Source organism: Dromaius novaehollandiae, chromosome 1 (assembly GCF_036370855.1).
Source record: "Dromaius novaehollandiae isolate bDroNov1 chromosome 1, bDroNov1.hap1, whole genome shotgun sequence".
In the NCBI taxonomy this organism is placed as follows: domain Eukaryota; kingdom Metazoa; phylum Chordata; class Aves; order Casuariiformes; family Dromaiidae; genus Dromaius; species Dromaius novaehollandiae.
In genome coordinates, this window is record NC_088098.1 from 203,944,526 (window position 1) to 204,077,300 (window position 132,775).

Below are 132,775 nucleotides of genomic sequence, written 5' to 3' on the forward strand. Positions count from 1 at the left end.
TCAGCTTTAAAAATCCCCATTAACATCTGTTTGAAGGAGTGCTGCTTGGGCATCCCCTAGCCAGCACAGTGGCACTGGACTGGAGAGGACTCTGTGCTTGCTCTGAGTCTGCCACTGGGCTCACGGTAGCGAAGAAAGCAAGCTGACCTTTTCCAGGCTCTGGGAAGTCAAACCAGAATAAGCATCCACCACTGCTCAAAGAAACTTGCTTGCCAAAAATCTATCCTGTAACAGGAGTTGTGTAGCATGTTTGGATTCAGACTGTAATTTCTGCTTTGTATTACAGACCTCAAACAGCATGACAAGCGAATGCCAACGGGAAGGAACCCTTTCCTCCTTTATGGATGAACTGCACCTAGCACTACAGGCCGGGGTCTTGAGTAAAGCCTGTAAGTGTTGTAACAAAACTAGTAGATGGTAGATACAATAAATAATTTAGAAACACTAAATGGAGTAGCTAGGGGAAGAAAAGGCATTTCAGGTGGCATATAGCCTCCCATTTTGATGAAACTGCTTCATTATTACATGACTGAGAAGTGAGAGGCAGCCTCTTGGGCTACTCTTGCCCATTCAAATCTTTTTTTTGGGGGTTAAAAAAAGGGACAGGAAAGCACCATACAATGACCTTGCTCCTCATGTTCTAACACAAGACAGTTTAATATACAAAATGCTATAATCTGAGTGACCAACTTTATTCTCATATAGAGGAAAAAAAAGTCAATAACAGCCTGTTAGCTGTAGCACTCACTGTTAGGACATCTGCATTAAAGAGAGACAAGGATATGTAAGGAAAAGGAAAAATGATGAATTTTCTACAAAAATCATTAGGCAGCTTTGTCAGATATACTGGTATTTATATGCTTCTTATTCAACATGCTTCCTCAATTAGTTTCTTCTTCAGGGAGAAAAATAAAATGGCTTGTTTAAAAAGACATTGTACCAGCATACCGTATCCAGTGCTCAAAGTTCTTCCCTATACTCTAAAGACAAGTCGATTCTGCCATTACTGTTGGCTTTACCATTTCATCCATGTCAGCAAAAATTTCTCATGTTGTACAGATGTCTTCCTATTTTGATGACATCCAGATAACAATAAAGTGATCTGTATGTCAGTTAACAATAATAAATGGTGGTGAAATGGGACAACAAGTACATCATAAGTCTTCTACAGAAAAATATAAAACTGTGGAGGAGCTGGAGGAGCTGATGCAGTAACTAAAACTCATGTGTCTACTCTACCTCAGAATGAACCTCCAGAACAAGAGGAGCTAGACAGATTGCAGCCTGATCTCAAATTATTATTTTGTTAATGATCCAAGGTGAAAAATCCCTTTTTTTTTTTTTTTTTTTTTTTTTTTGACAGTATCCTGTACATTAGCATAGGAAAGACTCAAAGCCTCCTTGGAAGTACACTCTTTCTGGCTTAGTAAAACCAATACTTTTTATTTATAACCAAGTGTTGAAAATATTTCAGAAAGAATTCCCAAGTGAATCTGGAACACCTGGACCTGATATCCTGCTTTGCTGTAATACAGCCTACTTAGGGCTACTCAGAAGGTCACTCATACTTCAGCTGCAATATGTCACCACCTTATAAACGGGAGATAGTGATATCGGCATATAAAATTGGTGCCTTGTCATGCCTTGGCACTGGCTTTCCACTTCCAGGTGCAAGGTAGGATGGGTTGGGTTTAAATTTAACATCTGAATGACTAAACATAGCTATGAACTCAGGAGTAAAAGGCAGAAACTGATGAAAGCATAGGGCTCTGAACCTTTAACTAAGGAAACACAACTCCACTCAATTTTACAGGCTGGAGGCATTTCAGTGCTAAACACTAGCACCTCCGGAACTGCTAAAATGCAAATACTGCAAGACTTCAGCCATCAAGAACTGCATTGCATAAAAAAAAAATCTTTTGGAATCTCTTCCAGAGAAAGTCAAAACTAATGAATCTCACCAAAACTTTTTAACTAAAAGCTTCAGAACACTTTCAAGGTATACCATTACACACTTCACAATTCATAAGCCAAAACTTGGAAATGAAAATAGCATCTCTTTATTGATAGTCTGCCACAAATCATTGTATAAGCTTAGAGTTAGTCAAAAGTATCTGCTATGTGGGAAGATCCTGAACATTGCAAACATATCTGCAATAAAGGGGATGCTTTCTTCTAGTGGGCAACAGATTTTCTGTTACCAGTTCTCAATATACTGCCATATGCAATAAAAGCTGCTTTGCTGTATTAACAGTATTGTTTTACACAAACTACATGAGGCTCAATAGAGTCACTTTCTCTTCAACATCGCAAACACACTTAGGAAGTATACTTTAATGTTAAGCCTCCACTGACTTCAGTGGGACTTCTCTGTCTTACAGTTAAGCTTGTACACAATGTTTGCAGGACTGGAGTTTATGATTACAAAAACTGCTACAAGGGGGTGAGAACAGACAAACTAAGATAGAAATTCCGACAACTCAATGCATCCATCTTACTGAAGGAAATCAATATCTTTACATACTACTGAATGTTAAAAACAAACAAAGATGTTTAAGCACAAAGTATATATTTATACCAAATAAAACAACTGATAAAGTATTACATAAAGAAAAATAATGTAACAGAATGTACTTAAGTACCTAACTTACAGTCATGCTCATATCTAAAAAAGTAACATTGGTAACTAATATATATAATTTTTGACAAGGGTGCATTTAAGAGTTCTCTAACATATAACATTCTAAATGTGGAGAGTATTTTTTCCAAGATACAGAAAACAAATTACCTTACACAGGCACGCCTGCTAATTTGTATAAAAAACATGCTTGTAAGTGAAAAGGTCACTTTAGTACTAATTTACCAGATGTGTGAAAGCTATGTTGTGTTAATCATGTTGAAATTGTCTCTTCTCCTTTTGCACTGGTGAGCGCCAACACTGAATGGTACAATATTTGATCCATATGGTTTACTGACACTGCAACCTGTTTCCAAGCAGTAGCCCTGCCCAGGTGTTGAACAGCACAGTACTGTACAGCTCCATCTGTCTTCTGCATGTAGTGTATTTATAACTAAAAGCTATTACAATTATTACAATGATTTATTTCAATATATACATCAGTATAAAATACTACCCAAAACACTTTCGCATTTCAAACAATTTTAACCACTTCATCAAACAATGCATTTGCAGAATAAAAAAAAAAAAATCCAAATTAATGTTGATTGCCAACAATACAGCATCTCTATGGTATGTTTCCTAACAAACAAAAGAACGGAAATGTATTAAAATCAATTAAAATAAGTATCACAAAACTGAATTAATGTTAGAGCAGTTCAAGGATTCCCAGTTTGTCAGTATCTACCCTAAGCAGTGCTACCCAAATACAGTATAAGCCATTTAGTGTTTCTACAATGAGAAGAAAACATTCAAACATTAAAGCTGTGACAAACACACAAAAGCAAGGAAATAAAATTTGTTCTATACTCATCTGTATTGTACCTTGGTACAGCATGTCAGGAGTTTGCACTCAGTGCATTATGTGCTATTATACCTGGATACAACTGGGGAAGACGACTGAAATGGAAACAATTCTGAATTTCCTTGCTGTTGTGGTTTTATGTCAGACCATTCAAGTTATATTTAACAGCTTAGTGTCATTTTTTTTTTTCCTGAAGGGAAGAAGAGAGAATTCATAATGAAACTGTAAAAATGCTACTAAAATCCCTATCTTGGACACAATATACTGCTTTAAGAGCTACCGTGTCATTGCACAATATAAGTGGCCTATTAATCACTGAATTACTGGTGTAGCAGAATATATTTGTCATTGTGGATGTGTTTTGAAAATTGGTGTTTAAAAACCTGCCTGTATTCCATTACAAGCCACAAACAATTTCGCTTATTTCAAATACTAAAATACTTATGTAAAGTAGTAAATGTACATTTAGAGTGGCAAATTTCAGATCTCTGCCTCTGCTGCTTCAGTTTTTAATATGAGACTCTTATTTCAGGATTTTCATGCCTTAAATTATTCTAAAACATATCTATCTCTGAAGCATAAAAAAAATCCAAGTTATAATGTGGGTTATTTTTTGTTTTACTGATTTATTCCTAACTTGAAAAATAATTCCTTTAAAAAAATCCCCACCCCCCCCCCCCACCCCGCCCGGGAAAAAAGAAGTCCTTGCTAGCTGAGATTTTCCAAAACTAAAGTTTCACACTTTCACACAGTATCTTTACAGCCTTGTTACACACCCTTGAAAATAAGGGCTCTTGTTGGGAATGGTGACAGGCCCTTAATTATAGAGGTGCTAACTGGTGACACCGTTTTTCATCAGAAAAAAAACAAAAAAAACACACAAAACTTCATAGCTTATACTGAAAGTTTGATTCATGCTCATTTTGTTCATTTAAAAATACTCTTTGGAAACGTGTCAGCTCCTGCAGACAACTTAGTGATACATCTTTTCCTGTTAAAATAAAGATAACTCATATTCACCTCTACCCCATGCTAAGCTCTACTACTAATATACACGTCATTACCTGCTCATGTCACCATCTAACACATATCTTTACAGTCTTCTACATATAGCGCCCAGGGCTTATTTTTCACCAAACAGAATTTGATAACTATTTTACTTAAGAGTTTTAATGAGGATTTTTTTTTTTGGTGTTCCAGCCTTTTCATTGCAACGTAGAGTGAAACTAACAGCTTAAACTATTTTTCCATGCTAACTTAAGAGAAGCTTCCCATACGGTTTTCTTCCATTAAGGATTTAAAATATAAATTCACTTAGATATCAAAACTGAAAACCAGAAGAGAGATTAGATGCATCTGTCATTTTAAAGTGATTTCTGCTACTTCAAAATGCATTTAAAAATTGTACACAGCATACTTAGAATCCTAACTTTTACGCTGCTGCAATCAGATTTTAATTCAAAATTCTTGCAAATAAACATGAAAAATAAGCCACTGGTCATGAATTCTAATGATTACATTCAAAGCTAGCCTTTAAAAAATAAAAAAAAGTTACAGGCAAAACATACTGTTTTATGTACTCACTAGCTTATTAGGCTACAATAGGCATGTTTTAGGTATAAAAAAGCAGACAATTCAGATTTAAATAAGACTGTGTGAAATCAGAAAAAACCCTTAGATTTCACTATTAAAAAAAGAACACCTATAATTACTTCCCGTCCTACAGCTACAGTTAAAACAGCTAACAAAAATAATCAAACTATTTCTGACAAACAAAAGTTAGGCTAGAATATGTGGCAACAATCAAAGTTCATATATGTTTCTATGTAAAATGACTCATGATTTACTATAACATAAAATATGAACAAGAGCACTTCGTGACTAATGAAAGAGCTACTAGTAGAAACACTTAATGTTAAACACTCTTCAGCCCTCCTTTAAGTCGTATCTCCAAATCAGTATTGACTTCTTTTGACCAGATACATCATTTTTGGCTTGTCACTCCTGTAGGTCATGTTTTACCACTTGCCACAGGCAGCAGGAGACAACTAGCTGAGCAAACTACAAGCAGTGACATGCAGAAATTAACTCACAAATCTGAGTACTTAGATAAAATGATATGCAAGTGCACACTAGGACAAAAGGAATGGCATTCGTCAACCAAATAGGCTCATCATCCCTCCCAACCCCCTTTGAACAGTAGTTATAACAGCAATAGAGAAAGATCAAGAAGATGTCTGTTCTTCAGAGTCAACTGTGGAAAAAAGTCAGCAATATATAACAGCAGCGATGGACAAGGAAGAGCAAAACGAAAGAATCTTGTTGAATATTTGTTCATTTACTTTTTCTGAACACAAGCCAAGGTTTGCCACACTGGCTTGTTCTGAACTTCAGATACAGATGTCCTATTCTCCTTAGATCCTTCACAGATTTAGAATTCAGTCTCCCTGAGGCCTCTATAACCAAGTAAGAAAACTCTCTTTATCTAGCTTGGTGGCTGCCAAGACAGATTCCATGTCATTAAGGATGTCAGAGCTCAAAGCCTCTTGCAGACTTGGCATCAGTTCCTCTCCTTCTATATTCATCCCATCTCCTTCCAGTGTCCCAAGGTCCACATTCGTCCCTGGAATGGCTTCAAGGTAGTCTGGGAAACGGTTCTGATGGGACGGTATGTTACTTTGGCTGATACTGTCACCTAGGTGTAATACAAAGCAAGATGGACATTAATCACATTGCAAGTACCAAACCTGCAATTTATCAGGACAACTAGTTAAAAATTAACCCCGGTTCTCTTACATCATACAAGCAATCTGATTCATGGAAATCTATCCCAAATACCAAAGATGACTTGACTGCAGAGGTACAAAGAACATGCCTTTTTTTCAACTTTTTCCACTTACTGACTTTAATCTCTATTAATCTTTGATGTTATTTATCGTATTTTTGTTTTTGTTATTTTTATATTTAAAAGAAAAAAACAACACTGATGAGTCAAGTGTTGTTTTGGAGCAATATTACATGGCAGTACTGGATAAGGTAGTGTTCCTAGCTCAGAACAAGCAATATTACTCAAAAAAGCAAATGGACACTCAAATTCTGTGCAACTACAGAAGTGATATGATTGATGAGCTCCCCTGGATAGAATTTATTACAGGTATATTTGTCACAAATCCAATTATAACATTTGTATTATAAAAACAGAAGAAGGTAGAACAGTGGAAGGAGCACCATGGCTTCTCAGAATTGCCTGCTTTCATTGCAAAGGGGCTGAGCATTCAATGGACACAAAGATTTTTGGAAAACATGCATTAAGAATGTAAACAAAAACAAACCTGTATCCATCTCATCAACACTGTTCAGAAAGTCATCGGGGGTTCTGGGTACACTATAACTGCTCATGCTAAGTCCACTGTCTGTGCTTTCATCTCTGGAGTGATATGTTCCACTATAACAGAAGAAAAGCAGCAAAAAATGAGGGTAGGGTACTGAGGAAAAAGAGTAAGTTAAAATGATTATATGTATGTTTTAGAAGAAATTCAAGGGCTTTGACGACATTGCTATGACAAGAAACACTGTATTCTAAATAAAAGCTGAAGGCTTTTTCTGTGTGAGACACCTGGTTTTTATTTTATGCAGACTTTTACCAATTAAGACCTTATTATTTAGATTCAATTTAACTTCATGAGAACATACTTAAGCAGCTTTTAAAAAGTGCCTACCAAAGCTTTGCATTGTTTCAAAATCAGTTTCATGTACACCCATAGCTGAACACCATTACGAATATATCACAGATAGTCTCTAATGATTATAAAACTTAATAATGGTGTAGCATTTCACACTTTTATAAGGATAAAAAAACCCAGAAATGCTAAAGTCTTGTTGTTTAATCACCCACTGAAATGTATTTTTAGTTCTCTGCTGTTATAAATCAGAGTTGGAACCACTTTAGCAATTCTTCAATTGCTTCCCACTGTTGCACTACTACTAGTTCAGTTATACATGTCATGGCAAGAGAGCACTAATATAAATCAAATACTGGTACAGAAGCCATCCTGTAAACAAACCCTGTTCCGAATGATCTTGTTGACAGAACAGTTAACAAAATAGGGGCAGCAAGAGGCTTTATATACATTAGCTTTCTTATTGCCATCTCTACTAGTGGAACAAGCAAAACCAAGAACACTGCAGTGGGAATTTTAGAAGAAGGAAAAAAACACAACCCTCCCCCCAAGCAAGCCAGTCAAATGACCAACGGCAATCAGTGTATGTGTGGGGGGGGGATCCAATTTCTAGCTGACTTCCTTATAAATCAGATACATTATTTCTCTACAAGTAGAGCAACAAAAAAATATATGCAAGACTCTAAGTTATCATCTTGACTGGAATAATTATTTTCAAAACTTTTTTTTTTTAAAACTACTTGTTATACAAACAAGACAGATAGGCACAAGTCTGTAAGTCTTATGCTCTGATAGCCAAAAGATGCGACAGTCATACTGGACAAAATGGTTGTGAGCATAAGCAGCTGCAGAAATACAACCTTATCTCCCCCCATGTCTACCATTAGCAAGCTTCACAACATATTTTCAAATCTTTATTTCTTCAGTTGCGGCAGCATTCACTGAGAATCCTTACTGAATTTTCAGCTTGAATACAAAATGAAGTTCAGCTTCATGTACAGCTCAAATTAGCATCTGAAGACATACTGATCCTTCTTGTAATGTGCTCATGACGTGTATGCATACACTTTGCTGTTAAGTATGGAGAATCAAACATAAGACAGTTGAACAGCTGTTCAACAGTGGATGCAAGTAAAATGCCATCAACCATGAATACATATACTAGATTTCACAAAGTCATTTTTGCATTGAGTCCTAATATTGCTATATAGTTATAGCACAAATTTTTTTTTTAAGAATAGTATCACCACACATTTGATAACCACTCAGTATATTACACCTTTTTTCTTAATCCTGCAGAAGTCATATCCAACAAAATAAGCAAGCTATTTAAAACTTCTGTGAAAAAATGCTGTTTCTCTTTGTGAGGCAAAATGCTAAAAACAGAACTGAGACTATACTGAACAAAGTCAATCTAGCTGAGCAGGTTTTTTGGCTGTTGCTATCAGACTTCGAATGGCCAGCACTTCTCTTTCTTCAAATCACTCCTTAATACACACTTCCTCTGCCCTTCAACACGGATCCCTTCATTTAACAGTCACACCACCCAAAATTATTGCATGCAACCTAACAGCATTACCCAAGTTAGAGTAAACACTTCTTCAAGAAATACTTGTTAAAAATATGCACATACAAAAGAAGAAAGCACAATCTGGGGGTTAAACAGAGTATTATCACCACTACCAGTATACACCTAACAGACAAAAATATATAAACAGAGTGGTAAATCAAAAGGTGAAACTGCCTAATAAGGATCGCACTGCTGAATGTCCCATTTTAAAAATAAAATATACCACAAAGACTATAAATACTGAAGACAGGCAAAAGATTTACTGTATAAATTAAGACATCACTGTACATCTTCTCAAGCTGCTCCAAAATAGCATGGCTTTCTGATACTCTTTGGCTGTTCTTTTTATGTAGGCAGTGGAAAATATTCAAACTACTTAAACTCTGGATATCCAACTTTGGCACCCAAAATAAGGAAGACTGTCTGATCAGGAAATGTATGTAGCTTATAAAGAGAGAGAAGCATCACCGGAGGTCTGGAATTTAGTGTAAAGGACCTTAAGATCATCTCTGGGGCAAAACTATTGGATTGCTGTACCTGATACAGCTACTCATACCAACAAATGTCCTTTTAGAAGTCCACTTCCCATTAGCAGTATGCAATAAAATGCAATGATGTACAGAATATTATCTAGAAGAGGACAACGCTCAAAGCAAAATGCAAATAAAAATATTTTGAACTGATGTCAGATACAGATTTTCAGGATTTCATCTGGGGTAAGATCTAAAAAAAAAAAAAAAAAAAAAAAAAAAAAAAAAAAAAAAGCATGGTTAACCATTTGCAACTGGGCAAACTGTAACTGTGCTTTATAGTAAATAGTCCTTGCTAAATATCAACCTTCCAAAAAAGTAAAAACTGAATTTGTCTCTCTGTCTTTCTTTTCATTTCTAACCCACAGAATCACACAACAGTTGAGGCCGGAAGAGAGCTTTGGAGATTATCTACTCCAACCCCCCTGCTCAAGCAGGGTCACCTAGAGCATCTTGTCCAGGATCGTGTCCAGATGGCTTCTGAATATCTCCAAGGATGGAGACTCCACAACCTCTCTGGGCAACCTGTTCCAGTGCTCAGTCACCCTCACAGTAAAGAAGTTTTTCCTTATACTCAGACAGAGCTTCCTGTAAGATTACCCCTCAGTCTTCTCTTCTCCAGGCTGAACGCTTCCAGCTCTCTCAGCCTTTCCTCATATGAAAGATGCTCCAGTGCCTTCATCATCTTAGTGGTCCTTCACTGGACTCACTCCAGTAGCTCCATGTCTCTCTTGTATTGGGGAGCCCAGAACTGGACACAATACTCCAGATGTGGCCTCTCCGGGGCTGAACAGAGGCGAAGGATTACCTCCCTCAGCCTTTTGCAATGCTCTTCCTAATGCAACCCAGGATACCATTGGCCTTTTTGGCCACAAGGACACATTGCTGGCTCACGGTCAACTTGTCCACCAGCACTCCCAGGTCCTTCTCCGCAGACCAGCAGGTCAGCCCCCAACCTCTACCGGTGCATGGGCTTATTGCTGCCGAGGTGCAGGAGCCTGCACTTGCCTCTGTGGAACTTCAGGAGGTTCCTCTCCGCCCATCTCTCCAGCCTGTCCGGGTCTCTCTGAATGGCAGCACAGCCCACTGATGTGTTAGCCACTCCCCCCAGTTTTGCATCATCAGCAAACTTGCCGAGGGTGCACTGTCCTGTTATCCAGGTCACTGATGAGTAAGTTGAACAGGACTGGACCCAGTACTGACCTCTAAGGTACGCCATTAGCTGGTGTTAGGCAACTAACTAAACTTTGTGCCACCAGTCATGACCCTCTGAACTCTGCCATTCAGCCAGTTTTCAGTCCACCTCACTGTCTGATCATCTAGCCCATAGCTAAAGATTAATCATTTTACATTTAATGTGTACAGACACACAATGGAGAAACTACATTAGTCAGTTTTAAGATCTCTTGTCCCTTTTATTTCTTGGCACACAGCCAGCACAGGTAAGCATCACACAAGACTCCAGAGTGGATTCCATGGAGAACAATCCCTCCCTCTAACAAAAATGAAGTCTTCCAATCATATTTGTCTGTGTAGAAGATTAATCTTCCTGAAGGGCAAACCCAAAACTTGGAAACAGCAGTTACTTCCTTTGGGAGTTTAATCACATGCACCACTACTTCCTTCTCAACAGGCAAGGCCCCCTTTTTTGATTTGGTTTTCTCTAATATATACAAAGTGCAGTGTACCTTGAGAAGGAACCTCTTCTCCCTCTCCCAAAACATTAGCACACACAATAGTTTTGTCTGTGTAGGGACAGCAAGAACCCACTTGTGATAGATGTTATTTACATCACCCAAACTACCAGAATGACTAGATGCCATTGGCAAGATGGTGCAAGAGCATACCCTCCACCTTGACTGAATTTTACTTGTTTTGAAAATTAGAACAAGGATAGAGCATAAAGAGAGATGGAGGAGTTTCCTGGAAAAGGCAGAAAATAAAACAAAGGTAAGCTAAGCTGACAGAATATCAACAACTGGAAAAGTTACATACACTGAAAGTACATCCTTAGGGATGAAAAACCTAAATGTGAGAGACAGTAATACGTTAAGTTATTTAAAAGAATACAGGAAGTGATTTTATAATTGTAAAAAAAAGGTTTACAAAGATAGTAACAGTCTGACTATCTAGAATTATGGCAGGTATCTAAGCTTGCCCAATTGCAAAATCATGTGAACTCTAACATAATGTGGACCTCTTCCCTTACAAGTAGGTTTGAAACTATATTAATGGCAAAAAACATGGAAGTTATGACTTACACTGAAAGAACAACAAAGAATCTTATTGGGTTTTTCATGATTATAATGATGCACCATTTAAGAGAAGGATGAGCATATTGTTATAATTCCTGGGCACTAACAATAACCATCTTAAAGCCAGGCTAACATTTCAAGTTAATGCAGAAAAGCAATGCAGAACTCTGACAGAATACATAATTTCTCTGTATTACGTTAGGGGATATTGAGTTATCATCAGTTCAGAGTGCTGACAAAATAGTCTGATGAACTACTACAAAATTAACTACTTCAACAACAACAGCAACAACAAAAAGCACCAAAAGAGTCCCTTAAATTGACTGAAGTTCAACTGCTTGATACTATGGAGTAGATTTTAATTCCCTTAATTAAAAAAAATTACATGTCTGAGAGATTTGATTCTTTTAGCAATTTGATCTTGCTTTTTCCTTTACAGTTGCTGCAATAAAAATATGGATGCAACCTATCTCAAGCTGCAGCACTTTGTCCAAAATTGTAACAGTTACTGTGAAGCATTTGCTAGCTGTAATTAGAACAGCATTTCCAACAAAACAAACACTCCTTAACTAGAGGGTTTAGGGAAAAAGTTATATGAATAACACGAGTCTATATTGTAAAAATTGTAACTCGTGAATTAAGACACATACTTCAAATAATACAGCATTTAAAAGAAAACATGCTACTATTTGCAGACCTAACATTAACATAGTAAAAATACTGCTAGGCTAAATACCTGAAGTGGAGGGGAGGGGTGAAGGGAGAAACCTTAAAATGAACCTCAAGGTGTAGTTCTGAATGTGCTTCACAGTTCATTTGATCTCACAGCAAGCTATTCACAAATTCTTCTGAGTCAGTAATTTGAAATGACTTTTAGTCAACAGATTATGCAGAGGCAAACATGTTATGACTTTGAATAAAAAACCTTCCTACAAGTCTGAACAGACTACTTCCTCCCACAGGAGACAGCTTTTAATCCTCAACTTTTACTAGACTTGCCATTTAAGGAAAGATTCATTTACAGCTGTGGCTTTTGGCACAGACAGATGTTCAAAATAAACTATTACATGTACTGAACAGAATCTTAAATCGATTTTTTCCCCCTCCAGTAGCTACTCCTACAAACCTGTTAAGAAAGGGATCAGAACTATTTGTAGTCATTGTTCTCAGTTCCTGAGACATTCCAGGAGAGGACACGGGATTTTGAGAACCACCGTCTTGTTCCATTGTTGGAAGCTGGCTACGGAGAGCCAATTCCTAAAAAGGGAGGAGGAGAAAGAAAAGATCATTTTAGGCACTGGAATGCACTTTTCAAATACACAAAAATATGACATTATAGGGTAATTAATGCTTTAATGTTTTCAGTTACCAGATTTAAATGGAAATAAGTTTCTGAAGACAAAGCAAGAATTTTCACTGGCTTCAGTGAAAAAAAGTTCATCCAGTCATGCCCAGTATTACAGTGTCTTCACTATAAATATGCTTATGTATGTAAATATTTTTGTGTTTACATACATATCTTCCAGTTTACTTAAGAAAAGACTTAGCAAAAGGATACTAAAGGTCAAAAAGAGAGTCAACACTTTCTGACCCCTAAGATATAGTTGTTTCTGCTGACTACCTTTTTCCCCCCATTCCTTATACATTCTGATCAGTTCTAATTTCTTGCTAATTCATGAGCAAAGTTTGAGAATCCTTCCTTGCAAGTTCCTGTTCAGTCCTCCTGTTTGAGGCACACATTTTGACATTTCTGATTGATTAAATCAGTGACTTCCCCCATCTGTAAATCTTAAAATTCTTCAAATCCATGGCAATTTCTTAGGAAAACTGGGAGAGCCTGCCCTTTTGAAGTTAAGAACCTCAGATTACATATATATTTTTATTCATCTTACAGTGCACCAAATAGAATCAATGTATAACTGTTTGATCCATCCATATAAAACTTTTATCATCACTTTTTAACATAAAATGCACAAAATTAAGAGTGGATGGAGCTCAGAGATAAGCAGCCCTTCATATTACTTCCCCTGTCCCCTTCTCTACCTATCTAAAACAGGTAATCCATGAGTAACACACATGAAAAATACACTGATTTTCTTGAAGCAACTCTCTTGGATCATCATCAATGGCTCACCAAGTCTGTGTTTTGTTAATATTGAGATTGGTAAAGAAATCTAGTGACTATCTTCTGACCACTATTAGTAGTACATTATTTCCTATCTCTGCTTAGGAAGCTAGTCTTTTATAAACACAATACTCAAAGTTTCTCACTTGTAAAATTAGAGGTCTTCATCTATTCTCAAATATGAACCTGAGGACCACTGCAGATTTTTAAGATATAAAAATAAACACTTTTTTTCCAATTCTTCTCCAAAGTGATTTCATTTTAAAAAGTCTAAGGTAATTTTCTTTTCTAGCAGATTGTACCAAATATACAATGCTTCTGTACCACCCATTTTTCTTCTTTTCTAAACTGCATGTGCTTCACTCACATTCCTGGGGATTATTATTCCACATATTCCTTTAACACCAAGTTTCATGTCTTACACTAGAAGGTTTTCTCACCCCAGGTGCTCAGACCCTTGTGGGAGTATAGGAATGTACCAATTGTTTTTGCATCAGCCACATCCAATTGTCTACCCCAAGTAAATACAGTCCTTTCATTCAGATTATGCAGAGGCAAACATGTTATGTTCTAATAAATAGTAATGATATTCCTTCCTCTCATTTTCAGATCATAGGAAGGCTGGCACCTTTTAACCATTTCTATAGGCTTATTCATATGACTTTCATTTTCCTATGTAATAAAACTGAGTGCAGAGAGTATGTAAAGATTAGTTTACATCTCAGTGTACAAGTTTTATCAATCACAGTGGCCTTGATCCAAGGGCCTGATATACAAGTGGAACCGCAACATTATTAAAAAAAAAAACAAAAAACAGAACACCACATCCAACCAAGAGAGGCCTGAAGAATTGCTCACTTTCATCACATACTTCATGCCCTTCCTCTGGAGAGCACAAGAATTCCTCCAAACACTACCCGAGCCTTCCCTTGTCTGCGAAACTTCCTTTACATGATATAGCTACTTTTGACTAATTACAGTTTACTATTTTCCCATTAAAAAAGAGAAAAAAAATCACTTGATTTTGCATCACTACTTTTAGATTCTTTTTAGCCTTGGGTTCACCCTTGGCAACCTTCTTCCTGGAGTATGGCATAGCTCCATTCTTTACTGTGACATTAGAGCAGTCAATTAACAACCTTCCTGTTTCTATATTCCTACAATTGCCTCAATGTGGCAAGAATTCTCTGGCCCTTCCCCTTTGCTCTTCCTTTGGTCTGCACATTGCATTTTTGTTTCCTTAGGCTGCAGTCTCTGACTAGGCAACAGGGACAAGAGGGCACAAGTGCCACTAGGCTGCAGAAGCACCTTAATCAGAGACAGGCACCCCGAAGAGCTATGCCAATGCAAAACCAACTGGAGTCCTTTCTGTCCACAAAGCACTGAAGTGACATTATCTCTTGTTGGAAGGACCCGATCTACCACCCCATCAGCACTGCCTAGCAATCCCATAGTTGAAAACACCACCACCACCCCTCAAAACAACAAAACCACCCCATCACACACAGGTCCCCTTTTCAAGAGCTGCTGCTGATCTTTCTTGCACCACAGTAGCAGGAAAGAAAGAAACAAATTTCTCCTCTGCATATAAAACTTAAAGGTGAAGAAAAAGAAATCAGTACAAAGGAATTAGCAATATGGAAAAAGAGAAAGCTACCTTTGTGTATTTTCTAAATACTTGAAGGACAGGAGGGATTGAATGAAGTTTTGTTAATATACGACCTTAAATGGCACGGTAAAAATAAATATAGCTCAGATAGTGGGTAACTACAAAACATAATTACATTTCACTAAAGGTCCATTAAAAAGATACACATAAACCAGGAGAGAGAACTATTTTGCCTGTTCTTAGGTGTGTATTCCCATCTACAAATGAAATAAGTCTTTCTAATATTAATACTAATTTTATCCTTGTTTCAACAACATTGCCAAAAACGAAAAATTGTAACCATATGCATTAATCCTACTTATTCAGAGCAGGAAGAACTACAGGACCTTCCACTAGGAAGAATGTTACCCTCTGACTCACTCAGGCAACAAATTTATGTCAACTTATGAGTCTGAAAAAGGAACTACCAAAATAGACAAGCTGTTGACAAATGCAGTGACTTTCAGTAACTCCACAACATGACTGAAGTTTTCTACAAGCCCTCAAGAATATACTATTGTTTTTTAAAAGGTGTATAGAAGGAAAGCTAGAATTGTATAGTTTGGAGAATAGTCTTTTTATTTCTTTTTCCTTATAAAACTGATTTGCAATAAAGAACTTTGGTTATATGTTACCCATAGTTTAAAAACGTATGGGAGGGTACAAGCCTCCCATCTCCAAACAGAGCAATGTGAACTCTAGGGTTTTAATTCATGCTTTAAAAACATAGTCTTTATTAGAAGTATACAAAGTCTGGAGGCAAAATTGCAACCATGACAAAATCCTGGCTTAAACTTCTATAACTTGATCTCATCCTATTTTTATAACTATGTCAAACTTTTTTTTTTTTTTTTTTTCTTTTAAGGTACCATTGGGAAAATAAAGCTTAGCACTCTCATTGTTAGCACAAAATCCAAATTTTGGATATCACATGCAAGACCAAAATGATCTGTCATCTCCATGGAGAAAGTAACTTTAAAAATAAGGCCAGTACTGTGTAATTTATCTGGTCAGCCTTTTCCAAGTTTTCTCATAGTTGCTCAAGGATTAAGTTTTACACAAAGTTCCAGGTCATTCACACCACATCCAAATTAAGTTTATAAAACTACTCTTTTCAGAGCTCTTTTTTTGCTTCTACCTTCATCATACTTTTAAGGAAAGGTAAAGACTCCCTTGTGCTGTTCATGTGACATACTCTTACTATATTAAACAAATGACAGGCTGGTCAACTTGAATTGATATATCCTTATAATTGTCTTTTGCTAAATTTACTTTAAAAGGCCAATTATTACTTTTCTGTCCCTAAACACTGCTTAACTATCAAACTTTCCACAGGCTTCATTGGGATGGGGGAGAGGTGGCAGGGGAAAGAGGACCACTACACCTCTGGGCAGACTATCTGCGCAAATTATTTCTTCACTTTAAATATTTACATTTTTGTTTGAGAAACAAAGCTATAGCGTATGTAGAAAAGAAACAGGGAAAATGCATGGACAGACAGATGAGGACAAATGAATTCAGAAATGGAGTTACGCAATTAATGAAGAGGAGGGGAAAACAAATCATTCAGTGTTGCAATCATGAAAACCAGCAGAATTAACGTAAGAGGAGATACTGAGGGAGTGATAGTTAACTGTATTGTATACACTTGGCACAGAACTTATTTCTACTACTGTCTTTTGCGTATCTGTGAACAAGAATTCTTGTTCCTACCTACACCTAAACCACCTACAGTCAGTCCCCTGCTGTGCCACTGCTCCATACCGCACTTGCAATCTATCTGCCCGTGCCTCAAAGCACTGCAGTGCCTGCCCAGCCTGCATGTCCTGAGCTTGCCTGTGAGACAGGTACATATGGAAAGGAGTCAGCCCCCACGAAGGCCATGCAGGCAGAGGCAGCTTGCTTCTACCAATTTCTGTTCACCGCCAGCAAAGTTGTTATTCAAGGCCACCCCATACTCAGACAAACATGATTCCTCTCTTCTGCTGACCAAATGCTTTAGCAGTACTTCTGGCCTTTAAAGAAAAAATCCTTACCAAGTTTCCTTATAACTCTCTTTTGTATCTTAATTGCTATGGATTTATGTACTAAATGCAGTGAAAGGATAATGTGAAAGATTACAGTTAGACTGAACTGACACAGCAAGGTCTCTGCACCCCACTGTGCACCCCTGTATTTCTGAGCTCTGGGTTTATCCCAACCAAGCTGCACACCGTGAATGCCAGGTTCCTTGCAAGGAAGTGCAGAGGCTGCACAGGGAGGGATCCTGGAGGCAGCAGTGAGGCCAAACAAGGGATTAGGGCTTCAGGTCAGACCACAGAGTGTCCCTTCTCCTCGGGCAGGCTGAGGCCGATTCACAACTCCTGGAAGGAGGGAAGCAGGCTGCATTGGCCCAGGAGGACAGGCTAAGCCACACAAGTTCTTAGTGACTAAATTTTGCAACTGAAAGCAGCATCAGTGACTCTTGGAACTTCCTGCAGCGAGCTACAGCTCCTATTCAGACACAAAAGATGTCCTAAAGCAACTGGGGACATTGAAAGCAACGGCAATCTCCTGCCAATGCAGGAGATTCGATTTACTCTGACCTTTAAACAGGATATTTGTCTACAAAGATCTACATTCCCAAGCAAGTGATAAAGTTGTTTTGCTAATCTGTGAAAATTAGGTGGTGCTAGTGGAATCAGAGCTTCTGAATCTCCAAATTAGTCATGTAACACAAGTGTCTTTTCTACTATGTAACTTCCAGCTACTGATGCTCAACATTTTCCACTTAAATCAGAGTATGAAAATGTAATATAAATACCGCAGCTTTTGCCACACAACCAATAAACAAAGTTTAACCCAAATCTATTGTTTTCAGTAAAGAATAGGCTATACTCTATTTCAGAAATCAAAGAATATTAAAAGTACTGTTCCCAAAAAGACTGAAGAGCTGTAATGTTGCTTTTACAGTAAAAGTAATTGAATTTCACATTTTGTATATTTTTATGCCAGTCAACATAGCCCCCTCCCCCCAAATCTAGCCACACAGGACTCCCTTTCACTAATGCATGACTATTTATGTCCAGCCATGTTTGTGTTTTCTGGGCACTCCTTAAATAATACCTTAGAGTGCTGCTCATAAGAAATAAGAAAGTTTTAAGCAATAATTAGGTCAAGGAATCTCTTCATCATTTCTTAGGAACATCCAATTCTGAGCTGTAATTTCCAGTGCTTTGACAAAACTTACAGCTATATTTAATGGAATTTAAAGGCAGCAGACAGAGTCAGGGCAGAGTAGGGTGCCTGCCTTCTCAGCCATTGCGGGTTACAATGCCATCTCCAAGGGAACAATTCCACCGTCACTTTGTACTGACAATTACGGACGGCCTTTGAATATTCCTACTCCACCCCTGAGCTGGAACTAGCATTCGTATGGCTGTACGCTGAGACAAATCAGAGAACTGACTAAACTGAAAGATAATTTCTCTGATAGCTACTTCTCTGATCTGGCTTGCAGTGTAGCCACACAAATGCTTTGGCTACTAGATTATAAACAACAATGATTGGACGCATCCAGTTCTGCTGCCTTAGTACTTAAGGCAACCTCTGGCAGACAGCTGAGAGCACTAACGCCTTAACCTGCTGCAGTCCAATTTGCCAGAGCTTGTCTACCAGAGCTCTCAATCGTTTTATTAAGAAACAAACACTTTGCTAAAAAACACCACACAACTCCCTAGTCCCAGTCTTCAGCTCCAGTTCAGGCTGGCTCTACACAGGTCATTAAGTATCACATTGAATTAGTTTCTAGAGCCATGGCACTGCATTCTGCACTGCACTGCCCTGCCATACACACAAGCCTTGTGGGACTCTAAGCAAGCTCCGTGCAACCAACGCACAGCAAAAGACAGATATTTGACAGAGTATCTGAACTAACCTCTAGCTACATAAAACACGAATGCTATCCTAGAAACAGATGTCTATAAGAACAGACAATACGCTAAGATTTGGTATTACAAACTGAATTTAGTGCCACAGACCAAAAAAGTTACTTCATTAACTGCAAAGACTTTTAGAAGGTAGGCCAGTGAATAACAACAGCTTGTTACCTGTTGGAATAAAATATTCCTGCTAACAGTAAAATATGAACAATTCAATGAAATTTGAGATAACTACACACAAAATTGATTTCTGCCTACTTGGAATCTTCAAGTTACACGTAGGATATTGCATAGGCTGCTCAGTCCCCTATCTGTGTTTCTGTTCTTCAGCAACATTTCATTATTGATTTTGGAGAATAAGAAATTGGTTACAATTTCTGTTCATTGTGCAAAAGCAACACTAACAAAGCACTCAACCCAGGAGGACAAAGCAAGACTTGCTATTAATAAAAAGAGCTATCAGGTGAACAAAACAAAACAGAAGGAAGGATACAATAATTACTTTACTAAAATCAGAAGATATAATTACTTGTGATATTAGTAAAACAAAATTTCAATCAAAAGCAAAGTTTTTAAATAGAAGACCTTTGCTGGAAAGACTCTTCACTGTATCTCCTCTAGCTTTTCTCAAAACTTTTTACATAATGGAACTCTTCTTCGGATAAGACATCGCAGACCACTGTCCCTATCAAACGCCAAACGATCAAGCACAGGACACAATGCAGCTACGGAATTTGCTGTGTGTGACTTATTTTATTCTCCTCTTGCACCCTGTAAATGTAATTACCCAATAGTGTCTCTGGATATCAGAGGCCATATTTTCACTGGTCAAAAAAGCTATGTCCAAAGCCCAAAGGGCGAGCTTCAGTACCTTGTTTAAAAAACAAACAAACAAACAGAAAAACAGACACAAGCAAATCACAACTTGGCGAAAACAAGCTGCGAGTCATTTTTATCTCATCAGTCTAGGTCAGCTTCGATAACATATGGAGGGGAAGGAGGATGAGAGTCAAGGGACAACACTGTTTGGGATTAACAGTAAAAGCAATCATTGCATACCATTTGGACTGAGATGTGAACACAAGTATATCTGGTTATAAAAAAGTAAAGTATATGCAAGGCACAGCAGTCAATCTGAAATGCACCAACACTCCTGTATACAGTCTGGATCTTTCTTTAAACCGTGAAACACTTTCGTAGACCAAAGTACCACCGCGCTCCAGTTCATTCCCTAACAAAAAAGCTGTAAGTCTGCACAATAATGCTGAGTATCATATACACATTTATGCTACTAGTTCCTCTAATTTTTCTAAGGATTTATAACAGGGGGGAAAAAAACCAAAAGTCCTCAGTAATACTACCAACTTCAGTAACACTACAGAAGTTGCCTGCAGAATTCGAGAGTGCTTGTTTTTAATGGGGCCTTCTTTGCTTTCTAGCAAGAAGAATGTTACAAATCTGACAGCAAAACAGCTTTACACTGAGTACGCACAAAGCGACCAAAAAATCTTTCACTGACAAATTAATAATAATATCCTGTAAAATTCACATCTTCCCCTCTATCTCAAGATTTCTCTTAAGATTGAAAAAATCTGCTTGACTAAGTTGATGAAAGATGTCAAACATCAGCTAAAATGAACTTAAAAATATCACAGGAACTACAAAGAAAGTGGTACAGAGGTAAAAGAAAGGTAAGCCAGAAAGCAGAACCAGGCAGAGGGGCAAGGAAGAAGTAAGACTGCACCTGGCTCTATGAGACAAGGACCTTAATTCAGTGCTAGAGGAAAACAGCAGATACTGAAAGGGCAAACATATACAAAGAAGCTATAGAGTAAACTGCTGTGTAGTAAGCTGATCTTACTAGCAAACATGCTATTATCAGCTGCAGACAAATTAAAAAACAACAAAAAACACTTCCAGCTTTAGCACAAGAAAGTAGTCTGCACAACATCGGAGAATAATGCCATGAGTACTTCAACATTATTTGCCTCTCTCTCTTTCTACTGGATACTGCAAAGAATCTATTACCCAACATCTAGCCAAGTTTGAAATTTATATAACAGCTGGCTTAAGTCGAATTTAGATGTGACCTTTTTTGACAATTGGATGGTGAATGTAGGTAAAGGGAAGGAGAGATGAGAGGAAGGGGAGAAGAGGGGTAGGAAGAAAGTCAAGCCACTTAGTCTCTTAACTGGGATAAGTACGCAACTTTAAGATGTCCATAAATAATTCATGATGCTGATGAGCATAAGGAACCAGATAGATGGTTCTTTTCTTTTCAGATTCCCTAGATGCATCAACAGCCTAGAGTTCTTTTGTTTACACACACTAAATATGGAAGTGGCAATTTTTGCCTCAAATACCTTTGATTTAGACATTTTTAGAAATATGAGAAAATATGTCCTCATTAAAACAAGAGTCTTTTACAGGACTTCTTACAAAAGATGAAGCTGAGCAACTGATTAATCTTTCAAGGAGAAAAGGCCTGCACTTGTAACACTTTGAGCGTTAACACCAAAGAGATACTATGATATCACAAAAGAAAGAAAAACTGGCAAGGACACAATGTTTGCCCAGCACCAAGAAACATGACCAAAAATATCAACACAGTGCTGACACTGAATCCAGGTTATGTGGACAAACACGTCAGGAAGGAAGAGGAAGTTGGACTAGATGCAGGGTGCTGGACTAGATGACCTCCACTGGTCTCTTCCAACCTACTAGATTGTACTATTAAGAAAACTTCAGAGATTCAGTTGAAGAGTTAAGGAACATTTTTCAGTATTTATCCATACAAAAGAGATGCTTTATGAGAGGTGAGCTTCAAGAAGTCTGATATTAGACGATTTACTTACTTTACAAAAGGAAGACCTTGACAATATCCCAATATCCCCCCCAAATAGACTTAATCTTCCTAGAATTAAGAACACTGAACATTTCTTAAAGATTTTATTTTTATCATTCCTTAAGACCTCTACAAGTTGGCAAGAGAAGCCATTATTCATCCCCTAAACACAAATTTATTATCATAAAAGCAGATAATTTCTCTCAACTTAATGAATTTTATTCACAAAGGAAGAAAAGGATCTGACAAGAAGAAAAATTTGACCAGAGAAATCTAATTTCTATCTACAAATTTTTCCAGATTCACCAGGTTGACTATGACCTGAATCTGAATTGGGACTTCAAAAACAGTACCATTAGAGAAGACAACATCTGACTCTATAAAACCATGGCATAAGGCCTCAAGAAGCATTCAGAGAGCAATTTCCAAAAGCAGTTCTCTAAGCATCTTCTTCTGTATGTGGCTGGTCACCACTTCGATAGTGACACATGAAGTACAGAAGTAAAACACATTTAGATGATACTACATGAATAATCCAGTATTATAAAACTTTGAAGTTGACATGGTTGCACACTTCTCTAACCATCAGGTCACTCAAACACAGCTTGGCTCATTACTGACTACAGACTAATAAAGCTGATCCCCCAGTCAGGTGAGTATATAGGCAAGCCTGATATGAAGCCAATTTAAGTATAACTAGAATCTTGAATTTTGCATATGTCCTACACCAGTTCCCATCCCAAACAAGAAAGCTAGGGAGACTACTACATACATGTGTAATGAATTATTGCTGAGACCCTATAATTGCTCTACAACAGGATCCCTTGACTTTTTGCAGCTTTTTAGTGCTTTAAGCCAAAATTTCAAGTAATTCCAAAACTGTGATCTTTCTGAGTTAAATATGTAATTGATACCAAAGATTTCTATTATTTGCTGCATATTTCTGAGCTGTCAACAGGAAGTAGAAGTTACTGTGAAAGAAGGAACAGAAGTATGATAGAGCTTCAGACAGATGAAAAAACGCAGAATACAATATGGGTTCTGGCATCCAATAGAAAAAGGGTCCCTTCTGAATAACCTAGTTGTGGCAGAAGATAAGGTGACTTGAACTGGTGTGGAGGAGTGTACTTCTCTATTTCCTTGTACATCAGCAATTCTTAACAGTTTTTCCTCCTCCTTCGTAATAGGATGTAATACTTACTGATGAGAGCATTACCTGGCTAATGCTCTGTAAATGAATCAAATAGCTGGTTATTGATTGCATCTTAGTCAAAGCAGTTAAGTTTTAGAGCTGCTCTGACATTGCCAAATCAAAGTATTTTTTCAAGGTGCCAGTACTACTTCTAAAGTTTGAGGTTCCTATTTCTGAAGACCATCTTCTCAATAGAACTAATAATGTACAACTTCTGCACTACTTCACAGAAGAATCTGATACGCCAGTACTCATGGCAACTAAACACAGAATACTTTGTTTTTATTTTATTCTTTTTTTGTTTTTGTTTTTGTTTTTTTTGTTTTTTTTGTTTTTGCATAGTGAAGATAGTGTTTTTCTTTGAAAAATAAAGTATAATACAAGCCAAAATAAATATTGTCCTAAGAACCAGTAGATTATGAATACTGGTAGCAATAGGAAGCAAGAAAATCTCTGAATTTATCCACAAACCCTTTCAGGGATACATTCAATATTCAATTTCTTAAGAGCCTAAAAGAAGTACATATTCAACTTTTTATTGTGTTTCACATTCAGACCAATTCTCTTTTGCTCTAAGCTTGTAAAGCCTCTAAAAGTTGTTTCCTACAAAGAAAATGCATCTGTGCAGGAACCCGTTAAATTTCAAAACAGAATAATTACAAGTTATATCCCCTTAGCAAGTACTTTGTTAGTCTAACCTCTTAAATATTTATAACATTTCACATGCTTAAAGAAAAATCATAAATACTTTAAGTGACTTTTTATTAACTGATGTACAGATACCCTGTAAGAGAGCATACCTGTTTAAACAAACCGATGATAACATTCATATGAACAGTATTTAAAAGTCACAAACTACTACCTTAGATATAATGGAAGGTTTGCTTTAAATACGCATCTTGATGACATCAGGACTGGAACAGCAGTATCCTCAAGAATGCTAAATAAGAATGTTGTTTTCAATGCGGGAAAAACGTGCAATGAATTCCTCATTTGCTTTTAAATATTGATATAAAGTTGTGGTAATGCTGCACTCTTAAAAACAAATGTTAGGGTCATGACCAGAGAAGTGGTTCAAAAACGCGTATGGTAGAGCTTGTTCTTAGAATGTTTTTATGTAGCAAAGTTCCTCTGCTAGCCTAATTTAATGCTTTCATTTTTCTAATTATGCTGAAACATCAGTTAAGAGCCTACCTGATGTTTTGGAGAATTTGCTGAGCTGGGATTGATATTCCGCAATGCCTAAGAGTAAAAAATAAGATGGATAAAAATTACTTTAGCTGCATAGTTTGGCTGTGCAGGCTGTCTTATAAACACCATCTTGTAGCATCAAGTCCCCAAGACAGGCCAGATGAGACAGGATAAGGGAGTTGAGAGACTACGAAAATCACGAAACAGTGAAACAAAACTCACAGACTTACTAAGGATGCGTACTGACAGAAAAGCTTAACGGCCAGGGAGAACAACGTGAAGGGAACTGGCTGTCACCTCGTCCAAAGTTAGTCAGGTTTCTCAATGACAACTGAGGCAAGAAGAAATTAGAAGGCCTACCTAGAAGCATGCTAGCACAGGGTAAAACATTTGTTGGTGGATTAATAGCAAAGCAGGAATAGCAGAAGCCCAGGTGCTTAAGCAGAGAGGGAAAGTCCTGATGCCATTTTTGCAATGTATTTTTATCTAGAGTACTATAGAAAGTTTTGGGCTTTAAAGATGACCCAACTTATGTCAAGAGATGCTAAAGATTCCTACAACACAGACCTTGAACACAAAAGGGATAACGGGAGCCAGATTCCAGGACAGAATACTGCAGGTGATGAAGAAAGAATAGCTGTCTTTGAAGGTGTTTCCTCTCCTGATACAAGGCCCATCACCCAAAGTGAAAAGGGAGCAAGGTAAGATTTTAAAAGGTTTTCCTCAAAGAAAAGATTAGTGCTTTCTCTGGCAGTGTCAAAAACAAAGAATATCCTAAGCGTCTGGCACAGATGGCAATAACCTCTTCTAAACCATTCAGATGAAAAAATTGAAGCAGAAGGTTTAAATAAATCAAAGCAAGTCAGAGCTGGAACTGAAAATTCAGAAATCCCAATGTCCAGCCCTACACTCTGACACTCACTATGGCTATATTCATGTACTAGAAAAATTCTAAAAGGAATAGCTTACAGCCTAATTATGAAGTTTGAAATTCCTCATCATAAGAAAACTAAAGGTTCAAAATCCAAAGTAAGCGATTCAGTGTTCCATACTCCACTGTTAAACGGATGAGCTTTTAGCAACAAGGTGTCTCCTCAATGCATCATACATAAACTTGAAAAGTACTCTGGAATCCTGCAGACTGTGACACATCCTAAAAGTGAAAGACTTCCCTCCACTTAAAAGGCAGAAGTAAAGCAGCTGTGGGAACCAAACTTTCTGCCTTTTTGCATGACTCAGAACTCAATGAATGTGAGATATATTCTCAAGAGGAATCTGCAATCAGATCAACAGTCCATGATGTCATCCTAATAGTAAGGAAGCCTGCTCTTTTAGAGTTTTGTTAGAGAGGAATGAGGGAGGAAAGCAAAACGGTCGTCTGATAAGTCAGGCACTGTTGCTACCAAGCTGATACCAGTAACAGAAAAAATTTAGACTTTTTCAGATCTCAAAGCTTTTTGTACAGTCACTAGTTTTTAATGCTTACTGAAACAACTTCGCCAAAACAAAAAACGTAAGAAAAAAGTGGAAGTAGGTGTCTAACCTGTGGCCTCACCTGCCGAAGCAGTTCTTGATGCTTTAGTCTCAGCCTTTCCTTCTCCATCTGCAGCTGCTGAAGTCTCATCTGTTGCTGCTGATTGGAGCTACTCCCACCCATCACGCCACCTTGAGGACTCTGAGGAGCCAGAGGGGGTGGCTGTTTCACTGGAGCACTTTGGCTGATTCGCTGATTCATGGCTAAGGAACCAAAACAAACATTTTAAAATTAAATTCAGACAAATACTTGCAAGGAAAGTATTATCCTTAGACAGTGCATATTAAAAATTTTAGGACACATTACAAGCCATGACAGTACAAAACATGCAGCTATGCACTGATGTTCACAGAATGTGAAATGTTATGCTCATAATCAATGCAACATTCTCATGTTTAAGAGTATATGCTCACACTTCCAAAAGAGCCAAACTTATAAGATGGTAAAAAAACTCCAAAATGGTGATAAAATATTTCCAGTTTAATTAGAATGATTAATTCTCTCCTCTTCTTTTAATATACCATTCTTGACACAAGAAATACAAATTCACTTTTCCTATTCAGGTGAGTTCTTAGTATCATTAAACTAACACGTTGAATAACAAAACAGATCATCTCCTTTATATCCAGCTACATTTGGTTACAGGCTACCATTCCTCCATCTGTGATGCAGGTCATGCAACAATCATTCACAACATTTTCTCATCAAGTTTTGAGTGTGGCAACAAACTCCACTTTGGAGCATCCTGAGATGAAAAATTAGGGCTGGTACAGAAATGGCAGATGAATTACACAGCTAGAAGTACTGCCATCAACATAAGATACACATTTTGCTGATGCTTCCCCCTCCGTTCCCCACAAGGTATGCAATGTATCTTTTCTGGGGTGGAAAGAAAGAGTGTCTTCCTATACAGCTAATGCATAATGAGAACCCATCTGCCCTTCTCCCATGAAAGCAAGATCTAAGCTAAATTTTGTTTTATAAAATAATGTATGACTGGGACCTAGCTACTTGACAGACCTGGTTTTTCCCCTCACAAGAGACCAGTATGGTTAAAGTCAGCAGAGGCACTGGAGTTCCTGCAGGGTAACAGAGGGCTGGGAAAGCCTGAACACGGAAGGACACCATTTTCAGGGGCTTTCAATTTTAGAATTAGCTCTCCATCCCGTTCTCTGGAACGGCCTGAATCTGCTAACACTTAGAATATGCTGCAAAACACATTTGCTGGCGCAGTAATGGGTGAGTGGTAGGGATTTTTTCTTTTTCTGGGAAAGAGGATTATGGTTTATGGGAACTAAGAGGAACGGCAATGAGCTTCTTTTAGGACGACGGGCTGGAGGAAAGGCAATGAGCTTCTTTTAGGACGATGGGCTGTTCTGGTATAAAGAAAACCCATGTGTTGTCTTAATTCGAATGAATTCTTCATATATCGGGATTCCTAGAACACTAATGCTTTTAATTAATGTAGGCAAGAAACATTATCTTATAAAGAATCTACATCACCCTTTTCTCTTCAACTCAACTGTTTTTTGTGTGCTCAACTAACAGCCTGTAAAGTACAGAAGTGCCTTTCTTTTGCTCCAAGAAATTCTACATAATTTAATCATCTCATAAAAGTAGTAAAAAAGGCTGCTGCCTCACAGTCTTGCTTCCTTTCCCTTGCAACTGTTCCCCAGTTCATCTTTCCACTGAGAGGTAACATATGAAGAAGAAATACTGTATTACTTGCTGCAGTGAGAATGGAAAGGAAAAAAAAATTCCCACCAAGAACAGTGACAGACTTCACTCTCCAGTCAACGCTTTTAACCATTCCACAGCTCAAGCACAGAGTCAACAGTCTAAACTAAACGTAGTCCTGTTTTCAGGAGTCTAGAGTCGAAATAAAATGAAGTGCCATATGCCTAAAGTAATTTGAAATAATCTTTCATTTTTTATGTAGTTACTTGTGAGAACTTCATACATATCATTATAAATAGGATAAAACTTCCTGTCAAGGCAGGTGAACAGATGAAGTGGGAAATGGTAGAAAAAGGATCCCAGTGCCAAGCAGAATCAACAGACCAAATACACAAGGGCAGGAGAGTCAATTCCAACCTGGAAGTCCCATCTTGACAGAGCAAAAAAACTCCCAAAACAACAACAACAAAAAATGTGGGAAACTGAAGGAGCAGTGGATAACGCTTAAAATCAAGCAGCTGTTCTTACAAGACATCCTGTACTTCATCGTCAAAACTGAACTTCAGGAAGAAGTTGATCAGGATCAATCAACCAACCAGCTTTGCAACATGAACTATGACCCCTAGGCCAGCAACAGCCAGAGGCAGGACAGCTTGTTGCTCTGCTGAACAGGACACCAAAGGCTTGTAAGGCCCAAGTTACCAGAAACGGCTTAGCAGAAGTTTCAACAGCACCAAGAGTTGCCTTGCAAGGACCCGAGCAGCGAACAGTAAAAAAGGAACTCAACTGGGCAGCCTCTGCTGGAAGACTGATGGCAGTCAGACTATTTACATTTATTGAGTTAGGACAAAGTTGAAGGTGGAGATAACAATGCAAAAGAAAGGCAGCCCACCTAGCAGCTCTCTCATGAGCTAGACATGACGCTGCTCTGGTGGGGAATGTATCTGCTCCTTCCTTCCTTTCTGCCCAGAATCCTACCAAGTCTGCAACCAGGACCATGTCTTTTGCTTTTTGCATCCTATCCTCTTTCATCTCCAAGGCAGAAAATGAGAGCGTTAGCAGGGGACAAGAGAAAAGAGCAGCGTTCTCCTGCTGTTAGCTAACGTAGTTCTTCCTGTAACTGAAGCAGGAGTCTGTGCTACACTTCAGAAGTTCCAGGATTCAAACCCTGTTATTAAACACAGTGGAAGGTCAATTACAGTTGAAAGTAAAAGGGGACAAAGGTTAGAAAATTACAACTACCTATGAAATCGCCTAAAAAAAGAAAAAAAGAAGAAAAAAAGCAGCTCATTTAAGTTAAAAGCAGACTACCTCAAACTATCAAGCTTGTAAAAAGAAAGTACCCAAAGCTGAAGAATGTCCACTTTCATCTGGTTAAAAAGGCCATCTTTACGGTCTAGTCTCCATTTATATAAACACAGTTTCCAGAGTCACTGCCTCGCGTAGTTGACAGCCATGCCACATTACAGATAACCTCACATAAATTCAGCAGTTCCTAACTTCAGACAGACATATGTGTAATATCATTAACATGCTTTCAACATGTTTTCCTGCATGCAACATGCAAGTATCACTTCACCAGGTCTCTATTCCGCTAATACACAGCTTTGGGAATAACTTTCCTCTCATTCTAAGTTTTTCATATTTTACATACATGTAACTTTCTGACAACTGCTTGTATTATTGCTGTCCTCTCTGCTGATCACAAAATTTACTCCACTCTTCCTATCTACTGACTTTGCAACTTAAAATGTAAGAAAAAAATCATGTTTGTCTGACACTTTTCATTTTACTCCACCATCCTACATCCCTGAGATGCCTTCTAATGTGCATTTTGAAACTAATGCTTCTAACTAAAAGTGTCTCTAAAATATGAGTATCACAAGATATTGAGACTTTAGTGTATACTTAGCATTTACCAATAAATATGTAGAGGCAGTTTAATTATATGATCACACACGAATTTCTTTGGGAACTCTTCAGAAGCTGGATCTAAGATCTAGTCTCTACATTCTTATTCATATATCTTTTAAAAGGATTTTTTTAAAGCATTTTCCTATTTTAAGAATGCAAGTCCCACAGACTTCCAATTGACGTGACTTTAAACTGGTCTCAGCATAGATCATTGAGATGTTTTTCGTAAGAGGGGAATACTTTCAACTCTGAAGTTATACTAAAAGTTTGGAAATTAAAAGAGGACACTGCTAACTCAATTTTATTGACTTAACATACCTAAGTGAAGAACCAGTGTGTGTGTGTGTGTGTGGGGGGGGGGGTGTTAAAAAAAAGAAAGAAAGAAAGAAAAAAGCATTAGTAACACTGAATGATTTTTAGCCACCCTGGCTGATTACACAAGTATGTTATCTTCAAGAGAAGCAGAAAGAAGAATGCAATTTTCTATCATTTCCAACACAGTATTTAATAAAGAGAACAAACCAGAGGTTAAGGGCTTTTTTCCATTACTGACTGAGGACACGATTGCAGAAACCTGCGCTCTGAAGAATATGCCTATCGGTGTGATGTCACGCAAGCACCTTTTGTATTTTCACACCTCATGGTTTTGTGGTGCTCCTTAAATCCACAGCTCATTTTAAATGCCTTCAATTCAAAGGCAAAGAGCTTCACTTATCTGTTAGAGCTAGGACTTCTCAGTTTTCTGATGCGTCCTGCTCCTTACCTTCCTTGGCTATGGAAAGTATTTAAAGAAGGGGCTCTGCACCCACCCAGAGCAAGCTGCAAAGACCTCACAGGCAGGCAAGGAACAAACAAGCCTTTGTTTCTAGAAGAGGGGGATTTGAGGGAGGAGGGGGAGAAGGGGGAGGAGGGGGAGGAAGAAGAGGAAGAGGAAGAGGAGGAGGGGCAGACAAGTTAAAAAACACGGGCAACTTAAGACAATAAAAAAAGATTTTGCAGTCCTATAACATGGTTAAGCCTCCCAATCTGCAGAATACAGTCAATCACAGTAGTTGCAATATGCTTTTGAAAACTATTTGAGAGTTTGGGGTGTTCAAACATTATACAGTAAATGTTCCACTATCCAAACTCAACAGCAAAATGCCAGTTTTGTGCTGCAGCAGGTAATGAACACTTTACAGGTACAGGAAAAAAATTAGACAACCGTCTACATCTTTAATGCAGACAACAAAAGAGGTAAACGATTATCCGGCATTGGTGTTTGAGGGAAAAGGTCAGCAGATTGTTACAAGTCAAACAGAGAAGGCTAATTCTCCCCCTCCCTGGATCCTGTGCCAGTCTAAACCGCACGTCCTGGGGCGCTCACAGTTTACAGTATCGCAGTACCTTTCCCCGATGCAGCATTATATGCAAGGATTGCTGCAGAGCACCCTTAACAGTTAACAGACAAAGCTGAACGTGTGATGTCTTTTCATATTTATCATTTTGCTCTTCAAAACCCAAACTAATTTTAATCTCTAAATGGAAGGATGTTATCTTTTATTTAAACAACAACAAAAAAGTCCCAAATATTGCTACGATCTGAGCAAACTATAACTGACAGTTCTTAAAAGCAAGAATTAGGTTTATAGCAAAGAGGGAACTGAGAAAGAGCAATTTTCCCTTTCAGCTTCATTTGGACATTAGACAACTCTTTGTGGATCATTTTTGGCTATATCCAGGTTTCTGACTGATGTTGGTCTGTAGCACTGCAACAGAGGCAAAGAAAAAAAATCCTTTGATTAAACTGAAAAGAGCTGTGAAGAAAAAATTACTAGCAGGATTTAAAAGAATGAGCCTCGGAAGGAATTAAAACTTGTTCCAAATGGCTTTTTTACAGAGACTTGGTACAACAGTTTGTTGTTTGATCAGGATGCAAGGTATGTTTTTGGATTGCATTCTTTAAAATATCCTGCTATATTATTTTAAGGAAATTCGAGTTGTTTTATAATGGCAGCATTATGAAACATCAACCTACAAATCAGCACAATAAAGTATTTCCATTGTTTTTCATTTTGTTTATAGATTAATCTGAGAATCCTGGAGCTTAGAGTGAGAGGTAAAGCTGAAACACAGACTGTTCTCCAAGCTCATCTTTCCTGTAGTAAATGTGCCTCAGTGCCATCATCAGGTAGAAATAAATTCTCATACTCTTAAGTTGGACTCCTGCTTAAAACAAGGTATATCCAGTCAAAATACTAATTTATACAGAAGCACATCCAAATTATGGCTTGATTACTTTGCATTTATTAACTATTTGTATTAAAGTGAAATCATATTTTTCTTTTTGCTCTTCTATCACTAAGGCACCCCGCAATTAAAAAAGTGGAAGACAACATAAGCAGTCCTTAGTTTGCTTTTGATAAAGCTGCCATTGTCCTAAAAAAAAATTTTTGTTTTGTATCCTAAAATGCAGAGGTGAAACAGTTTGAGACCGTTGCTATAATTTTACAACATCACCAAATTGTCCCCTGAAACTAACATTTGACATGTGAAACTAAAGTGGAGTAAAATGCTGTTGCAGTTGTTCAGGGATCTAACTTTTTTCCCATGGCAGCAAATAGCGATTTTTAGGAAGCGCTTTCACTGAAGCTGATAAAAATTCAGAAGAACTAAAATACTTTGGCTAGCCAGAAGAGCAAATATAAACAAGCTTTATCAGCAATGTAAATAGCTATAAGAAACTTCTCTCCAGTGCAGGCATACAAACCAAAACATTTTCTAATATTTAAAATCAATTTTAACTTTAGAAATCTAAACAATTTAAAAATACTTCAACATTTTAAAATCTACTTACTGAATAGAACTGACATGCTTCTTCCCAGTGGAATCCAATTAAAAAAAAATCCAAATCCAAAAATCCAATTAAAAAATGCAATTTTTTAAATCAGCAGTATATTGTCAAGAAACAGTGTAAAACTTTTTTTTAATTAAAAAACAAACTGAAACCATGTTTCAAAATGACTGAACTGAAGAAAAAGGACAACTGACACATCTTTGAATTTTAGATTATAAACGATTTCCTATAGAGTACATAAAAATATATATTTTTGTATAAAAACATAAAAATTATCTAAACACTTACAGACTGCAGATAATAATGAATGGTTGTTCAAATGATGCACCTTCAATTTCCAAGGTGCATTTACAGAGACATACAATCTGCAGTGTTAGAAGAATACAGGAGGGTAAACTGGTCTCAGTAGGAGTGCAGTTTTCTTTTACTGTCATAGGTGTGCTAGCACAACAACAGAGATGCAGGTATTTATACTGGCATAAAGGTATCAGCAGCAGCAATTCCCCTTTCTCATTAAAAGATTAAACTATTCTGAAACAAAAGCAGCTATAAGCCCATATAAACCTATCACCCTCAAAAATCTTTAATAAAAAAGTTTTTTATTTTATTAGTGTACCAATATTCTACATAATGTAGTTTGTAAATTACTTGTGGGCCAATTTAATGATTTCTTCAGTGAACTCCATTCAGTAAACAGAAATAAGCACATACTGCTTTCATACAAAACAACCTTTCATTTTCTGATGTACAATGAGGAATAATTGATAAGCATTTATTGTCAGTGTTGTTTTATAGAGCAGCATCTCCTATAAAAAGGGACTCTAGCCAGTGAAATTTCATCTGCCTCCGCGGACTCACAACAACCTCATTCTGACACAAGTCAGCATTTCACTGAAAACCGATGTTGCTCAGTATGTAACCTTTCTTCAAAATACATAACAAAATAACTAAGTCTTTTCTCCATCCTACAGGATCTCCTGAAACTGTTCTTCTGGAAAAACAGGAACAGGGAAGTGAAAAAGCAAACACCAAGAGACCTTTCAGATGAGTCAAAACCATTTAGTTTTAATGATACAGCACGTAAAAAGGATATGCCACTGAATTTGCAGATCAAAAACAACTGTGGCTCATGTTCTCATGTCCTGCTTTTGGGCAGAGATAGAAGACAGACCTAGAACTTAAAAAAAATAATAATAATAATAATGAATAATAAAATCTGAGAGGCCACTGTGACCAGATAAAAACTCAAAGCCTAACAAAAGTTTTTTGGACTAGCGTTCCAGTTCTATGATGTCCACAAATCTGCCTTTAGTGAGGCAGATTTAAAGATGGGTGTTAAACAACACATTAGACAGGTAAGGGATAACACAACACTACAAAATACTTCCTTTTAATTCATAATACTTTAAAGTTAGTAGATGCTCCAAAACTTAAGGTGTTTTTAGTGCATTTCAAGCTTTTCAAGAAAATGATAAATAGGTGTTTCAATGCATTAGGATATGCTTGTTCTTCATAAATAACCAAATCTCATGCCTTTTTTGCTTCTGACAGCTTACTGCAATGAATCTAGAGTCCGTATTTTCTTTCACTAGTTGTGACCAAGCCCTTTGCAAGTTTAAAGGTATACTGTTCTTGCATTGCACGAAACAAGGAAGCAGAAAAACCCAATGTGCATTCTCGATGCTCCTGCTGTTACCATCACTTTCCTTCCTTTTTTTATGGGTAGTTTAAGCAACTACTTGCCACAGAGGCTCTGTGCACCTTTCCACAATGATGTTAAACACTGTCTTGCCTTGCCTTTCCCCTCATCCAAAATTCATACAGAACTCCCTAACTGGGAGTGATAAAAATGAAGTTGTGGCAACGATTTCAATCTGAGGTCACAGCTCTTGCTTCATACACCATTTGGCAGCTCCAACGCTGAAAAGAACAGAAGGAAAAAGACTGGACATGTGTAAGGCTAGTATGACCACTAGTAACAAACCTATAAAACTGAAGTTTGAAATAATCTAACAAAAATGTGAAACAGTATCTTGGTTTACTCCAATGCCTGCAGACACATTTGTCCAAATACTCTAACGGAGCACTTGTGTGAAAACTTTAAGACTCAGGTTAACTCAACAGAGACACAGAAATGAATTACCAGTTTCTGATGTTTGCCCACTTTTTCTGAGTTCACCATCCATCTTTGAAACTAACAAATTAAGTACCCTCAAAAGGCAAATTATTTTTACTTGTGTTTCAAGAACCAGTCCTACCATCTGCAAACTGAAGTAACAGTTAAAAGCCCTTAATGCTATTTGAGGCAAAAGCCAAATCTTGGAAACTTGCGGCAATAAAGTTGGATGTTTCCAAACTTTCTTTAACCGATTCTAGGAAATTAAGTTTTATAGAAAAAGCAGATGTTCTACTTCATCAACTCCAACTACTCAGCATGCTTAGCTGATCTGCTTCCTACTGAGACATTCTTTGACTATCAAGAAATACTGGGATCTGTGAAAAATGGCCAATGGACAATGGCAGAGGAGGGAAGAAGCTAGTAAAAGAAAAAACACTCTGAAAAGCTAGCTCCACCTGACTAATTCTCTTAAGGAAATAATCTCCAAGAAATAAAGGCACTGAGAAAGGTTGGACAGCACGTCTGTACCAGATGCGCTGCTAGCACAAGGAATCCTGCCAACACAGGCCTGAGGAAGTGCCCCCCAGCCCCGTTCCTTTGATCCCATGTGATCTTTTATGATGGTCTGTGCTTGGCATGGGAAGATCCTCCTTTCATATTTAGTCCTTTCCTAGATTTAAAGGATCATCAACTCTTCTAACTCAAAACTGTTCTAAAGCCACATATACACACTAGGAGGATCAGTATCAGAACCACAGCAAGACTTCGCTGCAGTTTAAGTGATGCAGCTGAAGACTTCAAGCCCATTTCAAATACGTTAGAAAGAAGCCTTGGGTTTAAGTTCTTATTTTCAACTTGGAGCACACAGATTTTAGACCCAGCCTACTCCACAGCAGGGTATTCTGACAGCAACTCTTATCTGATGCATTAGTCTTAAAAGCCTGCTCCAGGAAAGAATCCACACCAACCGCATCCTTTTACTTTCTGTTTAAAGGCATGAATGCAAAACCCAAATGCCCTTTACCAAGTAAGTCAGTAGGTGTGTTTGCCTTTAAACTGATCCTCCTTCCCTCCCTCTTTTCTAGCCACATTAACAAATAGTTCGCAGCACTACTTTGAAAAAAACTTCTATGCACACCTACTAGAGAAAATAAAGATGAATGTGAAGCTTCCATCTGAAGGGAAACAGAGACAAATAAGGGCTGACTCCCTGGAAGTGGAGAATTCAGAAATAGTGAGGGAAACACTCTTCGTACCTTCTGTTTCTGAATACTGCAACAGAAGAGTATGTTTGCACATACCATTCAGCAGCTGTACTGTTTTCGGTGATTCTTCGGATTGATGAAGGAGGCAGCATCAAGGAAGAAGTGAATTTCTCCTTCATTTTTAATTAACATTAATACCATTGTATTGATCAAGAACTTCACATTACAAGGATGCATTCACCTATTGCTTTTGAAAGTGTTAATAGTCACAATGTAACAAAAACCAAGCCCTTATATTAAAACATCAGGATACAAAAGGGTATGGCAACCCTCAGAAATAAATTGGATTTTCAACCCATACTGAGCACTGAAAGGTAAACCTCCGAGTCATTCACATTTTATTTAGGGTCACAGCACATATTTCTTGAAGATCTGTACATGATAAATAAGTGTCAGGCGCAGTAAGTTAGCTCTGTCAAACAGATTTTCTTCTTCTTTACTGGAGTGGCTTAAGAGGGTCACAAGTAAGAAAGCAACAGAAATAAGATTTTTTATTTTTTTTGGCTCAAATGGTAAAAATATAAACCACAATACAACACATACAACTTCAGATTTCAAGGAAAACTCCTTCAAGCTCAACAGCAGCTAGCAGCTTGTCTCTATTTGCCGTCACTCTAGATCAGAAGAGCCCACATGCTTTTTTTCTTTTTTTCTTTCCTGCCCCTTTCAGTTACACTTGAGCTCTTTGACTGAAAAGGTCTGGAACAGATTAAAAGTCCGACCACAAAATAAAGAGCCTTGGCATGTACTCAAGCCTGTCTGGGATACACATACACAGTGGGCCCAAAAAGGGAAGCTATGCAGCAAGAAACCCTTATGTAGTCTTTTGGACATTTCTAACTTCTTTCAGTTTTAACTGCACAGCCTTAACATTTCATGGAGCTTCAGCATGCACAAGACAAGTAGCTTTTACCCTTAGAGTTAGACACACTATTTACAGGAGTACAAAACAGCTCTGAGAAACAAGATTCATCTCACTCATGACCTTTGTCAATTAAAGCCTTTTCCATACTCCTTTTTAGTCCCAGCTGGCCTATCCAGCTCTCGTCATTCTAAACTCTAAAGTAACACAAAGAAAAGCAATATACATATACTGCAAGATTACTTAAGTAAATCTAATTGGCCTGCCTCTTCTCACTGCAAAAGGCGACACTGATTTTCGAAATGACTGCTTCCTTTTAAGCCTTATTCACATATTCAGTAATTGTGAAGCTGCAGATTACCCACACACTCCTCCTGCAATACACAAACAGGTCTGCAACCTGCAGGCAGGTGTCAAAGCCAACATGGACATCTGCCAAAGCTGACAATCATCTCTCTCTCTATATATATGCCCCACCTTTGGGCTCAAGTTGCACAGTGGTTCAACCTGTCTACAAACTAGTGAGCAGTTTATAAACAGTGTGACAATCTAGTGTTTTCCGTAAGAGCAAATGGATGTTTAATGTAAGCCTACAAAACAAAAACGCTGAAAATTTTAACAGCCATTTCATAAAAACAAAACAGAGCAGTGACTGTTGAGTTTTGCAGCTCTGTGTTTATACGGCATTCATGGAGTTAATGCCTCTCCCAAAAGGGGCCCACAGTTGTTGTTAGGTCAACCCCTGTAAAGCTTCAAAGGCTTTGTATCCCCTCAGCCTGACCTACTCAGTGATCTGCACACTGTTTTCATTTAGTTGCACAGAGTCCAAAACTGAAGCTGGAAAACCACAATGATTTTCTCTTTTTTAACCCCTACTGGTTTTTCCATAGCTGTGCAAAAAATAACTAAAATCCAAATGAGTTGAAAATAGTAAGTTATCGGGAAAACAGATCAAGGACAAATTATTACATCTAATAAAGTTTATATACACACGCCATGACTTCTTACAAAAATAAAGTAGCAAATACCTAAGAACAATCACTTGGATGATCTAAGGAGCTCATTTAAATGTCTCTTAACAATGTTATATTCGATTGCTATTTGTATCAATAGTGGCAGTATTTTATTGCAAAGTTTGCATCTCTGCTCTTCTCTGCTGTAGAGAAACATTGCCAGAACATTAGTGTAGAAAAACATTGCCAGAAACCTGAAATATCACTTCTATCACGTTAAATATTTACATCTAGATCTTCTGATCCCTAATTTAAGTGACTATTTCTATTTTCAATGTAACATAGTCTAATTAATACTGTTTACCCCTCAAAAGAAGATTAATGTAGAAAAAACAGAACTAAATGTTTCTCTTCATATTGTTTAAAACAGAATTTTTTTTCATGATCATCACTGTGACAAGCTGGAATTATAAGCTGGTATATGTTTCAAGTGCATAAATCGTTATTAGACAATGACCTCTTTAGCATAGTGCAAAGGAAAGTAATTATGTATTTGGGAATTAAAAGGCTTTTCTGGTGTAGAATTTTGCAAGTTTAAGGGAGCTTGAACAAAATTGTCTCAGACAAGTTGTTCCTGAATGCCACCAAGTTTGGGAACTGTATGGATCACATGGCAAAATCCCAACACCTAGCATTAGAGACTTTGGTGACGTATACTCCTACAGGATATAAGCTAATCCTTCAGGAAAAAAAGAAAAAAGAGAAAAAAGATTTAAGTAAGATCTCTATGATTAAAATTAAAATCTATTTTAATCTTATTTAATCTTACTACAAAAAAGTTTCCAAAATATGCCTGCAAAATGAAAGCTGCTAAGTGAACTGAAGCGGATCAAAAATTCTGAAGTGAGATGAACTTTTACCAAAGCGTGGGTCAAGCCTTGGGTCTAGCCAAGATGTGGTCTTGTTCTTATGGTTTATGTAGTAAATTTCTCCATCCTGGGTCATAGCTTGTTCCCATCCATCGGGGAGTGGGCCTGCAATATAGAAGGAAGGAATTCATGGCGGGCTCTTGTTTGCTCCAGCGGAAAACTGATCTAAAAAAAATTCCAACATTTTACATATATAACAGTACATGAAACAAGAGAGTTCCAAGCTCATGTCTAACATTTCTGGGATAAGGGCAAAGAAGTGGCAGGTGGGAAATCAAAGAATAGAAAGTACTTTATCATTTTTATTTAAGATTTGGAGTTCAATTTTGAAGAAGCTGTTATCATCCTTTTACATACTTGTGACACTTTGTTTTGCTATAGCCTTATAGTACAAAACCAGCAATAAATCAAGCCTGCCAGAATGAAACCAGCATGAGCACCAGAAAAAAGAATAAGGATAGTCTACCTTTCATGGAAAAGTTCATCTAGAGAATAAAGGCCAGCAGCAGCAGCAACGTAACATGACAAGATTCTAAAATTATATTTTGCTCTTCCATAACCAATTAAAAAAAGTCATGACTTATTTTCCCCTTTCCTCATACTGTAACTTGCTGTGAAAGCGTTAAAGGCTGCAGCAAACACAGAAACACAAACCCGAAGAGCAGGACACAAAAAAAGCAAATGAAAAAACAAAGGTCAAAAAACAGCAGGAATAGACAGAAAGACAAAGCACTAGAACAGCAGCGCTACACCTCTATGAGCAGGAAGGCACACTCATGGAAACCTACATTTAGGAACAGGTGAAGGGAGGCAGGTGGTGGTGCTTTGGAGTCCAGTTAATTCCTGAATACAGAGTATTGAGGGGTTTCTCTTATGTTCCAAACTGCAGCTTCCAAGAAAACCACCTTTCACTTTGATACAGTCTGTGAACCACTCATTCTCATGTATGCAAGATCATGTACATTCATCTGTATTTTGCTTAGTCTGAAAGCCATTCTCCAAGCTGGGTTTTTCTCATTTTATCTGACAGGTGCTTTACAAATGCATGTTTTAGATTCTTAGATCTATCATACAGATAAAGACTTTAAAAATTATCTAAATTGGGTACAGGAAAGTCTTACCCTTATTTCTTTAGACTTAAATACAATCTTAAGATGATATATCAAGAAACCTACTACAAATGTTAAGAATGTAAAAGAAATTAGAACAGGACCTGCTCCAGGAAGCAGGTTAACCTTTCTTACTGCTCTTTCTCAGTGTAATATATTAAAACACTAGTAACAGCCATCTGGCTATTAGACTTTGACTAACAGACCGTTCTGTATAATGTAAGGTGCATTATGTTAAGTATGCACAGTCATTAAAACTTCACACATGAGATTCAGATATACACACAAAAATTCATATAAATGCCTGAAGTATCTACTGTATCAGTGTTAAAGTATAGTAATTCTTTCGCTCTCAGTTTGTTCTGAAGTCATGCTACTGTTGAAGATTGACATTGTTTAAAAGTCTGGGGGGCGGAGGGGAGGGGATTTGCTTGCTTAATCTCAAACTATGTTCTCAGGAGAATGTCAAAAAGAGTAAAATAACCATTAGATAGCACTCCAGTAATATCCAAAAGCACAACCAGAATTTTTTTACTCTAGAATCTGGCCCAAGAAGATGCCCTGCAAGCTATATTTCTAACTTAGGCGCTTCCATTCTGGCCAAGGAAGCTACGCCTTTCTCAACCAAACTCACCACTCCATCATTACAGATGCAAGTTTTTAAGTGAGGACAAACAGTGATCTAACAATTGGAAACCTCCTTCCTACGCTCAGTACTCACAAGCTTTAAATACTGCGTACAAGTAACAAAAGTACCTTGGCTTTTATCAGGGGCTAGTAAACAGGATGGGCAAGAAAGGATGAAAACACGGGAAACATTCATAAATCTTAAAATATCCACAGTATAACAGGACACCTACGCAGAATTCAAAGTTCAAGTTCAAAGAACCTTGTACTTTGTCATCACACCCAAAAGACCAGCCAGCTAATCATCCAGATGCTATTTTATAAAACTGAGACACTTGTCCCAAATCATCCAAGTGTAGAACCCAACAAAGAACCAAACAGGTCCCTCAGGTGTTAAGCCAACATTCTTGCCATATGGACAGACCTTCTCACTACCATCCCCCCCCGAGTCCTTCGAATCCGCACATCCCTAGGAGATGAAGCTCAGTGAGAAAATCTCTTCTGAACTCCAAAGCCAAAAGAACAGCTGGCTCTAGGAAAAACAAAACTAGCCTTGGGATGTCAGTCCTGCTGAACATCAAGTAAAGTGTACACTAGTCTAGCATGTTTCTTTGTAGTAAATAAGAACAAAATGCCTTTGAAGCAGAATGCCAGGAGTTGTTCAGTCCACCTACCTTTCAGAAGAATACTGCTTATTAGATTCAATGATCTAAAGAGTATTAGCTTATGAGATCCAAACCTGGGCTGGGTTCCGTTTCTAAATAAAATACAACAGCTGCGGACAGGACACTAAAGGTCTCTCTGCTCACCTGGCTGCCCCAGTAGCAAGTCTTCCTTGCCTAGTGCCATCAACAGCTGCAGAAACAGACTTTCATCTTTAGAAACTTTTAGCATTAAACACTATGTTGCTTTCTTCCCCAGCCAGTAAACTGTTCTCATGTTTCTGCTGTTGCCCCTACACTTTGAAATAGTAGTTCCAAAATTGATTAGTATTAGTTTTCTGAGAGGTGGTAAAACCAATGACTACCAGCCTGATTTTGTAACTGGCTCTCTGACAAACTCTGTGTTAGAAGCAAGTAGCAGAGAAAACATGAAACACCACGGTGAAGGGTAGCAGAAACATTCACTCAAGAGCATCTAGGAATATTCCTGTGCCATTGTATGTCCTCCTTCCCCAAAAGGGCTCAAAAGGAACAGAATTCTCAGCATTAGCTTAAGTTTTTAAAGTAGCTTAAATTATATAAGCTCTGTATTGTTCCTTTTCAGATCTGCACACTAAAAATGTCTATAATTACTTTAACCCATGTTACATAAGAACAACCATGCTGGATCCAACCAAGCGTCCATCTAGCCCAGGCATCAAGCATCAAGGTCACGATGATCACCGAGTATCATAAAAATGGCAGATGAGCACTGGACAGCATTTGCAGAAAGAGTACCTCTCAGAGAAACATGCCCAGTGCCAAGAAAACATGCAATAATGCGCTTTGAGCCAAGATGACCTCACTACCAGAGAAATCCTCAACTGCTGATTAGACTTCTTGCAAGGAGGCTACAGTTGCTAAATGTTAAGTGCACTCTCATCAGTGCACTAGGGGTTTTTAAGCCAGCAGTTACAAGAGGCCCAAAATAATACCTAAGAGCAAGAAGCTGCAAGGAGTGCTGCTGAATACACGCTGGTTTCCCTAGCACCTACTGCCCAGAATGGGCAACAGCATCAGGGGTAGAGAGCTGTGATGGACTTGAGTGAAGTCCTTCAGCAACTGAAAGGGACAAAGACTTGTTTTGGGTGCACAGATTTATTGCTGATAGTTGATTGAAAGCAGCCTACTTAGTAACTGTCAGACTCTAAACTTTCAAATAAGGCACTGAATGCCCAGATTTAAAACAAACAAACAAACCCAAAACACACAATGTGGCTCTAAGTACTCTCCTAGCCTCCAGATACCTCAGGTGGTTTCCTGAACCATATTCTGTCTATTTAGTAAGCCACAAAAGCTCTCTCTTTCAAGCACTCCTCCAGCCTCCCCTTGAACATCTGTAAACATGTAGCACCCACAATATCCTTGTGACAAGCTCTCCTACTAGTTCTGTTGGATGTCTCTTAGTTCAACCAAATACAATCACAGCTATAAACTTGCAATTCAGTGAAGCTACTTGTACAGGGAGAGAAGAGTCTTCCAGTTCACCTTGTCATTTACTATGGCATTTTTTTTAAGACACAGTTATCCAAAAATTAGATTCTAATTTCCAAATGTAAGCTATCTTCAGAGAAGTAACGATAAGGCATACCTTTGTAACTAAACATTTATATAATGCTGTAACTTAACATAAATACATGTAATTTTAAAGGTGTGCATGCGTGTCTCCATTTGGCAGGTGTCTCCCCTTTTGGTGTTTTCTCACTCTTTAAAGATACCATTTTTGCCATGAAATACACAATCTTGAATGCAAAGCAGAGCTCATGTCTGGCAGATAGAAAGCAACAGAAAGAGTAACATTAAAGCAGAAACATAACAAATTCAAGCTATGCTGGGATAATAAGGTAAATCTTAGAAATCCTTATAATTTCTAATATATAAATGTAAATAAAGCTGAGAAAAAGCAGGAGTTTGCCACATAGAAGATGAACAAAACTTACTTTATCACTAGGATAATGCATATTAGAAAATGCTGTGTTTAGCTATTAAGAGAACACATATGAACAACCTAGGAAAATGAAATTCTGGTGAATTGGTAAACCTTAAAAAAAGGCACTTAAAAAGGCAGGGGGAGCAGGGAATATTTGCTTGTGAAGAAAGAAGTGAACATTACTGCCATGGAGATACTTAGAAACTTGACTTTCACAACACAAGATACGTGGTGTTGACTGCACACAAAACGATCTGTAGTATGACAGGTTACATAGAGGAGAGAAAGCTGCATCTGAAGTAAGCATGAATCTGAAGTGAAGAGCTAGAACATGTTTTAGCTATTGACATATTCCTCCCTCCCCCGAGGAAAAAAATCTCTTTAGAGTTATGAACTACAGAGTGTTCATTTTCCTACCTACCTTTAACATGGCACTATGACCTACCTTAAGAGGTACCCAAAAATGACACAAGGGCTATGAGTTTTCAGAAGCCTTTCAGAAGCCCAATTCAAAACTGCAGCCTACGGGGAAGAGGAAAGTGCACAAAGACGGGGAATCTGCACCTGAGCTGATCAGCTGATGTCTATGTGCAAGCAGAGGAGGCTAAGAGGAGCAGTGCAGCCAAACATGACTCAGAAGATAAAACTATCTGGAGAAAGGCAGTGTATTAATACACTTTTATTATCACATCTCTATCAACTCTAATTATATAAGAGGCAGACATTGTTTACTTTCAAATTTATAACTTCATCTCAGTAGGAATTGCATAAGACAGGTTCCTCAGTATAATGATCAACTTTATTACTACATATTTTCTTATTACTACATACTTTCTTAAAAAGACGACAGAACAACATTTTTTTTTCTGTAACACCCTTAGGGAAAAACGATACAAAACACATTAAAAATAATCACAGCAGTTGAAACTGAACTTTATGTACTTGTTGCATACTTAGCAATAACAAGCTTTCTTTCTTTCCATTATTGACAGTAAGATAAGCGTATTTCCTGTGATTGCATTTGATCCTATTTCACAGAAGACAATTAAACAGCAAATGCTATCTAAAAGAGTGTCGTGTTTCTCTTCATACATATGGCCCAAAACATTTCAGTTGATTACGTGGAACAAATTCAGCAAGATTGAAACAAAAAATACCAAAAACAAAACAAGAGTCACTTTCTACACAGCAATGCACTCCTATGAAGGATGTATGTTAAAGAATACTCAAAATCGCTCATTCACAAAATCATGCTAGAAAAAAATGAAGCTGTTTGGACACCTATTAATTTCCTTAAAGAAGTGTAACTTGCAAAAAGATATTCAGTGTTTCCATCTAATTTTAGTTGCTTCAGGAGGTGGGATTTCTCTAAAAATCTCAACATCAGCCTAAACAATATTCCCCCATGCCAGTTTTGAATTTAGTTTTAAAACCTTTCTTTTGACCTGCCAGCATCCTTACCCCATCTTCTGGTGTTGCTCTCTTCCTGCTTCCCCTGAACTCCATCTGTCATGTTTATCTAGAAGGGGATATTGTCTCCAATACGCAAGACAGCAACTTTCCTCCTCCTGTTCTATGCCTCCTCCTTCAGTTTGTTTTCCCATTCTTCGTTCCAGCTAATGGAAACCTCCCATGGCTTTTAAGACTGCTCCTAAAAATCTGTTCTTCGTATTTTTTAATCACAGCGCAACTTTACTCAAAAGCCCGTAAGGTAGTCTGTAATTATATACACTTGACTTCTACTAAAATTTGGATAGTAACTCCTGATTAACAGGTACAATTAATGAGTGCTGTACAAGGATGAGCTATGCAGAAAGAAAAACATTCTCTCTTGTAGTATTTTGGATGTTTCTTTGCAAGTCAGTGACCTCCAGCTGTCACAATACTTATATTTGTTTTTCCTAATATCTTTCACGAAAGGCTCTCAAAGCATTAGGGCACGTTTCGTTGCCCACATTTCATACCAGGAAACCTATGACTTCGAAGTCTAAACTCCATTTCCCAGTTCTTGGGGATGACTATCCAAATTATAACTACCACGATGCTAGCACTGAGATTTAAGTTCCACTGTGCCCAGGGGATAGTTATGTATTTGATTTTTCCAATTCTCTTACTGTTTAGGAAAGCCACCAAGGAAGCAAAAGTTACTGTAAACTCAGCAGTAAAAAGTAACAGAATCAGACATAAGAAGCTTTATTAAAAACAAATATGCAATCCTAATTTGAAGTTAGTACAAATCAGGTATCAGGAACAGAATCATATACATATAGAATTATACACAATAAAAGCAAGTTCAATATTATTTAATTCAAAACAGATTTTTGTTAAACAAAAGGAAATTAAGAGACAGCAGGTGCATCCAAAGAGCCAGTTCTAAATCATATTACCTCAACTGATTTAAGCAAAAAAAAAAAAAAAAAAAAAAAAAAAAAAAAAAAAAAAGCCACAGAAACACTTAACTATCAACACACAGGGAAGTTTGATAAAGTTCATGAAGAAATCAAAAGTCAGAGCACTGGGAAAAAACTTTACAAGTATTTCAATTCAGCTTCAATACAAAATCATATGTGCAATTAAACATAAACATTCAATGAACTTGTAAGTCTGTTCTCTCAAGCCACAAGACAACCCACCTAGATCTGTTTCAACTCTACTGCATGAGCAGCAAGATCAATGTAAGAGTACTTGATCACACTTCCATCAGTCAACTTCATTTAAACTCTTTTTTTTAAAAAAAGAGTAATTCTTGAGTAGTAATTCTTGGATTCTTTTTCAACTCTTTACCCTCTTAAAACTGGTGTACTTATTTCTTTTGCTAAAGATCCTTCACTGGGATAATACTTGTGACGATATATGTTTTATCCAGGTACGTACAGTGTTTTTTACTTCACTATCAACATTTTTCCCTATCAATCCTTAGTACAATGGAAAGTTTGATGAGCCACCTTAAAACAAAGAGCCTACGTTGATATTCAAGCAATGAGCATCTAGTTTTAATATGGAGATACACCAAAGGCAAGGCAGACCAAGGCAACTGTCCCCTTTCTCCCACTCCCTGTTCTTTAGGAGTGTCCCTGCAAAAATGTATTATTATCTCTAAACTGTAAGTTTCCTACAGTTTATTTAAAGAAAGAGTGAAAAAAGAAAAAAAAAAGTATTTTCACATTACACAGTGAAAGCCTAATTGCTTTGAATCATGACTTCTTAAACTTGAACAGGACTCCTTCATTTGTTTCAGGATAATCCAACCTCTTGGTCTAGCCATCCAAAAGTTGAGATGCAGTTTGATTAGCTTCCCCTCCAATATTCAGTCACGAACAGCACAGTTTGCTCATGCCTGTTAGTCTTTTGGTATTGCCTGGCAGCATGTGAATTGCAGCACAAAACAAAACTTTCTAAATGGACAACAAAAAGCAGCACAAGAGAATAACCTTAGCAAAATACAGGAACAGCAGACATACACAAAATAAAATCAGACTGTGAGAAAATAAATAAAAAGTGAACTTCAGTGACAGACAAAAGGTGACAAAGCATAGAGAAAAGTGTAGCAGTCAAACTAGCATAGGACCAAATTTATCTACTTATTCTCCGCACCATCAGGACAAGGGAGCTCTGAAAATACATAGCAGTTTTTGTAGTAAGAACAAGCATACTATACTGCTGTCTAGCGATGGCTCCCACAGACTAGCTGAAAAAAACAGTTCTATATTCCAGGAGAAGACATCTGACTTCCTGAGCTGGAGGAATAATTACCATGATACAGGATTTTGGAAATCACAGGAGAGAAAGAGGAAAAGCCAAAACATCTCTGCCGCTAAACAAGACTTTTCCGTGTGTTTGCTATATTCACTTAGGGAAGACAGAAGAATGAGTTGTTCGTAATAAAGGTGGGAGATGTAAAAGAATGCAAGAACACCAAATCTGGTAAGTAAGCAAGGAGAGGCAGAAGAGCATTGCAAAGGCATGATAGCTTTAACGTGAAATAACAAAAAATTAACACAAATCCTGTTTTCAATAAATTCAACAGCATTTTCAAGCCAGAAGAAATTAAGGCAGAACTTCTGCTTCCTTAAATGTTTGAATCAACCATTTGGGGGAAAACAAACAAACAAGAAACCCCCCCACAGAACTAAAGGAACAGAGGATTATAATTGCTATACAGATTCTCATACCTCAAGCACCAACCTCTTGCCTGATGTAACAGGCTTTTCAAATTTAAAGTTTAAAATCAGGATAACTGGAAGGACAATTATGAGATTTGGACCCCCCCTTCCCCTTCAGAATTTACAGAGATATTTTATTTGTATGATCTTTTTCATAAATACTGATTTTGCTTACCTGATGCTGAGTTCATGATGTTCTGCTGCACTGGAGGACTGGTGGGAGCTGTAACATTCATCTGGGAAAGCATGGCCTTCCTAGGATCTTGCCATGTTGTTGTCTGATCAATGTGACTAAGACAAAACAAAGCAAGAGTTAGGACAGTCGCACATTCGCAACAGCAACCTGCTAGCACAGAAAGTTTAACAACAAAAGGTTAAGCCAGCAAACAACAGCCACATTCAAATTCAAGCGCAAGATCTTTCTGGATTTTTTCCAAGCATTACTGTAGGTCATATTCTCAAACTCTTACTCCCGTCACTTTCTCCACAAACAGCTGCACCAATGAGGGTTGGAGAGATGATGAGATAAGGGTCCACATGAATATCTGAATCTAGGTTCTTGTGCCATAACTTATATCTATGAAGTAAATATTCTATTCGTTTTTCTCTTTGCTTAGTTACTTGTCATTTTTAAATGTGACTTCCGAATCTTTCAGACCAAGCCAGTTATGCCTGGAATCTCAAGCAGAGTGAAGTAACTTGGCACAAGGAGTTCATGTTCAGCGCCTCGGCAGCTGTAATGAACCAACTAGCGAGTAATCGGCAATCTTCCCAAACTTTCTGGGCATATATCACATTCTCAAGATAGATCATTTGAGGGACTACTCCCCTCACCACTGACAACTGAACAGTGTTTCTGTGGTAATTTAAGTCACCAGCCACATTACAGCAATAACAAAAAAAAGTGATGTTCAGCTGCCTTTCAGTTCAATGTGAAAAGATGAGGACAGTTGGATTGCTGATGATCTCAACTAGCCCTCTGCAGAATCTAAGGAGAAAACTTTTGGAGTTTACATTTGATCTAGTTTGAGAAACTGGTAAATATATTCAACATTGTCATTCACAAAATTACTCAAGTCAACCAAAAAATAAAATGTAATGAAAGATTACTCTGCTTTACAAGTATGTGTTTATCACGCTTTGCAAACAAGTAACAAGGGCAGGCTGTCCCTCAACAAGCACCATGATATCTTGATACCGTAAGTCAAGATTGCTCTGAAAAGTACATATAGACAAAAATAAAACTACTAATATACACTAAGCTTTGACAGTAAGGCTTGTTATCAATTCAGTTAGAATTGCTATAAATTAGAGCTGATATTCAAACAGAATTGTTATTATTCACAATACAACACATCATTAACTTGGTACCATTCTTTCCTTATACTAATCATTCTTAAAGTTACTTTTTTTCTGGATTACATGGAATGCCCATTTCCATTTCCTTCAGCAAAACTTCTATTTAATGCCGGAATATAAATCATACTGGTGATCTTAGTTCAAAAACAGGTACTCCAGTTCACACCTCTGCCTCCCACCTGTGTTTAATATGGTGTTGTGTGTGTATACTGGTGGGTCAATGTGAATGCATACCGAAATATCAATCTGCCTGTAAATTTTCCATCTTTGTGTTAGGATGCAATAATTGCACAGCAACTGTTCCTTTAAAACATGTTGCTTTAGACATTCAAAAGGGGCAGATAATTTAGACTTGGTCACAGTCAGCACAGATGCTCTAGGGACAACAACACCTGACCTCGTCACCCTGCTCTCCACTGACTAGAAAAGAACCTGAATAAGCACGGCTACGACATCATTCATCTGACCAGTTTTAGGAATGAATTCAAGCCTGAGGTGAATCAGGCTCCAGGAGTGCCTATTTTCTCTGCTGACTATAAAGGGAACCTAAGGTAACTAGGTCAAATACACTGACATTAGAAAAGATGAATCCCAGACTTTGTTTATGTAGATGCATGACCATTGCATCCAAGAGCTCTGGTCATAAATTCAGACCTCATCCCAGGTCGATCCGGACAAACAAAACAGAATATTATTTTCTCCTTCCCTCTATGCCTAGAAATTTAGTAAGGAAATCTTTGACTCTGATTAATCAAAACATGTTCCACTGAATTACTAAGTGTTTTCTAATCTGTTCCTTGATGTTCAGAAAATTGACTTATCAAAAATAAGAACTTCTGGACATAGTTGATTATTCCAAAGAAGTGAAGATGAACAAACACAATTTCAGAAGATCATAAAATGGGGCATTACTCACCAAAATAACTGCTCATGTAGAATTATTTATCACATTCAAATCATTTAAGGGACTTTCTGTTACAAGCTCAGTATCAAGAGTGGCTTTGAAGACGAAGTTTTATTTTAACATATGTAACTTTTTCCCTATGTTTATTTTAACCTCTCTATACACACATACAAACAATTCCAGGCCAAAAAGTTACACACATACTCTAAAAGGATTACAATGTAGGCGAGAATGTCATTTGTATAAAAATACAATAGTAAACAAAGCCCTACTTTGCCCCCATGTGGCAAGTACTGCCAGTTTTCCCTTGTGTATAGAAAACCCCTTATTATTGCAGCACGGATGAAAATGGTGTTGCTGCCATGTTAGTTTGCACAATAAAGCTCACTTAATAGATGCAATACTAAGCACACTTGCATCTTTGCTTGCGCACATTTTCCAACATTCAGCTCCACTAAGAAGCATCTATCAAGTGCAACAAGACTTATTTATTTCCTTTTTAGCCTATTTATTAACCTAACAGGCCACAATATAATAAAGACTGACCTGTACTTCTCTGCACGCTGGATTACACATACACTTTCATACTGTAAAACTTTTTTTCCTTTTCCTGCTAGTCAATTATACAAAGCACTGAAAGCAGGTGAAGATAATACAGATGCAAAAACACTGCAGAGTAATGCTTCTCAGACTGTGTTTAAATTACAGTACCAGCATGTGCCACTCCTCCCCTGTATCTCCCATTTGTCAAGTGTGCTTAACTCAGTTCTGGGAACAGTGGAAACTGTGGGAAAATTCTATTTCATCCAAGATTACACATTTGTTTATTTCTATTTAACTATTTTATTCTATTTTATAGAATTATAATATATATAGAATATATATAGAATATAGTTATAGAATTCTATTTTTTTATACTATTTTATAGCTTTCATTATGTTATCACTGTTTAAGCATTGAGTAAAAAGGAAAGGAAAAAAAGTTGTTTCACTGCATCACAGAATCATATTTGCAGAGCAAACTATTGGAACAGACAAAACCCCCCCACCAACTCTCCAAAACAAATCTGAATATTGGATAGATGAATGGACCATGGAATAAGCAATTTCAAAAGTACAGCAAATTTTGTGCACAAGGGCAGCATTATTGACTCCTCAAGACTGCTCAAGCATACCACGCAGAGCACGCTTAACGTTCGTGTGGGGTTATGGACATGGTTAGCTATTTCAGCCACTAGCTCCCAACTCTTCTCCAGCTGAGCATCACTCCAGAAAAGCCAGCCTGCTCCTTCCTTCACCAAAACTCCCCAACTCGTGTTTCTCTTTGAACAAAGAGCCACAGAGGAAGGAACTCTCCAAGTAAGCTGATTACATTAAAATCACACTAATCATAAGGCTGATTCAATATAAGGCAACTCTTTGTCCACTCCCTCTCGATTCTCTGCTTCCTGACCTGCATTTCAATTTCTCCCCATCTTCACTCAAAACCCTCCTCTTCCACCTCCTTCACACCATACTCCTTGCATAAACTGCTTTTCCTCATCGCCCCGGTCCATATCTTGAGTTTTTTGGAAGTGAAACAAAGACAAAAAGACAGACCAAATAAAGTATTAGTTCTTTTTTACAACTCTGAAACCATGCTAACTTCAGGAATGCAGCACAAGCAGTCATTTATATGGATGGATTTTTAAAATAAATCATAGTACTAAGCTAATGAATAGAGCTCTTAACTTTCTTTGATATATCAAGCACTTACAACAGGGTAACTAATTTGTATGTCATAAACGATATGTATTTCTCATTATCTACCTAGGTATGGAAACAGCACATTTTCTGAAGGTAAAGATCTTTCTGGTTGTTTTGAACAGCAGCACACAAAAGGTCTATATGGACACAACCAGAGTTCTGGCAACACCACTACATTATCCCTGCACTGAACAGATTTGCTCCATAGCAGCTCCACTACATGCCAACTGCCCCAATCCTCACATTCTTGTATTCCTTGTATCTTGTATCAGGATCTTGTACATTCTTGTATCTTGTATCAAGATCTTGTATTCCTTACGTGAGCTGAGCCACATTTTGATAAAGCACTACTGCCACCCAGAAAAACGTTTAAAATATTAAGAACTGATATCATATCAATCAAAACCATAAATCAACCCCTACATTTTGCATGCTACCATTAAACTTAAATTTTACCTACCCGTGAACTAGAATCACAGCTCTGCACTGTGAGCACAGAACAAAAGGAGTAAACAACCTTGGCATTAAATCAGCATCTCTAGTATATCAAGGAACGTAAAAATATTTTACTTCATAGAATGAATTCTCAATCACAGGATCTAGCTATCTGACACATAGCTCTATTTCTTCATTTCTGTTTAGATGAAGCAAATCCTTGTCAGTTCCTTCAAATGACATAGAAACCGATGAAACCAATCTACATTGTACTCTAAACGTAGGTTTATGCATAACGGGCCTTAGAAAAAGGAAGCAAAAACACTCTATCATGTGCAAAGTATGCGTTAGCAAAATTATGCAGACTCTGATACTGAGAAGAATGACTGTTCTAAGATTCCCCAAATCAAAAAAGTACTTTCAAAAAGCTACGCATTACAAAGAGAATCAGTTTGCTTTTTTCCTAATTCTGCAGCGTAACCATCTGAAGTATTTACCTATTGACAAAAAAGACTTTAAAAGAAGAACACAGATGTTCTTATGTTATGCACAAAAAGACCATTACTACAGTAAAGAATTAGAATTTCTAATTGAAAGAAATATTTTTTGGCATTAATGCAACATATCACATGCCAGAAGATTTGACAAATTAAATTTCTAACCAAAATTTAAATAGATATCAAAAAAAAAAAAAATCTACCCCAAACCAGAGAGTAACAGACTAATACAATAAAACCATTCCTACAATCTGTGAACTTACGTGCCTTCATGCTAGGTGTGACATTGAACGCCATGTCAGAAACAGACCAACACAAAAGGACACTCAAAAAATTACCTAACTCTTTCAAGAGAGGCTGTAGGTGGTACATATCTGGCTGATACATGCAACCAAACAGTCATCAACTATGAATGTTATTTAAGGGCCCTTCAGTTTTGATATTGTGTAGTACTGCAACTATAACGTTCCTGTTTGTAGATACTCTTCTCAAAGTATGTTGAGGACTTCACTTACTCAATATAATTCTTGCTTATTACAAAAGCATGCTTCTTTCTTCTTTTGCCCTAACTAGCATAAAGGCATTTTATGTACGGTGCTCACAAAAGTAGTCTTGGTGTAAGCCTCACCCAGAACTTCAGTTCTTCTGCAACATGATTTGGATTGAGAACTTTCCTTTCACAAGAAAGGATATTATCTGAAAAAGATAAGATATTACTAACTTAATCAGGTCAGAAATTGTCAGATCATCATACTAAAATGTGCGACAGAAGTGTGTCCTTAGGCAGAAAAGCAAAGAACAATGTACAGATATCTTAATTTTAGGTACTAGATGAATATACTATATGAAACCTCTGCAGTAGCAAAAACCGAACTGGTCTGTATGATCTAAACGTAAAAGGTGACAAACAAGGCAGAATAAGTCATCCTTCACTTCTCTCTGTGGTTTGGACATGATTCTACATAAAAGGACATTCCAGAACAAACAGGCATAAACTTTCAGAAACTTTCAGAAAGAAAACTTGCTGTTCAATATAAAAGTGTCCCCATAAGGAACCAGATCGACATATCTTTCTCAGTACTTAGTAATGTCCATGTGTCTTACTACGTAGGCAAGCCTTAAATTTTATGTCTGGCTGAGAAAATTTGCAGTCTCTAATGGAGTTGACTACAACTTGGATTTCAATGTTTAGGTTTTTGGGGCTGTTTTAAGACTTCACTGGAAACCCTTTTTTATTAAAAACAAAACACGACACACCTCAACCACATCGCAACAAACCTACCAAAAAACTGTTGACGTAACTTGGCATCATGTACTTTGTACAGCAGGGGGAGACAGGAAAGCCTTTATGTAACACAAGCAAGTGCACAAATGAATTTAAACCTTACTATTTTTGACATTCGGTGTAAAATTTCAACTTTTCATTAGACCCTGAATGTGAGCCTATGTGAATCTATGGTTCGATTTTACCCTAAACAATTGATCTACAGACACTATCTTTTTTCTTCCCCCTCACCCTTGTCTTCTCAACCAGCTTTTATGTTGCTGGTTTCCTCAATTTCCATAGTGCATAATGATCTGGAAAGTTTCCCCCACTTATTTCTTTTTGCCTTACAGATCAGACAACTCATGACCAGAGTGCTTGTTCATAAATGCTATTGCTGAATTATTTTAGAAGTCTCACCAGTATGTCCTAATCCATTAGGGCTGAATATGTATACTGAAAGTTAGTTCTTCTGGTGGCACTAGGTGAAAATAAGCAAGTACTTCTGATCTTGAAACTACCATAAATTCTCTCAGAGAGCCAACTTCAGACTAGACTCTTTGCCAAATCTTCTGAAAACCTGTACTGTTTCTAGGCAGTTTAGGCTACCTGCAAGGTACCCACTGAAGATATCATGCTAGAAGGCAGAGAAGAAACCAGAATATCTACTACTTCAGAGAAAAAAACCTCTAAGAGAATCTCGAATGTGGCAGTCTGGCTGTAGGACAGTTGTGAAAGTGACAGTTTCTATTAACTCAAGAACAGAGCTAAACATAAATTCCCCACTGGGGCAGTAACAGCTAGAAGGCCAAGATCAGCCTGCCAAGGCAGATGGGGAAGCGGACCCCACAGGTGAATTTTTCAAGGTTTGGTTTAGATATGGGACAGAAGAAAAAGTTACAGAGTAGAATCAGCCTAGGCATGAACTGCTTATATTACCACTCTCAAAAAAATGGAGTGGTATAGTTCCTTGTGAATGCTGTAGCAGAAAGCTAAAGATTTATACCTTAAGTACCATTACAACATTATTTCAGATTACACAAATTTTAACTCCAAGCAGCAACAGTAAAGAGAAAAGCCTGAAGGGGATGAGAGACAGCTCTGTTGGCAACTCTCTATATCCCCAGTTCAGTACTCCACCAACACTTTCCTAGGTTTGCACCACTGTTAAGCAAGGAGGTACACTCAAAACAGTTCAAGGTCCTTTAGAACTTTCCAGCTGTCTTTGTAAATAAAAATTCAACAAATGTAAACAAATTCAACAAAAAGAAAAGTTGCTGATCACTCAGCAATGAAAAATTCATTTGCAGAGAAAGATGGTATTCCACCTACTGGATGGGAAAGCATTGTGTTTCCACTTGTCCTCTCCATTTGTTTGCAAGCTTTCTTTAGGTTTCAGCATTATTATAACCTAATTTACACAAAAGCATCCATCAATAAATTCAGAATCCCTTAATCTGACCTTCTCCCAAAAATGACAAAAAACCGCCCTAAAATTCTTACCACAGTTTATCTCTTCAGAATCGTAATGCTTCCAGCCAAGGCCTAACTGTTTCAAAGAAACAGAAACATGGATAAAGTTTCCACATCCTTATATGGCTGCAGAACATAATACAGACATATTTTTGGTTTTATCATATTCTTTATTCCAGTTGACAGGCCTCAAACCGAACAAAGCTCACATTGAACAACTTGATTACACTACGGATGATGTCCTCACCAAACCATACCACGCTCATACAATGACAGAGAGCATACTGGTGATATGATAATGCAGGCAGACCTATCCTACTTTCTGCTTGCAAAAGCGCATCCTAAGATCAATATGCAATTGTTAAGTGTGCAATCAAGTGTTGTGTCACAGCTATGATTTCATTCACTTTGAGAGAACACAAGCAGAGTGTATTAGAAGAACGGCCAGCATGAAGATCCTGTTGACAGCTGTATCACCAGGTGGAAAGAGAGCTCCTAAGAGCTCTATCCCCTGCTAATAAAAGTATCAGACAGAACTATGCCATATACTACCTAAGCATAGTCCTAGGCTGCAGATAATCAGCAAATGAATGGTTTGATCTGAATTAGAACAAAGTAACAAGGAGAACAGGAGCCTTAAATGTCTCTGACAAGTGCCTAATTGGTGCAGAAATGTATTTTGCACAAAATCCCTAGTAGTGAGGTAAGTTCTTCTACAAACTCCTCTGGAATTTATTCCTAAAGTGGATCCACTTTGCAAGATGCTAAGAACTATGAGAAATTCCTGAAAGTATATCCCATAAAACCATGGGCACGCTACATGAAATACAACATTTTTACAGATACACAAAATACAACATTCAATACTGCAGCATTCAAAGGCAGTCTTCATTAGCAATCACCTATATGCAGATAGTCCACAATACAGATACATTAAGGAGTTAACATTAAGCTCACTATTCTAATTATAAATATCTTGCTGATTTGGGGTGGCAAAACAGTACTGCCCTTCTTCAGAAAGCACTGAGAAAGGCCCCCACTTCAGAGAAGCAATGGTCAGTAGGCAGTCTAACCATACATACATGACTAACAAAAGAGCTGAAGGCATGAAATGTTCAAAGGCTTGCCAAGGTAGCCTCACCCTTATTACAATGTACTCTGAAAACAACGGTTATTTGTCCAAACAAAAATGGAAGTCATAACATGCTTATTTCTGTATTTATTATTTCTTTTTCTCCTGTTCCTCTTTCCACTCTGCACAGAACCACCTCATTGAGAAAAGCAGGGCTAATATCACAACACTTAAAATATTTCAAATTGATCTTCAAAAATATGACTGCTGGATCCAACGTGGATTTCCAAATAATAAAAATATATATTCCTAAGTTTTAGGAAAAGGAAATAGGAGGACATCTTTATTTCCAAGGCCCTTTGTATCTCTGTGAGAACTATAAGAAAGAGCAGTATTATACAAACTTAAAAAGGTTGTTACTCTTACAGTTTTTATACAAGCTCAATCATTTTATAAGCTCCATAGGACCAAATGCTATGATCACATTCATAACACCAGATTTATTTAAACTTGCCCTCTTGGTTCCACAGATCAAAGAGAGACTACATTTAAAAGAAACCTCCCCCTCTTCCCCCACACAAAGATAAAGACTTTGTTTCCCCGTGGCTAAATCACTCAGCACACTTAGAATTCATAGGTTTCTTTCTCCTTAATTTCAGATGAGAGAGATAAAGACAGCACTAAGGAGGGCAAATCGAAAGGAAGAACCGCCTCCACTGCTATTTCAAGGAAAGTTACTGGACTCCACATTCTCCCGTGCCCTTACTTAGAAAACGTGGAAAACACCTTCTCAAGATGCAACCGTTTTGTCTTCTGTAACAATAAAGACAGAATTAAACAAACACTAACTTTCATATTATTAAGGGAAGGGCAAACAATTTTCCAAAGTGTTGGGCCACAGAATCCCTTTATCATCTTCTTGTCCTTTTGCCTCTGCAATTCTATCTTGTTCTCCCTAGTTAGCTCTTTAAAAGGAATCAAAGAAAGCAAGAGGAAAATCAAATGCTTTTTTGCATGAGCAGAATCCAAGCAATTTTATGCCCCTTTCTGTACACCCTATTTCTGGTTGCCTGAAGCTTTTCAAATCAGAGAGGCCTGCCTAAGCATGCTGCAATAAAAGCTGCTGTAGCCAGCCGCCTCAGTATCTAAAGGGGGTTCCTAGCAATCCTGTCGAACAGCCCTGAGGCTAACCACCACCAAGGAAAACAAAATACTAAGATAAAAAGATTCTTCAGTTTGCTTCCTTGTTGCTCTAAGTAGGAAGTATCAGAGGGCAGTACAAACTGGTTGCTTGAGTTTTCACACAGTGATCGCTCCCACATGGCCTTGACAGGATGGGCTCCGACTTCAAGAAACCATTACGTTGCACCTACTGCAAGTCAATGCATAGTTTTTTTTTATTGCAGAGAATAAGTGAATCTGTTTTTCTTGCTACTAAAATTATTAACATTGACAACTATTTTTAACACATGCTTCAGAACTCCCACTTCACACCTTAAACTGATCTGCTGTTTAGGCGTTCTCAATTTTAATCTCGCAAATAGCCTTGTGCACCATCTTTTTCTTATCTGAGATTTTCAGGAAGTAAGCACAAACCAACACTCCCCTACTTCCTTGCTCCATACATGTGTGTTTTGGTAACTGTACCCATCTAATTTATTTATTTTACATTTTTCTAATTATTAAATATTTTTTCCCCTTTTCACTTCCACTTCCTGTATTACATTTTTTTCTCCGTTTTTGGGCTCCGCCTTATCATCATCTCTCAGGTAGAGCTTGTTACATTTCCAATTCAGACAAATACCATGTGCTGCTGAGGTTGGAGGCAATTATTCGTGTCCATGAAGACTTTACAGACTGCCACAGGAAACAAAGACGACAATCTTCCAACAGCAAGTTGCTGCCTGAGTTGGTACTTATGAGCTATCTGCACAGCCAACTTGCAGGCAGTCCTGCATACTCTATTTTTTAATAGAGTTTAGTGTTTAACCCTGTCCTTAGATGCAAAACAGACTGCAAAATAAAAAAAACATGGATCTCCAACTTTCACTAAATTTCGGTGGGAGATTTGTAACAGGATTTATTTGCAATTTCTTCAACTCTTAAATAACTGAAAATTATCATCTTGACTTACTACAAGTTAATTCCATACTTGGAATTCCTGCAACCTTCATCCAGCCACTTTCTAAAATTAGTATTCAGCCATTGGAGGATGTGGGGGAGAGAGATTATTATTTCTGCTTAAAGGAATACTTTATAAAAAAAACCCACATAAAATATAGGTCCAGGATTGGATTTAAAATATTTTTATTAATAACAGACCTCTCTGATGTAAGAAAAATACTAATACATCCACCCCACATAAGAGAAGGCAATACAGGTAATACCATTTCTTTGTTTAACAAGTTTGTGTGTATGTGTTTTCTTTTAAATGGTTAAAGACATCATCAGAATAAAGGTCTGCCTCCAGCATAGTCTCTCTCCATCTTCTAACAGACCAGCAGAGCAGCTTCCTCATCTGAAATTTTATGCTTAAACAGTTTGGGTTTTATTTTCCTCTTAGGAAGTGAGGCCAACTCTTGATGTGAGAGCTCATTTACAGTGTTTGCTGACCATTAGTCAGTGCTTCCCCATAACCCATCCCTTTTCTCCACTCCCTTTCTATTCCAAATGCCCCCCTTTACCAAGTTCCAGCTTTCTTCTTTTTGCCTGCAAAATTCGAAAGCTGGTTTAAAAATTCCCTTCTTCATAGGGGAGCTTTTTAGATCAGGTTTAAGTCACCTTGGACCCCTGGACACACTGAGCTCTTCTAAATCTCTTCTAAAATATGCATTTTTCTCTAGCTAAAAGTGTTCTTATCACTATTCTCCAGGGCTCCTTTGACCCATGTTCACCAACCAGGTGGCCACAATTGTCATGACTGTTTTAGCCTCTTAATTCAAATAAAATTGTAACTGAAAGCTGTAAATTTGTATTTGCTCAGGTTTGGCTCACTCCGCAGCTAGCACGTAGAATTCCAGATATAAAACATATTTCTTCTATAACCTGTGCTTGGAAGCTGTATTGCTGCTGATCTCAGAAGCGCCAATACATACTAGCATTTATCAACCATTTCAACAGCCAAGTAATAGGACATGACTTTTCTGAATTTTAAGCAGTAAGTTACAGTTCACAGTTAACAGAGTGTTATTCATCTCAATTCCCTATCTGCTTCTCACAGAGCAAGCCTCTATATAGGTCTACCCGATATACACCTGCCAGGACAAGCAGTGTGAACAGCAAAGAAAAGCATGATTACAACATGCTTGCACTGCAGAAAATCACTGCTGCAGCAAACTTCAGATGTCAGAGGTATAAATGGGCTAAAAAGGACTACATGTATTCATGGAGACTATGCCCACTGTTGGTCTTTTAACTCTGTAATCTAAATTACTACCTAGATTGCAATCTCCAGACCAGAAGGTCCTAAACCACTATTTGCAGGCAAAAAGGAAGATATATAGGGAGGGGAATGATATCCCTTCTCTTCTTTGTAAATTAACATTCCTCCAGTGTCATCTACAATTACCCTGTAAAACCTAACTGAGCTAATATAGTCCTTTGGTCTGCCCTACTCCAGTGGTTTTTTGTTTTTTTTGTTTTTTTTTTTTTTACATTCTAACAAAATATCTGATCTGTATTTAGTGATTTTCATCATCTAGTTTGTATTCAGACTATAGAAGAAGAAAACAAACCATCCTGCTCTTCAGCTCTCCATTTCTTCGTTTTGAACTGAGAGGCCTGAATAAACTGAAAAAGTAAACATTCACTTGGCTAATGCTTTCCGAGCTGTGGTTTAACACTTTACAGTTCCAGGTACTTATCCAGCAGCTTCCTTCCAGAATTTATCACTTCCTAAAAATTCAGTAGCAAACAGGTACTGCTTAGCGTTATCTTTAAAATTTATCCAGCAATGATTTTATATCACTATACAGATCATAATTTTAAACTTCACTTCAAGAAAGTTCTGAAATTAACTGTACATTAAAAAAAACCTCCAGCCACTATGATCTACATGTTGTTCTACAAATTAGCACATTATTATCATTGTAGTCATTTATTTTCAATAGCTTATAATCTTTTAAACACATTTTCAGAAATCTATTTCTTCAGAAAATTGGTAAGAAATTGTTACATTCAAACAAGCAATAAATGGAACTGCTAAGGATCTGAACATATCATGTTCCAGAAACTACAAGAAGCCTACTTGTATATTCCATGTATGTTTAAAAAAAAAAAAAAGAAAAGAAAAAAAAGGTGGCAGCATTACAAGGGCAGAAAATACACCAAAGACAGACAAAATGAGCGTTATGAAACCAGGGCCTAGCAGACAAGGCCCTGGACTGAGCGGGCTCTGTTTCACAGGCCTCATTCCTTTGTGCTCCATTTCTCCTGACCTCTGGCTTGACTCCCTGCATTCAGAGCTCTTCAGTGTTGCAGTCTTATCTGCCTAGCTGCTGAATGGGTTAGCTGAATGGCACAGTCCTGCAGGCTAGCAGCCTATCTGGCAGCTCTCATACCTTTACTACAGGGAACGGCTGCTTGGACAGCAAGCATCATCCGAACAGCCAAATACCACCTTCTGTGCTGGAGCACGCACCGGGCTGGCTGGAAGCTGCTGCCAACGCTGCCTCGACATTCAAGGAGGAGGAGGAGGAGGAGGAGGAGGGCCCGGAGGGGAGGCACGCTCCTCCTGCTCCGGGGACTAGCCAGGAACTGCTCCCCCCTCATTTCATCAATGCAATGAAAGGGAAAGGTACTAAGCAGATATTCCAGGAGTGGGGTTTGTCCCCTAAAGACAGGGACTGCAGTGAGACCACATCACGCTATCAGTGCACACAAGACAACTAAATTTGCCAGTGGAGTCACTGAACTATATTTTACTTACAAATACACTTAGAACTACATTTTATTTAGAAATTCATTGGTGATGATGGATTTTAGATTAATTACTTTCTTGGTTCTTATATCTTTCGGGTATCTACATATCTGAAAAAAAAAAAAAATCACTGTACATCTCAGACTAATGGATGTCCTGCAGGAGAAAGCTGCTAAAGAATAATATGCACAAAAACAAACTGTCTACTTGGAAAAGATATTTACATCCCATCTAGAACTGTTCAAGGACCTAATAAGCTATTTAATTACTGAAAACCTGTACGTATTTCCTGACACAACAAGAATACATTTAAATGTCTGTACTTCTATAAAAATTTAAGGGCACTACTTCAAAACAATACGTAGCTGAAAATAAAGTTTACCTGACACCATAACTGTGGAGCTGATAATGTTTGGAGATTTATTTTCAGTCACGTAAGAGAGAAGAAGCAATCACTTTAAACAACTGCTGCACAGTACTAGGAGTGATTAATTTGGGAGCGGCAGAGGAAAGGATGAAACATCAAAAGAAAGTGAATGGTGGAAGTCTAAAAGAGGAAACATGACTTGCACAGGAATCTGGCATTCTGGTCATATCAACATCTCTTAAGGAACCAAAGTTCCATGAAGCAAAGCTGAAATAGCAAAGGAAGGGGGAGGCAGAAACCTGCAAGTTTACACACTGCAGGAAGAATTCTTGCAGAGAGTGAAAGAACTCAGGGTCGACGGCCTAAGCAGAAATATATTAGGCCAGGAGAGCAAACTCAGAGGCAGACTACCTGCAATGGAAGAATACTGCATAAAAACAATAGGAAACCTCTCCTACACTTGGGCAGAGGAAGAATGGAGAGTACTTAAGCTCAGGTTTGCTAAGCACAAAGCTGTCACAGAGGAGGAACAGGGCTTATCAGAGAGACTAGGAACTATAGCAGAAGGATATAGCTGCAGCTGAAGGTCTCTGGACAAGAACAGTAAAAAGAACATAATGAAGAAGTGATGCTAAAAGGTAGTATAAAATTTTGGCAGTGTAAAAAACAAATTCTCTAACTCTGTGGGTCAAAACAAAACCTTATATATTTGTGAAAACAAGACCACTGTTCCTTTCACTACGAGTTTCAAATGCATTATAGACATCAATTCCAAAACACAAAAACACAACCACGAGCAGGAAAGCAATAAATCTCATAGCAGAAATATATGCCTGCTGCATACAAGAAATGTGCATCTCTCAGTACTGGAATCCTAAAAAAACAACCATCATTGTGCAACTGCTTCTTCCCTTTTGAAAATCCTGCCCCAAAACACAGGAAAGGAAAAGTTACTTCGCTCTTACATTAGATGAAATACTTTCACTCCACTATCATCTGTAATAAACAAGATTTCCCCTTACTTTTGAATAGAAGTATTCTCTAAAACTATGCAACAAAGATATCCCAAGACCCCAGGAAAACGTGTGTGTGTGTGCGCCTGTGTGTCTGTGTGTGTTCGTTCTATTTAAGGTGGTAACGCTGTTCCCAGCGCAGAGAAAGCAAGCACTGACTTAGCAGTTTTGTGCACAAAGCTGCCCATTTGCTCCTTGCTCTCCTTGTTTTTGCTTTGCTGATCAAAGCAGTTGCCAAGTTTTTCTTTACCATTACAAGGCAGGAAAAATGGCTCTCCTCGGAGAGGCCCCTTGCGAAGGTCACAAAGGTTAGTTCCACAAGCCCTGGAGTCTGCTCCGATGCTGGAGTGATTGGCTGGCTTCCCTGCAGTTACCCTGTATTTCCCCTCCTTCACAATAGCACGTTGGTTATGGAAACTAAATATGAAAGAACGTGGTGGGGGAGGAAAGAATTTCTATGGAGATTCAGTCAATAAAAACACTCCGAAGTTCTACTTTTCTGAGCAGCCTGAAAATCTAGCGTACTGAAACATTTGTTCTATTTCTGGAATATCCAAGAAAAGTTTCAGCATGCACGTTTTTTCTTCTTCTTAACTAAATCTCACAAGAAGAAGAAAAATCAATTAATGAGTTTGCTTTTTCTTAGAACACAAACAAATGCTTATTGGTCTGTCTTGATCTGGAAAAGAGTTCTCTCTTAAATTGTTTACTTTTTCCCCATCCCTGGGGAACCCACAGGTCACACCCTCTTAATGAAGACTGAAATAAAGCTGACTAATCAAGATTCATACTAAAAGCACCTTCCAGCTCCTGAGCAGTATCTCACTAGACACATCTTTAGATTGTATAGAATATATGAAAGCTTATACATAGGCACCACTCCCCCGCTACATTCAGGTCCTAAAGTTAAGTAATGAAGATACTTTGGAATGCCCAGCAAAACAATAGGTACATATCAGGCGGCAGATCTAATACACTCCCCACTTTCTGTAAAGCTGATTCCAGACGTAACTGCTACTATTTAGGTTTTTTTCTTAAATATCAAAAATTTAACCTACATATAATGAAAGCTCCAGCCACTTTGAAGTGTATACTCTGAAGAAACACAGGCAATGTTGGTCTAAGTAAGGATAAGTGCCATAAAACTGATACTGATAGAAACAAAAGAGATCTTCAAAACCGAACATCAGTATCAGATGTCAGAAAATACCTGGACAGTTTTCAGAATTTCAGGTTGGCTGAAACCACTATCATCATCTAACTTCATCTTCCAGGTGCACAGCCTATACACTTTAATTTTCAGAGACTACCTAGTATCTTCTAAACCAATACTCTCTCTTGTTTTAAAACAACTCTAAGTGAAAACCAATGTGTCATTTTTCTGTAATACTGTTGCTTCACTACCTTCTTTTCTTTGGTAAACTGTTCCTGCATCCCTTGCAGGTACAAGAAGAATATCCAATGAGGACTCATTCTGCAGCCAGAATAGAAAAAGAAATCTTTGAAATTATCGTGTGCTATACCAGTACAAACACCGGTTTTCAGAGATACAGTGGGCTTATCCCCAGAGTCTGCACTGGTTCAGATTAATGATACCAAATCAAAAACACCCCCAGCAGCAAACCCCTTCTAGTAGAAAAATCTGTGGAACAACGTGAACAGACTTGAACAAACACGCCACAAAATTCACTTATCTAAACTGCTTGAAAAGAAGAGGGTTGAAGGTGGGGAGGAAGTTGATACTTGCAATCTCTAGGTTAAAAAACAAAGAAAGAATAAGGAAGGCAATTTTGATAAGAACTATGTGAAAGGAGATTGAACTGTTTTATGTAACACCTTAAAGCAGCAGTCGTATTTTGAAAAAGGAGCTTTTTGAGAGCTTATAGTTTCGGGCCCTGATTCCATATCAGATTTACCCATTTTCCAAATAAATCTGTCCAGCTCTCAGCATTGCTTAAAAAGCTTTCTTACCACCCCAGAAATCAAGCCAGGCTTCCTTCCTTTCTAAAAAAGCTGTAAGTGTCTAGTTCTGCCTCTAGTGCCATCACCCCTATGCTTGGACAAGTGTAGCTAATCAAAACTCGGCCATCAATGGGTTTGATGATGAACCTACCTCTGCAGTTATCTGGGGTTCATTCATACCAGCAATCAAAAGTACTTCCAGAACTAGTCAAGCTGTACTTCCCCACTACCTAGGTATTTCAGTCTCATGGTTTAAGTACTCTCAAGACTCTACAATATCTGGTTAGACAGGCTCATACTACACCCGGCCTTCTCCTAGGGGAAATCAGCGGGGTTCCTCTCTTTACTTGGTCACCTCTGTTCACAAAGCCTGTGGGAATATGACCCCTCTTGTATTGGAAGACAACAACAAATGACTGACAATGCCAAAATGCTAAAGAAACTATGTAAAACCCAATAAAGTAACATTAAACAAGAAGGAACATCACAGCTCATATAAAAGTGCAGAGCTGTAAGTGGGATTTTGACCCAGTTACTTTGATCTGCCAACCTGTGAAAACATTTAGCAAGACAAAGTACAGGCAAAGGGCCTCCAAAACTGCCTCATCAACAAGGCCAGATTCAAATGCAGAAGCAACAGCACAAAAATGGAGAAAGCCTCATGACAGCCATCCCATAAAAGAACACCAAAGCTGTATATAACAGCTGCACCTGATCATCATTAATAATAATCAGAGAAACTCTTAAAAAAAGGCACAAAAACAATGCCAAACTCCTCCTTACCTATTCTGTAGGAGGGCCTTTATGTCCAACACTTGCCTATTTTTTAGCTGACGTAGTAAGAGATACTACTTCTCCCTGCAAACCTTGCCAAATCTCTCAAGGCTCTGAGAGAAGGTGCAAAGGCCAGCGCACCTATTATCTACCGAACACAAGCATTCTTCAGCTCCCGTACAAACGACACTCGCACAACACCTTTCGTGTGCTAGCCAGCATGAGGCATAGTCACCACATTACCTGAAACAGACTGCTTATCCTCCAAACATATCATGACAATGATACCTCAGAGGAGAAAGAATCGAGTCAAGAGCAGCAAAAAGCTTAACACATGCTATTTTGCTGGCCAGCACATCTTTGATCACCTCAGTACATGGCAAAAATTCCTGTCTGACATTCCTGGTTGATGTCGCTGTGCAGGCAAAAGCCTCATCCGTGGAATCCTCTATGCCAAGATTAGAGCACTTCTCCCGCCTTTGCCTTTGTTACTCAAATGTTGAAACAACTTTGGCAGGAAACCTTCTTTTGTCCTCACCTACTGAATCCACATTAGGGGGCTCTGCTGATGCAGCCACACTTTCTAAAGTGGCACTTCATGACTTCATTAACCCACCCTATCTAAAGAATTAAATTCAACATCTGGAAAAGGTAGAGCAGCATCAGCTTACTGCAACTCTTTTGTATTCTTACAGACACCACAGGTAAGAGGAAGAAAAAAATACTTAAAATATCCAAGAGTATCAAAAACAACCAAAGAAACTAATAAACGAACAAACAAAAAAACCCTCATAAGCAGCGAGAGCAGGACCCCACGCAAACCTGTTAACGTGGGATAAGGCTAAAACTTAGGACTATGTTTTTCTAAGTTTTTATGTTAAAGGTTCATATTGCAGTAATTCTTTAATGATGACACAACTGGGCCAAGGAACAGGCACGCTGTAACCAATCCCTTCTTTTTGCTGTATGTAATGCAGATGCAACTTCCAAGACAGCTACTGAAAGCAGCCCTTTTCCAAAGGACAGTTTAAGAAAACACTTGAGTGCTTCCTTCGTACAAGACTCAGGCAAGATAATAACCCACCAAGAGCATGTAGTACCAAGTGCATATATAAATGCTGAAACTGTACAATAAAAAGATGCCCAGAGTTACTATCTTTTCTAGAGAAAGTTAAAACTAGTGGAAGATTACTAAAAGCTGCCTCTATACCTCTTTCTCAAAATTCGAATTGAGAAGTGTTTCAAGTATGGCAAAAAACTTAAACATTTCATTAAGGACTTTAGGCTTTCTCTAGATGTATGATCTATGACATAACCAAGAGCTCAATAAACTCACAACTTCTAAATTACAAAAAAAAAAAAAAAAAAAAAAAGTAAATTGACCACACTGAACACAAGAGGGGAAGGATACAGACAAATACAGGATATAGATCAGAACAAGCTAGATTCGCAATTTCTATCTCAGCAACATGGCTCAACCTACCAAATACCACAGCTGACCTACTCCATCATCAAGGTTTGTTTTTTAACTCAAAAAGTAACAGGCTTTAATTTCTGTCTTCAGATTATAAATAGCTCATATTGCTGTAACATTTTAAAATGGTATTTCTTGAAAATGTAAATTCTGACATCTTATAAAAATGCAACTCCTAAAGATCTTCACACTGGAATAACTGAATCAAAGCAATCTCACCACAATTTAATTGTTCACATCAGACAAAACCTCATACATATAAATGCAGTTTAACCTGATCAACTAAAAACCAACTGTGAAATGCCCTTTTTTACAGTGTTTTTACAGTTAGAGGTGTATGAGAGTAGAGATATTCTCCAACAAAGAAGGGAAGATGGACAAGAACAAAAACACACTAGAATGTTTGCTACTAGGTGGCTTGGACTGTGGGGCTGTCTAAATGGTGGTCATCCTTCTGCAATGCACCGAATTTCTGATCTTGAACTATGAAATTCTTCTAATATAGCCGAAAACACAGTTACTTAAATTGTTCTTAAAATGTGCAGGTTGGCCACTTTGCTCTTAAATGTTTGTTGTACAATCAGTGGAAAGGCTGATGAAATCTATACTTCAAGACTAAAATCACACCTGTAAGAGTAACTTTGCTGTTAACAGTCTTATTTTTAACAGGGATCACATTTGTTTTGCTCCACAGAAAGCTGTTAAAGACTTCCAGCGATGTAGGGAGGGGACAAGGCAAAGCTGGCAGCATGCAGCACTGCAAAGTACTATTTCACAAAAGACTTCATACTTCTGTCTTTGCAATTGGGAAATCTATTTAGACACTCCATGAATCCTATCTGAAATTAGGAGTTGCACTGAAACCTACTCAAATGTCTGCTGCCTTTTCATTTCATAAGTTTCAAGGGAATGTTCACCTGGAATTGATACTCAAGACTCAGCCCTGATAATTCTCCAGCAAGGGCAACAGGACTGGGAGGAGCAGTGAAAGGAGAAAGTAAAGGCGGTTTTAGTATACATAGCCAGGTCCAAAATGCAGAAGACAGAAACGAACCATAGCTACCAAAGAAGCTAGATCTGACATAAAAGGCTCTAACTACTACAAAGACAGAGCTCCATCCCCCTACACCTTTCCCCGCTTGCTGCAGAGAAGGAATCCTTCTGTTTGCCACAATTTGACCATCACCAACTAACATCTAAAGAGCAACCAGTTATTCATTGATCTCCTGTTGAAAACTACTTAGAAGTTGCTGACTTCAGCTTGAAGGATGCTCTGTTAAGAAAACAGAGCCAAGACAATCTATACATTTATTTTTTCTAGCTGTTAATACTTTTTTTTTTTAATCAGATAAAGTGATTAGGTGTTTAGAATGTATTCAAGCTAACGAGGATTGTGACAGATTGGGAGTCAGCACTACTCAAAAGGATTTGGAGTAACTGGGACACAAGGTCCCATTTCTACATATGGACAGACAGAAAAATAGCATACACCCAGGAAACCAAGTGGAGAGACTGTGACCTACTTAACCTTTTTTTGATCCAACACTCCTTGAACCTGTTGTGGTAGCACCCTAAGAGAGTCATCAGAAAGACTCAAATTCTGCATCAGTAGAGTTGATCCCAAAAAACCTTGTGAAGTGGCAGGCTGGATTATGGCCCACTTATCAAGCCTATGTTTGTTATGTGAGTGCTATTTATAATGTCACATGCTGGAGCTTGTTCTCAAGCTAGCTAAACCTACACGCTTAATTGACTAAATAGACAATGCCGTATTGTCAAGACTAATCTTTTTCTACAGGCCACAGTTTCTAAATCACAAATGTACGCTTTTATACATTTCAACTGCATTAGCAGTTCCAAAACCAGACAAACTTCAAAATAAATATATACGTATATACACAAATACAGATTTTGTGTCACTACTGTATTCAGTACAGTCAACACAAGTCATCAGAAAGTCCAAGCATTTTAAAGAATATGGGAGTCAACAGGCTCTTTCAAACACCCAAGACAAAATGGACTAAACTAGGAAGAAAAAGCCTGATACCAGACTTATGTCACCAATGTACATCATGGGATACATGAACAGCCACTCTTGCATCATACTAGCATTTGACTAAGCCACCTTCATTGCTTATTAAATAGTTGTTTCCAGTTACTTACAAGGAGTAAGGTTCTAGGAAGAAATGAATCCACTTCTTAAAGTTCAAAATGTTGTTAATCATGAACTAATTTAAACAAAGATTACCTCCAATTTTCCAGGCAGACTGAATTGTTAACTCCTAGCAGAGTACTTTTTACTCATATTGATGAAAAATGCTTTCAGGAAAGAGCAATGTTTAGAAAACAAACATGAGATCAGAACATAAAATGTTAAGGGTTTGCACAATATAAAAATTTTATGAAGTAACTCAAAAGTGAAATGGAACATATGTTTTCCAACATTTGTATATCGACTATCAAAATAACTGCTTAATTTTAGGAGTTGAAGTGGTTCATTTGTTATTCATTTAGAAAGACAAACCAACTCAAGCTGTTCCATAACCTGCTTAGAAAGCTGCTGTTCAGTATCTTAGGCTCTACTAAGCAATTTTTTTTCTTTTTTTTTTTTTAATATTCCCTCCCACCCCCCAAGAATTCATGAAGAAAAGCAAATTAGAGGACAACACTATTGAATTTCAAAAGCTCTTGAGCAGCTTTAGGAAAAAATAAAAAGGAGACAATAACTATACTATGCCTTTTCAAACTATTGCCATCTGTAAATGACTAGCAGAACCAAAGCCTTCACCACACTGCCAAACAGCTCTGATAAGGGCATACAGGTCTTCAAGGAGCTGAAAGCCAGTTGTGATCTACTAGTCTAAACGTAGCTAGAAACCACCAAATTAAATACACCCAACAGTTACCAAAAATACAGAGACTAAAAGTCAATAAATGTTAAAGCTATCCAATTAGGCATACACATGTTTTTGTGTACAAACTGGTCCTTTCATGAGTTTACTTTTCATATTTTTATAGCTAAAGCAATGAAGATTGTCTCTGAAGGAGATAGTATTCAACAACAGCCATCTTTCCTTTTCAAATGATAAATGCCCATTTTAAAGACGGCCTTCGAAATGATGTATTGAGGTACGTGCAACATTTCTTGACATCTGCTTTGCACGACGTTCATGACTGACACTGTTGAACACGTAGCATCTAATGAACTGCTGATGAAACCTCAAAGCAACTGCCATGGCTTGTGCTTTACCCACAACTCGAAGTTCAAAACAAGCTTCTAAAACAATGGAGGGTTAAATTCACAGCCAGGTAGTTTCCTCTAGCACATCTTCCCTTCCTGATTTTCCATACCAAGCAGCTGTCGGGTTTATATTCTAGAAGGATGAAACAGCTTTGTAAAAACAATGCATGACTCCCCTTAATAACATGCTAAGAGGCATCTGGACCCACTTGTTTCATTTTTTTCTGATCTTCACACAAACACCATTATTCAACCTGACTGCAAAAATTAAAATAAATAATTGTAGATAGAAAACTGCTGAATTACATAATGAATTAAAAAAAAAGGGGGGTGGGACTCCAAAAAGCCAAGCCATGCTGGAAAGATGCTCTTTCAATTGCCACAGGGGCTAATGATATTTTGACAAGACTGCAATTATGCTTCTGTTATAAGAACAAATCTTGTTCTCCACATCTTGCCAGAATAATACTGCTTTTAATTAATGCTTTTGTTGTGAAGTGTACCCTCAGGCAGTAATAAGTTTTATAATAATTTCGGTATGTAGTATGCATTTCCCCGCACCATTTATTCTACGATTCTCATCATTCAACCTCATAGATAATACCTGAGCTTTACTTCCCAGAATTCTTCAAAACATGGTTAAACATTGCTGTGTCTACCAAGACACTGTCAAAACATGTCTTCAGATGTTCATTTTCCTTTGCTTCCTTCCAGAAGCAAGGAACATAAAGGTATTAAGTGCCTATCAGACTGACACCACCACACAAAAACTGAATTTCCTTTTAAACGTCATCACTCTTGATTTTGCTTTCTGGTATCAGCACATAGATCTCCTTTCTTCCTTTCAAATAGTTGATAAATGCTTTTAGCATATTGTCTTTTAAACAGTATTAATAACCATTGCCAAAGTGCTGCGAGGTGCTGATCTTCAATTTCATTTACTGATGACTAAACCTGCAGTAAAAAAATAAAAGTAACCGAAAAAAAAAAAAAAAGTGTAGCTTTTACTCTTACAATCCACTGCATAACCCACCTCTCAAATTTGAGCAGTCTTGCTAAAGGAAGTCACAGACCAGGGCTTCAGCAAACAGGCAGTTACTGAAGCCACAGAAATCTACACACATATTTATCCGAAGTCTGAGACAAGGACAGTACTGTGTGGGAAATGTTATGAAATCCCTGTCAAGAAAACTAGGCCTCAAATTTAATCCACTGCCTCCTTCTACCACAAATAGCTGTGAAGTAACTTTTTTTGTGTTAGATGATATTAATTAAAATATGACTGTCTAATTAACTCCACAAGAAGGTGGGAAGTTTCAAACCAATTCTTATATGCCAATTAAAATTGGCTTTAAAATGTGTATGAATAGCTTGCACTGACTTTGAAAAGTAAAGTCAACATGCAAGCTGTTGCCTTTCCAGACTGCAGGGACTCACCCTTATCTGCTACATATATTTTCTGACTATATTCAACAAAAGAAGTAAAATTTGAAATCTTGCTTACATTGACATATCCAGTTTCTTTTTTGTATTAAAGGGGAGTATTTCGTGGTAGATGCAATTCTCTAAAATGTTCAGGGACTAAAAGCAATAATGAAGTTTATACCTTCAATAGAGGAAAAAGAGTTAACATTAAACATTATTTCCAATTATTTTCCACTACTGCTTTCATTTCTCTAACAAATTGAATCAAATACTCTCTAGGATCTCTCAAAAGAGAAATTAATTTCAGAATTCTATCTTCATTTAATGCATAAACAAGCTTCAGGCTCTCCTGCATGGTGCTTGCGTAACTTCACAAAAACAAACATTTTAATAGGACAGTATTTGATAAGAAGTAGTTTACATATTGTCAACAGAGAAATTCATGGATTAAATTATCTGGCCTGTGTTAAGGAGGTCAAGCTAGGCGACAACAGTCTCTATTGCTTCTAAATTCTCTTGCTACTGCTAGAAGGTGCATCCATCTAGAAGGGCACCACTAGATTTTAAGGCCAGGCTGGACTTGTTCGTGTAACCTAAAATCTGAAGAACTAGTAAAACCAGCAGGTTGAATTCCAAGTTACGCGATTTTGATTTGCAAAAGCGATCAGTGGAAGAGCTCTAAGGCTTGCAACACCATAGAAAATGATGTTACTGAATAAGTAATCTATTTAAACAGCTTAACAACAGAAGAACCATTCATACATGCAAACAATGGAACTGAGTATGAATGCTTATTTTTGGAATCAAACCCACCACAACTTTGAGCTTTCGCAATCTTAGCAGCCAATTTCTTCCACCACTGAGTTATTTGACCAGCAAATGACCACTGATAGGCTTAATAAAAGAAGCCAAAACAAAATCAGAAGGACGGAAAGTCCACAATCTTTCCTTACAAGGAGTAGTTGAGTTACCACAACCAACAGACATCCACTGGTTGCCTCTGAACACAACGCTGAAAGCACTGATGAAATGATTCATCCTTTTAATTCTTCCTTTTTTCATTACGGAGAAGCTTCATTGTGTCACTCAGTTTCCCATATATTTCTTAGAATGAAGTAGAAAAATAACCTTGGAATGAAAATGAATTCATCAAACAGAAGCAGACTGAATAAAAAGTGTTAAAATACTAGACTTCCAAGAATTAATCTTAACACTGTTAATACCAAATCACTCATTAAAGGAGGACGTATTTAGCATCAAAAACCCATAAATTTGGTTTTGGTTAACCGTACAACCAAAAGGCTAGCATCTTGATACAGAGCATTATTAAAAAGAGTAAATAAAAGCTGTGGCTCTCTTCTGCTGTTAGTGGGTGACACCATTACCTCAAATGGTGTATCCAGTGCAATTGAAATGAAAAATTAGGTCACAACCTAGAGTATAAAAGAGCATACAACTCTCACTGAGATTTCCTCCCTCTCACTTTTTTCTCCCGATTAATTGTCTTTTGTCACACTGACTAATCCGCAGAAAGCTACATAGAAATACAAATAGTTCAGTAAGATTATTCATACACACATGAAATAACGTCAAGTACACAAATTTCCAGACTGGAACTATAACATTTAGGTCTCAGACACACCTGACAAATTCTGCTTTTGAAGCACAGAAATCTCTTGTGATACAAAGACCTTTACTATCATTGGATTTAAACAACATATAGAAACCTAACACTGCTATATCTTTCCATTCCATGGATGTGCCAATAACTGAAATTGTATATTGAGTATTCTGCAAATTTTAATGACATTTATTTCTAACAACACGTTTGCGTGTTAGAATTCTAACTTCTACTTAGAATAATGTTTACGTTTTGATTTATATATCTGATCATGCATACATATGGGCAAATAAAAGGTTCACAGAGGAGAACACCACATCCTTTTGTAATGAACATGTACACTGAAACTATTTGCTCTACTATCACATAGTAGAAAAGTTAATTAAAGCATTCAAAGTTTACTTTAGTTTTACACAGTACAGCAGTTAAAACAAGTAGATCAACTGGAAGAACGAGTCATAAATCAGCGTCACAGGGAACAGCTTCAATTTTTATTCTGGTGTTTGAGACTAACCATGACTGCAGCAACTATTTACACAAAGAACCAAAAAGAGATTAAAAAAGCATCAAGCTTTTTATAAAGTTTGTAAAATACTAAGATTTATTCACACTTAAAAGGTCTACTAGCTGAAGAAACACCAATGATACAGACTTGATTTCTTTGTTAGTATGTTTCCACAAGAATAAGCCGCCATGACAAATTCCTTTAATAGCAGACCTGCACCTACATATGGTGCATTCTTGTTTTCCCAGATCAACTAAAGTTTGTCAGACATGCAGTATTTTTCATGGTCCTACTTGATATGCCCATGGCAAGCAAAAAAACAAAACAAAACAAAAAACCCCCAAAAAACAAGAAAACCCTCACCTAACGACCTGTACTTATTGAGCAAAAAAATGGAGTGCAACACAGGTCTATCCCTCTTCTTAAGCTTCTAGATCAAGCCTAACTTGATTACAGAAAATAAAGAGCAGCTTGCCAGTTTATGTCACTGAAAAGAGTAATACACTATTGCATAGGCATGCAATTATCACTTTGAACCTTCATCGCTACTTACAACTGAACTAAGCCACCACCTGTTTTATCGCTTTTGTAGAACACCTTTGCTCAATACACCAGGGAGAAACTAAGAAATGACAAGTCTGCACGGTCTCCCCATAAACCCTCCCTCACACTACATGCGGCATGAATTTGTACGTTGCTCTACACTTCAATTTTGCTGGGAGTTGTTCTTCAAAAACTGTTCCATCAAAAACTGTGCTGTAGATAATTATGTGCAAAATTGTGCGACGGCCCTTTCCTTATTAAAGCTTACACTGTTTAGGAATTGTTCTACTCATACAAACCTCAAAGTCCGAGACCTCTGCTTGCCCAGGTATACTGACTAAACTTTTGACAGGGAAGTACTTACTCTGATTTTACGTCACCTGGACCAATAAGGGTTGGGAGTTGCAACACAGACACTACTAAAGAGATGTGCTGCATACATATGCTAGTTTCAGTGTTAAATATCCCACTTAAAAACAAAGCAACTCAGAATATTTACCAATATTGCATTTTTTTTAAGATCTAAACCAGCTTGCTATTGTAAAAATTTACATTTTTCTCAGTTTTATTATTAGCATACTTTGATCAAGTTATTACAGCGTACAGTTTTGTGGGAATCTCAAAAGTCACTTGTAAGTTGTTCATTAGTTGAGCTCAGTACATTTTTTTCTTGTCTTATTTTCTGAACACCAGTTCTACAAAATAAAATCTTCCCTGATAAATGAAATTAACATTCTGATCCCCTTATGAAAAGTTGTCTACATTAAAACTTGTTTCCCTCTAGATTGTAAACCACATTAAGGGCTCTTTAGCATCTGTATACTGAAAAATTAAAATATTATAAGGAGTAACAAAAAGCACTAAGCTACCTTCCCTCCAAAATTCCATCCAAAAGAGGAAGTACTTAAGGTCTTTGAGTTTAGCTGGAGTTCTTCAGTGCTGATTGATTACAAGGGGAAAAAAAATAAAAAGATTCTATACAGAGGCAACAAAATTTAGTTTCGAAATAGCTTCATTAGTAAATTAGCTGTGATAGTGGAACACACGCCACACTGGCTAACAAATCCAAATGCCCAAGGTGGTTAATTAAAAAAAAAAAAAAAAAACTTCCTTACTTCAGTTGGATTTGGTTCACACATCAAGATTATAACCACAGCAAAACTAAATCTGTGTATACTGCTTGAACTTTATGAAACCAACCTTTAAATATCAGCTATAGAATGCATACTGGACCACAGCAAAATTTTATACCTTTTTCCCTAAAACAAAACAAGTAGCTCTAAAACACAATTTTAAGGATGAAAACAGGTGGAAGAGTTTTTTTAAGCTAATTTTCCTGAGGATTGCAGACAATCAGCCCTGAATTTTAGATTAAAAAAATACCCAGTTTTGTTGAGCATCACTGTCACTGCTGGGACATGGGAACAGGTCAACTGAAAAAAAAAGAACCCTTCTCTGAAGATTCATAATAGAATTTGGATTTAAGTATAAATATTATGCCTTATTGCTTGCTTCCTCTTGGAATGACTACATTTAGTAATCACAATCAAGTTGTTTGCAATTAGCAACAGAAGGAATACTTCTTTGAATCTTGTGTCAAGAATTAAAAAGCAACATTTCAATAAAGCTTGTTTTTAAATAATTTTATATTGTGTCTTCTGTAAATGTAGCTTTATCATTCAACTCAACTATTATATGGCTGATCATTTGACTAACTCATGGGACAGGAGAGGGTAAGAACATGCAACTGTGAAATCTAAGATGTATTTACTGCTGACAATACAAACAAATCAAAGCCTGCCTGAAGCTGCCCAGGATAGAACAACACAGTATCTATTTATCCATAGGAAGTGATAGCAGCATGGTTCTGCATTGCAGAGAACAGTATTGAAGTAATTCTAAGAAATAAACAAAATGAAAAACTCAACCAGCCCCTCCTCAAAACCCTTCACTACCTCCAGAAGAGTGAAACAAAAGGGTTTACTGGGCCCAAAATTGAATTTTGGCCAGGAAGATATCACTATCAATGGGGTGGAGGGGAGTATCTATTGTATTCATTTACCACAGTTCTGGTAAAAGTCAAAATAATCTGTACATAATCTGCATAATCTAAAACCTCTAAGAACACAAAAACCTTTAGTTTATGATTATGTTGAATACTAAAAACAATCAGCAGTATTTCACAGCATAGTGACTTGTTTCAACCAAAAAGTAAAACCGGATTGTTAAGTCAGATGGATTGACTTCACGTGCATCTCTGGTGGCAACACTGATTTAAGGACTTAACTTTGATGCACAGTCTGCCTCCTCTTTTGAGCAGTCACACTGTGAACTGGATCAGAGCACTGATCCAGCTGAGAAAACATCCTAGCAAAAACACTGTTATCTGGCTCATCACATAGCTACACAGGTAATTATGCCAGCACAACAAACAGCAATGCAACTCAGGGACACTGCCCCAAAAAAAGTCTACAAACAAGCTTAGCAAATCTATCCTAGAATCAGGAACATTTTTACCCCCATTACACTCCTTCATCTTCCCATGACTTCCCTTATTTCCATCCATGCACCATGATGAGTTCTCCCACAACTGACTTCAAAAAAAAAAAATTGAGAGTAACCGTACCATTAAGAACCATGGTAGGACCCCAAACAAACCCGGTACTATTGGGATGAAATGGCCATACCTAACTATAATTGTGGCTACCTTGTATTGCATGCCCACTACTGCAATCAACTGTGAAATTAGAGTTGTAAGCCTTCTTTAAAAATCAAACTACATTAAAAATACAAAGGAGGCATGTTTTTCCAATGGGCTTGTATTTTTCTCTGTTCTCTCTATCTAATTCAAAAATTCTTAATAACAGAACACGAAGAGCACAAATATAGAGGATGATCTCACAGACAAGCAGCAATTTCCTATACTTTAAACAGGCTCTCCTGCTATTGGGAATCAACACACAAAACAAATTATTTAAGTCACTTCATGTGCTAGTTGAAATGTGACTACTGTACTACCATATCCAATAATGTGTCAGAGCTTCAAGCAAATTTAGAATAATTGCCTAAATGTGATCCCAATACTAAGTAATAACCTTCAAAAAACCAAACAACAACAACAAAAAAACCCTTATATACACACACGTCAGGCATCTCAGGAAACCAAGTCCCTACGTAAATTGTTGAACACATATAAGACTGCAGCAGAGCGCAGCATAACCATTTGGACAGCTTGCCCTAAGTGGGATCTCATCACACTGTCTTACACATGAAACAGCCTAGGCAAGTTTCTGAATCATTTTTTTTTTTTATCCTAAAAAATCCTATCTAAAGAATGGGACTTCATTTGCTTGATTAGAAGAGAAACTATAGCCCACATATAGGTGTGAGCTGCCCATCAAGATCCATGCAAGATGCTTGATTCCATTGCAGAGAATGTCATTTTCTGAGGAACCACAGAAAACAGACACAGATTCCTTCTGTGAACTTCGAAAGAAACATATTTAGATCACTTGGTAAAACCATGGCTCCTAGATTTTTTTCATCAATCTAGGATCCTAACAATCCCGAAGCTCCTAAGGGGAATTAATCAACCTTCACTGGTAGGAGAAGGAAACGTCCATCTGAATCACTTTTTTTTTTTTTTTTTTTTTTTAAGACTCAGACAATTGCCTCTTCTGAGCTGACTGACTACTGATTGTCACATTTCAAACAGCACATTTCATCTGCCACAGGATCAGTTACCAGTCAAGTTAGCAATCTAAAAAAACACAAATCCAAGTGCCAAATACTCTCCTTTTGGTTACTGTACTGTTTACTTACTGTCTTGACATATAGACGTATTACACAGCACAGAAAATATGGTATAAGCATCTGGTAGAGACACTAACAGGTAAAACAAGAGTATTGACAGCAGCTATTTTGTAACTAAATTCAAACTAAGATATGAAATGACAATTCCAAAGCAATGTTAAAAAACAAAAATTAGTGGAATTACTGGAGCTAACTGAGTATAGGAAGAAACACTAATTTGTCTTCCAAATACCTTGGTATGCTTAGTTCTGTAACAACCTACCCATTCAATTAAAAAAAAAAAAAAAACCACAAAACCTACCTACATGTGTACTATCAGCCACAAGATATTTTATTCTAAAATTGAATCTCTTGGAATTTTTTTAAAATGACATGCACAAACATCACTTTATCACACAAACATACTTCATTTTTGTTGGAGTGGATCCCAGACATAAGCTGGAAACAAGTACAGAAGAACTTTTCCTTTCAAGATGAATGCACCAACAGAAGTATTTGCATCCCAAAGTTCATAAGGAATACTCCACTCTTGGAGACACAGCAAAAAGCTCACCTATAACAACAGTCATTAATTTTCAAAAACTAATGACTAGATCTGATTAGAAACAGCAAGTTTTTAAGAAAACAAAGAAGGTACAGGGTAAGGATAGGCTCTGACTTGACATGAGCAAACAATTAATAGTACCCCCCCCCCCCCAAAAAAAAAAAAACAAAACACCACAGGAGGTAGAAATCAGCAGCTTTGGCAACAGAGGCAGGCCTCCAGCCAGCTTTTACAGGGGTCTACACTGGAATCTATGCTGGAAAAAGGAGAGCAGAATCATGACAAAAGTCTCACAATGATACATATTTAGTTGCGGTCAACTGCTGACTGTGAAAAACTGCAAAAGAAATGTATTGACTGAAGAGGCAAGAAACAGCAGAAAAAATACACTGAACACGTTTTTCAGATGAAAAGTTTAGAATAGTGAATGTTGTACACCATTCTGAGCCTTTCATCTGAAAAATAATATACAAAAACTGGAAAAGACTCACAGAAGGGCTACAGGGCTCACTAAAGAAAAGCTATCTCAGAAAGTCCCAGAAAGTTAGACTCCTCAGGTTTCAAATAAAATAAAATAAAATAAAATAATTTAGAGAGGAAAAGACACTAATCTTGAGCAACATGGAGAGGTATCAACTGTTCACTGTCACTTCCAAAATAGGAACCAGGCACCACTGAATGAAGCTGATGAAAACCAGGCTTAAAACAGAAAGAGACATCTTTGTGCAGTGGGTAGTTGGTCAGTGAAACTCCTTGCCAAAGCATGCTGTAGAGGCTAAAAGTTTGCATGGGTTCAAGAGGACACAGGGCAACAAGCCTTGGAGCAGAGAACCACCAGACAGGCAGAAACCACACCTGGCTCAGGAAATCCCTGAATGGAAAGCAGCTGGAAGCTGAGAGAGCACTCAGGGAAAGGATCATATATGCTTGCCCTGTTCTTAGTCTTCCCTAGAAGTTTGCTTGTGACTACTACTGGAGACAAGATGCTGGGCTGGACAAGCCCTTGGTCTGAATCAGTATGGCCCTATCTGGCAAGATGCAAACAGCAAGCTCTCTTACAAGAACAATGCTGGAAGGGCCTAATATTTGCAAAGTTTTAAAAAGTCACAGCTGGAACCTCTGATTAAGAACTGCAGATGAAGATTTGGGGAGAAAAGCATAACTACAACTCCTGCCTCACCACTGCTAGGGTTCCTATTTTTTATCTCCTACTGCACATCATCATCTGATTTTTTTCCTTCATGTAATCACTATAATATACATATACCGTAGATGTATTACATAAAAGATACCAATAGGAAACAACACTGCATCATCTTTAATTCTTCCATTCAGCCTTGCAATGTCCCCTGAAAGCCAAATACTGGCTCTGTAATCCACATGAGAGGTAGCAGCTAACAAATTCTCAGCTGATCTGAAATGCAGTGTGGAAACATGAGCAAAGCAGCATGAGCAAAGCTATTGAGCCTTGACAAATAATTTTTTTTTAAGTACTAATGTTACCTCAAACAGTATTCAAGTGATACACTAAACTTACTATGAAGCTACTTGTCCTTTTTACTATAAAGCTACTACTGCATATGAAGATGAAAAAAATTGTTTTACAAAGCACAACAATGGGACAATATCAGTTGCTACTGCACAGCAGTATACCTTCTTTTTTAAACTCAGCAATTTGATAAAGTAACTGCTTCCAAGAATCTGCATCTTATTTTTTTTTTTGTGCACCTCACAAAATGGGCAAAGGAGTTTACTTGGAATTCAAGAACTGGATTACATCCCGTACAACACAAGAATGTGTTGCATATCTACTTATTTTCACAGGCACAGAAACTTCAAGGTGTATCTTGCAGTTTGACTGAATCAAAAGACAAAGAAAGTACATGCATACCTACTGGCATATGGTAGGTGGGGCTGAATATTTTATCAACAGTGGTAAGTACTGAACAGTTAGCATTTTAAGCTATCTCTTAGAACTTCATATCACAACTGCAGGTGAAAGCAGTACAGACCAAATATTCATTTTTAGAAGTAGGTGGATGCTAGCTTTTTCAGATACTTCTGAAGTAAAAGCATCATGGTACAATTGCACACATATCTTTCATGTAAAGAATTTTACAACATTATAGGCAAATTATGTGCAGTTACTGGTAAAGCAAGAATTATCAGCACCAGAATCTCCTGTTTCCAATAAATTCCATACAAATTAGCTTGTATAGCATGCACCAAAAAAAAAGTTTAAAAAGGCTCAAACTCTGTAGAGAGTATGAATTCCCCTACTAAAGCTGTTTTTTTTTTTTAAAAAAAAAAAGCAGACTCAATAACATTTTATGAGGATAAAAGATTTCTTCCAATAAATTTATGAAAAATTTATCAGTCACGATAGCTGGCAATCTTTACTTCATTGCAACTGCCTCAACTACTTGATACTAGCTGTTACCTGAATTTAGAAAGTGTTCAAGATCCTACCCCCTCAGTTTCACAGAGCAAGTATTTGAAGACATTTTAAAAGTGCAAAACTTGGCACAGCCAAGAGTTACACTCCAACTCCAACAGGATTGCAGAGTGGAAGAATCAATTAAAGTTCACACGCAATCTCCAAGTTGTTCACCATCACCACACAAACAGGATTCAAATTGTAACCCTAAGCAAAAGTCACCCAAATAGCCGCACCAACAGAAACCCCTGCTGTCTCCCCAAACACACCCACATTCAAGTACAGCCTGAAAATCAGAAGTTGAACAACTGGCACCACGATTTCTAAATTGAATTAAGAATCATTTTTTCCTGCAGACATTACCATGCACAACTCACATTTAATTCACTAAGCAAACAAAGAGCTGTTCCAGTTCCACAATAAATCTCTACAGTACATTCAGCTGATCGTGTCAAGACCCACCTAACAGTGTAATAAGAAATTTGCACAGATCTGAATAGCAAAGTAAGTTTTTTAAGAATATAATTAAGACTTCCTTTGACCTTGTTAATAGGGATGCTGAAAAGTTAAGAATTAACTATTTAAGCTCAGGTCTGTTTCACATTTTCTCTTTCTTCTTCTTAGCTAGTGACTAAATTATCAGGATATTGTGAAATAGCCAATTGAATTTTTCCACGTATTAGTCATTATGACAAAACAGAAAAGACAGACAAGGAAAACAGAAAAAGACAAAAAAATAGAGAAGACAAAAACAAAACCCCACAACCATACAGATTATCACAGTTCTCTTAAGATTTCAAATCTGAAAATTGTTATCCTCTCTTACCTCATAATTATTTAGGTCCAATATCTTTGGCCTGATTTATTTCAAAGAAAATACATACCAAGTATTTTTAAGTTTTAGAATAAGATTCCCATAAAAAGTAAAAACCTGAAAGATCAGTCAAACTCCTCTAGCCTGTGAGTTTAAAGTGACATACATAGGTGCAAATTAAGTGCACATGCATTTAGAGACAGAAGTAGGAAAATGCAGAGACCTACACTGACGATAAAATACATATAATTACGTCAGCAGCAGCCTAACCAGAAGCTCTCTCAAGAATCTATCAATACACAAATGAGAATACAGGCAGTTTCAGTTTACTAAGGCTCATGCGTGCAAAGCACTATAACCATGGAACAGTTATTAAATGATTTCACTGAAGACTGGAAGCATTTAAAACATTTTACTGTTAACAAAGCAAAATTCATCCTGACCCAAAGACCAGCAAAACAGTCAAAGGACATCTACACTCTAAATAAAGCACTTTTTTTTTTTTTTTTTTTTTGGTAAACAAGCATGTGTTCTTCCTCATACATACAAAAACTGCCTGCAAAGTTGGGCATAGAAGATCCTTCCATGTCCACCAACCTAGACATGAAGATAGCTATTTTACTTGCAGTCATTATTATGTATTTCAGATTACGAATGCATTTTTATACCCAAGCTAGAGGCCAAAAAAGTGCCTTCTAAAAAAAGGAAACACATGCAACTCTATTGTTTAGCACCCAGTCTAGTTAAATCTTCAGTGTTTCAAACAATACAACTCACTCTACAAAGTTTTTCGCATTCTTAATAGCCCTCACCCTAAGAAAAGTTTTCTTTGGCATCAATCTTTAATTTTACCTTTTCTTTATAACAGCCTTTCATACTTCAGACTACATCCTTGTAAGTACATCTCTTATTACATCCTTGGCTCCTCTAAAGCCATTTAGTCTGACTGTGACAAAAGTTTCATAAATGAAACTGAATGGCACGTGAACTGGGTATATCGATCTATCAACTATATTATCAAAGGTCTCAGTAAATATGAAAAAAAATTGTCTTTTACTCTACTTCTCATCATTCTAAGAAGATTATATGAATGTTCCAATAAAAGTAATCACAGAGGATTCGAATGGCCAACCAAGCTTTTGAAATAGGAACAATAAATTAGAAGAGAAGTTCTGAGAAAATATAGCTTGTATATTAAATTAAAAGATTGTCACCTAGTGAGCTGGGATTTTTTCTTTACCCAAAGAACTCCATTTTGGCTATACAATCTATGTTTGTTTGCTTTCAGATAATGTTTTATTACATCACAAATGTGTAATTTTTGCAACATATCCAGAAAAGGAAAAAAGTTTACTTAACATTTCAGTTACAATAGTTAATTAGAAAGGGAAAGGCATTCTTAAAGCAATAATACTATTTAAGTAAACTCCAGCATAGTGCAGACAGACTTCAAGCAAAGCTCTCTATAAATCAGAACCCTTTGGAGATAAACTAGCAATACTGAATGACCTTTACTTGACTTTGCTATAAAATAGTTCAGCAAAAACATAGGCTTCACAACCCCAGTGTAATAATCAATAACTAAACTTACTGCTAACACTGATCTAAGTAACCAAATGGCATACAAGAGGCTCAACAAGAGAGATCTGGTCTTTCAACATGACATAGCAAAGTCTCGTTAGAGAAATTAAAGCAAAGTCCAAGACTGTTTTCAGGACAGCTTTGTTTCCCTAGCAACTGGCATGACTGACATGCAGTATATGGTAAAGGTCTTACTTCATAAGGCAACTTTAAATTATTAGCTTGACTTAACCAGCAATTTAGAAAACCTAGCTATACTTGCCTGAAACACAGCCTGCAGTAGCTTAGTTAAAAGCCAGCTAAGACACCAGCTGAGCAAGTCCCAGTGTTAAAACAGACTTCGGGAAGCACTTCAGGAGGCCATGAAACAGTGACACAGTCTAGTCGTGCACTTCAAAACACCTGTTCTCCAAAAACTCCAGTTTTCATTAGCAAAAATAGCTAATAGATACCATTTTCATAACAACAACAGATTTCTCCCATGCTCTAGATTCCTATTTAAATGCTTAACAAAAAACATATTACACCTGGTAAATTTCCAAATATACCCTTAGATAAAATGAGCTTTAGCAAGCTATCTGTGAGAGGATGCCCTGTCATTACATGGCATCTATCTGTTAACATTCCAGTACAGTCTCCTCCCCCAGAATTTGTTTCATGTTATGCAAATCCCCAGGCTGTCAAGTTTCTCCTACGGACATTTCAGCCTTTCTTTCAGGGCAACTACGTGCTATCCTGACCATGTCCTAGGGGCTCCCAGCAAAGAACTACTAGTCACAGATGTCCCCTGCAAAATTCCTGCATTCAACCAAGTGAAATTTTCTTCAGAATTGACAAAAGGAAGAGACTGAATCATTTAAATTTTAGGGTTTACGTAGCCCTGGGCAGCCTGTTTAAAAACAAGCAACTCACCCCCCCAAACGAACACCTTAAAAGAGGGGGCAATATTTACACAAATATTGAAAGCTTGTGTGTTGCACCATTAATGAATTTTACTGCATATGCGTGTTTGTATTGTACAAACAATAAATGTAAATATGTTGGAATTGGCCAAAATATGAGAACACAAAATTATATGGAGAATTGTTTCAAAAGGTTAAACTAAATCTAATTACATCATCTGAATTCATTCCCAGCTACAAAGATAAACACATGCAGCAGTCTGGCCACATATAAAAAGAGGAGAAACATCTTTATTTTTGGCCGACAGCTCTCTATAGCTGTTTACCTCATTTGGTGGGGGGGAAGGGGTTGGTTAGCTGGGAGGAGGGGGAGGATCCTGCTCTAAACTAAGAGCCTGATAGAAATTGCTTGTAGTTAGTAGCAGACTAGTTTCAATAGTTAATCTTGTATCTCAGCCCTGAGTAACACATCTTGTTCTCCTGGGCATCATCCAGTAATTCCTTATGTCTGATATGTGGAAATGTTTCTTTGGGAGCAAACTAGGAACAACCACTCTGCTTTCATTTTACATGTGACCCAATTTAGATCTGCAGTTACATCTCAGCACACCCGGTGCTAAGTTAATTTCTCTGCAAGTAAAAATGGATAAACTGAGTGAAAAAATCCACTTTGCTTGCTCTGTGTCAGCTTCTAAGAGTTTGCAGCTGTTGTACCAAAATTGTAAAGGGAAATGGAGCAAAAAGTGTTTTATATTTGGAATTTTAAAGCTACTGTTTTGCCTCTTTCCAGAAATGAAAAGATAGGGCAATAAGACATGAAACTTGCATAAATAGGTATGATTTGTGCCACATATGCCACTGGTCAGAATTTAACTGCATTTACCCATTAGAAATATTTTTTGCAAAAACTTGGGGGGGGGGGGGGTAATGCCTGTCTTACTTCCATGGGAACTTCCAAATTAACACACATCCCTTTTTTTTTTTTCTTTCCCCACTGATTTCTATTGAGTGGCAATTTCCATGATGTGACTGATGGGTTACAGATTCCCCTATGCTACAAACCAGATGACTACCAAAAAAAAGAAAATCAGCTATAGTTCTTTGTCATCTTTAGCATTCAGAAGAGGAAAGGGGAAGGGATAAGGGAGCCCAGAAGACACTCATCCTGATTTATATCAGATTCTTGTTTGTCTTTAGAAGAGGTCAAGACCTGAGCAAACAGAAGTGGTTCCATGGTGGCAGTAACTGCTCACACAAACTTCATGTTACTAGTACTTTTAAGCAAACACAGCCTGACCCAATCTTTAATAAGCAGAATAGCAGAAGCATCTTCTCAAATATCCTTTTTTTTAAAATTAATCCTGTATGAGAAGCCTCTTCCTACCTATTATTTAGTACTGATCAGAGAGACTCCAAGATTTCTTCTTGTAAAACACCAGTAAGTAAAGATCTATGTGACAATTACAGTTGTTAACATATTACAATGTACTTCAAACCACAGTAAGATAAAACTGATCTTAAATTTGATACAGGAGATATGAAAGCATTACTGTAAAACAGTACTAGAGATCTAAAGTATATAAAGAAAAACTGCACTGGTGTTCTCGACAACTAAATCAGAAGCAATTTTGATCAAATCCATAAGGAAGTTGAAAGGTTTAGTTTTATACCTTTGCCAACTGAAACAGCCATGTTTTTCCACCTTAATGAAAACGGTGTTAATACAATCTTATTTTTCCAAGTATGCCAGTACTTTCTCTCTCAAGTGCGTGTACTCGGACCTTATTTAGATTTGTAAGAATTATATTCATCAAGCTATATTTTCTACAGCTGGCCTATGCTCCCCTACAGCATTCCTAGCTCTCAATAAAGGCTTGATCTGCTGCTTTTTAGAATTCATGGAAAATTTTCAATAGGCACTGAATCAGACGCTACGCAGCACAAAGATTGTTTTTATGAGATATACACTGAAAGGCAAAACCTTTATGAGGAAAAAAGATGCAGACTATTGATCTTATGACTATTTTAATAGCCCATTAAAAATACCAAAGAAAATGCTCAGGGGTATTTAAATTGATTATTATCTTAGAATTAAAAAAGGTACAGATCAACAGCCCATTAAAAATACCAAAGGAAATCCTGAGAGATACTTTAAATTGATTATCTTACAATTAACTACCACATTATCTGTATTTTTCCTCAGTGCTCTTTTCTTCTGAAGAAAACTAATAGCAATGAACTTATAAACAAAATGAAAATATATTAATGAAAAGGTAAAAAAAATGTAGTTAAATCACATCTCTTAAACTGTTTTTTGAATAACTTTTTAAAATTATCTTATATTGTAGGGTATTGAATGCAAGGACACCATCAATACATTTGCAATTTTTCTTAAACAAAACAAATCCAAACACTCAAGTAAAGCATTGTGTGCCGTTCTTTCCACTTATGCCCACCCACTAAGCTAGCTGCAAGCTCTCGTCAGAGGGCTGCAGGTACACTTCCACCCCCCTCCTGGCTCAGGCTCACTAACACCACAAATAGCCAAGTTTGCCCTTCCCGTTCCTTCTCCCTTTTAAAGATATGGAAACCTTTAGTATGACTCCAAATTCAAGACAGTTTATATCAACATCATTTCACAGGATAGATTTAAACACTGTTCAACTGAGAGGTAGAAGGAAGGATATGTGCTTAGAACTATGACCGTCCTCCAAGACCAAAAATCTTAATTGTGAAAAACATATCACAGTGTGTTTTACTTTAAAAGCATTTGAGTTGATACTTCTTTTCTTAGCTATGTTCTGAAACTGCCAGTATGCATTTTCCCCTGCACAGATCTCATGGAATTTTTTTTGTAGAGTATTGATCTTATGAATATTTTAATAGTCAAGTATCATCAATGTAAAAATGAAATTATTTTATTGGACTTATTACAAATTAAACTAAACAAACAAAATCTTCAACTGCTTGTCGTTAAACCCATCAAAAGAAATGGTTGCAGTTTTGGTCTCTAACACCACAATTCTTTTAATGCCAAGCAAGCCTGAATTATAGAACCAAAAACATAAGAACTCCCATAAAATGGTAATTCTGAATGTGCATTTCCCCAGTAAATTAGGACATTTAGTAAAATATATACTACTGTGGCAGCAAAGTATCCAATAAACATTTTTTGCCCTGGAAAAATAAGATTACTTTGGCTGGTGGGGAGGAGAGCAGAAAGGGAACAGAGGTTACTGGGTGGGTAGGCATGCTGGGGGTTCTAGATAGGAGTGAGAGAAATGTAACACTTGCATATTTTTTCATATATGAAATAATCTCTTGTACACATTGGATCACAGGAGGAAAAAAAACAAAACACATAGCAACAAACCACCCCATTACCTTAGAACGATTTGGTTTCACAATATCCAAAGCAACACCTATCCATACCTCTTTACAAAGCACTTAACTGTGTAACAATAATCCATTTTTAAGGTTTCTGCCAGATGGGTAAACACCTCCAACATACCCACAGACACTAATGAAAACCACCTTGGCCTCCTTCAGGAAGTCATTCAACACTTCACAGAAAAAATAGGAAGTTGTTGATAAACTGCTTGCAAGAACTACTTCCTGTAGGAAAAGTAATTACAAGACTGTTTGCTGGACAATCTGTTAACTTCTCCTCACACTTCAAGATGAGAAGAGGTATTACACCACTTTTGCAGTAATTAAAAGCGTAACAGAAAGTTAAAATGATACAATGTTAATTCTAAAATTGAGCCAAATTTGAACAGACTTTTTCTTTCTGCAAGTTGTTGTCTGCTACTACTATGGCATATTATCTTTTGCCCAGAGAGTGATCCAGTAGTCATTCTCCATAGTTCACTGAAATGTCAACCAGCAGCTGGCTAACAGGAAGTGGTTAAATAGCAATGCAGATGACATCTCCCCAGAAACCAAGTAAGTCGTCTTTACAGCATGCTTAAGAATGGGCTAAAGTTTACCACACAGCAGTGTTCAGATGACTCAGATATGACCACTTACTAACCAGGCAAGTCTTAACTAATGAGCTCTATTTAAGTAGCAATTTCAGTATTTAAAAAAAAAAAAAAAAAAAAAAAAAAATCAGTTTTACCAGCTGTAGCAAGCATGTCTTAACTCACTGCTCAAAATGATCTGCATTTTCACTAACGGAAAATTATACTCAAGAGTCCTACTCATAACAGTGAGATGAACACTAATGAGTGGAATTCTGGCAAATCATATGTTGGGCATTCATACATAAAGGGGTCTATTTATCTAGATGACAGGTTGATTTACAAGAATAATTCTGGATCAGACCCTACACTACTACTCTCACACTCTTTTTAGTATGTATGTGCATGTGTGTGGTGTGTATATAAAATATTTGCCTGGTCGTGTGTACACACACACAGTTATTTGACCAGACAGATATTTTCTCCCCCCACACGCTATTTTTTCATCTTTGTGTGAACTACTATGCATGCAATGCTTGACCCACTGATTAAGTACAGTACTCAATTTTGTATTTTTCTGTTTGCAGTATAGTATATTACGATAACTATAGCCATAAGGCTTACTGACATCTGGAAAAAATCTAATACTGTTACCTATTCTGCAAAGATCTTTCTAGACCCTGATTACCAGACTGTTCATGGAGTGGCTACAGAACAGAGCAAATGGAAACAAAGAGCAGTGCAGTCAACCCAACAAAAAAGTTGATTACTTGGAATAGAGACCAAAAATCTGCATATGGTAGAACGAAGCACGTTAAACGTATTTATTAGCATCAGGAATCTGAGTACTCACTCACGCTTGCAGCAAAAGCTTAATGTATAGCTGGACAAGACATTAGTTTTAACAGGCTTGTAGGTATGAGATAGAACTTGACATTGAAAAAAGCTACTGTAAGCAGTTTCTGAAATATAACTTCATTTCTTAGAAGTAATTCTTAAGTTTCTTTGAATTTCTTAGTCATACGAAGTAAACATTGTTCATGTACTTGAAATCTATCATTTCTATAAATCTTTATGAACTCCAATGAAGTAGGTGGATCTCACCTGTACATAGTACTATACCACCTTTCAGAACAACAAATGTTCTCCAAGTGTGAACGCAGCCTTCAGAACTGTCCTCATTAGACGCTCTCATACCACAGCATCACCCAAGGAAAGCCAAAAGAAGACAGCCCATTAAGCTGTTTAAAATCTCCCAAGGTCAGCATGTGACCCAGCAGGGAGAGGTTCAAAAAGTACAGCCTTTATTTTTCTTCCTAACAACCTGGTTTGTTTCCACTCCTTTCCTCTTCAAGACACATCCTTCACAGCTAGCAGCTCTTTCAATCATTTACTTTGGATGTCTGCTTGAGAACAAACGATCTTGCTCATGCAGATGAGTTTGCCAGACTTGTGTGTACTTTCCAGTCTCAGGCTCTTTATTGTTCTTGCTGAAACCTGACCCTTTGAAATGGATACCAGGACACCAAGAAAGGACAAAAAAACTTGCAAAAAAAAAAAGGAAAAGATTTTCTGTGGTAATAATGAAACTACAGAAAAGCTTTCCAAGATCAAATCCTTCCCTCTGCTTTCACCTGAGTGAGCATAATTAAAACATCAATTATAAGAGTATAAAGACATTCTGCATCTCTTAAACAGTTATACTCTTTCTGTAAAACCTGAAGTGTTAGCAAAAATAAACACTTGTGACAGTGCAACTTACAAATCAAATACATAGTGTTCATGTTTTATAAGCTATTCTTTAAGAGCTCTCACTGGCATAGTCAAAACAAAGTTTGCTTTTCATTTCTAAACTCATTCTGTGCTTTTCTCAAGGCCCAGTGAGCCACAGTTTTCATATGATATAAACTTACATAGCTCCAAATAATTCTGTTTACACCCGCTGAAGATCTCACATTCTAGCATACATTTATTTGTTAAACTTCACACAAAAAATATTGCAGCTTCAACCTCTTTAGCTAATGCTCATTTTCACATTCCTAACATAGAATGATGGTGTTCAAAAAGTAACTTTCAGGCTCAAATAATGTCAGACGACTGCCACTTCTGTAACCTCCTTTCGGTTTTAAAAGAAAAAAAAGTGATGCTAATTTCACTATGTGAAAACGCTACTGCTCTACGAACAAGGAAATTTTAAGAGTTTGGCAACTTCCATTTTCATCACAGACAACATAGATTAGCTTTAAAAGCTACAAACCCAAATACTTCAATCAAATGCACATATTAATAACAATGATGTTTTAGCAAGAAAGGTAAGAATACAGATGTTTTACTTGGCTGAAACATGTTTTATATAAATAACATAGTGTTGCTCCTCCCCTCTCCCAGCCCTGAAAATGACATATAATGGATTATTTAGAGCCCTCCAGTTGAATAAGATATTCAAAATATAATAAAAATACTTGAGGGCCAATTATGTGTCTTGGTGGGCACACTTTCAGAAAGGAGTACAGGCTCCTGCTGTTTTAGAAAACTACACAGCATAAAAGAAAATTCTCTCCCTGATGGATTACGTGTCAGATGGCTGGCATGTGTAACCTTTCTTCAGTTATAGAAAAGGTGATACTAATTTCACTGCATGAAAAGCTACAGCTGTAGGAACAAGAAACAACAATAAAAGTTCTGCAATTTCCCTTTCACTGCAGGGAACATAGATAAGTTTTAGGAGTTACAGACCCAAGTACTGCAATCAAATGCATATATTAATTATTTTCCTCACGAGTACAGAGTAGGCAGAAATATTCTGACTACATCCTCACACCACTGCACTTATTAAAAAAATTAAGTCTTTCTGATATATTCTCACTCCAATAGTATCCAAAGTTACTCTGTTTTTTCATAGGTGTATCATAAAAAAATAAGGCAAAATATATTTCGACCTGAACGAAAACTCTAGCAAGATCCAACAAATCCAACAGCTACGTTGCTTAAAAATCCCTGTGCATTTCACTAAATTTTAGTATATAACAGACAAGATTCTTCAACTAAGAACAAGATAGGATAAAAAAATTTTCAGAAATGGCAGAGAGTTGAAATGGGAGAAATACTGAAGTGACAGGATCTCCTCTCCTACTGAAAATCAGGATCATGCTTTTAAAATACATATTTTAAACACAATGAATTTAACTAAAATTTAAAGATTGTAATACACAGAGATATGGCTAATTCAAAACGTGTTTTACTTACTTAAGAAAGTATCTCTGGCCAGATGGTGTCTTAGCCATCTCCCAACCTGGTGGCAAAGGTACGTCATCAGGGATCTCAAATGAAGACTGGCGGAGATGTTGAGAAGATGGAGCTCCAGGACCAGTCACTACTCCAGAAGGTGTAAGCGTCCCTGGAGAAACAGCCCCCAGCTGCAGTGATGCTGGAGAGGAATGAGCTCGGACATGCTGAGGAGTCAGGGCTCCTGCAGTCCCTGCATCAGTGCTGGCCTGTCAGGAGTGAAATTATTTCCATTACGACTTTTATATTTCAGCAAGAATGCATCTGTTGGAAGACATTTTACTTTACTGGAATCTTTCAAGAGAAATTCGTAAGTTGGCCATTGTAAAGTTTTGTTTATTTTGCAGCTGCTGCTGTTCAGAAGAGCCTCAAAGTAGGTTGGTTAATCAGCGTCACAAAAGCTCTTGTATAAGTCAAAAAACATTAACTGCAAGTATTTGCTAACTGCATTTAGTTTTATTTTGAAAATTAAAATTCTTTCTACTACCTAGTAAAAGTTTAAAGAAAACATGTCCCCAGTCAGAAGACCTAATACAGAATATTGCATAGCTCATCACTGAACTGCACCCCATTACCATCACACCCACCTTCCACTAGAGGAGTTTATTTCCCACTCTCCTTTTGAAAAAAGAACAAAGACCCCCCCCCCTCCCCCCCCCCCCAAACACCCTCCACACGGGTTTAAACGATGACACAAGGAGAGCAGCAACAAAGAACTCTGCCCACTGACACCAGGGAGTTCCAAGGGAGGAACAACTGCTGAATTCTGCCATAAAGGAACTATACAAGACTGAAGGCAAAACTTCCTAAGCCTCACACAAACCACACTTCAAGGGTATGAGTGGCTTATAAACGCTCATGCCTTATCCAAAGCAAAGTTCTGGCAAACTATTTCACCAGAATGACTCATGAAACTCCTCACCAGAAAGCTGACAGTCATAAGTACATAGAACTTCTTCGTCAGCAGATAGGCGTCCACCACAAAACAGAAAAGCAGCTTTGAAAACTGGGTGCAAATAATACTGACTTCTACGTATATTCACAAATTAACTCTTTTTGCAGATACATTAGAACAACATGGACACCTACAATAAGCTGCATATATCAGCCCTTGCCACACCTCTCTACACAAGGTATTGCACCACTCATGAGGCGCCATTTATGTATTCTTATGGAGACTGACATTGCTATGTTTCATTAAGCCTGTATGTGAGCAAAAAGCTTGAATTGGAGGTGCTTTTAGTCTGGAAAAACAGAAAGAATGAACTACAGAAACCTAAAGACTTTTTCTGTTAGACAGAACACTTTTATGGCACAAATGAACAAAAAAGGAAAATTAAGACAGCCTCACTTTAAAAGACAGTCAATAATGAAACGATTTTCTAGTTTCAGCTGGATTTTTAAGTTTATATTTTAAGAGCCACCAACTGGTACAAGGAACAATAATCCAACTAAGCTGTATGCATTATAGAGGTAGAGTAATATACACAAGCTAGATAACGCTAAGCTTAAAAGTACACGGTGTATGAACGCAATAGAAGTTAAATGTATTTCAAATGGGAGCCATTTAGCTGCACTTACTGTATTTAACAGGACACAGCAACAAGTAGTAGATGAATGTATACCAGTGCTGTGCATAATGAAATGGTGATAAAACTTGCATAACTTGAATAAAAGCTGTATAATAACTTTGTTATTCCTCAATAGATTTCAGCATGTTATTAATCCTGATGAAACGATATGATTTTTATTCAATAATTCAAGGGTCTGCAACTCAGAAGCAAACAAAAATACAGAAGCAACTCAGCCCCACCCCTTTCCAGTTTGCTTTCAGTCTTGCATTAAAGGCCAGATTGATTTTCAAGTATTTGGAAAATGAATTAACTCCTAGGCTAAGAGAGTATGTGCCAAGGTTCAGTCTGGAGTAAACTTCTGAAGCCAAGTTATAAATCCTTCAAAACAGGAGTTTAATAATGGAAATGTTGACAGACCCTTAACAACAAGAGTAGCAGGCACCAGCACACGGAGCAAGTTTCACTCTTACTGGCTACACAGATAAAGTGACAATAGCCAATAATAAAACCTATTTTACAGCTTAGCAACAAAGTTCATTACTTAATAAAAACACTCCGGTAGGCACAGCCTCTTTCCAAAAAGTTGGAAACAGCAGCCTAAACATTAACTTTTAGTCAGATTTGCACCAACATTTGGGTCTTGGCACAAAAGTCTCTGCCTGAAGACCAGCGCCGGCCCGGCCCGGCCCGCTCCTGCATCCCCGCGCAGCCCGCGCCGCCGCCGCCGCCAGGCCGCCGCCCCCCCCGCCCGGCGCACGGACCCGACGCTTCAGCTCTCGCATCATGTCTGCCCAGCGCGCACACGGCCCGCGCCACGGACCCTCGCCACGGCCGGGCTTAAAGGCACCAGCGAGCAGGGAAAGCGCCGGGCCGCGGAGCTCGCTGCTCACGGCGGGACGGACCCTGCGCGGCGCAGGGCGCAACGGTGGCGAGGCCCCGTCCGTGCCGGGGGCGGCCCCCAGCCCCCTACCTCCCCCCCCCGGCACGCAGGGGCGCCGCGGGATTAGGCCAGACAGCGAGATCCGCGCGGCCGGTGCCCGCAGCGAGGCGCCGCGCTGCCCCCCCCTCTGCCGCCCGGCCCATGGGGAGCCGATGGCCGGGCCGGCCCCAACGGCCGCCCCGCCGCGGGGCCGGCGCCCCTCAGTGCCCTGAGGCGCCGCGCGACGCCGCCCCCTCCCCCCGCAGCGCTCCGCGGAGAACAAACAGGCGGGGAGAGGGGGAGGAGGGGGGAGCGGGACTCCCCACAAGGCGGCCGAGGAAGAAAGGCAGCGACCCCCCCTCCCCCCCGGGAGCCCCGCGCCCCCTCCCCTCGGCTCCGCCGCCGCCCGGCCCGGCCTCGCGGGAGGGCGGGTTCCCGCCCGGCCCGGCCGCGGCCCCCCCACCCCTCCCCCGCCCGCCCCGGGAGGAGCCCCGCGGCGCGGCGCGGCCGGGCGCCCCCTCCCCCTCACCTGGCGGGAGTGGGCCTTGGGCTCGGGCGGCTTGAAGAAGGAGTCGGGCAGCTTGCGGAGCCGCATGGGCAGCGTGTGCGGCACGTTGGCGCCCTTGGGGTTCATCACGGCGTTGAACAGCGCCTCCAGGTCGGTCTCCGAGTCGCCCCGCACATGGACGATCTGGTGCCCGGCCGGAGGGGGCCCCGCGCCCGGGGGCTGCGCCGCGCCCGCCGGGGCCCCCGACACCGCGCCCGGGGGCTGCGGCGGCGCCTGCTGCGGCGCAGCGGGCTGCGCTGCCTGCGGCGGCTGCTGCGACTGAGGCTGCCCAGGATCCATGGCTCCGGCGGGACCCCCGGCGCTCCCCCACGGGGCTCGGCGACTCACAGCCCTGATTCTCGGCCCTGCATGCCCCGCTCCCCGGGCTGCGGCTCCTCCTGCTCTCGCTGCTGCTTCTCCCCCCGCGGCGGGGAAACCGACCCGGCGGCAGCAACTGGCAAAACAACTCTGGGGCCGCGCGGCGCTTCCCGAGCCCGGCCCAGCCCGGCCGGCGCCTCTGTCCCGGCGGCGGAAACTAACTCGCACAACACACCAAACAAAAGTTCTGAGTTACGCCCGCCCGAATCACTCTCCACCACCGGCTCCGCCCCTCCTGAGCCCGCCCGCACCGTATCCGACCGAGGCAGTCCGTGCTGAGCGGCTCTCCGGCGCGCGCCCGCCCGCACCGCCGCCGCCGCCCCGCGCCGTGGGCGCTGCCCGCCCCCCCGCGCGCAGCCCGCGCCTGGCGCGCGCCGGGACGCGCGTGGGCTCCCCGCGCCGTGCCCCGCGCCCGGCCCTGGGCCCCGGGCGCGCCGCCCCGGCTCGCGCCCGCCCGCGCGGCGCTGCCGCCGAGAAGTTCAGTCAACCAGAGCTCGCTCCCCCGCAAGCTCCATCCCAACTTGCAGGCGCCCGGCACGCCCGCTGCGCCGGGGTGGGGGAAGAGCGGCCGGCGCGGCGCGGCCCCCCTCCCCGCCCCGCCCCGGCCCGCGAAGGGAGCGGGAGCGACCCCGGCGCCGCCGGGGGGGTGGGGGCCGCCGCCCGCTCACCTGGCGCCCCGCGGGGGCGGCCGCCGGGGCCGGGCGGGCGGGGAGGGAGCGCGGCTGCGGGCCCGGCGGCTGACGCACTTTCTCCCGGCGCTGCAGAGATTTCGCTGACTCCGGGGCCTCCCCTCCCTCGCTTTCCTGCGTCGCGGAGGCGCTTCGTGAACAGGGACGAGACTTGTGGAGAAACGCTTTTTATTAGATAACACGGGTGGGGGAAGAGGGGGCAAAACCGCCAGGCAAACAGCCTCACAAAGTACGCCTGTAGAAAACTATACAAAAACTATACTAAACTTTTTCACTAACCATACAGTAACATCTGTATAAAACACGTAGCCGTTCAGAAGTGCAATTTCTACTTGAGTTCCTGTAGAAAGAACATCCCCGTCCTAAACCTGGGGAACAACCCGGTTAGTGCCTAGGTACCAAATATGCTTCCACCGAAACGGTGATACAAAGTATGGACGTGTCGTCTGAAAGGGTCCACAATCAAATAGGCAAACGTCTGTTCGTGGCTTTTGTTTGAAGGATAACACAGGCCGTTCTCATCCTGAGCAAGGCAAAAAAAAAGAAAACAGTATTAATGACAACATGGATACCAATAAGAATATTCACACGATTTGAATAAAATGTATCATTCTGTTTCAGTTGTAACAATTTATTTGGTGGCATAATAGAACAAACACTGGAGTTTATTCAAGCAGTATCTCCACACAACAACGTACAATATTAAAATATAAAATAAGTGGGGATCCCATCATGTTTCCTTTGAAATAGAAAAATATTTAGGAACTACATATTAATAAGTGAAGTTGTTCTATCAATAATTCTTTTTCACCTAGCATTTGCTAATGCATCTGCTTAGTCTTAAATATTTGCATTTCAGAAAACCCTCTTTTTATCTCTTATTAACATCTTCAAAATGTTATTTAAAAGTTTGTTTGCCAATACTCAGAAAGCGCTTAAACAGAATTTAGACACTTAACTCCAAATTTCTCATTCCAAAATACTACATTCACCTGACAACCAACACGACAAGAATTAGGCTCTCCAAATTAACACCCTGCTTGTCTGCATGTCAATAAAAGCTTCAGTCTTGACAGGGCAGCAAAGCTGGACACCTGCTTCAAATCCTATCTGGATTCAGAAAGTAGATGTTTCCTTTTTCTTGATGCATTCAGTCTTGTAATTGAACATCTAACAGATGAACAAGCATGTAGCAGACACCACCTTTCTTTTAAAACAGGTAACAGCTTCCTTCTGCTCCCTGCCACCTTTACACAATATTTGAAGACATGTAAATTCTGTCTCCTGTTTTACCAGAGGAAATTTCCATATTGAGTCTAGTGCCCATTTTCTCCTGGAAAATTTTAAATTCCCAGACTACAGAATATTCCAGATTAGAAGTAGATCTCCCTCATTCTTCTGTTGAAGCTGTTCTACTTTGCAGAGTCCATCTTTTTTTGGACCAAGGAATCATGAAAACTGTAACACCCTATCTTAGTGGTTAAGGCAGTCAACTTGGAGGGAAAAGACCTCATTTCCATTTTCTGCTTCAAGGACAATTTGTGAATTTTATCCAGTGGCTGTTACGGGCATCCAAATTTCTCTCCTGTTGTTTAGAAGAGAATGAACTCTATACTGGATGTTCTTCCTTTGAGGAATTATTCAAGACTATAAATCTTAAATTAAGATAAGCACCACCCTAAAAGCATTGTTTAAGACTGGTAGAGATTTGATACATTTATTCTCACCACTTTTTGAAAACAGTGAAATAGAGAAAGCTAAAAATAGTATTGTTTTAAGCAACACAGCATACAAGTTTTGTGGCTCCAATTTTAAGATACCTAGCTGTCCTCGGGCATTTTGTAGGGATTCAGGTGTATGGAACACTGGATTCTCAATTTCACTAAAGAGAGCAAGCTTTAAGTCAGTTTTTACAATACTCAGCATCACAATGTCTTTGGAGTTTGATCCAAAAATAACCTAAGCCCACCAAAAAGGAAGAGAAGACCAACATTAAAATGTAATTGTTAGTTAAACTGATTTCCCATTGCTATTGGAAATCCCATGCCTGCAGTCCTTAATGAATCAACCAATACCAGTTGAGTTTTTGACTGTTTAAAAGCAGTGAGAGCACACTGAAACTTTGCTGAAAAAGACAGGAAAAAAAACCAAGCTAAGTTTTAGTGATAAGGCATTTCAAGAAATTCCAGAATACGCTTGATAAGCTTGATAGCAGGAAAATAATAAATGTAATCTAATTTAAATTAAGGGGGGGTTCTTAAATTAATTTTAGTCAGTGAACAGGTCATTTAAAAAGAAAAACTAAAACATTTTAGCATAAATGCACTGGAATTTACATAGGGTTACTCTTGTCTTTAGAGTAATAGGGCACCTATCAATGAATTAAGAATCTTACCAGTTTGAACTTTGGTTCAGACATGTGGAGTTGGTGTGACACTTCACTGATTTATTGATGTCAGAGTGGGATCGTTTTAATTCATCTTTGTAGGAACACAGATAATCAGCTGATGATTTCAAGAGTACATATGTGTAGAATAATACAGAAATATACGCCAAACATCTTTTAAAATGCATTATTTTATCAACAAGCTTTTAAAAAGACTTTGTGGATAAACTATTACAGAGATTTCTAACACTGCTATACTTAAGGCTCAGGTAAAGAAAGTTCTAAAATACCAATTAATATCCAAATACTTCAGATTTAATGAAGTTTCATTATATGCAAGCTGTGAAGCTTGGAATTCAATAGAGTATGTGGTCACATGATTTAAAATTATTTCTCTTGTAACATCCTGGTCTACAGAGTTTTGATACAGATCTACAGAAATTCATAACTAAACCCTAATACCTTGAAATATTTAGATTAAGAGATCTTACTATTTAAACACTAGATCTGCCCCAAAACTGCTTTTTAAACAAACAGTATCACTTTCAAAGAATAGATCAGTTTCCATCACTGATTTTGACATGCCCACGCTACTAAGATATATATCTGTGGATACAGATTTGTTAGAAAAGAGACATGAGACACAATTTTCGGTATATTGATGAAGGCAGCCATCTTAATCTCTCTGTATTATCTGATTTTAACAGGCTTTTTTTTATATATATTGTTTCCTAAACAAGGTCTTCTTAGCCATAGCTTAAACAAAATAAAAAGGGAGTGATGGTGTCAGGATAAAGTTACATAAAATTCTTAATTCCTGATATCATTCCTAATTTTACAAGTATACAAGTAAATTTACTTGTCCATTTATTAATCTTGTTTGCAAAAATGTGGGTTCTTCTAACTTCTCAGCTGATGCTCAAGCAACTTTCACCAGAACAGCTTCAATTTTTCTATGTCAGGCCAAGAGGTTATGTCCGTTTCTTTCAGATACAAACTAAGAAAATATGACTCATGCATTGTCACCTCCACATCAAGATTGCCTTAACACACTCTATGGCTATGTACCAAATTAACTTAGAAATTGTATCTACTGCAGAAGTACAGTTGTCTTCTTTAGAGGAACTTTTCATCAAAAGCACAAGACATTTGTGTTCCAGTAAGCGCCATTCCTGTAGTTTCCAAGCAGAGCTTAGGGAGTTTTGATTCATAGAACTTGCAGACAATCCAGACGTACCCATTGCAGCCTTTCATTTTGAAGTAACCTCATGTTTCAAGTCTGAGCATGTCTTTGGAATAAACTCTTTTCTGAGAGAAGATTCTTCAGGATGTTCTTTAGTGGAAAGATTTTCAGAATTCTCCTTCGCCTCACATATTTTCAGAATCTGCTGTAAAGCCTTATTTTTCCTTGAAGGCTATAGGGATTTTCCCCCGAAGGCTATGGAGATGGCATGCTCTGTATTTGCATTGGATTTCCTTTTGCCCATCCATTTCTTCATTTTCAAAATGTTGCTGAAATTTGTCTAGTTGTTTGTTTATTTGTTTATTTGTTTTTTAAATGATGATACTCAATGTACAGCAAAGACAGCTAGGGGAGCTCTTAAATAACAGGTCTGCCTAAACATAGAAGTCTGCAAAGTTGATGCGAATCTATTATTGATCCAGAAATGTGGGGAAAAACAGTAATAACAGAAAAATACCAAGTTACCAAGGTTTCTGTTATTGTTTTTCTTTTTTAATTTGAAGCCTGCAGCCTAGTAAACTGAGGTAAATTGTGATACATCCATAAAGTGCTCATTTTTAGAAAACATTTCAAGTCTTCTATGAATCACACATAGCAGTTAAAAGACAATGACCCACAGATGAACAACTGGGCTATTGGCAAGTTACAGGAAAGTTTGTGTAGTCTAAAATGACATCAACTATTTCTTTTGGAAGTGGGTACATCATCTGATGTAATTATTATATACTCTGGTTACTTAAGAAGAATTAGGAGTAATTCAGCCTTACTGTAACAATTAAATGGCAGATACACTGAATCCAGTAAACACACAGCCCATTCTCAAACTCATCTTTATGGTAAATGTATGATTTTGCAAGAAAAACACACAGAAATGAGACTTGAGAAGGGAGGGGAGAAGAGGGTAGTAGCCATTTCAACGTTCTAACTCTTTTGTGTACTGAACTGCCTCGCAGTCTTTACAAAAGCAGATGCAATACAGACTATTCAGAAAGCTCTCTAAAAGCATTTCTAAAAACCGAACTACAGTCAAGAGTGGGTTCTTAATCCTTACTGCTCTTTCATGTACATATATAAGCAGAGTTACTCAGACCTAGAGATACATTTTTTTTCATAAACTAGTTTCTGGATACCTATCATGACTTCAAATGTAATCCAGTAAACCTATTTTTGGTGAGCTACAAAATAAAACTTTAAGTGGTGACTATTGCTGAAGAGTTACTAAAGAGTGCAAGCAGGATGAGATCAGGGAAAGGGTTTAAGAATAAAGAATGGTGACAACTACGTAAAAATAACCCTTTTAAAATGAATATTAATTTTTCTTTGTGTAAATGTCAATTCAATTCATTATTTTCATGTTATGCATGTTACTTCCAGTAAAATCCTGTACAAAAAAATTGTTAGTACTTACATATGCAGACACTCTGAAGACGGTAGAAGTAATGCTTATTTCTTTTGTTTCTGGATTCTTTTGAACACTGAAATACAGGGAAATAATACAAGCTTAATACTTACACCACAGATATTAGAGTCCTTCATTTAATAAGCAAATTTTGAACATATGCACCATATTCCTGCTCAAATTTTATCATGTTCAAGTTAATAGTTAAATTTCAAATTGTGCCACATGGACCACGAAAAGCTATATTAACAGTCCTAGATAACATGGATATTGTAACACTTTACTGGAAACTATTGAATGAAAATATATCTAGTCATCTGGGTTGGGTTGGTTTCACTGTTTTCAACTACTAAATCACACCAATATTACCCAGGCCTGGGTGACTCCAATATAAAATCTGCACTTTGATATATAATGATAGTGATTTAGCTAAACACTTTGTTAAAATATTTGTCTTAATTTTTACACATTCGTAGAAGAAAAAAACTGCAACTGAATGGCATCTACTACAGACTACAAGAAATAGCAGCAGTACTGGTAAATAAATGCAGATAATAGTTCATTTTTAATTAATATATGATTATGTTTTAAGATCTTTTTTTTCTCATCTTAGCCATCTTAGCCATCTTAGCATGATATTATGATTACTGAATCATTATATTTCTAGACTGTGATTGTTGTGAAAACTGCTATTTCTTCTACCATAATTAGTAGTAATGCTAAGATATTATTGCAAACTGACCAGACATCTCAACACCTTCTCAACGCATATTGTATTTAAATATTTTTCCTCAGGTCTGCTTTTAAGTGATGCTTACATTTCTTCATAAATTAGAGCATGTAACTTCTACCAATTTATCCAGTTTCACAGATTCCTATTTTCATTAACTCACCATCGACTAGCTAAGCCTTATAAACTCCATACAGTTGTACGAAATGCATAGCTCAAAACCTGCCTTATCATAAAGAGGTTCAGTTTCTACGAAAGGTCCCAATATAGCCAAATTGCTAGGGGATGTGTGTTAAACACAGGCCAGTTGTATACCACAGCTCCAGGCTGTCTATGACAGCAGTCCCCTATTAGCACTGCTTTTGCAAAGATTCTTTTTATAAGAAGAACAAACAAAACCCAAATCAACCATCATTTTTGTTGATTCAATCTCTTTACCCAACCAAAAGATTGACTTTTTGGTTTACTGATTTCATCTGTAATGACAGTCATGTATGAATTATCATTAAGTCTGTACTGTGAAGCTGATCTTCCATGTAGTGAGTCAGTAAGGCTTCTTCAAAATTTTTCCTTGTAACTCACGTGTGGATATACTCAGCAGTGGATTAAGATAGCATTGCTGCAACTGGTACTGGCCCCAGTTGTCTGCCTTACCACCCCTCTAGAGATTACTGCCTTCCCAGCAGGGACGGCTCAACTGGTTCATGACTCAGCTTCTCAACCACTGCCGTTTACAGCCCAGCACATTAAGATAAACTAAAATGGATGTCAGTTTATGCTAACCTACTGGGCTGTAAACTGCAGCAGTTCAGACACTGTTTAACCATCTCTGCTGAGAGAATGTCAACTTTCAGAACAAGGTAGAGAGGGGTAGTGGGATGACTGCTTTCTACCATGTATCACCACCCTCAAAAGCCACAGTTGTATTTAATTTTTTCTGGGCTCACATTCTTTTGTCTGAAAAATACAACTTTCAATTTCTGGTTTCTTATTTTTTCTATTATATATAAGATATACCTAGGATACTGAGGAAATGGGAGACAGAGAACAAGTTTTTGTATTTATTCCATTGCCTAGAAACTGAGAAAATTTCCCCTTGTGGTTAGCTTCCTGTAAGTCACTTTTCAGATTGAATGCTTATTTTACATGCTTTAATTTTTAGGGCAAAATAATATATCTGCCAAAATCAGATGAGACTTTTCTTGTTGACTTGAAAGAAACTAGGATTTTGCCTTTATATCTGACATGCTTATTTGGTATTTTTCCTTAAAAGTTTAGAAAAAACTAACTTGTCTTCTTGATGAGGATAATATTCTCATAAAAATATTTTTAGTATCCCACTTTATCTTAATAATATATATAATAACTTTATCTTAATATCCCACTCTGTTCTTCCAAATTGTTATTTCCTATACTATTAATTGAATATGGAAGTTCCTTAATCATTGTAATGTGCATCTATTCTCTTTTCTATGGAGAACAAATTTCCTCACCATCTCTCAATTCACTTTAAGTTCTACTTATACCCTAACCTTACGGGCAATATTTTATTAGGCTTTCCAAACTTAAAAAGAGCAACTCAGTGTCTTCAGATAAATTGATTTATTACAGGGGAAAGGGTGTGTAGAGGGTGTGTAGAGAACATAGAAGGAAGGAGAAAAGAACAGTGAGTACAAGATACTATAGCAGCTGTCGTCCTGGAGAGACACGATTAGAAAAAATCAGGCGTTAAGTACAGAAGACAAGATTTATTAACTTAGATCACAAAGATTCATACAGTATATTTTAACTAACATGTTTTGTCATGTAAATATGTTCTTTAATTTTAACTAATCCAAAAATATTACATAAAGTATTTTTAAAATTATTTAGGTTAAATAGGGCATGACACATGCTCAGATTTTGGATGGATTCAACTGGTCACACACTAATTACTGCTGAATTAGTAACAGACAACAAGTTCTGCATAAATACATTACAAAGTAATTATTAGTCTTTTTACAAAATAAAATTTAATAGTTTTATTTGGGATTCTCTAGCTGTGTTTGTAAAATATCTAGAAGAGTTAATTTCAAAAGATTACTGCATTCTCTCATAATAAAGCTATATACATGGAAATGCTTTAATAAAATGAAATGTCAAGCTTCTTGACATTATTTTTAACTTAAGTGCCCTGGAGTTAGAACTGAGGAATTACTGGCAGGAAACTAAGAAAGGGAAGTGGGAAAAAGCTCGTAAAAGGCTGCCACTCCAGGCATTAGACAGACTTTTGTAGAAGTTTTCATGCTTAAGCCAAGACTGGTCTTCTGTAAAAAGGACTGTTACAGGACCAAACATTGGCGTTTTATAACATATATAAGCATATCATGATAAGACTAAGTTCATCTGTGGGGACTCCAGTTTTTCGGTGCACGTCAGCTAGTAGGTAATAATTTTTGTACTGTCCACTTTTCACCAAGTGTTTTGAATGCTCATAACTTAAAAATTAAAACTTTAAGGTAGCGCAGCTTACAGAATCTTTTTTAAATACCATGATAAATTTTCAACGTTACTTTCCAAACAGTAGGATATATCCAACAAGATTGCAATCCATGATGAAAAGAAACCAGACACAGGATAACAGTCTACAACAGAAGAATTTAAGGAAAAGTTGGTTTTCAACAAGAATTTGAAGGTGGAGTGTTTGGTAGACCGAATTTACAAGACCATTACTGTCATGTGCAATAGTTTACAGAAAATAAGAGGCCATGAGTAAGTAATCCTCCTTGCTTTATTGTCCAGTGTAATTTCTACAAAAATGAAGTGATACAGTGCACAGCATAGACCAGAAATTAGAAATGAAATAAGTCAAGATTGTGGCATGAGAGTTCATCATCAGAGCTACACTGCTTATCCATTCACTGGCTTTCTCTCTTAGGAAGGTGGTAACAGAACACCACCACTTTGGATAAACTGGGGGCTGGGAGGAAAGAGAGAAAGCAGGAGACAAATGTGGTGGTGAGGGGGGAGAAAAAGCAGAGTCTGAAATGTCAAGATTGAGAGCTTTTCTGATGGGATTGTCAAAGAAGTTAATATCAAGGGAGTAAGATAAAAAATTTAGTTAAATTGTGATGGGCTTTTTCAATTGCTAGCCAATGTTAATGCTATCTCCATTGGACAGTGAGAAAACAACAGACATTATAGGCAAGGAAATGGAGAGGTACATGGCAGATGAATAGTTATATCAGGTGAAGTGAATAGATGTATTTTAAAACTTTGGAGAATGGAAAGGAAGCTGACAACTGAAAAAAAAAGAAAAAGAAAAAGAAACAAACAATGTAATGGACCTTGAAAGGTTTTCTCTGGACACAAATAAAGGAAAAAAGAAGCAGGCATGAGAAAAAACACAGAAACATGGAAGGAGTCAATACAGAAAAGGCTGAGGGGCTAGAAAATGCAAATCATGAAAGCAAGATGAAAATGCGGGCAAGATTTCGGCAGATGCCTATCTTTATAACAAGAACTACTTAATATCCTGATCAGGTGTTATTATAGGGAAAGGAAATATGAAGGCAAAGAAGAGGAATGCTTCAGAACAAAGTTTTAACCTGTTTAGGAAAAAACCCAAACAAACAAATAGCAAAGGAAAGGAAGAAAGTGAAAGAACTGATTAGATTTGGCACTTTGTCATAGGTCATTTAACAACACAAGATCAGAAACAGCTGTACTCAATGCAGAGTGAACTAAGGCCAAGGATTAGAGTAGCAAACGGCTGTTTCAAGTGCAAAGTGAACTATTTAAAAGAAAATGGAGGGTGAGTGATGAATTGATAAATCCTTTTCCATCATATTATGCATTTCTGAAGAATACACTTGATTTCTCTCTATGTATGATATTACGATAATGCCAAAAATGAAGTTCACACTAATAAGAAATCATTGGTGACCAATCATAATATTCAAACTAATAAATGTAGCAATACAAGTTAGTTATTTCTAAAATTTTCTTTGAATGGTTTTATCACTCAGTTTCTCATTTCATTTTTTTTTTTTTCAAAAGTATAAACTGTTCTACTGCTACTTTAATCATTGATTTTAGATGACCCTGAGAAACAGCATAGGACTGAATCAACTTGCACCCTGAAAAGTATGGACAATTAGAAAATCTGAAAGCTGCTTAGAGGTAATTAAAGTTTTGTAAGCTTCTTTGCTTAAATATTACAAAAAAATCCAAAAAGAGAGCCAAGTAGTCTGGGGTTTATATTCTGTTTGGATACAGCAAGCTACATTTATACAAGCGCTACAGAAGTCAGGAAATACTCAAGTGAGCAGGAATCACTGGATCTGGTACTTTCACTGTATCTTTGTTCAAACACCTAAGTTTTACTCTTAAGCTTAACCAAAGACACGTTAAGAACAAACTCAATGATGAATATCTTACACGTGATTTTTTTTTTAATTCGCTTGTCTTAAAATAGGAGATGAAATAACAATGGGTAATCACACCATACCAAATACAACTGAAGGAGAAAAAGATCACAGTTCCTATTTAAGCAATTTGAAGTCTTTGTATTGCAAATTTCAGTGCATCGCTTAGAAATGCATATTTTCAGAGTTCTTGTACTATTCCACATATCAGAGGTCTGCTACTGTTTTCATTGTTCAGGATAATACTGTACTTTATCCTATGCCCACCTATACTCACTGTAGGTGGCAAACTATAACACTACTAAATTTCAGTAATATTGTTGATGACTTTTATATTCTCATTAGTTCAGCTAGGATTGAGTCTTTGTATAACTGTTAATTACACTCCATTTCCCACTAACTGGGAAGTAAGAAATTCTGTCGGTCAAAGAATTCACCTATGTGTACATCAAACCAGAGGGAAAAATAGCCATTTTTCTGAATTGCCATCTGTGATCAATCGCCTCTAATCTCAAGCAAAAAAATAAATGAATTCCAAACAATTCCATTCATCAAACTGGGCCAAAAATGTTTTAGTCCACTATGTCATGTTAACAGCCAGATTCTACCCCCTTAGCTTTACACTGCAAGTTTCATTGTACTATTTGTTGACCTGAGAATGGCAAAATCCAACTGTATTAAAAAAAAAAATCAGCTGGAATAAAATATTTAAAGATCAAAAAATTTCAACTGAAGTATTTCAATTTTTTTAAATATTAAACCAAAAGCTTGAAAATAGTCCAAAAGCATATATATACAAAGACCAATAGCTGAAATTATATCAATGACAATTGAACACAATTGAACACAATCTAGTTCCAGTAGCATGCCCTATTTTCAGTAGAGGATTACAGAAACAAAAATTTCTAAAATGGGAATGAATTATAAAACGTCAGTGACCATATCCATAATACAGTATAATGTTTTTAGTTAGGACAGCTGCCATTAAAAGTGTACATATTTTGTCATTGAAGTGCTATCATTGTTACAGGTTATTTTAATACTTGAACATAAATGAGTTTGAAGACTGATTAAAAACATCCCAATTTTCAAAGCAGTAATGCACAGCATTTACACAAATTGACACCAAGTGTCTATGCACAGCACATACATATGTAATTGTACAAAACCAGAAAGCACTTACCTCACCAAGTCTTTATATAAAGCTTTTGTAGTTTCTAAGTATGGACCAAGTACATCCTCAAACTGACAGACAGCTCCTCCAAGGCAAAGATGCTTAAAAAGACAAAACAGAAACTCCTTGCGATCTGACTGACTGAATAAGTCATAACAGTCTGAATCTTCCAGAAGTAAGGCCTTATGGAACAAGAATATAATAAAAAGGTCAAATGGCATATAATATCTAAATAATCTCTTTGACATTAAATACATAAACGATACAGCTATTTTTCTGGATGCTAAGCAGAGTTCACGTTCATATAAAATACGGGAAATAGGGATAGAAACAAATAAACATTTTTCTCTAAGTAGAAATTATTTTCCAAACAATGCAATTAATATCATGTTCACAGTTTATAGATACGATATAATAGCAGAACCATCAACAGTCAGATGTGTGCCCACAAGAGATATGGGAAGATTTTTCAAGAGTCTTGTAATTCATTGGTTCATCCTGCTAATGAAACAACCAATAGTCTGGAAATAATCTAGGTATATTTGGTATGTTGATCACTGCCAATTAGTTTGTCTTTGATAACTTTGACTACGTCTGTTATCACACATTCCTAAGGGAAATCCAGAGGCAATCACTCACATCCGCACCGTTCCTTACTGCAGATGGTACTGAACATTCATCTGAGTGTAAGCGGGACATGCTATCCAGTTGCCTCCACGTGTCCCACCTGCCTTTTGCAACAATATTACATGAATGCAGAAGTCTTCCCAGATTGGACCCAACACTGCCCACTGCAAGGGTAGACGGGAATTGTAACTCAGGATGGCTACAAAATGGCTGAGTCACATCAGCCAAACCGCAGATACCAATACAGACAGACGAAAATGGGTCAAGCTTAACACTCTCCGGCCTTCTTTATATCATCGCTACAGAAGTGAGCAGATAAGGCCCAGGGCAGCAACTGCTGTTGATGGGCACCTCGCACATATCTCAATCCCCTTCCTGATGGAAGCAAGAGGAGAAGACATTGCAGACAGGAAAAAAAAAAGGAAAGTTTTGCAGCTGAGGTCCACTCTCTGACAGAAGTAGACTAGACAGTCTGCTGCCCCCTACAGTCTACCTACCATTCTAGGGTGCTGACTAATCAACCTAACGCTTTGAGACAGCTTTTGGGAGATTCTGATTCCTAATTCTTTCTGCTATCTTAAGTCTTATGACTGGGAATCATGTTCATTTCAAATAGGCGTGAATCCTTCAACTTCCAAATGCAGACACGTGCACCCCTTCCAAGGGGAGGAAAACAAAAAGGGACTAAAACCCTAATGATATCTCATTTTAAATGTTGCCTCTTGCTTTTCACATCAAATATACTTAATTAAAAAAAAAAATCCCAATATACCCAGCTTATAACTGAATACGTAGTATTTTGAACTGCTAGTCTGCAAACCAAACCTGAGATTCAAACACGAGTTTGAGCTCAGTCCTTTTCTTCACAAGACAGACCAGTTTTTCAAGCCACATCCTGTAACCAGTGTCTCTGGCTCAAATACACTGTCTTCAAAGGGTTTGCCAAGTGCAAATGAGTGCAACTCTGTAATTATTAAGTACTTCTGTTGATTATATATGCAAGGAAGAGCAAAATCCAGTTCTCCCAGCCTGTGCTTTGCTAATGCTAAACAAACATAAGTAATAGAAATTTGGTTGGGCTTAGGAAGTCAAAAGAAACACTTAGAATGAAGACACATTGATTAAGAAGGTGCCACTGTTTGAGAGGTTCTTCTTCAAAATAATCTGTTCTCTAACACCTCCACTCAAACGTACCAAACAATTTTTACCTTGCAGGTCTGTTCAGGAAGTTATATTTATTTGAGCTTATGCTACCTGAAAGTGAACACTACTAAATATACATAGTTAAACACCATTAAAGTGCAGGGGGAGACAATCATTAAAAAAGCAAATCAACAGAAACATTATGTTTCTTTTAAGTTTCCTATCATCAACCTGAACTACTTACATAGGCTTCCAAAAGACCCCTAAAACTGAGGTCCTCTTTCAGTGGTCACTTCAAAGTCATTTCCCTTTTCCTAGTTTCCTCTTCTTTGCTTCAGTTTAAAATACATGAAGATGCCTTTCCTTCAATACCTCCACATGTGATTCTGTTCAGGAAAGCTTCAGGATATAGCTACTGAGCACTTTCAATTTTATAAACTATTTAGAACAAAGGGTGAACCTGCAGCTTTGGGTATCACGAGAACTTCCCACTGGCACCACTTGTTTTCCCCTCCTAGGCAAAAACGAGGCTGCATTTTTTTACTTCCCAGGTAGCGACTACTTATGAAAAGGATGAGCAGAAGAAGCTTCTACCTTTTCCCCCAAACCAAACAAAAAAGAGGGACCAACTGAAAAATAACAATTGTCTTGACATACTTGGGAACTGGAGTACCTCGGTCATTTATATCACATGGCTATAGATCTCTGTTTTTACCTTGAAAAGCACATATCGAAAGAAAAAAAAATGCCGAAAGATGTGTCCTTACAGTACCTAACAGAGTGTAAACATTTATAAGAAATTATTGAGTGCTATACTGACCTTCCTTAATTCATCAGAGATGAGACTATCATCATAATAGTCATCGTAACACTTCACAATATGTCCAGTTTCTCTAACAACTCCTTCTGTGTACAGACGATCAAAAAATGACATTGAAATCTGTGTACACGGCACTACTGTAGCTTCAATTTTGGTCACTTTGGAACCTGGAATACAATAGGAAGGCTTCACTTGCAGTCTGTTCTGTTAAATAGAAAAGGAGAATTTCCACACGCTAATGGTTTCATAGTAATTCATAATTTGATAGAGCACCGAAATAATTCTCTAAATGGTTGTGTGTGGCATACTCTTTAAAAAACATTAAAGATCACATAGGTACAATGCTTAATCACAAAGCCCCTCAAAAAACCAAAGAAAGTTAAGAAAGAAACAAGGGCAAAGAAAACATTAAATCCATCTGAACGCTACCTTACATGAAGGCTCATGCATTTGCTCCCTCTGTTGGCAATGTTATCAATCAAAGCAAATAATAGACGAAACACAATGTGAAACTTAACACCATGCCTTAGAACATCATAATTCCACAACTTAAGCCCTAAAGAATCTGAGGAGAAAACACCAAATTTGGATTGAAGTACAAAAGTCACTAACTGCTACTAACTCCTCACAAAGTAAAAAAGGGATTTAACGCTTTTTAAAAACGGACACAATTCTGTATGTTAAGTGATAAATCCAGACCTTTTGGAATGTTATTCTGGAGCTTATAAAACTACTGCAAGCTTTACTAGCTGGCTGTATCACATTTCAAAATTCTACCCCCCCAAAAAAGATGTAGCCAGTGCTTCCGTGCATGAACTCTGAGTATTCTCTCTGCAAGCACCAAGTAGAGAGCACACTTTTCTGTCATGTGCCTGTTTTCTGTGCTCGCAAGGCATCATCTCCTTGCTCAGACATAGGCATCAAGTGCCACTGGAGATGCCCTATAGTATTTTATTTAACCAAATACCAGCCCATAAGGGCACATATCTTTTCTATACGCAGTATCACATCTACAAAGCTGTATGCACATGTTGGATACCCTATGACATCCCAACCAGCATTAGACTCCTATGTTTGACAAGCTTAGGGCTCAGTTCAGTTCCATTTGCTCTCCATAGTTCAGGTATTCAAAGCAAACGTTAGTGTTCTCTACTCATATTTGAGGCGACGTCCCCCAATACCTTTCAAGGGGTTTCTAAAACAGAGCGGCGGGAGACAGAGAGAGAGACAGAGAGAACATGAGCGCAAGGGAGAGCACAAGGGCAATGCAGCTCTGCAAAGATAATATTCACAAAATTCCAACTTTCCATGAGTTTATCTTTTCTCCCCTAAAGATTCCCTCTATGGGAGACTAGATGACAACATCACAATATCAGAAGGCTGCTGACTGTATACTTAAACATAAAAGCAAGCAGTGTCCTGCCAAACTGACCTAAAAATTCACAAAAGACTAATATTCTGAAAAAGTCCAAATTTCACTCTAGATGACAATATTTCAAGAACAGAAACATGTCAAAAAGGGATGTACATACTGTAATGCTTCCAAGAGCATAAATCTGTGATATTCCATTTTGATTTTAATCTTTGCAAGCATAGCATAGCCTAACATTTCTCTTCCCCTGCACTCCCCCAAAATCACTGGGATTTCTTCCATATATCATTACGTAGAGATCATTTATTCATAAGTTGAGTAGGGCTGGCATTTTGATATCTAAACCTGGGTAAAGAGTCTCACCTATCTGATCACTCTTAAGAAAAAAAACTAAAGGAATCTACAAACTGACTGTTTGAAAATGTGTTTGTACTTAAGCTGAAAATGTTGGCATGAAATTTTACAATTAATTTATTGGGAAAATATGATGCAAAGAAAATCAACTATAGGAAAAAGCATGCTATTTAATTGCTTGGCTTCACATTTACATATATGGCTATGGAGAAGGGTACTTGTTATCCAAGAAATTGTACAGGACATTCTCTTAGCTGTCTACATGGTAACTATTAAAAAATAATCAAAATATAAAATAAAAATCACAAGTCAGAACAAACATGACTTGGAGCCCCAAAACCTTAGGAAAAAATCACTGAAGGTTTTTTATTTGCTTTTACTTCCTTCCCCCCCCGCCCCCCCGACTCCTCTAATTTCTAATTCTCAGTCAGACTCCCCTTCATATAAATAGACATTTTATAAAAGATTTAATAGTAATTGAATCAGCCCCTAACACAGGAATGATTTTGGAAAGACCCATGAATTAAAAACTGATTCAAGATTAATAACATCCAATGTTAAATGACCTGAAACAAAAAGCACATATCTTACATTTTCCCAGTTACTGAGCTCAAAGTATAAGAAATTCAGCTATTTATAGGCCTTCGCTTTGTTAGGATTTTATTTGGGGGGGAGGGAAAGGGGGAGGAAGAGACATGCTCTGCTCCAAAACAAGATTTTATGAAAACTTCCATCAGGAAAGATCAATCAAGAGTTGTGTTACATATTGAGTAGTTTAGAAAAACAAACTGTAAATAGAAAAGTTTGAATGTGCTGGAAGCTCCTGTTCTCCATTTCAGAGGTAAGCTTGGGAATTAGAGATTCAGAATTTCCAGCAGAAGAGTAACCAGTTCTAGTGACACTGTAAAAGTGAGCAATAAAATAGGCAGAAGTAATGTCTTGACAGTTCTGTGACAACTCTGTGAGTGGAAAACAAAGAGCTGAGAAGTACTGAAGCAGAACTTCTTTTAACAGCTAGTTCTGGAACATCTATAAAGTGCTGCCAGTATGCTTTTAAATGAACATGGGGAGCTAAATCCCAAATGAGATATATTCCCCGTATCTAAGTTGTCACTTCCGTATTTTCAACATGAAAAAAAAGAAAAACAGAATTCCTCCAAAGCTTAAGAAAAAATTGTACTTCAGGGAAACCTTATGCAATCTACTATTTATAAAACAATTAAATATAGAACACACACAATGCAAGTTTAATGCTCAGGTATTAAAAAGATGGTATTTAAAAGCAAAAGGTGCAGACCAACAATTTATTGGTTCAAATAACATCTAAAATTTTAGCAAATGAAAACTTGCAGCAGCAGTCTAGAAAACTTGCTGACTTAAGATTTTTAAACCTCATTCTAAAGACAGCAATCATTAGAGTTTAAAGCACATATGGCGACTAAGAGTCTTTCTTAAGCAAATATTAAACTTCTGTTTACACAAAAAGACAGTATCCCTATACCTTTGAAGATAACTTTTCAAGTGTTAATTGAGTTTAAGCAGATACAGTCCTGCCTCCCTGAGACTGCTGACAGGTGCAAGGCCCATAATGTGTCAAAGCAAAAACTGCTATTTACATTTCATTGTAGCTATTTAAAAATGCAAGACTTAATATGTAGGTTGATACACATCAAATCATGTTCATTTTGCTGCCTCCGTTTCAGAAAAATGAGAGGAAGAGACGAGGAGGGCTTAAAGCACATGACAGAACTATCAGGTACTCCGGGAAGTAACCAAGAAGAGGGAAAAATACATCCCTACGACAACAGGCAAAAAATTGTGGTGTGTGGAGGGGTAATAAAAAAAAGTATCTGTCTAATCAAATAAAGCAGAAGAGAGAATATCCCTGAGTATTCTTCACCTAAAATGTTGTATTTCAATTCGTATTAAAGCTGGAGTCCTTTAGACAAGGTACTATTGCGGATTCTATCCAGAATCGCAGCACGTGGTGGGGCAGAGGGGGCAGGAGTACAGTTTGCACACTTGGGGAACTCCAAGTTTTATGCCACCTTTTGAACTAACAAATGGAGACTGAGGACATTAGGGTCTGATAAAATTAAGGTGAGGATGAGAATAAAGAAAACAAAACTGAGGAGAAAAGAGATGGAAAAAAAAGTAGTAAAGAACACCTAGATTTTAGGGAAGGGAGATAGGCAAGTAACAGAGAAAAGGTAGAGAGAAATATGAAAGTGAAACCAGGACCAAGTGGATGCTAAAGAAAGATAATTTATCATTTTATTTAGAGAGAAAAAATGGACTGCAGCCTGAAGAAAACAAAAGGATTATGAAAATAAACACTCCAGTAAAGTAATTCTGTATTGATATTTTACATAATGCTGACAGCATCTTACAAGGTAGATACAGCTTTGTTGATGTGTGTACATAAACATGTTCTGCCCAAGCTCACAGAGGGGGCAGAATGAGTTTTTTACGAAACTACCTATACCCCACTTATCATACTATGCATCCCGAATATCTCCCCCTGCAAAAAAAAAAAAGCATTTTTTTTTTGCAAGAGAATAAATTTGAATGCTAGATTATGTCATTTTCTTCAGATTTTCTAAAAAGCAAAATAAGCCCATTTCCACTATCTTCTTGCAGGAAAAGAAACTTGTTATTAAGAGTTACTCCACAGTGACAAGTAAACAGCATATGTGGATTAACTAAATGTTCTAAGAAGAAAATACTGGAAGATGATTTTGTACTTCCTCCCCCTCAAAACTTATTCTTACTATATTTAAAAAAAATGCACATGAAGACTAAGTATAGAAAAATGTGCCAACATTCCTCACCAAAAATAGGCAAAGAATGGGAAGACGAAATTTTAAGAGCAAATGGGGTATACCAGCTGTTGAGGATTTAGAGAGGGAGCCCTTCCAGTCCTCAGAATAAAATGCATTACCTACATATGTGCTAACATAGACTCAGGAGAATCAGGAGTTAAGAAGCTGGGATACTTGGCAAGTGACCCTTTGCTTTTAACACAAGGCACGTAACCTACTGACCTTCCTCACTATAGGGACTCGCAAGTCACAGGCTAGACAGATAGTTTAAGAAGATTCTTGCCCAAAGCAGGAAAAGAAAAAGGGTTGCCCATGCTTTGAAATGTATTTATTTTCTTTTTGTTTCCTAGAATGAAAAAGAGGCACCTGACAGGAAACTCGAGACAGAGAGATTCTTTGCATCTTCTATGTTTCAATTGTTTTAACATCTTGATACGGCACCCTAGGAAAATAAATTTTGCTGGCAAAAAGGTGGCAACATCTAGCATCACAGTATACAGTGGGGAATACTTATACCAATTCCAGAGTAGAAATGGAAAAGTAAGTAAATTCCCAAAATTTAATTAAATAAACTAAAATAAACGCAATACAATTATTCACAGACAAACTGAAAAACTGAGGGCTTCCCACAATGCCCTTTTTAAATATACCTATAAAGGAAAACTACTGTGGTGATATGAGAGTTCATATTATGCATAAAGTCCCATTCCATTATCACACACAATTTGCATGAAACTTTAACACATTCATTTACATAATCAAAAATGCAATTATAAAGTTCTGCCACAAGCTTACACGCTATTTCTGTTTGGCTTTTTTTTCCTTTAATGTGTCATCTACATCTACAGACATAACCAACTGTTATAATCAGTTAATGATATGGCAACAAATGAGAAGACATCCTTATGCCATGATTACAAACAGAGCAACCTATCACACGGCTCTCTTCCTGCAGCTAGGTTGTTCTTACTGTACAAATAGTGTATTTATGCAATCTCAGGAGTGTGCTCTACCTAATCTTCTGCTCCCTCAGTTTCAATTTGTAATACAGCAATAATCTTTGATTTCCTCTAAGTAGCATGGCTGCGTCCATAGAATAGTGTCTTTCTCCAAATATTATCTCTGAATAAGGTAGTAGCTCCATGAATACTGCACAGTTGATTATGTCTGGATACAACATGACCATGTCAACCGGATGTTATAGATCATTTACAAACACTTCCAGTAGCTTGATTTATGGATCAATACAAGGTTCAAGGAAAAAAAGTGTAAAACTTGACAACTTAATAATAAACTAGGTAAGAATCTTTTCCTATTGTTTAATAAAAAGAGTCATTCTTGAAGATATTTCAATCATATGAAGATATGGATATATGAATTACCATTACTACAAAATGATAAGCTAGAAGAAAATAGTTACAGCACAGACTTTTTTCTTTAATATTAATTTATTCTAAGTTTACCCAGTGTAGTCCACTGTCCTGAAGCTGAGAGCAACTTTAAACTGGAGATCACATTTTGATCATTAAAAAATGCCTATAAAATTCAAATAAGAGATAAGAGTTAATGAAATGAAACATAAAAACATCATACATTGCCTTTGATATTTTTAAAACAAATTATAAGGATCCAAATAGTAAGTAAACCTTTTAGTTTGGATACAAAATATCATACCACCAAATACATGTTTCTGTAACTTTGCGTAGCCAGTGTCTTTATTTCTATATTCAAGATATTTTCATTTATGTATGCAATGAGGATTTTATAGTAAAGTACCAAAGAATATGCAAAGAGGATGAAGGAAATCCTTGGAGTTACAGAAAAAAGAAGAGGAGATAAAGGAGTTCTACCTCTGTATGCAATGCTCTTGAGCTCAAAATGAAATGCTAATTATGATTCTAATATCTACGTTTCGAAAAGGAAGCTGAAGCTTGCAGACGTGTAGGGACACACAAAAATCATTAAACAGGCACAGAGTAAATCCACAAGTTAATGAAAGAATGGAGAAAATGTTCTACATTAAGATTTAAAATGGTCAGTCTTATTATTAGTTTTTATCTATTTATAAAAAACGAGATATGCATAGCGATTTGGTAGCTGTCAAGTTGAAGATGATAGATAAGTTGATTAAGAAAACCCACACATATGCATACATATGCAACCAGAGTGAACAATCACTGAACAAGCTGCTAAGAAAAATGACAAATTTTTCAGTCTCTGCATCACTTTTCTGGGGTACAGACAGATCAGGCTATTTAATGTAATAGTCTCTTTATTCTCAAATTAATTCTCAGCTTCTCAGAGTTCTTCATTTCACTGTGGTATTTTTATGTTTCTAATTCAAAAGAGACAAGCATTGAGATGGTAAATGCATTGTTAGTAAACTTCAATCATTTGAAATGTTTTCCAGTGAATTTCTTTAAAATATCAAGTGAATTCAGTCCTGGAATTATGAATTCTTCTTCTGGGATAATAATATAAAATATCCATACAACAAATTAAAACAAAAAGATTCACTGTTTTTAAAACTACAGATGATAATTTTTTCCCTCTTCAAACAGATGAGCACATTTTACTTTGCAGACAACCAAAATGGAGAACATAAGTCAGTGGGGGAACTGAGTCTCAAAAAGTTGAGAACCCACAATTCCAGTATAAAATAATGATGCAAGTTTAATGGTTTAAAGGTGTAAGTTTAAAAATCCTGCATTTTCAGAAATGTGGTATGCATGCATGTCTAATTGCCCAGTACAGTTGCTGCGACAAAGCAAGAATAGCTGTTACCAAGGGTACTAACTTCATGTACACCATTAAAAAACCTATCCCTGTGTGGACTTCCCAACATTAAAGGTGGTAGCCAAGATCAGCATCCAGTTCAGATTCCCATTCTTGGGCTTGAATGACTAAATTGTTCCCTCTTAAAAGAGAGAAACATTAGCACGGACTAAAATATTTTCACTGGACAATACAGCAAATCCACAAAATAAGACTTTGAGCACCACACCTAAATCTCCTACTTCCAGCAAGACAGCGAGTAGACTATGCCAAAATAGCATGTAACATTACTATAATATTTTCCATTATGTAGGTTTCCAATAGCTATAATTTCACACACACACACAAAAGAGTGAATTTAAATATAAAGGAATTAGAGCTACCATAACAAATTCATCCTTCAGATAGGGCTTAAATGGCTGGTCAAAACTGAATGCTTGTGCTGTGATCCTGCCTTGCATGGACCTGAAATGGAAACATGAGATGTAGTATTCTGCAGACACACTGGGTATTACTGACTCTCCAAACTTGTCTAGATACACTACGCAAAGTCCTGCTCTCCTGACAAATAATTATACATTTTTCTTCCTCTCTGTATCGTTCTTTCTTATAATCCCCCCTGATGCCCCAAGAAGGGGTGGAGGGGGGAAAACAGCTGCTTATCGGAGCAGTTTCGCGAAGCAGAAATAGGTCTTGTCTAATTCTGGAAAACGAGGATAAATGAGGATAAAAAAAACAGGCCAGGGACTGGCCGCCACTGCGGAGCGGGGGCCCTGAGGGCGCTGCCGCAGCCGCCGCCGTCCGCTCGCGCCTTTCCGCCTGTCCTCTCCCCGCCACCCAGCGAGGCCGCGAAGCCTCGCACGGACCAGCGGGCTCTCCCCCTCCCACCATTTGAGGAGCCGGTCCTGGGTGTCCCGGCTCTCCAGCCCGGGGAAGGTTTTCTGGGGCAGGGCGCGGAAAGTGAAACGACCCTCGCTCGGCTGCTCCCTGGCCGCCATCTTCCCACGCCGGCCGCTGCTCGGCGGTTGCCGTGGAAACGGCGCCGCGCAGGCGGTGCGCCGCCGCCGCGCTCCCGCCGCGGGCTGCGCCCCGCTAACGAGCGTTCCGCCGTCCGACGGGGCCGCGCCACGGCCTGTCCCTCCGCCCCGCCTGCCGCGGCTGCTTTCGTCTCCAAGAACCTCCCAAAGCTGCTAATTAAACATCGGTCTTCTTCCCCCCCAAAGCTCTTCGCGACCCGCCGAAGGAAAGCCTGGCACCGGGGGCCTGCGGAGGCCGCGGGCCTAAGGCGGAGCGGGGCCTCGCCAGCCGCCCGGTCGGCGCCGCCCCCGGTCACCAGCGGGGAGGCGAGGGGCGCGGGATGCGGCCTCTTTCGCGGGGCGGCGAGCCGCTCGGGAGTCCTCCAGTCACGTTTCCAAGCTTTTCGCAACAGCAAATTATTCGAGGAAAGTACACCATTACTTAAGGAAGTTATTTTTAAAAGCCCAGTAAAGCAAGATATACCTTGCAAAACTTGGGGAATTTCCTGCCTTTTACAAGGAAAGGAGTGAGAGTTGAAGGCTCTCACACATCTTTTGCTATATCCTTTAGCAAGCCACCCCCGCTCCAAAACCAGACCTCGCTTCGCTCCGAATCTCAAAAAAATGTCGTTTTTTCCATTCATCTGCTGCTTTGGTGAAACAGCAGACCAACCAGCACATTTTTAAGTAAGGAGCCCAGCAGTGCTTTCATTTGTTAGTTTCTAATTAAAAAAAAAGACAAAGCAGAATCACATATGATTTCAGTAGAAACCAGAACATAAATGTGCAGAACATAAATGTGCAAAAAATTCCATGTTGAGGGACAAAAGCAGAGAACCAAGGTAACAATTGTAAACACCCCCATTTTCCATTTGCTTTTGAAAGAAATCCGATAGAGCCCAACCGAAAGCTGGGGGCTTTGGTAGCTTTTAACTCTTACAACATATTAGTCAAATGTCCTGTCTTGCAAATGGGGTTGTATAGAAGGAATCCAAAAGAAATAGGTGTTGTAAGTCTATTAAGAAACTACGTTTTAAAGTAGCTTCTGTAGAATTCGTTACTACCTACATACTTACTAAGTTTTGTAAAAGGACGAATACCCCAGTAGACTGCTGTTCAGCAAATTAAATTATTGTGTAGCAGCTGCACTATATTTAAATAGCCATTCTCTGTGTATGTTTTCCCCATTCTGTTTTCCTCAAGCGTTTCCCCACACGCTTGCATTTTTTTCCTCAAACTTTTACTTGAGTCTTTAAAATGATAGAAAATAAAGCTATCCTGTACTTGAAGATGTTTAAACTATAGTGGCAGTTCAAGAGGGGATAAGCGAGGGAAACATTTTTAGAACCTTATTCTCAGCCTGTCTCCACCTACTCCAGTACTGCCCCATCTGTTAAATTCCTCTTGCCGCTAATATCGCTAGCCAGAGATTAAATAGCCAAAGTGAAAGAACTGGTTTGGGTGGTGAGTGGGTTGTAGTAACAACTACCAAAGACATAAATGATCGGGTTAGACTTGTACAGACTCAAATGAAGGAGTGAAACTTTAGGTCCCGGACTTTTGGGGCAAAAAATTCGTACTGACTTTAGTGAGGATTTTCTCTGATTAAAGCCTTGAATCAACAGGCATATGCTTAAATCCCACTGAAATCAGGAGTGTTTAAATGCTTTGATGAATCAGGAGTAAGGAAATGAGTAACTGTAGGACTGGCTCAGAAGGATCAGGACAGGAAGCTCTAAATTATGGCATTAATTTCTTTAATGTTATGCCATCTACCTAACTTAGTTTTATAACTCAACATTTCCAGTTTTAAGCAGTTTACAATGTTAGATAGGGAGTCTTCATTTAAACAATGGCCTCATTATCCTCCGCTGTCATTCACAACAATATGAAGTAGACAGTGAGGCACAGTACTCTTTCAAACACAATAATTTAACTTGTTTTCTAAAAAAATTCATGCTGTTAAGGATTTTACGGTCTCAGGGAAGACATTTTGAAGGAAGAAATAATTTTTTTCTGCTGCAAAATGAAGCCGTGTAAGTGTACACTATTAAGCAATAGTAGTATCTCACTTTTTTGCCAGACTAATTTTCAGTATTATTTGTTTTGCACATATTTACTTATATGTGATTTTGAAGAGTTTTACAGCGCTGAGTAAACTGTGGCCTTTAAGTGCAAAGCAAACAAACCAGCCTTTCCATAGCAAACAAAAATCAAATTACAGAGGACCAGCCCGGTTGCACCTTTGCAGAGTGCATCAGTTTTTAAGGCAAAGGTCAGTTGGTGACAGATTAGCAGCCCATTCCTGTTGGGGAGGGAGCAGAGGACTCGCATAGCAACTCCTCCCTCCCTGCTGGCAGGAGTCTTCAACATCGCTGAGGAGTAGTTAAGCTGCATGAATGAGCCCGACAGAGGAGGAGAAGGATAAATATCAGTGTGCATTTGTGGCATAGGTTAGTCTTTCCAGTTTTAAAAGACTGTAGGGAAAAAAATCTGATTGAGAGTAAATTAAAGTCGAGATCCTGCAGCCTTTCTATAATGAAGACTAGAGCCCCCCAAAGTAGAAAGTATCAAGTACTATGGTGAATGCTTGCTCCAAAAAAACTTAGGGGTAATAGCACTCAGTGGTGGGCATTTGTTGCTGATAAAAGAATCCAGACTCGCAAGTTCACTAGAGAGACAGAAGGGGAATAGTTGAATACCATGAAAGCCAACTAAAAATATGTATAAACTAGCAAATATGAAAGACTATGGTGTATCTGAGTTCCCTCTCTTCTTTACCCCCAACCCTTTGTCCAAACGTGCTGTCCTTCAGTTCAGTCCCTGTCCATGCTGGAGCTGGGCTCCAGAGCCCTCAAATACAGGACAAGCACCAACGCGTTTGCTTGTGGAGGAGAGGATTTCCTTTAAAACACAACCCCAGCAAAGAGCTCCACTCGTGGCCACTTTCAAACAGTGTTTTAAGTGACTAAAGTGCTCACCCAGCAAGAGGGAGATGTGGATTTTAGCCTCTTTCAGCTTGAGAAGAGTCCAAGCTCACAGCTCTTAAGCACCTCAATTACTAGGGATGGTGTCATGTTCCCCAAATTAATCCTACGTTGTCCTAGTAGGCTCGTTTCTGGACCACAGTGTCAAAGCCCTGAGTGAGGTATGGAGGCAACCTCTTTTCCTTGGTGGTGTTACTGCCTGTGCTCAAGGCCAGCCCTGCGGTGGTGTAACCTGGGGTCTGACCACTGAAAGAAGAGCTGGGTGAGACAGAGCTGTGAGAAGCCTTGATGGAACTTTCTTCTCTTGGCTTGGGAGCTGTATTTCAGCTCTGCCTTTGCCCATGCTCCTTGTTCCTTGCCTGACCTGTGTGAATAGTGCCTGCTCATGAACCTGCTGATCCTCAGCCTGACTTGACTTCCTGGCTTGACCTCAGACCTGCCTCGTCACTACAGACTTGTCTGGCAATCTGAACTCGTAGTTAAAACTGGTCACCATCACCAGACCTGCTCGGCTCTTCTGGTTTGGGTGCGGTGGGACTGCGCCGTTGTCGGTGAGGACACTGCTGCCAACCTTGCTGTCACCCTCGGTTCCCAGCTTGCCTCCTCTCATGGAGCAGCCCACTCTTGCTGCTGCATGACACACAGTATGTGGTAAAAATACGGCTTTTTTATGCTAGATTTGTCTATGTTGCCTATTTTATTTTAATCAGCTCAGTGTGTTTGAGTGGCTGTTGCATTAGTAACCTCTGCTTCCAAAGGACTTCTGATATTTTGCTGTATATGTGTGCTACAGCCTGTTATGAGGCTTATGAAAAAACAATGCCAAAATAGATAATTTACAATTTGCATCATGAAAAGTATTTAGAGATATGTAATAGAGAAAATATGTGAGGCTAAATCTCGAAAGTGAGTTTAGACATCAAAGCAATAAGCATTACAATGTCTACATTTCCTTTGGTCCTTGAAATAGAAATGTAAGGTGCCTGAAAACGCCTACTAAGAATAGAGTGAGGCCCGGGAAACCCAACTCGCTGTGTGTGACACCGCCCAGTAGGGAAATAAAGAGTATTGGTGCACTTAAATCTCATCTCGCTTTCATGGTATACATACTCCTCTGGAGTTTCACTGCCTAGACCTCTCGCTTGAGTGCTGCTGTCTACACACCCTTTTTCAAGATTGAACATGGGTTACTGTTTCTTTTAAACCCACCAGAAGAAAAAAGGGTTACTGAGCTGCTATTCCTCTCTCCAAGCAATACCTGAGTTGTTCATGTACACACGCAGGAACGGGGATGCCCAGTTTCAGATCCATCCTGCACTTCAAGAGTTCAGACCTATATATATCCCGTTTTCGAGGAATGTATGCCAAAAACACACAGCTTACATACATAGCTCTCATGAACAGTTTACATACCAAAGCTTACAGATGGATCATGGTAATTCTATCTCAGAAACTGTTTCCTTATGTAGAAAATAGCATTTTGCTATAGTAGTTAGAGGATATTAACATGAGTATGTCCCTATAACTTCTTGGTTAGGGGATTTAGGAGGGAGGGGACAGCACTGGGGCTTGTCCAAGTGCCGAAGATTGTTTATTACTTCTATCCACTGACTGCATGACTAATATGAAATACTGAAGTGATTTTGGATTTAGGCATGCAAATTCTTCAGCAATCCTATTTTAAACCCTTTTTACTGATTCTAACTGTAGGATTTTTTTTCTTATTATTTGTACAAAGGGAGGCAATTCTGCAACCATACTGCTAGGTGTCCTGTTAGTCACCCAGCAAAGTTTTTGCAGCTGTATTAAGAACCAAATTTTGCCCATGGGTGTGCTTTTGTCATCGTTATTTCTGATGCTCACATCTCTTCTGTTGAAAACAGGTTGTATCTATATTTTTAACAAGTGTTCCACTCTCTTAAAAGTGTAATTGTTCCTTTCACTTTCACATGCATGAATGAAGCAATACCAAACTAGTTTTCCTCTGGGCAGTGATCAGGGTATTTGTAGGAATGACCAGAGTTCTGGGCACTAGAGGCCCGACTGAGTTGCTCGAACTCAGTGTCTGCTGCCATTTCAAATGCCTTAAGGAACTCATACATATTCGTGGAATTGTCAGATAGGACACAAGACTTAAAGGAGACCTGTGCTCCTCCAGACTGATGGCTGGAGGTCAGGTGGGCATCTCAAATGGCACTAGACATTAAAGCAACTGAATTGAGGCCTAGGACTGTGCTTCAGCTTTGGCTACTTAATTTTAGGTGTCTAATTCTAGATGTTTACAGGTAAGCTAAGCTTCCATTATCATCAGGGGAGATCAAGGGCTCAATTTAATTGCATGCAGAGGCATTTCAGATGCCCAAGGGTATTCTGCTTCTGATTTTCTGGAATGACCACTAGAGGCTGAGTCTACTGTAAGTAATGATATATCTGCCAGTCCAATAAGGAGGATACTCTGCTCATCTCAGATGGAACTAGATGCCCATGTGTAGGCAGCTGAGGCCCAAGGGTATTCTGCTTCTGATTTTCTGGAATGACCACTAGAGGCTGAGTCTACTGTAAGTAATGATATATCTGCCAGTCCAATAAGGAGGATACTCTGCTCATCTCAGATGGAACTAGATGCCCATGTGTAGGCAGCTGAGTTGAGTCCCAAGTCAGTACTTTCAATACAGTCTACAGAATTAGTCAGTTGACGAAATGTCTACAATCGGATGAGCTGAAAAGCATCACAAACTCCATTAACTTGATCTCTGTTGAGTGTGTGATAGCACAGGTACCTTCTGTACGTGTATACATCTACGCAGCAGGCACCTAAAGTTGGGATTCAGAGCAGAATTCCAGCTGGGGAGCTGCTGGTTGAGTGGCTGAAAAAACACACCTCTGCCTCCTATTGCAAGCCTACTTCATCTGCCCCCCATCTCTGTATACCTTATCCTCCACCTATACTCTTGATAAAGCATCTAAGACTAACATCTTCCCCACCAATATTTTGCACAACCCAGCTTCGCCCCGCTCCCCTATACCTGTGAGCAAATTACAGCTATCTCCAGGATCCCAGTTTATGTGCACCTTCTCTCAAGTCCCTCCCATATCTGTCACATCCTACCCAGTCTTGGGTTACCTTCTCCCTTCTCCTCCCACTGACTGACAAGAATCTCTGCATCCTATGCTGATCTCTGTGCCAGAGCATTCCTGTCTCACCCATAGCTCCATTATACACACCAAACCCAGCCAGTTGTTGACTATTGACTGTCATTAAAAATAGTAGTCAGAAATATCACCACTATCTTTTTCACTATTTTTTTTCTGAAAAGTTCTATTTAATATTGTTTCTATATTTAAAATGATTTTTTTGCATATTTTATATTTGATTACTGAATTAATAAGAATTATAAGCATATTCTTACTCGAGACTCCTTGGGTACTTATTTCCTTACATTATTCACTTTGATATTTCTTGACTTTCCTTCTTGTTAGGGGAGATTTTATAGGGGCTCCATTTTTCATTATCAAACTTAAATTCAAAATTTGGACAACCCTGAAGAATTTACAGAGAGTGGTGACCTATTTGAAAAGTTTGTCTGAGGTTTCAGGGAAGCAAAGTAAAAGCCTTATTTCAAAAGGAAACCGAGTTTAGCTTTCCCTCAAGGCATATTTACAAAACAGTATTTTTAGGATGACTTTGGAGAAATGCGTATGTGTTGAAATGAGCAAGCAACGGCCTACAGTAATGATTTTACATTGAGAGGGATACCTCAGTGTCAAATCTCAATGTAGCGCGACATGAATGGTGGGAAACTAGTATATTTAAGACCCATGGAAACTTTGATTTCCCTCTTGCAGGGCACGTGGGCTGAGTGCAAACATGCCTCGTATATGTAAGCCACACGTCAATATACTTTGCTTCGAAAAATTCGCCTAGTTAAAAACCAGGATGGTCTCATCTGTGGTAAAAGTTAAAGGCTCTGAAGGGTTAAGCCTAACTGCATTTTTTTATTGTCAAGTATAGAGGGTGGAGTTATGGCAATGGGGGAAGCTATAAACATGTAAGATTTGGAATGTGGCTCTGTTGCCTAACAAGACCTCTGTCTTTGACTTAAATTTAGTCTTTTTTCAGGGCTGGCAGGCAAAGCAAGTTCTATTGCTCTTTTAAAAACTGGGTAAGAGGTCATGTGACTGTTTTGCTTTCATAAAAATAGCTCTTATTGCAAAATCCAGTTTCCTTTGTCTACTGTTTACACTGTTTAAACAAAGTTTATAAGGCGTTATGAAAAAAGGTATCCAAATGACTTCTTCCATTCAGCCTGACAGGCATCCTTCCTTGCATAATCATGAATCTGAACCTAGGCCGTCTGAGAGGCTGGCAATTTAAGTCCTGAACCAGTCTGAGAGGGTGGAGAAACTGCTCTGTTTTCAGCATTTGTTTACTAAAATGGTGAGGTCTTAGCTGAGCTGCAATATTTGTTCTTTGACCTTTAAAAGTGCCTTATGTTTGGGGTTTTATTTTAAGCTATTTAGTTTAAATTCCTATGCACATTCTTTCTTGCTATTGTTTTTCCTAGAAAGGGGAGGAAGAGACTGGTTCCACTACAGATTGCTTCTTCTGGGCTTGGGAGAACTGAAGTCAATTCCTAGTCTGACCACAAAGCTTCTGCTGCAGTTTAAGCGAGTATTTTAGTGCTAGATCTGCGAAGGATGTCAAAGGTGGCACTGCTGGGCCAGGGGAACTACCAAGATCCAGATCCTTTGTGACAGGTCTGTGCTCCCACTACAAAATGTGAAGTTAAGAGATCCTCTCAAAACTCCCCACTGTAAGCAAAAAGCCACCGGAACTAGCTAGCAGGAAATAGCATCCAGCAACAGGAGAAGGTTCGAATGAGTCAGGAGAACAGAAGTGGGCCCTTGACTGGAAGTCTCCCTTGCCTCAACTGAGTACCCTGGCCACTAAGTGTAGACTCGTTCTTAGGCTCCTCAGCCTCACAAGAATTACATTTCTGCACAAAGAGAGACGGTTTCAACAGCGAGGCTGACAAGGATCGATCCCGTAGTGCCCTCTGAACTGGAAGTTATAAAAAAGGATATTTGAATACACATTTCCCCTATGTGTAAAGCCCAGCTTTACCCACACAAATAAAAGCATAAAGGTAATGCAGATGTTGGCCATAATGTAAACATTGTTTTGCGTAAGGTTCTGTCTGCCAAGACAGCTCTGAGAGCGCTCACTGAATCGAGCTCAGGAAGGCAGGTAAAAAAGGAAAGTGAATCCTGATGGTACTGAGGTATAGGACAGGTATTTAACTGTGTCACACAGTCAGGTTTAAGGTGGTTGCAGGCATGTCCAGAGAAATTAAAAAAAACAAGAAAAGGTTTTTGGGAAAAACCTTTTTTTCTTTGCTTTGAAAATTTCCAACCAGCTGTTGCTGTCTTCCTCCACAATTAGAGACTTCCCCAGGAGCAATGGCTAGGTGATCAGCCAAGATATTTGCTTATTTCCAGAGGTAATGCCAACACTTGCTGTCATGGAAAAGGCAGGGAAACAGATGTTTCATCCAGTCTGACCTGCTCAAAGTGAGATTAAGATTCTGCGAGATAGCCAGTAATAATGAGTTCCTTGCTAAGCATCAGGCACTGTGAGTGTCCTTGTTCACCTCTGCAAATTCCATGTGAGAACAGACAAACACGTCTAGGGATTTAGGGATAACAAGTACCTGGGAGCAGATTAACAGCCATTTAAATATCTGAAGCAAAAGGTTCTTGTCAGTCTGTTCAACATATGGGTTGACAGGCTGTAGCAATCAAGATTAATTGAAGAGTGAGGGGAGCCTTTCAAGAATATCTATTTTGGGTACATTAGGGCAGCACAGCCTAAAGTCAACAAATATGGGGTCAATTTAGGAAACACAGATGTCGTCAAAACAAAATGTTCATTGCAGTTGAAGAAAAACTTGACGCTGCCTACAGAAGAAACGTTCTGTGCATTTTGGAAAAAGGTAACCATTTTGGTTTGACTTCCAGGAATTGTGTGGTTAATTCTCACCTGCTGGAGGAATTCTGGGCTTCTCTGCTGGTTTTGGAGAAGCCTACAGGGTTTCTAGAAATCAGGAAAAAACCTAGTGCAGAGCTGAAAGTCTACAACCTGGTTTCCACAGCTTATGAAGAGGATCATCAAGCTTCTAGGTTTCTTCCTTAGCACTGGAGTCAAGCCCTTTTTAGATTTAGAAATTTTAGGCTCTGTGAACTGTAATAAGGAGCCTAGAAACCCAGATCTGTCTGCAGTGAATTCAGATCTGTACTGAATTCACAGGCCAGGGAAGCCTAAGCTCCTGATTGTTCTGCCAGGTAATTCAGGTTTTCTTGCTTACAGGAAGCCAATAGGGGTTTTATTCAGAATTCTGTGTGAGTTTTGGCAAAATTGGGTTTGGGTCATACAAATGGATTTTTCTAATAAAATGCCTGCTTATCCAAAACCTCTGGTTATGCAACGAATAAAATAACATGTCAGAGAATGTGACTGCTATGTTATCTTTACAAACTCTTCTTCCTGGATCAGTTGATGTTTTTCTTCTCTGTTTTCTATTCTAAGGGGTTGTGTGGATTTGCTGTGCAGTGTTAAACACTGATCTTATGACAGTAGTATGCGTCAGAAGCCATGCTGAAGCAATTCTTCTCCCAGATTCAGGTCCAAGTCTGCAAGGAGACTGTGGGTCGATCATTTATGTGTATGAAATGTATGGCCTAAATCTTGTGCAGGTCCTCTGGGAGGAAACCAGATCAGAGAGCTCACCACTTTGTCTATAGATGCCAATTAGATAAGAAGATACGGACAGTGATTTGCTTCTGTTTGGTAACTGGTAGGAATAACTTTGCACCTGCATTAAAAAAAAAAAGGAAAAAGAAAAGCTGTAGATCCAGAGTAAGTGTAGCAGGATAGCATACTTTGTAAGTATATAAAATTCTTTAAAAATCTGTCTTTATACAGTCTTTCCCACCTGGTGTTTCCATCCCCTTTCAATCATCAGGCTTCATAAATCGTGCTGTGTAGTTGGAATGTCAGTGTCAGTCCTGTCTCCCCTTTCACTCCCTTCTGAAGGAATCAGGATAAAAGAAATGAGCTTCCTCAGTTAGTAAAACATTACTGTCTTGATGAGTAAATCACAAACTTATTCTAAGATATAAGCCAGGTAAGAGTCTCTCTTTTTTGCTATTCTGCCCCAAATCATTTAAATAAAATGATGTGCAGTTTTTTCTCAAAGTGTTTCCAAGAATGCATACATTTTATTTGGAATAGTAAGAAGCAAAACTGAGCCAGACGCTATAAAAATTGATGGAACCAATCCGTTCCATCCTCTGCAAAAGAGACAGACTTGTCCTTCCTCTTTAACTGAGATGGTGAAGAATGGATAACCAGCTTTTATTCCAAGGCTGAAAGAGAAGTAGCAACATTTTACATTTGATGTTAATGCTTTCTGTATTTCTATTTCCAGATCCAAATTCTCCTTGCTAGAGCTTGAGCTAATAAGTGATTGATAAAGGTTTGAACTTACAAACTAATCTTTTCAAAATCGGAAGTCCTGACAAAAGGACGTGAGGTCTTTTCCTTCTGAAGGATGCACAACTTACAGTGCCCAGTCTGGCTCCCAGAGGGAGGCAATGGGATCATTGCCATTTTCTCTAAAGTCGTGGTTGTCTTCCTAATCATGTTGAAGTTTGACTGAGGAATATTTAGACTGGAGTGTTAAAATGTTTGGGTATTGAGACCCTTTTAGAAAAAAATAGAAAGAATCAGGTTCACAGCAACATTTATATAACAACAGACCAAGAGATCCTTGACAAAACTGGACTAGTTGTGCCAGACGTGTTTACAATAAAAGAGTTTGCAATCTGAAGGAGAGGTATTAAGAGTTTTCAAGCCTATACCACAAGACACAATAAGCAGGAAAAGGATAAGGTGCTTGTAGTAAACCCATTGCATCCTTCACAGCTTACAAAATCATGTTTTGAATATATCCAGAATGGTACACAATCTGATGCTTTATACTCCTATCTAGAGATCTTATACATTTCAAAAAACATTATTTAACTTTCTAGAGAGCTTTAAGGCAGACAAGCATTTCCCTATTCTATAAGTAAAGGACAAGGAGATGCAAAGATTCAAAGATTTTTCCAAAAGACTTTTCTAATATAACTTATTCTTGACTGACAAGTCTGGAATTGGCTATGAGGTCTGTTTTCGATTTGGTAGCCATTTCTCTTCTTCATTTTAAGGCTCTGAAAAATTCTCAGATGCTACTCCCACAACAGTTTATTGGAGTTTTGCCTTTTAATTCAACAGCAGAAGGACTGGAGTCATACATATTATTCACATGTGAATATCTAGAGAGGCTGATATATCACTCCTAGTGGATATTTAGACTTTCAATCTTGATACATACTTGTTAAGAACATTATTTTTAAAGTTAGATTTAGAACCATATTCAGTGTTAATGGAACAGCGAAGTATCCAAGGAATAAACAAGGGATCTCAGGAAGCAATTTTTTATGTCTATATATTTTTATCTTCTTACCTGCCATAAATTACATCAATTGTGCCAAATATTCTGAACTATAATTCTGACAAATCATTTGGCTATAAGATATTTAATTAATCTGGAAGCACCACAGATCATGTTAGATGTGTAAGATGGCCCCTGCATAGAAGTATTCAGATGTTAACAGAAAATTTTCAAATACATTGGCGTCCAGTTCCCGAAGGAAATAAAAACATAGTCAAGGTTAACTTTTCCCCATTCATTATGCAGTTAGCAAGCAACTTTAAAAGTTGGCAAGCTCTACATCTTTCCCTCTGGGGAAAAATAAACATAAAATTAAAGTGAATGCCCTTCCTAGGATCCTGTTTATTTTGAATGTCCTTCTTATTTCAAACTTTTATTTTACCGAAATCAGCAACATCTTGAATTCCTCCTCCTGAAGCCCTGATAGTAAACCTGAACTCCCCGTGCAGCACTGCAAATTTCAATCAGAACAGATAGATTTTGCAATCTTTCACCCTGTCATCAGACGAAGACCCTTATTTAGACATCACAACAGCTTCATCTGTGGGGAAGGTGGTGTTAAGAGCCCTAAATTGGCACTAAATGGAATCAGAATTGTTTGTTCCTTTTCATCTCATTGAGCATGCTGCACTCAGACTGGCTATATTTATACTGAAGAACTGATTGGGGCCCTGAGGCGCTGCCTGGCTTGTGTCCACACTGTCCAGGCTCAACTCCCTCTGGAGCTGGCTTCTCTTGGAGATAACTGGAGTGATTCAAAATAGAGTCAAGGAGAGGACAAACAATTAAGCAGTGTGACAATAGGTGTTGATGCTTGAGCTCATTACCTGGTCCTCTTTCATTTAGCAATATAGATATACCCTAAAGAAAAAACAACCAGCTGCTGTGAAAGCTTAAGAACAAGCAACCAGAGCAACAGTGATAATGAGTCAATTAAGAGACCATGTGTCCCTTTAGAGGTGTCACGGAAAGAGGGCTTCTCCCTGGCATTCACTGTAATATTGGTGTCTGGAGAAGCAAAGCAGAAATCAGCTTCTCAAGATCATGGTTACAGCGATCATGGATCATGAAGAGCTCTGCTGCTGCCCCTTTTACAAGATCACAGGTACCTTGGTGTAGACTAGGCAGCCACACCTGGCTGCACCCCAGGGCTGGGGCATGCACACACACATACACCTATGTGAGACAAAATTCGTACATACATGCATACACACACACACACATATAATTGAATTTGAACCAGCACTGCTCTCCGGTTTGTATAAAACCATCTTGAGCTACAGCACTCAGTATAGCTTTGAATTGCTGCTAAGAAATCTTCCCAACAATGGAGCCATTGATTTGAGTATGGTCCTTTTAAGATGTTGCCCAGGGCTGCTGTTGAGAAGGCGGCTTTGCAGCCTGCCAGATATGTCTTTTGCTGTGTAACACCAAGGGTGGCTTAGGACATGAGGCCATCGAGGGGCTTGCTGAAGTACTGGTTAGTCTGGGAGAAGCCAAATACAACATGAGTCACATTCATACTGTATCTTCCTACAGTGTGGGGGTGGGACACTGGCACACACCATCTCTTAGTCTCTGACTAGTTTTCCCCAGCCCAGGAACAACTAAGCTCATTCCAGAGTGGAGACTGAGGATGAGCAAACACATACACAGCATGGACATTCAGGAGACAAGGCTTGGGCACAAAACTAGCATACAGCAACAAGACAGTATGGCTGTGCCTTTTATTTACTAAATTTGAAATAACTTTTTTCTCCTCCTGTGTGTTGTCTTCCATCTACAGTAACTCAAAACTTCATAGCAGAGTTGGTCAGATTCATCGGAGAAACTTATTTAGGTAACATTGAAAAAGCTGTCTTCTTTCCTTAAAGTATTGAAGAGTCAGTCTAGAGAGTAGGAAGGTGTACTGTTAAAACCCCTCTCCAGTTTAATTTTGAGCATGCTTTTGTAATATATTCTCTTCCCTTGATGTGATCGCAGTGCAATACTATATTGAAAATACAGCCAATTCTCCATTATCTGTGGCCAGATTATCTGTGTTGCAGATAAACTATGCCCTAGTTATAGAGACATACAAGCTGGCTGCTTGAAGATCACCTTCCCTTTGGATCCCATAACCCATATTTACCCAGCACTATGTCTGAGAAAATACATCTTATTGGACTCTTAAACAACCTGTATAGCTACACTCAAGGCGTGTAGTAAACTAGGGCATGGGCTTAGGTACCAGCCTGTACTTATCTATACATTTTAACTGGTAGCACAGTCCTGGCATGGTATGGCCTCTGCCGGTTAGCACTCTCCTAGACCACGTCAAAGCTCAGCTCAGGGGCTCACACAGTCCTCAGGCCTCTTCCCAATATGCAATATGAAGAAAGCATCCTATTTTAGGTGGGAAGAGAGTTCAGCTGCATGGTTGCAAGCTGTAGCATGCTGCATGCTTGCAGAGCTAGAGACTTGGCTCTGGTTCATTTTATTTACTGGTACAGACATAGCCAAACTGATCTATGCAGAATCAGCTTGGTTCCTGTACACCAGATGTATAGGTGGCACCAGACGTGTTAGGAATTAGGATGTGGAGACTTCAAACTTCCTCAGCTTAGGTTTAGAAGCATATTTTTCATTTGCTTGTGGAATCCTAGCTCTTTGGTTACTTGGATAAAGGAGAGTTGACTGCAAGCGAACAAAGCTGTATCTACAGGGACGTGACCTTGGCCAGCGTATGCCACAGGATGCACCAGTGATAGTCAATGTTATACTCCCTTTTATAGCTAACTTCTGTAACATAGACTTGAGATCTTAAAAACAAACAAACAAAGAAAAAAACCCAGTATGCCAAGCGGAAAAAGTGAAGAAAAGAAGTCAATAGACCTCTTTAGGTCTGCCTGTGATGGCGTCATATCATTTACCTTCAAAGGTCTACACAGTGCTTATATCTGAGCTTCTCTATGCTCTCTTTCAAGTCATTAGAGAAAAATGGGCGCTTTTAGAGACCGATTCCTCTGACATATTTTAGATATATGTCTTAGGAACAAATGAGTTGTTCCTTAAAAGTGCCTGTTTCTCTCCAGTTGCTAACAAGGAAACGTATGATAATTGTCTCAAATGAAATGTCTACCTACATATGTACAGTAGACATAGGAAACTTCTAATTCCTCGGTCTACAGAGGTACCGTACAATTATTTTTTAACGTTTTCTTGAAATTTTCTAGATATAGCCGTATACAGCAACTGTAGGCTGGTGAGGGGCAACGTCCAGACCACGTCTAGTCCCCCAGGCAGCTGAGTGGCAGCAGGCAGGGGCGCAGGCCCCAGCGTGACTCGCTGCGCAGGGCCAGCGGTGGCCTGTGGGCTGGCCAGCTCGGTGGCCTCCCCTGCACACAGCGGGCACGGACGTGGCGGGGCTTGGGCTCTGCTACGCCTGCAGATTTATTACACGTTAAACCTCAGCTATTCAGCTGCCAAAGGAAACATGAGTGGCCACAGTAGTTAAGCTCTTTATAGGAAATGAATAAGCAGAAATTGGCTATCTGATACCCCATGCGCTCATGTGTAAGTACTGTCTTATTAGTGACAAAAGAGATTTGAGAAACAGGCAGAGATGTGGGATCCGGTACTCCTGCTTTTTGAAATACGTTAATAACTCCCCCTTCCTTAGCCCATCGGTTTTTCTCTTCTCCGGAAAAAATAAGAGTAACTTTTAGACTCATTAGTTTTAATATACCTTGCATTTAATAGCACCTGGAGGATCTTAAAATACTGTATTAATTATGGGCCAGATGTTGTGTGCAGTGCCAAGCTAAGTCGATAGGACTGTTCAGGGCTGTAAGTGCCGTGCCCTGAAGTCACGTGTTTGCACTCGGCTCTCA

At 38.3% G+C, this 132,775-nt stretch overlaps 2 protein-coding genes across 12 annotated transcripts; both read right to left on the reverse strand.

The window, feature by feature from the left end:
- Positions 1-2,037: 2,037 nt before the first annotated feature.
- On the reverse strand, positions 2,038-94,654 carry YAP1 (Yes1 associated transcriptional regulator). 9 transcript variants are annotated; one of them, XM_064505090.1, is made up of 9 exons: positions 94,010-94,652; positions 90,949-91,196; positions 47,233-47,348; positions 38,519-38,632; positions 25,982-26,175; positions 24,442-24,489; positions 12,644-12,774; positions 6,815-6,927; positions 2,038-6,177 (listed from the first exon to the last, which is right to left on the reverse strand). In XM_064505090.1, the coding sequence occupies exons 1-9, from the start codon at positions 94,325-94,327 to the stop codon at positions 5,939-5,941; spliced, it is 1,521 nt and encodes a 506-aa protein (XP_064361160.1). In that variant the 5' UTR covers positions 94,328-94,652; the 3' UTR covers positions 2,038-5,938. The 9 variants fall into 9 exon arrangements, with proteins under 9 accessions (XP_064361160.1, XP_064361161.1, XP_025965227.1 ...); XM_064505091.1 differs by having other exon boundaries at positions 25,994-26,175; positions 94,010-94,651; XM_026109442.2 differs by lacking the exon at positions 94,010-94,652 and adding an exon at positions 92,569-93,195.
- Positions 94,655-95,245: 591 nt separating this feature from the next.
- On the reverse strand, positions 95,246-117,744 carry CFAP300 (cilia and flagella associated protein 300). 3 transcript variants are annotated; one of them, XM_026109458.2, is made up of 7 exons: positions 117,524-117,744; positions 116,729-116,810; positions 115,034-115,106; positions 109,023-109,189; positions 106,442-106,614; positions 100,132-100,198; positions 95,246-95,617 (listed from the first exon to the last, which is right to left on the reverse strand). In XM_026109458.2, the coding sequence occupies exons 2-7, from the start codon at positions 116,804-116,806 to the stop codon at positions 95,486-95,488; spliced, it is 690 nt and encodes a 229-aa protein (XP_025965243.1). In that variant the 5' UTR covers positions 116,807-116,810; positions 117,524-117,744; the 3' UTR covers positions 95,246-95,485. The 3 variants fall into 3 exon arrangements, with proteins under 3 accessions (XP_025965243.1, XP_025965242.1, XP_025965241.1); XM_026109457.2 differs by lacking the exon at positions 117,524-117,744 and adding an exon at positions 117,234-117,464 and having other exon boundaries at positions 106,442-106,533; XM_026109456.2 differs by lacking the exon at positions 117,524-117,744 and adding an exon at positions 117,234-117,464.
- Between the last annotated feature and the right edge of the window lie 15,031 nt (positions 117,745-132,775).

Coding starts and splice junctions, on each gene's coding strand:
- YAP1 (XM_064505090.1), bottom strand. CDS start 94,327: ATGGATCCTGGGCAGCCTCAGTCGCAGCAGCCGCCGCAGGCAGCGCAG. Junction 91,197..94,009: donor CCAAGGCCCACTCCCGCCAG/GTGAGGGGGAGG, acceptor CACTCCTGACAG/GCCAGCACTGATGCAGGGAC. Junction 6,928..12,643: donor TCTGATCCCTTTCTTAACAG/GTTTGTAGGAGT, acceptor CTTCTGTTATAG/TGGAACATATCACTCCAGAG.
- CFAP300 (XM_026109456.2), bottom strand. CDS start 117,343: ATGGCGGCCAGGGAGCAGCCGAGCGAGGGTCGTTTCACTTTCCGCGCC. Junction 116,811..117,233: donor CAGGACCGGCTCCTCAAATG/GTGGGAGGGGGA, acceptor TTTCCATTTCAG/GTCCATGCAAGGCAGGATCA. Junction 95,618..100,131: donor TCTTCAGAGTGTCTGCATAT/GTAAGTACTAAC, acceptor TGCCTTGCTCAG/GATGAGAACGGCCTGTGTTA.